Consider the following 144,179-nt stretch of genomic DNA (forward strand, 5'->3'; position numbering starts at 1 on the left):
TAAGTAGAATGTGAGTTGGCAACAAATTCTATGTATGGAAACACTCATTACTCCTTAGATGTGAGACAGGTTTCACCAGTGCCAAGACTGGGCAAGTTTTGCTATCTTGTTAGTAGAAAAAGGGGGAAAAAGCTTTGTCTCTCCTTTTCCTTTCACCAGAGTCCTTCAAAATTATGTTACCTTACAGAGTGTGTGCTCATTTGATATAAGAGCTGTCACAATTCTTCTATAGACAAATAAAATGCAGAGAAGCTATTTATTCTTAGATGCTGTATTTCAAGCATTTGGAAGTGATTCAGCTGCCCTAACAGAGGCATCTAGTAGCATCCTGGGTTACTGACGATATCTTAGTGGAGTTGGCAAATTTTACCCCAGACTCATGGCAGACCTTTCTAGAATGGCAGTTAGAAACTATCTTAAATGTCACTGTATGCTTATGTTTGCACAAATCACCCTTTATCAAGGGTGTTCAAGTTGACCTGGATTCACTATGCTTTTTTCTTTTTTTTAATTTCATTTCATTTCATTGTATTGAACAAGATTGTGGTGCTCTTTTATGTAGATTGATTGGTTTCAACATTTACCAAGGAAATCTGAAAGCCCAATTGCCCTTGATACATGATAGGTATGAAATTCATCTCATTCTTCCCGGAGGAGACCTTCTCGGGTGCAGACAATAAAATATTTAGGATAGGAGAACTCACAAGACTTCCTTCTCTACTGCACACAGAAACTTTGAGCTTTGGTTTTATGTTGTAAGAGAGCAGAAAGAGGGTGACTGAAAGCCATAGGCTGCAGGGGGCGAGTCCTTCCTGCCAGTTCAAAACCTGTGTCACTGAAAAATATAGAAATGTTCCCAAGATCCTTATCCATAGAGCTTCAGCTCCTCTCAGCAGATCTGCTTCCCCTGGACACAACTGTCAACCTCAGCTTCAGCCCTGGAGTCCCAGGGAGGAAAAAGCAGACCAGAGAGAAGCAATTTTGAAAGATGCTTTTATCACCTTTATGTGAATCTTCTGATTAATATTTTGTGTCAGAAAAGTCTAGTTCAACTTTCACACAAATGTATTGGTTTCAGTGAAACCTTCTTTGTGAAGAATTTCCTCAAACACTATTGCCGGTGTGAACCAGTGTATCCTAGAATAGACCATTACTTACTGGAGACATCATTAACTCTTCATCTGTATTAATTCCAGGACGAATTGGAACCTCTGCATTACTATATCCAGGAAAATACCTTAAACATGAAGCTAGTAATTCTTCTGATATTGGCATTTTTAGCTTTTTTCATCTGGCGCTGTTCTACTTGATATGATTGATGGAGTTTTCGCTCAGTTGGAAGAAGCCGAAAGAAGCTGAAAGAAGAACTAACACTAGGCTTGAGTGTATGACACTAAGACAGTGGTAAATTATATCAGGAGCACTGGAGAATCACCTCAAACTGAGATATCACATGTATAATCCAGTATGTTATTCCAGGGCATCTTGATCTTTGACATTTTGAAAGGTATTTAAAATGTCTTTGTTCTATCTGAATGCAGAATTTGACTATCCCTTTAATTTCCTTTAGGTTTTTTTGAGGGGAAAAAAAATGTCTGGTACATCTCAAAATTATTGATATAAAAGAAAATTATTCATTTTCACACATGTATTAAATCCTTCCATTTACTTCATAAAAGAATTTACAAGGTTCTGCATAAAACAAAATAATAAGGAAAACAGAAAATTGGAATCCTACATAATTTCGTTAAAAAGTGAAAGCTAAACAGTTTCTAATAATTTAATGTCAACATTGTACATAAACTGAAAGAAAATAAACCATTTTACTAATAGGTCTGATCAAGCAAATTATTAAGTAGTAAAACAAGGTAAAAATTGAATGAAAATTTGAGTGACTGAATTACATGTTTTCTAAAGATGTCATCAATTTTTATCTCCAGCCTGATTTGCTATTTGATGTAATTAAAATATTTTAACTTTTTTGTACTGTAAATCTCACTGTTCTGTCATTTAATTTCAAAGCTTCCAAATAAATTATTTCGAAAAAATTTAAATCACAGGCAAGTTAAAAAAAAAACATTTGTTAGTTCATTCTTGTTTTGGGCTAAAATGCTTTGGCTGAATTTTTATCAAAGCACAGGATCATATACTATGAATAGACAATCCCTCACAGCCATCAATTGCCCTTTCTTTTGGTCAGGAACGAAAAATAAGATTAATTATGTAAGCTTCCAAAGAGAGATTTCCAGTTACACTTTAAATGAAATGCTCCCCCCCTTAAAAGGATTTAACTCAGACTTAATGAGAAAGTTATTGTATGTTAATTAAATACACACTGATTACCATGAATATTTATCGAAGTGTAACAATAATTTGCATGAAGATAGATGTTGAACAACTGAATTTCAGTAAATATGTTCCTAATAATTATTTAACATTCACTAAATTATGCAACTAAATGATTTTTTGGCAAAGATATTGAGTATTATTTATTATATATTATAGGCCCAATTGTATCATTACTTACACAGGTGCAATCCCATTTAATTAAAGGGGAAGTTGTTGTCATGTAACTGAGGGCAAGATGCAATCATATGTGCCAATTGATTACTAAGCATATTTAATGACATTTAACAGAAATTCTGAGATCTAGAGAAGCCATTCTATTCACTTCTCTCAAAAATTCTTTGAAAATTAAACTGAATGATCCAACCAGAGTCTTTCCTTTCTAGTGCACCAGGCACCCTTCAACAAGTTCCAGTCTTAGGATCCTCACCTGTCTGTGGAGTTTCTTGCCTACTCACATTTGTATTCTGGTTTTTGAAGGTTTGACAGCCTGTTTGGTTGTATGCTAGCTGTTTGCATGCATCCTAGATGTTCTGCAGCACCCAATCCTGATAAAAAAGTGTAAAGGAAAATCACCCTTACACAGTTCTTTTTTACTGCTGCTCCTCTATGACAGAGTCCCTGAGTCCAAATCTAATCAAAATTTCCTTTGGAAATATCCAAAGCTTATTTTGTATATTACTAATCAGAAAAGTACAAATCCCCCTTCTAGATGTAGTATAGATGTTATGTGTGGCATTCTTAGTTTTGTAGTCTAGCATTTAGTATCCTACTCAGCTGGAGGAATTTTGAGATAATTTCTACAATTTCTTAGGAGAAAGGAACGATCTTCAGGCTACTGTCAGGACTGGCACTTTCTGTGCCTCTTGTTCAAGCCAGTTTAGTCAACAGTTCAGGAAATAAGCATAAGGAAAGATTAAACATAAGAGACAACCTGTTTCTGTAGGTCAGTGACGACAATATTTATTTGGGACAGGAGAACATCCTGCCCTCAATCTATTTTCGAAATTGTCTCTAGTGCCCCTTAAATACTTATTCAGTCCTTGCACCAATTATCAGAACAGAGATTCTTCATCTTTAGGCTTGCATGTAAACAACAGAGAGAGGATATGTCACAGATTTTGTTACAGGAAAAACTTAATTCAGAGCAATTTGGGAGCTTGCTGCATATCACTAATACTGGAAGTTTCAAAGTAAATCAAACAGGACAGAGAGAATAGAGCCTGCAGTTATGCCTTTTGCACTTATTTGTCAGCCCACTTCTATATTTACTTCTCATGCCACATCTTTTGAATCAGCACAATGTCACAAATTCTCTCCCTTACATGTGACAGTGAAGCATTGGAATGGGTACTGGGATTTGCACGCTCACTGCACATCCGGTGCACTTCGACCAGAGGTGGGAAGGATACGGAAAGGGAAGACATACTTCTAAAGGAAAAATCTGTCAGTCATGGTGCAGTGGTCATCCATCTCTTTCCTTGCTATCTGTCAGTACTGGAAGATATGTGGAAATAGATTGTGTCTTTGAAATTTCAAGGTCTTTCTGAGAGCTATTGGAACACAAAAGGCTAATATCCTTTGCTGGAAAGTCCATCTGGAACTTTCTTCTCCATCAAATGCCAAATTCTTCAAATGGCTTATTCTCTTAAGAGTAAGAAATTAATACCATCATGAAATCTTGTTTTAGTGCTTATAGAGCTCATGAAATTGCCTTGCTTTCTGGCCTTAGTTTTAGTCAAAATTTTAAAGAGCTGAAAATTGAAAATGTAGGTGTAAGAAGTTTTATTAATATATCACTGAATTGTGGACATGTACAGGAATGACTCCGATATTTAAAAAGCTAATGGCATTATCAACTGGACAGGAAAAAAAAGAATTATGAAAAGGGTTGTATCGGAATATTACTTACGTTTAAGAAGTCTTCTACAAGGTTAAGATCTAACTGTAGTATCACCAACACAGATGACAAATTCTGATATATCTGATGTATATTTAATGAGAGGGTTTTGTAAGCAATCAAAATTAGAAATTCTAAAGCTAACCAAATCTGAATTAGGACTGCTTGGGATAAATGAGTATTTAAGTCAAATAAAATAGAAGAAAATTGTGTGCTTTAAATAGTATTTATGTGGAGTATTCTTATTTTTTGTTACCAGGAATAGGCTACTTTATACTTCTTGTTAGTAATAAAGGCATAAACAAAATTTTAAGTACAAACACAGATAACAAGCCCTAATAGGCCTTGTCTTCAGCTATGATTTAATGAAACATTTTAATAATAAATAATGGTAACAGTAAGCTAATGTCTGTGGTTGACTGCTTTGAACTTTTTTTAATCAAATGGTTAATGATAATCCTAGCAAAAGTAACCAGCTTTTCAGTTAGACACTACCTGATTTGGCATCCAACAGCTTTCATTAGAGCTACGCAATGCATAAGAGGAAGGCACAAGAAACTACGAGCTCTGTCAGACTCCTTGCTCTTACCATCTAGACCGTGCTTTACACACACCATGTCCTAACTCCAGGGATCACTGACAGCCTCTCAGTCCTCCAATTTTACACTTTCTTTTTGATACAAAGAAAACCTTTCAAGCAAAACCCTCGATTGTTTGCTTCTGAGCCCAGGAGATGAAAGGTGTCATAGTTGCAGGCCAAGGGTTCCCAGAAGGGTTATTAGCTACTGTCCATCTGTATTACAACCTCCAGCACTCTAAACCCTGCAAGTGGGAAGAAACCTCTTTTCAGCTGAGACCATGAAGCTTCTCAAGTCCTCATAAGAATATACCTATTATATTCTAGAGAAAGATATTTTCAGCCATACCTTTTCTAAGCAGTCCTACAGGATAGGCCTCCATTGCAGGTGTTTTTTCATGGGAAAAGCATTGCTGTCAGTACTCTAGCGAGGGTCTGCACTCTCCAAGTGGGGATGCAGAGAGAAACAGAAAAGAGGAAAGAATGGTTTTACACTGTGCTACCGCCTTGCATATCCTACCTTCTTTTTCTTTTTGATTAGGATCCATAGGTATAGTAGTCTTTTTGTACTTTCTCTGCATGGTGACTGGCAAAGCTTCTCTTCTTGGATAAAGATATCCTTCTTGGATACAGGTACTCTTCTCAGAGACAGACGAAGCTGCAGTGTAAAGCATTATAACCGTGTATCTAGAAGGTCCTGGAGTGCTTAGGATGAGGTTGGGCCTTCAAGCAGAATTGCAGAAAAGGACAGACACGCACTCCTAATTTTCCTAGTTTCAGGAGACACGGAACCTTACAAGTATTGATGGGTGTATTGGCTAACTACTAAACAGATGCAAATGAAATGGTCTTAAATGGCATTGTGTCATATAATACACATTGGAGAGACTAAGGACTTCTTAGAACTTCTTAGCAACAATTTTGCAATTTCAGTGGAACAGAAACGAAGTAAAAAATTACTGAACTGGTGACTACAAGAGAGATTTACAGCTGTAGATTCTATCTTCTTCTTTCCACCCCCACCCCTATCCCCCCTTTATTTTGATTGTCTTGATTTTTTTATAAATGTGGAGAGGTAATGGTAGAATATTTCTCTGTCAACACCAACGCTTCCCTGTGTTCTTGTTCAGGAAAGAGCACTGGGCTTTGAATCCCAGTGGGGGGATGTGATTCTCCGTGGCTGTAAGCAAAGTTTTTGTTTCAAGAGCTGACTCTCTCCCTTGTGTACTGGAGTCCACTGAAGAGGATCCAGACACATAAATCCTTTTATGGATTTGACCTTAACCTTGTCAAGTTCTGCATCTTATTTTTTGTCAGCTCCCAGACAAAGAGGACATGTTCAGATGTGTTTATTCTCTTAATATCTGTTTTCTATGTAACGTTTCTGTTCTAAATCAGATCACTTTGAAGATGATTATTTTACACTGTCATTTCCTGGAAGAAAGACTCTAGGTGCTTACTTGACATTGGACTTGCTGAGTTGTCAAACTGAACAGAAAGATCTCAAGTACTTAGCAATTTTTGTCAGTAGTCTCCAGAGAGGAGACCAGAGATGTCTAGGGCAAGAGTGCTGGTCCCAGAAGGTTGATGGCCAGGTGTCTAAGACTGATTGTAAAAACCTTACTGCAGTCAAAAACAAGGCCAAAGGTGCAATTAACTCAGAAAATGCTGTAATTTGTATTTCATTATTAGTTGTAAATCAATACAAATAGTCTTGCCAGACACAATCAATTGCATTTTTAATAAAAGAAAATTAGTAATGAAAGAGAATGCAGAATGTGAGAGAAATATATGTTATTGTGTCTCATGAATCTTTAGCCTTATATGATTTACAGAAAAAGTAAAATAAAAGGCTTCCTTTACCTTTTCTGTACTTAGATAATGTGGAGCTTCCACACCAATAACTGATGTGTGTACTGATTATTATGGTTTCACTGTAACAAGATATTCCTCGTGCACATCAGACTTCATGAATATTTGGAGCAGAAAAGAGTCTGTACTGAGAATAGCAATTAATAAAAGATCCCAGAAGAGTAAGATCATTGTAGGGATCTCCCAGCCTCATAAACTGCACACTGAGTAAGAAGAAAGAAAAGGTAAGCAGCTGAAGAGACCATCCATTTAGACTCTGTTGGATTTCCTGGATCAGAACCTCAGTGCATAGGAATGAGAGGGCACTTTTTCATATTCACTGTGATCAATCATTTTAACCAGAAAGCTGCTGATATTCAACCAAGAAAATACTCATAACATTAGATTTTAAATCTCCTTTATGTGAAGTAGTGTTAGACAAAGTATTTCTTCTCATAAAATATTCTGGGGGTTTATGTTTTTAAAATAGCCTTTTAAAAATTAAATGAAAGAGCTAAACATTTTAATCACTTTTAATGTCCTTTTGACATCAATCTCCATCACTACCATAGTGCATTGTTTCAGAACTCTGCCCCAGCTGTAACATAGGCAGGACTGAAGTAAGAGTGTCCCTCAGATGAAACACCTGCAGATGGGATTTGTGATACAGAGGAAGAACAATCTGGGAGGAGTCTTGATGTCCACCCTGTATAAGCTGGCCAAGGTAAGTACTAGAAAAACCCAGAACAGGAAACACATACCTACTATGGATGACAGAAAAAAGAAGTTAGGGATGAAACAGTAGAAGAGCCTGAGCAACGAAGCAGCTCTGGGTGCTCTGGAAGAAGCTCAGACAGTGCTAAAGCAATTTAGAAGCACTCCTTTGTCCTCCAAAATTGCAGAAGACTTTTGTGTTCTTCTATCTGTCAAGGTCTACATGCATAAAAGTAATTAAACCCCACATTTACCTCCTCTTTATCATGCTCTACCTTAGTCATTCCAAAGGATTCTTTTTTCTCTTTTAGTGTAGAAGTGTAAAATTCTGCGATGCTGAAATAAGTTTATGAATACAGTGCTGATGTTCATAAACATCAAAAACCCACCCAGAGTTTGTTACTGCCATTGTGAAAGATGTCTCACTCTATTATTATCTTAGCTTTATGATATCATGTTTTGTGTGGGATGAGACTTTGAGCATATATTAAAGAAACAAAGACAATAATTATTGAATCGGCACACCAAGAGCAAGAGTGGTTCTTTAATCACACTCTGTTCCATGAATACTGAGTGGAATACTACAGTAAAAAACCCTGATATTTTGACTGAGACATAGCAGAGCTTTAGTGCTCATAATACTCTACTTTTATGGGGTCGTATTTCTGCCTCAGATATATTAGTAGATTGTGCCAAGATTTAGGCTGTGCAGCTGCAGGAACTTGAAAAGTTGCCTCTGGTGTATCAGATACAAAACACGCAACATTAAATTTTGTGAACTATAGCAGTTAGCTAAGTGTATGATGTCTCTTTAAGGGAAGAGATTCAAATCAGATTTCATCTAGGGCCCTTTGAAACAAATGTGGATTTTTGTTGAGAAATGACCAGAGTTTCAGGTCTTTAACAGAAAAATGACAACAAGAAAAAGTTAAATCATTTGATATTAATGCTCAGATGCTCCTTGGAAGGAGACAGTGCCACAGAAAAGACAGCCTCTGTCCAAAGGGAATTAACAAGACAGAAACCTATTAAGGTTCTAGGTATCAGCTGTTGATATCAACAGTATGCCATACAGTAAAATGGATTCATAAGGAAAGAAAGAAAGAAAAGGATTATATGGAGTTTTAATGGGGTATTCTAAAAATCTTATTTAACTCAACTTTTTATTTTGCAGTTTTGTTCAGGTATCTATTGATATTGATATCTATGAGACCCAAAAGGCAGAGATGTGCTGTAATGCAGAATTTAAAATGCCCATATACTTACTGTGCTTGTTTTCTTATAAACTGAGGTCAAGGAACTTAGAAATTATCTGCACACAGTCATAGAATAATAGAATCATTTAGGTTGGGAAAGTTCTTAAGGATCATGAAGTCCACCACTCAGCTGTGTCCCTACACATCATCTACACCTCACAACACGTTTTAAATACCTCCAGGGATGGTGACGCAACCACTTCCATGGACAGCCTATTCCAGTGCTTGACAACTCTTTCAATTAAAATTTTTTTCCTAATATCCAACCTAAACCTCCCCTAGTGCAATGTGAGCCTGTTGCCTCTCATCTTATCACTTGTTACCTGGGAAAACAGCAATTCCAGTAATTTTAAGATTTTACTGATAGCATGCATTACTTCTTTTTGTAAAGATGTCAGCATCATGTTTGGATAGTAACACATAGGAAAAGAATTTTCATTTTCAAAAAGGTGTAGAGAAGGTAAATAACCAGGTCCCAGTAGTATTTTAGGACCACATCTTCTTAAACTGTTTTAAAAGTAGGCAACTAGAATCTTCTAGAAAATCAGATATCATTATCACTGAAATTATGTGTTTCAATACCCAGGGCCAAATGTGTTCAGAGCATTTTGCTTCTCTAATGCAGGGTGTAGAGTATATTAATTCCTTTTGCCTACATCACTTAGATGAAGCCTTTCACTTTTACTGATAGTGTGCAGAGGACATGAGCACATAGCATTTTGCTATCCATGGCTTTGCTGAGTGTGATTCCCAGGAAATTACTGGAGGTAGAAAATCCTAAGAAGTGGAGTAAAAACCTAAGAAACATGACAAGATTTAAAAAGTTGGATCAGTTAATAGGAAGATACATTTTGGGGAATAATAAATCATTTGGTCTAAATGCAAGTCACTTCTCTGGAAAGAGCTGTTAAATTACTCAATGAAAGACATAATCTGGAGATCATAGGTGAAGATTGCCTTGTTGAGCTATTTGTTGGACTAATTCTAACAAACTGTCGAGTGTAGAAGACACTTTCTATTAAGAATAAATTAAAAAAGCAGTCAATATCATTTGTGAAGGAGCAAACATCCAATGCACAGATTTTATGCAAAATTAGAACCTAAGCAATGAAGATGGATGACATTTTCATTGGAATAGCTAAATACAAAATAAGGCCAAGGTTTATTTTGCATTTTGTGGCCAGTCAGTGGCAGCACATGACTCCAGCTGTCGATGTCAGAAGAAAGTTTTAGATACTGGAGTGTTAGGAACCACAAAGCTCGAGGTGACTGTTCTGGCAAGGTCCTGCTGGAAAGTGTTCTTGAGAATCCTGAGGAAGAAACTGACTTGGCTTAATTCTTTCTGTCTCTAGGGAAATCAGATGGAACATATATTGGTTGTAAATAACAGGATCATTTTTTAAAGTCCTGGTTCTTCAACTCAGTTTCATTTCTTACCTATACAACAAACAGTTCATATACCTTCAAATTTTGGCTAACTCTTCTTGGCATAAGCAGATAAAATGGTTGAGAACATGCTATACAATCACAGTATGCTCCAGAGAGCAATGGTATCTCTGAATGTTGTAAGTAATGCAGAAAGAGCATAAAACGCAGAGGGGAGGTAAATATTTAGACTAAGATTTTCAAAGAAGCATGAGGGAATTAGACTTCTAAATCCTAATAAAATTCAACTGCAGTTGGAAACCTTAATTCCCTTAGGCTCCTTTGAAAATCACATTCGTAATTTCATTTTAAGGTAGAACACTGATTCTACATAATATCAATTTCACTAAGAAGACACTAGTCTATTTTCCACACTTTTTATTTCAAAAAGCCTGATTTTCAGCATTGTAAGCGTACCAAATACAGCTGGTCAGCTGTATTAATTTATCCAGTGAATACTCACACTATTTTTTAATTTACTTCTGTTAACTAACTGTATTTAGACTATTCCCTTTGTGTTTCCTACTCACGCACTTTAATTATGAGATAAGGACTTACTGTTTCCTGCTTTGATAGGAATTACTCACCTGTCAACTAAGTTGGAGTTAACCATGTTTTTCTCTATTTTCACATTAGTGTCCCTTTATTAATTCCTTGGTTTAGTGTATGTCAGTGCATTGAGAAAAAATAAAATTAAATTAACTAAAAAGAACTAAAAAGTATATAGCATATATACTAGAACTATATAACTATATATATAGTATATAACTGTATATATAACTATATATATAACTATATACTATGTATACTAAAACAAAACCAAAAATTTTCAGTGTTACATAGCATGTCCATGATTATTTCTAACACTGAAATCTATTTATTTATTTAGTGTAGCATTCACTGTATTTTCGTCTTTGAATCCTTCACTTTTCTGATTTATAAAGTAAGTAAAAATTGTTGTATCAGTTAAAAATTTTACGAAATATCATTTCTTGTATAAAGGAGAACTAGGTCTTTCCCACCTCCCACATTTGCTTTCAATTTAGTTTTCTGGGTTGTTTCACTCAACGTGTTGTTTATTCCCTCAAACTGGGAAAGCAGTAGTTTATACTTATTTGGACCCGGTGGATAATCCAGCCCTCTGGCTCTTAGCTTCTTTCTGTATGTTTTCATACATGGCTACAAGGCAAAACCCAGTTCTATTAGACAATACTTTTGGGGATACAGCTGTGGACTAAATACCTTTCCAGCTTACCAGCAGAAAAATGCAAATAATATAGTATAGTCCATTAATTTTACAAACACTAGGGTAGATGTTTGTAACTGATGTAAGTGGACGTATCAGATGGATTTACTCCTGCTAGGGATAAGGCCTCTTTTATTGACTTTTCAAAGCATTTCCAGATTTCAGGCCAAGCGTTGCAGTAGCGTTTGATTAATTTCTCTTAGCCCATGTAGATCTTGCCCATCTTGTCTGCTATGAAGATTATACTCATCTTGTATCTGAAGTGTAAGGTTACTATTCTATTTTATTTGCTGTATTCTGTAAAGCTCCTCACTGATTTTTAATCCATGAATCATTCTTATTCAGCATTACAAGTAGATTTGCAGGATCTTAACACAATAACTCCAAAAAAATGAACTGCTGTCAGCTGCAAGCTTTTCAGTTTAATAGTAAAATAATTCTGTATTATTTGTATTTCCAACAATGCTGAATAACCTTAGATTTTGTTATGATGGAAAGCATGCTATTCTTTTTAATGTCATTTTGGGGACCGCTGAGAATATTGAACAGTTTTTGGATACATTCAAACCTTTTCTTTTTCCTTTTCTTTTTCCCTTGGCTGTAATGAGCTAATCTTCGTATGCTCAGGGCTGAATACAAAGTGTGAGGAGGAAAGTTCATGGAAAGAAAAGGAATAATATTCACTGTTGATGTTTGCTAATTTGGAGTTGCATGAAATCCATAACTTGAAAGTACCTTTTAAGCAGTACTTCACTGAATGTGTTTTTCAGAAAGAAACTGCAATTAAAAGGACCAACAGGGATGCTGCCTTGTGAAGAAGTATACGATAAGCTCATCCTGAAAAGGCTCTGTAGTGAAACCCAAGCACAATATTTCTCATCCACGTAGTGCCATATAATCACCAGAATTCAGTTTGAGTTCAGAAAAGAAGAGTGACGGATTTTTTATCAAGCCATATGAAGGATAATTGAGAAAGGACCCTTCAGGCTCTGTCACCAGAAGAGGCAGTGGCAAGGTGGAGGTGACACACGATGGCAGCCTATACTTATGGCTGTCCATAAACATTCTCTTCTCTGAAATGGAGACAATCCAAATTGAAGAGGATTCACATGAAGGAGTCTCGGAAAAATCACATGAATCCTTCCAAATCTGACTGTAAAGTCATGTCTTCAAGTAAGCAGCACAGACGAGTATCTCACCCGGCCTAAAGAGCAGCCTGGAAATAAGGCGGCAGGAAAATTCTGGTGAAGGAAGATAGGAAGCACCAAAAGAAGTATAAAATAACTGTTTCAATATTAAAAAATCTCTTATTTTATGTCCCAAGAAGGGAAGAACAGGAGAAAATTTTGTACCTCTAAGTGCCATAGAAACAGCAAAACTTGTTTCTTAGATTGTTCTTTAAAAATAATTAAAAAAGGAGATTAATTCAAACTGATAACATTTATTAAATATCCATGGAAATCCAAAACAAATACATTGCCTAATCAAGATGAAAGACCAAGAATACTTCTGATGTTTTAATCTGAAAAATAAAAAGTTCAGTGTATTGATAGGGCTTAATTATGTCCTTTCTTACTTAAATGACTTTCTATATTGAAACTGTAAATATTAAATTATGCTAAAATAAAATATTTTTATCATACTTTAACATTTATTTTATACTTGTGTAACTTTGTGAGGTTAGTTCATAAATCTACATCAAGCATTTTAATACAAAAGATGTTGACTTAAACTCATCATCTGCTTAATCAACAGTTCTAGTTTATTATCAGAAAGCATCGGTAACCTTGATGCACTTTATCTTAATTTATGCTTTCATCAAATAGAGATAGAACTAAATAATAAGTGATCGCATTAGAAATGCATTGGAAAACGTACAGGAAAATAATTCAACAACATTTGGCAGCAAATACTATCTTCATGCAACTAAATTCTGGCAATATAGTAACACATTCCTTATCAGAGCCTTTTTCTTATGGGTCTTGAAATGTCTGTTTCGTCTCAAATTATGACTAGTTTTACCTGCAGTACCATTAGGTTATATTTGACTACCAAAGTCAGTACTATCATTCTGAGGCATCTTTTCTGTAATATACTCTTTCCAGATTCTTCCCCAACTCCTTGTATATGATGACTACGAGGTAGTCCTTGAAGCATGTCAAACATGAACTTGAGGGCAAATTCAAATTTGTATTGGCAGGTCTGAAGGAAACATTCCTGTGCCAGTGGTGGGCAACTGCTGAATGCAAAAAAAGTGGGCTATCCTACTACTATGCTCTCATGGAATAAAGAAGTATTAAGCACTCTCATGGGGTTAGTTTTGTGGTGGTTTTTATTTTTGTTTTAGTTGTACTCTTCCCAAACACTCCTGGAAGTTTTGAAAGGAGAAAACTGCAACAAGCATTCACATAACATCTTCTTAAAGATGCCTTCTTTACAGTTAAAAAAATCGAAAGCACTGAATTAACTGTGAGAAGCGTGAGCTTTTTTTCCCCACATACCTACACACAACAGGAACAGAGAGGACATTAGCTTACATGGTAACTTGCTTGTCTAGTTTAAACCCACTATTCATCCTTGTGAAATATTGAATATATCAGAAACCCAAGGGATGTCATAACCAAGCACCACACTGGCTTTTTCTCTCTCAGACATGGTTGTGACAGGAGCAAATCCTGGGGACATGGGTTTTGTTTGAGGTCTCTCAGCAACTTTGCATGTTTTGAAAGCCATTTCTCATAAATGTGGTTCAAAAACTCCTGTATTTCAAACAAAGCATTAAAAATGTATGTAACCACCGCATCCTCAGAGTAATCCATAATCAAGAATGCATCATGGAACCAGATGGCAATTATTTCCAAGGAAAAAATTTCAATAAATGTACTGAGAAAAGATGTATTTTTCCAAAGCATAAGGCATAAAAGAATTCTTCCAAGGTTGGACATTTTCTAGAACTCACGACTTTTTTCTGTCATTCTTTAGTTGGCTAGAATTCTTTATGACAGATAATATCTTTAGTTTTGTCTTTCTGCTTTTGCTTTCCCTACTCTATTGGTATTTCCCTTACCAGATTCCATGATGAAAAACAAAGAGTCATTTACTACAAATAAAATTTTAAAAATCATTAAAATTTATTACAGAAAAAAAAGGTATAAATTCATGGAAAGATTAAACTAAAGAAGATAGTTGTACCAAGTCTCAGACTGGGAAGAAAGATAAGACCTTGTGCTGGACTCAAGGAAGATAGACTAACACTTTGTTTGTGAGAGTCAGGTATTACATTTGCTTTGAGTAAAACCAATTTCCAGGCACAGAAATGTAGTATAGCCCAAATCTTTTTATCCAAAAGTGGGCTTCTCAAGGCTCATTTGGTAAAACTGCTCATTGGGAATCATAGGAGTTCCTACTGATCTTAGTGGAAATAGTAGGTATGTAATATAAATTCATACTATTATTACATGGAGATAAATACTTGAGTATTTTCATGATCCTTCTACAAAGACTGCTTATGCTTTTTACAGGACAAAAGCCAAATGAAGAATTCAGCCAAAAATAAGCAATAGATTTCAATTTACCCATGTTCAAGCCTTACAAAATCCCAGCCAAGAACTGGAAAAAACAAATGCAAACAAAGATGTAGGGTGAACATTGGATGTCCAGCACTTTCAGAAGTCAGATACTTCTGTTTTGAAACTAAACGAAAAAGCTGATTATCTTCTGCTGTGAGTTGTATGGTCTCCTCATGCCTGTGATATTTGCATAATGCAGTCTTTGCCTTTACAGTACCTTTTGCACTCTTGGATAGTGAACTCTGTCGCTTTGAAGAGATTATTAACCTTTTTGTATCATTCTCAAAAGAATAAAGTAAGGTATTGGGTTTTGTGTGCTGTACTTGATGAATGTGTTTTTCTCCACGTTATTATCTTTTTTGCACGGAGAACATTTTCAGTAAAAATCTTGTTTAGGAACAACATGAAACTGACACAAAGCATATGCATCCCCAGATTTATTTGTCTTTTTGCAAAGTGAGTTTCTATTACCATGTGTACCCTTTTAAAAGCTGCTGAAGTATAAAAGCTTTTACCATTTGGTGAGTAGCTATTTTGCATTATTACTTTATGGAGTCACATCATAATCTGTCAAACTCCCCTTTATAATTATTAGTGAATCCAAAATGACATAGTTCATTCCTCGACACCTTGTATGACAGTGAAAAATAAGATTTTTCATGTAAGTTCCTTGCAATATAGACTAATTGGCATACTAATTGACTTTTACTATAATTTAAGTTTATTGTCTATTGCTTTTAGATTGTTATCTGACATTCATTTTTCTACTAGAACACAGTAGATATTGTTTTTGTAAAGACAAATGTGCTTTATTTTACTATAGCAGTGAGATGTCTGGGGTTTCTGTTTGAACAACCTGTGTACATAAGGTGATTTTTTTCCATGAGTTTTGTCTCTAGTAAAGAACAAATTGTATTTTAACCTGGTAAGTGATCAACAGAGTATATTGTCATTATATAGGTTAAAAAAATTAGCATAGACCAGATTTTACACATTCCGATGAAAGTTCAGTCTAACCCGAGCTAGCATTATTCAAGTGTCAGGAGCCTTTACCTTCCAAGAATTTTAAGTTATCAAATTGTATGTGTGCTAAGAAGGTTTATTATCCTTCAGGTCATGTTTACCGGGTTGTTTAGATTCAGTAAGGACAGAAGTGAACTTAAGGAACATTAAGTATCTGGGCCAAGAAACAGGAAAAAAGTATAAATCAGGTTTGGAGCAGTCCTTTGTAGACACATGCAGGAGAGAAGGAGACTTGATAGCATGGCTTAGAAGCACAGTTTTAGGTTTACATCTATATTTCTAGTATTACAAGGCTGATAGAGATCACTGGCTACATTTTATTAAAAGCCATTTAATAGTTGTGATTTATACATATACTGTGTCAAGGGATTTACTTGATACATTCAAATTCCTGTAAAAAGTAACATAGATTTTTGCATGACATACTAAATTTCAGGATGTACTGCTGACCATTGCCTAGGCTCTATTTAGATTTTTCATCAAGAAAGGTTTACATTTTTTTGATATCGTCAATAAAATTAACCTATTTCATTTACAGTGTATTTTATATTCTATAGTGTACACAAATATTATATCATCTTTCTTTTTAAGAATCTATTTTACAATAATGTTATTACCCATAATAAGGTCCATACTGATAGCACTGACAGCACTGAAAATTGTCTTTTCTTCATGCACACAGAAAAATAAATTTTCTCATACTTCAGTCCAATTTTAGTGTCATACATATAGGTACCATGATCTGTATCACATTTTTACATACATATCTAGGTACCCAACACAGTAATTACATACATATGTAGATACCCCCCACAGGATTTCACAACTTGAGGAGGTTTAGGTGTGACAAAAGCAAATGCAGATGTAACTTCAGAACATAAAAAATTAAAAAAATAAATGTAACTTTCTTGTTTAAATTTTGAATGTTGGACCAAGAAACATTCATTCCATTTTGGAAACATGGAATTTTTATAAGAACTAACATTCAAAGTTTTTAAAATGGGAAAGGAGTCAAGGCATTGATGAGCAGAGTACTTTTTAGAAGTGTTAAATGGACCGTCACTTCAAGAAATGATTGACATTGACAAAGAAATTAGATGCTCAGAACTAGACATTTTATCTTCTAGTTAAAGCCTGAGAAAGCAGCAGGCAAAGACAAAGTTGCCAGGGAAATGTTGAAAACTAGCTATGATAAGACTCCCCATAAAATTTCCCAAATTTTCAGTGAAGGAAGGAACTAGAAGAAAACTCAGAACAAGGTGAAAATCATACTGCAGTGGCTGCTGAGATATAACATGTCTTTAGATGACAAAGTCTTCTGCAGTGTCACATTAATCAGAATAAAAGATATGACTGGAGAAAGCTAGGGGGGAAGTAGGATAAAGATATGAACGATTCATTCAATAAAAAAAAATCCATAACAAATGCCAAGATTTGCTATGTTTGTGCAAAACAGGAGATAGAAATATGTCTGGCAAGTGTCAAGTATCTGCCACAACAAGCATGCCATCAGGCAACTTGTAAAACAGGGAGCAACTTACTAAAAGAGTGAACCCTCTGAACTGTTTTGAGAGGGAATATGTGAGTATATTTTCTTAAGTACTCCTGTTAGGAAGAGACATACACAGAAATCATTGCTGTAACAGTATCATCAATAATTCCATTCAACATCATCATTAAGTGTCCACAAATTTAATGTCTTTATGGCACTCAAGATGTTTTGCAGGCTTATGAGTTCAAAAGGGATGGAGCCTTCCCATTGTGGTTGAGTTCTGTGGACTGTCTTTAAAGAAGACAGTGGTGAAGTTACTAGGATAAATAAACCGTTTGATTTGACCAATTAATCAGGGAGTTGGGGTCACTTTTAAAACTGTGCAGAGCAGAAACAAGTCATTGGCTTTGTGCTGGTACAAATTAGAAAAAAAAGGTACTTTCTTGCAATCAAAGATATGCAGACCTTCAAAAATTCCAAATACAATGAGGTATTATTACCTATAACATTTCCTGTTCTGTCAAAACATATGTAGAATCAGAGAAAGGAACGGTTTAGTACAACATCTATTTTATGCTACCTGGGTATCTGAGTCACTTTTTTCCTCTCTACAGTTTGATATTTTACTGTGAAAACCGTAGTTCTTACCCAGGACAAATAGTTTTCCTACCACAGTGTAGAATGGGAGCAGCCTGGCCTAAGAGGTAGGGTATGGAGCTGTTGAGGAGCAGAAAGATGCCAGCACACAGAAACAATTCTTGGTTCTCCATGATACATGACACCTCCTGGGAGTCCCAGTGAGTATGAGAGGCAGTGATAAACTGCACGGGTGAAGCACCTGCTGGCAGTGAAGAAACTGAAGCAAACAGAGGGGAAGCTGACATGTCCTGTCAGATGTGATCAGGATGAGGCAGATCTCATGTGGAAGACAACTCCAAGCAGGAGGTGTAACTAATTCACTTAAACTGATTATTCTTTACACTCCTAGTTTGTCCAATTGCAGACATCTGTGTCAGGATTTAAAATTCACCTCTTACAACTGCATTTGGGTTTACCAACATAGGTCTTGTTGATGTTAATTGAAGTTCACTATTTGACTCCTTGGAAAACCACTTCAAATTCTACTCTCGGCTTTCAGTCTGTATCCTGACTTATCTTTAAACTCGCTGTGAAAGGTACTTCTGGTTGTCAGAGAAACACTTTTGCTAATGAATTAAACTTTAAAATTTCTCCTCTGTTATATAATCAGAAGAATGTTTAGTTAATCCCCCGCTTTGTCTATAAGATATATGAATCACTGAGTATCAGCTATGGAAAAGCTCCACTCTGAGATAACATTCGTGAGTGCTCAATGCGTCAACGTACCTTTATTAAACCTTCATTAACTTTTTACCATTCGTCTTCTAATTTCCAGTATCACATTAAGCCATGTGGACTAATCAATAGTTCCTCCTGCCATGGGACACTAATACAAAACAAGAAGATGTGGTATGTTTTCCTCTTTTTAGACCACATGTATTTGCTTTTGACAACAACTAGAATTCTTTGAGAACTGCTATGGTTCTTCCTCCAAGCATAACACATGAATACTTTGTTGAGTTTCCTCAATCACAGGCTATATGCCTATAACTTTTGAGCACTCGCAATGTGGAATATTTTAAAATTCTTATGACTTTGGATAATTTTTTTTCCTATAATTTTTCATCTAGTTTGTACAATTTCCATCATATTAATCTCTTTAATCCTACTCTCGCTATCTCTAATTTTAGATTTTTCAGTCCTTTTTACCCTCAACACCCTTGGCACTGAATGAACTTCTTATAGGCTTTACAGAGGATTCTATTGTCAGCTGAAAGACTTCTCTGAATTGCCAGGTACTGACAATTTCAAAAAATGGTTTTAAATTTATTTTTGCTGCATTTATGTTTGCCCTCATTAGTCATAGCTCAGGATTCTCATGTTGTCTCTTTTGAGCTACGATCTCCTCTCTGACATGCTCTGTCTCTGATTTCTGAATCATCTCAGTTGTTTCTAAATTCTTTTGCACTTTTGTCCTAACCATGCTTCTTAAAATATCAATTACTTAGCTGGGACAAGTTCTACTGTAGAGGTAACACACTTTTATAATATAGTAAATTGATCACCTTTCGGATGTCATGTTTTAGTACCACAGTCTGAGTGGCTTACATTAACGGTATAAATGGTGTGCTTGCTCTCAAAAATTTCACTTGACTGCCAGGTTAGCAATGGCAGCATTTTAGTCATCTCAAAAACATATCAGAGTGCTCTAACAGAGTCTCTAATTTTACTAAAAATACTTATAAAATTGAATCAGTACAAATGTCTTCTAATTTTCACTGACTTAAAATGGTGATCCATATGTCACAAATGCCTATCCAGGTATTCTGTAATCTGCTCACATAACGTGGTGTGCAAAACAAGCGTTTCAAATACCTGACATATATAGTCCAAAAGCATAAGGCTAAAGAAAATAATAATATTATGCCAAGTATAAAATTACTTTCTCATTGGTTCCATTATGTTATTAATCTTTCTACCTGATATTAATAGTGTATTTTCTTCTTTATTACTTTCTATGCATTTCTTTATAGTTCAGCTCAATGAAATTCAGTTTCTATAATACTCAAAGAATTGAATATGCCAGATTCAAAATGTCTGCTCTTAGTTTTCAGGGTACTGCCAACAAAATAATTTAACCTGCACATTCATTTCACACTGCTGAGCCCTGGGTTTCCGGCTTCATTTGCAGTCACTCTTCTGTCTGAATACATCTCCTCAGTTCCACCATTTCATCATTTTCTTCTCCCTGTCCCACTTCATTTGTGCTCATTTCATGAGGCATAGCATATCTTGTAATTCAGTATATATTCTTCTGCCCTGACTTGTTTTGTGGTAAGCATGTAAATGCACTGGTTTTGGTAAGCCTTCTTGCTATCTTTTCTGAAGCTATCATTGCAGTTGTAATCCTAGTCAATTTATATTTGCAGAAATTAAAATGTTAAGGAATACAAAACTTATGGATATTTTTAATATAATTTAAACCAATAATTTTACAGAATCAGGCAAGCAATGTGTATCCACACTAACACAAACTCCTTTTATTTCCTTAACAGAGGTAGTCAGTTCTCATTTGGCTATATTTTGCGGTTGTGATTATTTTAGCATACAAAGACTTTTCCAATGTCATAGAGAGTATTTGTAGTAACCCTTTTTTAAACATCTACTACATTATCTATATAGAAGTACATTCGAATAAAATTACCTGTTTGTTTGGGGTTTTTTGTCAGTGATAGAAATAGGTGAGTATTCTCTTAATCTCAAGGATGAGTCCTTTGAAGTCATGCTGGTGTGATTTAGAATTATGGAATTATTATGGTCAATTATTATCTGTGCACTGCCATTTGACTTTGGTGTGGTTTTATGTACACAAAAAAAACATGTTTTATTCTCTCTTCAGTTAGTATATGCATCCTTTCAAACTAATTTTTCCTTTTGTTTTAATAGCTTTTTTGTACTTTTTTTCTAGATTCAATTGCACCATATGAACCATCTTGCTTTGTGCCCAGATTATGTTCCATTTTCTTCTCTCCCCTGTTATAAACTTCCAAACCCAGTTTTTAACAAACCTGTTACAAATTTTTCTAAAGGTTTACTTGTCCCAGAGGAATTTAGCTTTCATTTTGCTTTCTCTAATACACATTGCATACCTCGTCACTTCAGTTCCATTATGCCCTGTCATTTATATTATAATAAGTCATTTCTGAGTTAATCAACATCCCTACTTATGATGCTTATTAATGTGACACATGGTGGTGTTCCTTCTTCTGTAACCACAAAATTTTAAACTCTTCTCATATCTCTCCCCCTTTGAAAGTGATTTTTGTATTTTACTCTTTGTTTTTCCATTATTTTCCCCATCTTCCACGCCATTTTAATTTCCTTTATCTTACATAACCTTGTCAAATAAGCTTACTATCATAGTACTTGTCTTCTATTTTTCTTTCTTTCTTTGAAGATAATTTTCTCAGATACCTTAAAGATCATTTATCCTAATGGTACCAATAATTATTTGTATGAAGCAAAAGCCTGTGGTACCCAATCAGGTGAGCTCCCATTATCCTGAGTGCTGTGCAAATAACAGTTGTTGCCAGGGGTCAACAGGACACAAAGTTATGATTTCAGCTGCACATTTAATTCAAGAAAATATACAACAAAGGAGCACAACAAAGAGCAAGGAGAGCGAAGGACACCAGACCAGAGCAGTAGATACACTGGGTCCTGAACTCATATTAATTTTCAACACCTATCTGGGAAATTTAGTTGAACCTAGTTACCCCAAGTGTCTGCAGAATCTATAGTGAAAGACAGCTGGAATGGAGACTGTAGGAGCTATCAGCCTCCTCGGTAGGCTCCTGTTGTCAACATGACTTGACTTACTTTGACCTCTCAGAAGACCCAGAAATCCTGGAAATTTACACTGGAATTTGACATAACTTGGTTCTCAGTATAGGCAAATACATGCATCAGACCAGTATCGAAATTTCCTTCCTGTGGTTAGTACCCATTGCGTTTTGTAAGACCTCTTTGTTAGAATAGATTGAACAAATCTGACATAAGGAAACAGTTACTCAGTGCTCCCACACTCTTGACTGAGATATGGAATATGTTACAAGAAAAGTGGGGTTTGACATGTTTTCCTCATCCTTGCAACACAAAATTGCATTCAAGTTTTAGTTTTAAAAGCAAATCATGGTGGTTTTTATCTCTTCTTGTGGAGGCTTATTGTCAGGATTATTGCCTAGCACTGATGAAACATTTGCCTGAATTATCTTGTGAACAATCGTAACTATGGAGTCTACTACCTAAAATAAATCTTCTACTCTTTTCTTCTACCAATGTTCTTAAAATATTGGCAGAATATCAGCACATCTTCTCTCCACTTTACTTCTACATCTCACTATACAAAGATACTTACTGAACTTTTTATGGCACTTCATGCATTTTTACCCTCTTCTTGTAGAAGTGGCAAAAAGAAATTTCTGTTTAAATTTTCATTTAATCTACCTCTTTAAACCACACCAATACAACAACTTGCAAACACCATTAGCTAGGGAGTATAATACCATGACCATACCTACTTAGTAGTTTCTTCACAGGTCAGTCCATCCACGTTACTGGTATGTTGTTACTTTTCTCTGAAATGACAGCTACCTAATGACATAATTTTAACAATGCAGTGCTTAAAAATAAATATCATACTAGAGGGGTTTAACAAAGTCACAAAGACTACAGTTGCATTTGCCTTTTTACTGACAGTATTGTAGGTTTGTATCTACTTCACCTGTATCTACAGGTTAAGTCCATACTTGAAAGTTACATTGCTACAGTTTGGACGGTCTTGTGATTTAAAAATAGTGTGCACTATATTCACTAATATATTCACTAACAATGTGAAGAAAGAAGTGTGGATGTACTTAAGGTAGAGATTGCTTATCTCTATTACTGTGCGGAATATCCATACTGTTATATAGCACCTTTGTATCTATATAATCATGAATGCACAGAGACGATTATAAAATTTTAAATATATATCTTATTGTGGGAGAATTTGCTGTTTAAGATGAACTTCCTTGGTTCTTCTAGCCACTCAGATTTTTTTAACCCTAAAAATTTCCAAGGTTTTGCTTCTAGCTAAATATTTGAGCTGCAGATAACTTTTTCCTGAGGTATATCTTGTGAGCAGTTAGCCAGCTTCTTTGTTACTCCTCCTATAATCTTTTAACCCTCCCTTCATTATCTGTTTTCTGAAACATTCATGCTAGAACCAAAGCAAAGCCTGGAACACAAATACACACAGCTATGTACATTTTAAATTCCTAAATGCACTTTTTTTTTCTGAAGACTGGAAATAGATTTGCTTTCTTGTTAGCTTTACCCTGATGTAATGTTTCTATGGCATTGCTTAACGCGAGTGAAGAGTCAGGCAACAAGGTCCTGATTTGAAGTCTACTGTTGAAAAGACCCTTATTGACTTTAGTAGGCTCGAGATTCAGCCATAAATCTGTAAAAACAAATGATAGGGTCAACGGTTCTGTACTCTATAAAATTTCACTTAATAAATGAATGCAAAATTTCATCCAAAATGCCCCCATAAATTTATACCTCTCTTTTCTCATTCTTTAAATCAATATAAATGCAACACAAGGAATGTATCAGTGTCAAGCTATCAATAGCTCTGCCACTGTTGTCTTTTGTTTTATATGCTTGTCCCTTTAAAGCCAGGAATACAAATATCTCTATGTTTCTCAATTTTTTTGTAACTATATAAATTCAAATTCAGAATGATTTTTCTGGTTTCATTTCAATTATAGCTTAAAAAAATGCAAAGTAAAAATCTCTCACTGAGAGAAAAAGAATCTGTCTGCAAAACTTTAACCCCATGTGATGTGACTTGATGAAACAACTGTGTTAGAAATGCAGAGAAAGGAAGCTCTGTAACAGCAGTGATGACAGTGTTAATGATGCTATTCTATCATATAGAGCCTGCAGAGGGCACATAGGCCTTCTTCAGAAAGATACAGAAGGACGTTGATGGATCTCGTAAAGCTGACAGGTCATAGCTATCCATTGTCTTGCAGAATAGATTAATAGATTCATTGGTTCTTACTAGACAAAACTGTTCACAGCAGATAGAATTTATCCTGAAAAGTTGCTGCATTCTGCTGCCTGGTACAAAATGGTCTTTGGCTTTCCATCTTTCAGTTGTTGTCAGGTACTTATATAAGAAACACAGAGAATCCGTTTACAGTTATGGGTCTCTGTCCTCACTCATAATTATAGTTATTAGATAGATTTTAAAAGCTCTTTTTGTCAAGAGTAGAACATTACAGAGACCCCAGGGGCACAATTAATCACCCTCTAGATATGTCAGCAGCATGATACAAGAGTTGGTGAATTTAATACCATTTTTTTGTGTTGGATGGAAATCAAAAGGAACTATTTGGCAATACGCCTCAGATCATTACAAAGCTGTCTACTGTGGCACTCCAACCGTGACAGCCACAGGTCAGCTCTGGAGGGAACTTGTAGAGCCAAAGGGGACCTGTAAAACCAAACTGATCCACATTTTGTTATCACGAATATTTTCACCTGATGCACTTTGATGCATTTGTTATAAAAAAGAAGGGGGAAAGAGAGGAAAAAAATCTAATGCCTTTTACATCAGTGAAGTAAATAGAGCAGTAATTTGATGCTTGCTGATATTAGCAATCCCTTTGATGGAATTGAGTGATGGCTCATCAAGGGCATGTGTAGGGGTCATAACCTGGCTCTATGTCATCTTGGAACTGGTCTAACAACTGCTTCATCATACTCTCTGTGTCCACTACCTTTCAAACCACGTGCAAAAAATTAAAAAATCAAAAAAAGATGATAGAAAACATTACTAATTTATACCCTGCTGTTATAAAACAAATGTCAGGAGAATATATGTGGGCTCACAAGTTAATGTTTTTTACAACTGTGATTTTGTATTATATCACCCATTCCAGAATACTGGAAAATGTTCTGTGATAACTCTGACACAGCATTACCAGTCTCGCAGTGTTATTTGAGATAATGCTTCAAGTAGGCTTGATTACTATGATTGCTTCTCATTTGAGCTATATCTCCATCTTCTTTCATTTAACAGAAGTGTGTTTGCAAGTTAAGAGTCTGAAATTGTTTCACCATATAGGTTTTTTGATCCTTGACTAGCAGGGGCACTACTGCTGGCTTAAATCTCCTCTTTTCAAATCTGTAGGGAATCCCACTGAGTCATAAAAACAGAATTTCCTTGATTAAAGAGAAACCAAAACAGTGTCAACTGTATTTCATTGTTTTTCCCAAGCTGAAGGAGAAACAAACAGGTATTTGCAAGCAAAATATTAATCTGGTTGCTGGACTTTATTGCCCACGCAAATTACATCCATGAACATCATATGGGAAAGCCAGATCTTGTATTGATTATAGTAAATGGAAAGGTTTTGTGACAAAAGTACTGCATCAAAACCTATTGAGTCTATGTATTTCCTGGGAAAAAAAGAACATTCATCTTAAATTCTCCTGAGGGTATTGACAGGTTACTAGCTAAGTGGTTGCAAACCAGGGTGAAAAATGGATTCTGTGGAGGTAGAAGGTACTTTTGATGTACTTTGTCTGTCTTGAACAGTTCCATTTTGATGCTTGCCTGAGTGCCTTGAGCAATTTTTAAATGCTGTTTCTGTTTTGGTGAGAGATCATGGTCAAACTATGATCATGCTTCAATGAATCGGAATACAGTCTACAACATTTATGAAGACAGAAAATCTTCAGACTGTCTTTTGCTATTATTCTCATGGGTGGTAGGTGTGAAAAAAAAAAGATGTCCTCAGTCATAAGGGGTTGGGATAGAGTTAAGAGTATCACAGTTGTGTAACTGCATGTCCTCTATACTGAGACATATTTGCCTACACATCTGATAAGGAAGTTGGGATGAGAGTATCCTTTTGATGCATAGCTGTATTTCAATACTAAATTATGATATTCTAATGCACTGAGGTGCCTTAGATAGGGACCATATTAATGGTAATAAGGTATGTGGGTGGGGCAGAATTTTTAACTGAGGTATTTTGATGCCAATATAAGTTTTAGGTGAAGAAGGCTCCAGTATATACATATGCACTCTCCAGTCTGCTAGTTCTGACCAGTTTGCATTCTTCCCAACAAAATACCCAGCACCATGGCTAGTCAGAGCTTCTGGGGTTTACCTTAGGCTCTAGTGCTATTTTTTACTTCCTGTGCTGCATCTTGCTCTCTGCCTTTAGAAAAAGTGAATATATGATAATCAGTTTGCTCCTTCAGAATTAGAGGAAAAAAGGAAGGGCTTCTTGGGGTTTCTCTTGTTCCTTCTCCTAACCAGAAACACTTTAATCTTTTAAACAAATAAAAAACCCCCAGAGTTTCTAGTCATGGAGGGCAGCAAATCTCAAAAGGTCTTATGCTGTCCAAAAAAATTCTTCGAACACGTCTAAGTCTAAAAAAGAAATGTAAAATCTCCTTCTTCCTGCACTTTAACCTTCAAATGACTGTACAATAGCTCAATTCCATGTAGGTGTTCTAGGTGGTTTCTAGGAGTCTAAATGCTCTTTGGCCTAGCTTGTCTATCAACATGGCTGCATACTTCAGCCTCTCTAAATCCAAGTTCAGGAAATGCAGAATAGCTCATTCTTCACATTCATTTTAGGTTTCTTGCACTTCAGTCTGTACCTGATATCTCTAAGAGATGTCGGTAGAACTGTACTTGGTTAAATATCTGCTAGGGAAAGGCTTTTAGTGATCCCAGCTTCTCCATTATGAGTTTTCTACCAGAAAATATTCCCCTTGGATCCACTCCTTACGGCATTCTCATTAACTCATTTTGCTTATAGTAAGTCAGATAAACAAGCATTGAGATTTAAACAGCAGGAACCAACCTGGCTCATCTTCACAGAAACATGTTAGGGAGCCATTATATGAGCTACAGAGTCAGGAGATGGGGCCCTGAGTTGAGAGGGAGGGAGAAGAAGGAATAATCTCTAGGAGAAGATCAGTAGTGAACTGCCGTGGACACACTGGTTGCACTGACACAGGTGGTTGCTAGACAGCAAAAACCATCCAATCTTCAGAGGCCACTATGGTGAGTGCTGAAACAAAAGATGTAGAATGTGTACTGGCCGATACCAAAACAATTAACAGCATCCCTAGTTTTGATGCCAGGAAATTCAGGAAAGGTCCTGTAGTATGCTTCAGCATGGTTGGCAAGAACATGATGTGAGGGCCAGCAGTGCCTGCTGTGGAACCAGGCGAGGTGGTTTTAGCTTGTTGACTTCACTGCTGCCTTGCCTCAGCTGCCTGCTCCTTGTGCTCTGGCAGAGTCTACTGCTCACAATACACCAGAGGGAAGGGGCTTTATGCATGTTACTGATGCACTTTGCAAAAAAAAAAAAAGAACATTAAAGCCAAATTGGTTGACTGCACTGAAGTACATACGAAACGCCTGCTGTCACTGTTACGGGGGTTGTATTCTCCTCTAGATGTATAAGAACAGGAGGTGACTTTTTAAATGCCCTGCTGTTTTGTTGGAGTTATTTTTCTGTGAGCAGTTGACTAAAGTTTGACCCCTTTATTTCTAAACTGCTTCCCTGCCACCAATGCAGTGGTGCAGCTTTTTGGTGCAGACAAAACCCAAACTGATCTTTAGGGATTTTACTGCTCCACTTTAGAGTAGACTCTTTCTGGAAAGAACTGGAAAGTGACTGGGATGTTGGCAGATTTTCCAATGTCAGGCAAAATATGCTTTTGCAGAGGGTGATGTGAAATGAAAACATTTGCTCAGAGAAGTTGTATTTCAGTATTCTGTATTTTGTAGTGCCAAAAGGTGAGCAAACATATTGCAGGCCTTTGCCTGGGTCTCATTCCAGGCAGGTGGAAGCTCAGATGATCCTCTGCATGAGTCACAACATTCTTGCATGATGAACAAGGTATTGCAATGCCAGGAGTCCAGTTACAGTATGCCAATGTTTGAGATCTCACTTTCTTTAAAGGTTGAATTAAAGGAAATATGAGCTCTTTCGTTCTTTCTGTGTCTCACCTTTCCTAATTTTTTTTAGAATAGAAAAAAAAAATCAAAGCATTTCAACGCTGCAACATTAATATGTTTCTTCAAATAATTCTTCAAACTTTCCATTTGCCATATCTGTGCCCTCTTACTAGTGTCCTCTTTGCTTCCTAATTTTGTTTCATAAGTCCTTCTTTCCGTTTCCTCCCTTGCTTCTTTGCTTGTCTTTGATACATAACCTATCTTCCTTTTCCTTTCAATGTATGAAATTCCAGTTTTCCATAAAATTTCTCATATTATAGGAGTACTATCTAAATGCAAATATTTAAGGAAAAACAGAAAAAAAAGTAAAGTACTTCCTCACCAAAGTGTGTATTTAGCTGGCTGCAACACTAAAACAGTTACCAGCTAGTGAAGCACTTAGTAGTAAACCTTAGTAAAAATGGTTTTAATTACTGAATTTTGATCAAAAAGGAAGTTTTCCTTTTTATATCCCTTATGAATTGTCTTTTTCTTATTGCTTAAGGGAATATATTTTAATATTATATGTATTCAAAAAGTGTCCAGTGAGACCACAGTAAAATACAAATCATGCATCTGTGAAGCCTTGCTCCATCAGTCTGTTTGGAGTGCCAAAGCTACCATTGTCTACTCCTCTAAAGAACCCTCTGTTCAGGAATTTATTTATATCACCTGCTTATGAAATAGATTCAAAACACAAACATCATAATTAGGCCTTTATGCCAGAATTTCAAGAGAATTAAAATTCAGCTCTTCCCTATAATTTTAATCTGGCTAAAACTGGAGGTAATTGCAGAGCTGTAAGAGCTTTTTTTTTTCTCCTAGGATCTGGTTTTGTTGAATCCTTTGATAATATCCTGTGAGACGACTTGATATAAAGAGATTTCCAATACAGGACTGGTACTGACAGTGATAGGCACCTGGAATTACCTATGATAGATAGACAGGTAGGTAGGATAAGCAGTTTTAAATCAGTTTTTTCTAGGAAATGAAATCTTTCACTCCTACAATCTCCAGAGTAGTTTAATTTAGTTTCCACTGGGCAACTCATGTATAACAGCACACTTTACTCCATGGGATGAGATTTAGGCAGCAAGCATTTTCATAGAAAGGACTGACACCCTTACCACTTGCACCTGCAGAAGCCCTCTGACATCCCAGCTCAGCTCCCTTTGCTCTCACTCTATGCCTGGCCCAAGCAGTCACGACTCCCAGGATTCAGAAGAGCATTGCTCCTGTGGCACCACTCACCTTGCTGCCGCACCCTGTCCCGTTACTTCCCCAGCTGCAGGAGTGTTACAGAAGCATCTATGCCAGTGTAAACATCACACCGTGATGGGAAAAGAACAATCTGACCCAAGGGCTTTCTGGACTCTAGCAATCTAACCAGGCTCCAAACCTCTCATCTTTCACTCCACCTTTGACTGATACAATTTGCTTTCACAAAAATATTTCACAATGTTGCCATTCTCACATTCCTGTGTGTTTGGAAAGTGTGATGGTCCCATTTCAAAGACAATGATCCAAGGCAAAGGTGCACCTTCTCAGAAACTGCACTTACCCTGGTAAAGACATCTATCTTGGCCAATGGTCCCTTGGCCCCAGGCTAAGTGGCAGATTGATTGTACATTTCACATTGCTCTGGTTTAGCTCCCTCTAGAACAAACTAGGCACATCCACACTGATTAGTCAATGACCCTGTGTATCCTTTTGGTTCCAAGTGGTGGCCTTAATGAGTATATCTTTTTTGTCCCTTTTTTTCACTTAAAAGTGCCTAAACCTGAGAACTGTCACAGCTCACTGGCATGGCCCCAAAGTTTCTGTTCTCAGGCATTAGATTTATTGTCTGGAATATCCTACACAGATAAATCTGCAAGATTTTGCAAAAAATGATGAGGTAAAGCCAGTAGTCTTGCCTACACTGCCTACAATGAATGGTCTGAAATGAACTGCCACAGGAGGAAAGCTCCCCCACATTTCACCCAAATTAGATTTTCAAGAGAAAAAATTGAATTAGTCCCAAGGACTAATCCAAGGCCAAAAACACACACACACACACAGTGCTGATGATCAATGGCCCAGGACCTGTGAGTGAACTAGAAAGCCAAGTTGTCTGAAAGTATAGTTGCACTGCAGGTATTAAGACACTTTATTTCTATCATTCTCAATGGAGACCTAAATCCACATAAGGATATTGGTCTCACTTGTCTAAAGCAGTGGGGTGGGCAAGTTAACCTATTCTTATTGTGCAAAAATATGACTTAGAGTCACTACCTTGCCAAAAATCTGGTTTATGCCAGTATTCTGTTTCATTGCAAATACTAGGTCAAAGCTCAAGTTCAGAGTCCTGAAGCATCATTTTGCGGGATGCTTTGCAATCCTAAACCTAGCTAGAACTTGAGGGCTGTGCCAAAACTTCATCTGAGCACACTGCACTCACATGAAAGACTGAAAATATCAGTCTTGCTTCTATATCTGGCAGAAAAGTGCTTGCAAGGGGCTTATTCTTTGCCCTTCCTCTTTTTCTCTTCTTATTCTGTCTATTTGAACTGGAGGCAGACAGGACATAGAAAGCAGGATAACACTGGAGTACTGCCTGCCATCTTCCCTGACTGACATACTATGAGGAAGATCATCTTGGGCTGCCAACTTGTCATGCTTAGGCCCTCACTGAGATTGAACTTTAAGTCTTTTTATGAAAGAAATATTCTCAAAAAAAAGAAATTTTCTTCTGTTGAAATTAAGACTGTGATGGAGTTAAGCAAATACTTATGCCAGTAGAGGGGAGAACAAACTCAGTCTAGTCCTACTTTGCCTGTTAGTCCCTCTAAGAATATATCATCAAGACATGCACTTGAATTATGGTCACAAATTGTTGGAGCATTTTACCCACCTATGGGCAGGGTAGAAGCTAACAAATCTGTATTTTAAGCATATACTAAATCAATAAAAAGTGCCTGAAAAAATACATGCATAAGTGAAAAAACAAATATAAGTGGGCTGGCCTCAGGATATCATTATTTATTGAAACATATTTTTCCTTTCCTTATGGTTTTAGAAACAAATGGCAGGTGCACTCAAAGAATAAAGTTAGTCATAATTAGTCCTGCAGACTATTTTGAATCACGCAGCTGAGATCTGGATAAATAATTCCGATTTAACTCAGTAAATCTAAAACCAAAATCCATTTACAAACTTAGAATGCTTATTAATCTGTAGCTTTCAGGTTAACAGTTTGTGTCAATTACCCAAGTAGTCTTGCATCACCGGTAATTGCAATCATACGCCGTGTTTCTGTTCTTCGGTACAACAGCAAGGATAAGAATTCACAATTTCTCTGTTTTGTGCCAATCAAGTTCTTTATTAGAATATTTGTGAAAATGAGAAGCTGGGGGCTGAGTTGAGACAACTTTCTTTTTAAGGTCAACAAATTTTCAGAATTTGCCATATGTTTCCTTATACCTGTGCTGCTGTTGTGGTGAACCAACACTTTCCCAAATGCTGCCTCAGGACCCAGTTTTCAATATTTTGACAAACTTCTATGGTAATTTTTGACGAGTTCTCAGATTTTAGATCCATAAAACACTTGGAGGTGTGGGGAGTTAAGTGTGCTGTATAGTCTCTGTTGGGTCAACCTGAAAGTCCTTGGAGACCACTGTGAGTGTCTAATAGAGGTATTCATGACTAGAGAGCCATACCTTAACAGTGAAATGACTTTTTAGGGCTGGGGCATACTGTGCTGGGCTAAGCAGTTCTTTCCTCCTCCTTGTGACATATTCCTCCTTCAGAGGTGATGCATGTATTGGATGGGTCAGGTAGAATAGACAACAGCAGCAGACACACAGCCACATCCAAAGCTCCTCATGATCCTCCCCTCATAGGTTTGGTGAGGACCACACCTTCAGAGCAGGATGCTTGGTCCCACTATCTCCTCTTAACACTTGAAAGCCTCTCCTCTTCCCAGCTGCATATCCGAGGGCTTCCTCCGCGTCCTGATGCCTTGACATAGATCAAGTTAAGACTCACAGACAGGCTCCATTTGATGATTTGCTGAGCTATTTAAAGGAACCAAAATGGGTTGCTGAGCTGCTTAGAGAAAGCAAACCAGGGAGAATGTAGCCCACTGGCAGAACCAATCAGCTGTATGATGTATACGAGTAGTAACTAAAAATAATTTGTGACAATAAATATATTTACACATGAACAATTTTTCTTGGCAACTCCTATGTTAACTTTAACTTCTTTCTCTACACTTCTTTTATCAGGAAATTTACTCTTGTCTTTAAGACTTTAAGTGAGTGAAATTCCACCAATTGGCAAATTATTTGACAGCCTCGTAAGATTTGTGGTTAAAAAAGCATGTAGTAACTGTACTTTGAATCCCTTTTGCTACTAGCCATAATCAGTACCTCTGCATGACATTTTTTGCTTCACAACTAAAGATGAAAAATAAGTCTTTTCCTTTTATCTGTTCACAGAACACAGTTAAGTTACCTGTTCATATGAATGTAGAAAATGGACTAAGTTTCCTTAATGCCCTGCTAAATATTTTGTATTTCAGATTTTTGAGTGCTTTTTTCAAAGCCTTATTTAATGTTTGAGTCTCTGCCTCTTTGTTCTCACTGAAGTCCGGGCCCAGGTTCCAATGTATTCACAACAATAGGATGAGTAAGGAATAATGCATTCAGTAGCAACAGCACTTCATATTACAAGCTGCTTTTAACCTGTTCATCTACCCAAAAGCCATGTTCATAAGTGCTTTTAACTTGTCTCATCCGTTGTAGTTTTACCACCAAATTGTCACCTAGAAATTCCACCATTAAAGAAATAGTACTACCTGTAGATAATGGATAAATATATAGAAGAGCATCAGAACAAATATGGAAATGCTCTTTAAATATATGTGTCTTTAAATACTTAGGTATTCAAAGAAGTTCTGGGTGTTTTGTGGAGTAATAGACCAGAAAGCCTTATAGGTGAACATAATGAATTAGTTGAAATAATAATTTAAAACAAAGTAGAAAAACATTTGGGAGACCATGGCCAAATAGGGGCCAATCAGCACAATTCCTGCAGAGGGAAATATTGTTGTGTTAATCTCCTAGAACTCCTTGAATATGTTAACATAGAAGAGCAGCTGGCATAATTTATTCTAACCTCTCTGGGCCACTGACAAAATTCTTTACAAGAAGCTACGAAGGAAGCTAAGTAGTGATGGATCAAGAAGTGGTAGAGGAAAAGGAGGTGAAGGGCAGGATTAAATGGTCAATTTCATCATGTCAAAGGATAACAGCAGTGGGCCCCAAGGTTCCTGCTCATCTACTTATTTATTAATCATCTAGGAAAAGGGAATTGCTGTGAGGCAGCAAAATTTGCAAGGGATAAAAAATAGTTCAACCTGAGTTCAGAGATGTTTGTGCGCAACTCTGAAACAAACAAAACTGTGTGACCTACTCTGACAAATAAATTATCAACAAAAGCAAAGTAAGGTACACCAGGTGGAAAAAATATGAATTACTCAACACCTCATAGAACTCTAAATTAGCGTACCAAGTCTAAAAAGGGGCCTAGTTATCCTTGTAAATTACTTCAGTAAAGACTTCTGCTTAATGTGCAGCTGTACCAGATAAGCAAACATATTAAGATGCATAAAGAATGGGAACTAATAGAAAAAGGATTAAACTGCCAATGCTATAGTCTGATCTGAAATACTGTGTGCAGTACCAGTGACTCCATCTTATAAACAATAATGCTGATTTAGAGAGGGTTCAGTGAAGGACAATGGGAATGATCAAGAGCATTAAAAACTGCTCTTATGAAAAAAGATGGAAGTCACTGGGGCTGTTGACCATGAAAAAATGGATGTCAAATTTACAAACTGTAATGAAGGCTAAAGTGAATGTTTGTCTTATAAAACACACACACGCACATGCACACATGCACACACATGCACACAAAGGAAGAGGCAAAGTAAAAAGCAATTAGAAAGAGCAAAATGGAAAAAGATATACTGTTCCATATAATTTGCAGTAAGAATCTGAAAATAAGGAAATCTTTGGGGTGAAGAATTGAAGCAGATTCACAAAGAGACTGCAAGACAGGCATAGGGGTACCCAGACTTTTCAGGGTTAGCTACTAATAGAAACAGCACTTATTTCAGTCAAACTCAGTTAGGGAGTACTAATGTGTCACAAATTTTCACACACCCCTACCCTTAGGTTTGTCTGAGCACCTCCCTCTGAATCATCCTAAGGGCTGTAGAAGACAAAGTATTAGATAAGTCTGATTCAAGATGATTCGCACAGTTCTATGAAACAGTTACAAACGCCTTCATTTTATATTGGATCCCATCTGCAATTCCTATTTGTGCTTTATTCATTAGCAGATTTTTAATCTATTTCATTTTTTTTTTACACTGGTTTGTTCTGTGTCTATACTGTGCTATTTTTAAAATTTGTAATGTAACATAAATGGGATGACACTAACCCAGAAATCTAAGCATATTATGTCAACACTTTATCACCCAGACTTAGATGATCTTATGAAAAAATGATAACACATTTTTGTTATAAGATCTATTTTCCATAAAACCACATTATCTGGCATTATTTATGCTAAAATCTTAAATTTTTTACTGACTGTGTCCCATACAGGCCCTTCCATGGTTTTAAGAGAAGCTGATATCAGACTAAGTAGCCTATAGTTCCCCATATCATCTCATTTCTCTCTTTTTAAAATAGCAGCACTCTTTACTAGTCCTCTGGAACTTTTTTCCCCACAAATCAAAATTTGTTCAAAATCAACATTAATATTCAGAGAGCTCCTAAGCCAATTCATTAATACTACTGGGTGCAAGTTATCGGGCACAGTAGATTCTAAAATGCTTAATGGTTTTTGTTTCACATCCTCCCCAGTTACTAATGGAATAGAAAGTATTTAATTAATCACTGTAAGAGATGAATACATCATGCTAATGATGAATACTTCTGTTTTTCCTGCATAGTGATTGACAATTTTGCAACCCTGGTCAAGTTCTGGATCTGTGCCATTTGAAGGATTTCATTTGTTTCTGATTTAGTTAAAATATTCCTTCTCAATCCCCTCAGTAAGGTATTCTTTTTACACGCCTTTTAGCTTTCCTTGTTAATTACCTGCTTTTTCTGACTGTTGACTTGGTTCCACAGTGAGGACCTTCCCTGTGTTCTCCTTCTTCTGCATGTGCTACTGGTCTTGTGGCAGATGCTTTCATCTTTCACAAAGGGTTCTGTAGTCTTCTGGCTACATCAAGGGGAACAAGTGAAGGGATACAGCTAGATCAGATCTATGAAGAGAAGCAGCAGACACTGAGTACCTGGCATTCACATTGTATTTCTCAGGTGTCTTTCCTTAGGACTAGCTCCAGCCAAGACTTCTGGACAGAACAGGACACAGGTAGGTTTAGTGAGTGGGGACCGTCAAAAGGTTCATTCCAGGAGCACATTACTGACATGAGTTGACATACTAATGTAGATGAGCCTTGTAATAAAAAAAACTCTCTGTATTGTGGCTGGCTGAGTAAATTTTCCCATATCAGCTCTCACAGTGCTGTGCCTTGCATTGGGAGCTGGAAAGGCTTTGATAACACACCAATGTTTTGTCTACTGCTGAGCAGTGCTCACACAGCATCAGTGTTGTCTCCCCAACATTGCCCCCTATCAGTAGGCTCGGCGTGGGCAAGATTCTGGGGGGGGACACAACCAGGCCAGCTGACTCAAACTGAACAAAGGGATATTCCATACCATATGACATCAGCTCAGACATAAAAGCTAAGGGAATTATGAGAAATGGGGGGCATCCATTATTTAGGTTTGTGTTCTAGAGCAACCATGGGCTGGAGATCTGCTTATGAGAAGTGGAGAATGAATGGGGTTTTTTTGCTCATTGCTTGTGTGGGTGAAACTTTTGCTTTTGCTTTTCCTTTAGTAAACTGTCTTATCTCAACCTAGGAGTCATTTTCCGTCTTATTTTCTCCCCCCATGTCCAGCTGGGAAGGGGTTGGGATGGAGCAGCTTGGTGGGCAGCTGATGTCCAGTGAAGGTCAACCCACCACAGTCTCATTTATCAAATAACCCATTAAAAAGAATTAGAGAACTTATCTTTTTTTTTTCCTAGTTGAAGATATGGTGAAGATATCTTACTATTTCTTCTGAAGATCCACCACTTTTTTTCCTACTGAATCCAACAGAAAACAAAAGTATCTGTTGAAATAAAGGGACAAGAGTATGGCCAAAGGTAATCTGCAGGAAAAATCTAATACACTTCCAAAATTGCAGGTTTGGGGTTTTTATTTTTAATTAAGAAGTCTGAGAGTTATCAAATGGATCTAAGTGCAGGAAAAGTTTTAAGAGGTTATAATAAGCAGCTTTTGAGGTAGCAAAATATTAAATAAGTAAATTTCCAATCACGGTAATTTTTAATTGACCTCTAAATCAAAAATAGTTTGATTATACACTGTTTGAAGAAAATTAATTATCCTTCTTTTCCTTCAAAGTATGGAAATTTTAAGGCCAAACCAATTTCCAAGCCAAAGTTAAAGAAGGGCAAATATAGGACTTGAAAAGCTAGTTGCAACCTTAACAATAGGGAGAGTACTGCTTTTCCATAATAAAGAGAAGGTAGACGTGACAAAACTTCCTGAGAAGGCTATAGATTTGATAATGAAAGGGGTGAACCAAAACTTTAAATAAATCCAGCACTTACAGAGTTTAGCTGAAACTTCCTTTGTCTGTGGTATTGAGTAGCCTGAAATGGTGCTAGTACAGAGAGCCATCCTGGGATGGGCTGCATCTTCAGAAGAAACTGCAATGTGCTGGTGATAGGCAGGAAAACAGACACCTCAAAATGGGGCACTGTATTTCTTCCTCCCTGATACACTACTCTGTAAATAGAACAGAAAACCGAATGTTTTCTGTTATTAAAAATTCAGTAATGCAAAGCTTGTTTCACACATGGAACCACTCCTTCTCAGTCTTAACTTCTTCTGTCAGTTGGTGGTGGACCTGTTAGATAAAGATAAGATGATGAAGATTCAGTCAAGGTGAAATAGCATGTTACAGCTTAACTCAGACTTCCTGATACCATCAGGGCTGAACCTGACTATTGGTTGCACTTTACTTTCTGGATGTAGTGATGAAATACAGTCATTGAATTACCTTGAGTCACCCAGTTGCTGGGCAGTTCAGGTTTCTATAAAACTTGATTATATCGCTGAAATAGTGGAGAAAGTCATATATCAGCAACAGAGTTGGGTAAATAATAATTCATTTGTGATGAGAGGCCTTTTGCTTCATTTTCCATTTGTTATTTTCACATCTGATTTTTTTTAATAATTTCTATAAATATTTTTCATATGCAGGTTATTGGATGGCAGTTTAATCAAAGTATCTGATATTAAAAATTCAGAAGGCACTCCTTCTATTGGGCATATCAGTCATGTGGCTTTTTCCTAATTGGTTGAGGATATCTCTCAGAATCTGCCTGCTAGTAAAAATAATAATAATAATTACAAATGCAAAGTCATCACCGCATTGATCATTCATGCCAATAAACCAATATGCTGGAATATTTGTGGAAAGCAAACACAAGAAGGATGTGAATAGTTAATTACAGCTCATTCACTTGAGCAACTATTTGCAAAAAATGCTTGGGAATGTTCCATCAAATGGTAGCCACTGTTATCTTTTTCCCTCTTCTGCCTTTGAGCCTCTTTGTCTGTTGAAGGACAGATGCTGATATTCAGTTGTCTTTTCAGAACTCGTCAAAAAGCCTTACCCAGTGTGAAACCTCAGGTTATAATATTTAAATAGAAATATAAAATAATTAAATAGAAATGCAATGTAGAGTACAGAATAATGGTTTATATTGCTCATTATATACTATCTGCTTGTAAAAAATATTTTAAATTAGTGTAAATTATTTCTTAGTTAATTTTACAAGCTATAGATAGTTAACTCTGGATGGATTTTCCCCAAATCCCTAGTGACTCCTTATGTGAAGCACAAAAATTGGAGTGTGATTTATAGCAACAGTCTCGTAGTTTGGAATTCCTAGAAGAAGACATATATCCCTTTATTTCAATGCATAGATACATGGCTCCTCTGATCGTTTTTACAGATGACTTCCAGTTAGCACATGGCCTAATTCAGAGAGTTATCCACTCTGCTTCAGTTATTAAAGTAGAATTGGAAGAAAAACTACTTGATCTCCATCCATATCCAAATGCTTCTGCCTCGCCAGCAAGAATTCACTGATTCCTTCTGGATAACTATATCATAGACCTGACTACACCGGGCATCAAAAAAGCTGAAGATACAATCTGCATAATATTTACATATATTTGCATATATTTGCCTGTCCAGAAAATATAGCTATTTGGATTTCCACATCATAGGAGGGCTAATGGAAGTATTCTCTGTTCCTTTGGTGAGGCTTTAGCTTTTTTTTTTTTCTTTTTTGGGCATCTGTTTTACTCACAAACTTTCCAAGTTGTCCCTGTGCCCCAGCTTTGCTTTTGTTCAGCCATCTTCAGAGATGATGGTTTTCCAATTTTTGTCCTTACTCTGACTCTGCCCACTCTACACAACTTTCTCATCCTAGCAGAATTCTTTAAAAACATCTTACTTCACCATTATTAATCTATTTGAAGAATGTCCACTGCTGGCTTGTGGTAGAGTCATTCAACTTTGTCCTTCACCTTCCCAGATCTCCTCTCCAGTTCTTCCTCCACAGTTTCTTTTGTGTTTTACCACCACTGTGAAAGTGGAACAGAAGAGCAGGAGGACGAGACTGGTGCTGCACTCTCTGGGCTTAGGTTAGTGCCATTTAGGTACTTTCAGCAGCTTTTCTGTTTTCTGTCAGGCTAACACAGCTATCATATGGTGTGTTCAATGATGTTCAGTTGCCATCCCAGGTTTCTTGGGCTGAGCACAAAGGCTATAGAACTTACCAGAGAGACAGAGAGATGCTGGAGAATGGAGATAGAGCTTCCAACTCTATCTACGTAGTCAAATACATTTGGTAGTTTTCATCTCCTAAATTTCCTAGTTACAGTCTGGTCAGAGGAAGAGAGGACTAGCACATTAAAGGGGGGAAAACAGGGAAAGGATTTTTCTTAAAAATAAACTAGAAAAAAAAAAAAAAAGTCAGAATTTAGTTATCACCGAAGTCTACCCCATGAGCAATCTATGTTAAAATAAGGAGAAATTTGTGAATAGGTGATTGTGATTACTGTAACCTTCATAGGATCAGAAAGGAAAAAAACCACCTCTGAGCCCTTTTCCCTGAACTCAAAAATACACTGGATAAGATTCACTGATTTCTGTAGGGATGTCCATACCACAGTGAGAGGTGTGCTCTGAGTTAGGCCAACAGGCAGCAATATTCTTTAAGGGAATCTGTTTTCTTATTCAGACTTTCAGCTGAGCCTAACTGCCAAAGCTAATCATGTTGTTTTTCCCCTAGAGCCCTGATTCAGTCAATTCGGGGGCAAAGATTTTGTATAGAATTTCTTCCCCAATTAAAGATTTCCACAGACTGGTTTCAAGTGCCTAATGAGAATGTACAGGGATTATAAACACACTTTCTTCTGGGTATTTTGGGTATGATTAATCCTGTTTCCTGACTTCAGAACACTAATATGTATATAATGAATTCTTTCTACTGTTGTCCTCATTTTCTTTAGACTTCAGGTATGAAAAAGGGGGTAAAAAAGAAGTTGATTAGAACTGCTTTTGGCATTAAACAATTGGGTTGGAGTTAGGAAAATGCTTTTGAAGGGATTTTTCTGCCACTGTTCACAAACTGCTTGAACTTACAAAATAGCCAATGAAGGCTTAAGAACCTTGTGGCAAATTCTCTGCTAAAAGCAGGTTTATATATTCCATTTCTCATGCTGTCACCAAAAGGGAATGTATGTATTCTTGCATTAACAGTTTAAAGGTAGGTTGAAGCACAGCTGCAGGAGAAGCAGTTATCAAAGCTATGGTTAAGTAGCCCATAGCTGCTACCTGTGCAACAGAGGTTGTGCACACTGTTTGTTCTGTTTTTATTTAAAAAGTATTTCATAATGAATTTAGGGGAAATCTAACAAAAGAATCTTGCATATAATCTTCATCTAAAGAAAGTAAACTTTGTAAACTTGTTACTATTGCTAGACCAGAACCTCAGAGTGAAAACCTATTGTGAAATAACTGAACAGTGTATAATGGGTTAACAAGATCAACAGAAGTATTGAATGAGTGTCATATATTCTGCTAGTAGTGAATGTATCATTGAAACACACATCTGCCTAGGAAAAGATTAAAAGAATAATTTTAAGTGCCTGTATACAGATACTTCCTTCTTTTGGGTGATAGACTTCCTTAAGGATAACATAGGAGAAAGTGCGTAGGATTAGAAAAGGTGTTTTCCTTTGAGGAATGCCTTAGAACCCTTCCTTATATTCTTTTTTCTTGGGGAAAAAAAAAAAAAACAACAACCCCAAAAATCCATTTTTTGTTTCTATGGATATGTTGTGTATTGAGTCAAAATAAGAGAAGGCTCTCTGCCGTCTATTCTACCTGTTTTTTTCTTCCATTGAGCTATAACATCAGTTGACATCTTCTCCCAGTCTCTAGTCTAAGGACTAGAGTGAAGGAGAAAGTGGTTGTAAAATGCCTTACTAGCTACAGATGTTAATTTTTGTTCAAGGCAACTGCTTTAGCAGATCTAAGACAACTGTTCTGTTTCTGTGCACATATGCTTCTATTTTTCTCTGTATGCTCAATATTACAATTATGATCCTCAATTACTGTCACTTTAAAAAGTTAAACTGAATCCATGGATGTTCTCCAATTTTGCTAAGTCTAAAACTGTCAGCCAGTGCTTAAATTGTAAGCTCTACGTGAAACAAGTGCCCATTTATGAGTTACATTACACATCCACCATCAGAGAAACAGAGTGAGAGAATTTAACTGATTGCAGAGGGTAATTTGGTCCATATACTTTGTCAATAGCAGGTCTGAGGAAAATTAGCACCAATAATTATAATACTGGTGTAAGTCATGAATCTTATTAGAGTGATTTTTAGCGATTTAAGGACTGAAGGATCATGAATGTCAGGACTTCAGTAATATACTTGGCTTTTAATAAATGGCATATGCTATTAGAATTTAGGATCTTTTTGCTTGCAAGCTTAATCACTATCCAAGAACGTAAAACACACAATGATAATTTTCAAACCAGTGTTGCAAAATTAAGGATTCAAACCAAATTGAGCATGGATATTATTAGACTGTATTTATCATTAAAGGCAAATGTACTGATTTTCTCTACTGCATCAGTCAGAAATAATTTTCTTTTATTTTCCTCTTGAATGTCTGTATATGTGTACTAGGTCTGGCTGAGGCATAGCTTATTTTCTCCACAGCAGCCCCCATAGCTCTGTGCTGTTTATTAGTGTCTTGAAAGGTGTTGGTAACACACCAGTGTTTTGACTACTGCTGAGCAGTGCTTGCACAGCATCAGCACCGTCTCTCCAACATTCCCTCCTCACCAGTAGGCTAGAGGTGGGCAAGATCTTGGGAGGGGATGTAGCCAGGACAGCTGATACACGTGGACCAAAGAGATATTCCATAACATATGATGTCTGCTCAGATAGACAACCTAAGAGAAGGGAGGAGGAAGAGGGGTATTCATTATTACAAGGTTTGTCTTCCAGAGCAACTGAGTGCGCTGAGGCCCTGTTTCCCAGGAATTATCTGGACATCTACTATGCACTGGTGCAGCCTCACCTTGAATATTGTGTGCAGTTTTGGTCACCACAATATAAGGAAGATATTAAGCTGTTAGAAAGTGTCCAAAGGAGGGCAATGAAGATGGTGAAGGGCCTTGAGGGGAAGCCGCATGAGGAGCAGCTAAGGGCACTTGATCTGTTCAGCCTGGAGGAGACTCAGGAGAGACCTCACTGCAGTTACAACTTCCTCATGATGGGAAGAAGAGGGGCAGGCACTGATATTTTCTCTGTGGTGACCAGAGACAGGACCCAAGGAATGGCCTGAAGTTGTGTCTGGGGAGGTTTAGGTTGGATATTAGAAAAAGGTGCTTTACCCAGAGGGTGGTCAGGTGCTGGAACAGGTTCCCCAGGGAAGTGGTCACAGGACCAAACCTGATAGAGTTCAAGAAGTGTTTGGGCAATACTCTCATGCACATGGTGTGACTCTTGGGGATGGTCCTGTGCAGGGTCAGGAGTTGGACTCCATGATCCTTGTAGGTTCCTCCCAACTCACCATATTCTATGATTCCATGATCACTTGCTGATGGGAAGTAGAGAATAAATCCTTTGCTTTCCTTTGCTTCTGCACACAGACCTTGCTTTTGTTGTATTAAACTGCCTTTACCTCCACCCATAAGGTGGAGATATTTTCTCCTCCCCCATCCTGCAAAGGAGAGGAGGGGCTTTGTGGGCACCTGGCATCTAGCCAAGGTCAATCCACCACAGTGGGCTAACAAGGCGCTGGGACTGCTGCTTCTCATACAGGCCCATAGAAGGAAGAGTTCATTTTTATTACACTGTAACATGCAAGTAGTAGGTGATTCAGCTACCCAAGTACCTATTGCTAAACTAGTGTGTCAGAACACAAGCTGTCTAGCAAGTCCATGAATGCATTCATGAGACAATTTTCTACATGGAAAAATATGAAAATAATGGGAAGGATGCACTTTCTGAAAATGCTTCAACCGATAGAGAACTGAGATAAGCATTAGCATGGAATGGTAGTGTTTAAAATGCTTGGGATGGGATAGCACAAATAAAATCTACAGATTTCGAAAAAGATATGGTGATATCTTGTGACTGGTCTCAGAGAATGAAGCTCAAGGAGAACCAGCAGATGCTTCAGACAGTATTACAGCACTAGCACAGAGGAAAGCTAGCAAGGGCACTATGACACAAGTTTGATGGCAACAAAAATTTGAACATGAGATTTCAAATCAAATATACAGCAGGAGAATTTATTTAGAAAGTAAATGTAGGTATAAATGTGGAGCACAAATTTAGGGTCCAAAGTGAGAAAAGGGAACAAACTGAAATGCACATAAGAAGGAACATGTTACTACTCCCAAGTAACAAGCAATAGGACAAGACTAAATGGCCTCAATTGCAGCAGGGGAAGTTTAGATTGGATATCAGGAAAAATTTCTTCACTAAAAGGGCTGTCAAGCACTGGAACAGGCTGCACAGGGAAGTGGTGGAGTGACTATCCCTGGAGGTATTTAAAAGATGTGTAGATGTGGCACTTAGGGATATGGTTCAGTGGTGCACTTCGCAGTGCTGGGTTAGTGGTTTGACTCGGTGATGTTAGAGGTCTTCTCCAACCTAAACGATTCTATGGTTCTTTGTGGTGTAAGAAGATAGAATTCATTAAAAACATGAGTATCCAAGGGCAAGTCAGGGAAAGAAAGCTGTCTCCCACTGAGTGTAATAGAAAAGCTACTTGTTGGAGATACCAAGGAGACTGAACAGAGTTTTTCAGCTTCTTAGGTGGTTCTTCTACTTATTTCCAGGGATAAAGGTATTCACAGAATCTAGATAAGATGGATATTTTCAAGGAAATGTCAATAGCTTATTATTATTATTATTATTATTAGTGTTATACTTCCACAAAGGTTTGTCCTCAATCCAATAACAGTCAACATTTCTATTACTAGTGACTAGAAGTCTAGAAAAATTATTATTATATTCATATGCCACCAAGTGGGGGAGGACTTCCAGCATACTGATGTCTTGTTTAGAATCCAAAAGAGATTAGACCTGACTTAAATAGATTAGAAAAGTTCTAAAATAAATTTTTTTAATAAATTAAATGTTCTAGATAAATGAGAAACTTTCTATGAAACCAGGTTTCATAAAATTACCATGTTGGAGTTGCCAGCATTATAAGTTCTCATGAACACATTAGACTAATAGCTGCCCAAAATAACAGACAGGTAACACTGATCCTCCCATCCAGTGGCAAAAAAGGCTCATAAACTCTTTTTAATGTATGTAATTTGTTTTGGTTTCAATCATGGGTTTATGAATGCATGAATGGAATAAAGATGCTGAGTTCCTCTTTTTGGTGCCAGCAGAATCCTTGCAGGCTTTATAGAGTTCTGCTAAACATAATAAACATCTTTAACTTTTCCAACATTGGTCCTTCAGGCACAAATGGTTCATTAGTATACTAGCATTTACCTTCATCAGATATCTATGGAGCCTGCCTCAGTCTCACAGCAGGGCCCTTGCATTTCTTCTACCCTGCCAGGATTTCAATCTGTTAGAGGCTAACAAAACTGATTTATTTCTATTCTGAGTTTCAGGCTTCTATCTCACTGGCTTCTCTAGCTTACTGTTCCAATTCATAGATTAATTTTCTGCTTCTAAACACACAAGCAACAGTATGATAGACAGATTAGACTAAAATTTACAGGTACATGTGATGTTAAACATTGGCTTTGATTTGTCCACAACAGATGGATTTACTAGTTTCATTTGCACACACAAGATTTACAATAGTACCTCACCCTGCCCATAATTTCTATATTCCTACTTTTGTAAGTTTGATTTAGTGTTACAACTGAATTTCTTCTTGCCTTTCTTTTTTAAATACATCAACTCTTTGACTACACACTGAAGTCAAATATTCCAAACTAATGTTGTCTCACATACATAATATGATACTTTTCTGGTATACAAACCCTAAATTTTGCATTCTCTTAGTCTTACAGGATTTGGGCTTATCCAATTTACACCTGCCCTTCAAGGATTTGTGTTTCTTTTATTTCCCAATACAGTCTTGATGTTATCTCTAATTTGATCTTGGATGATGCTAGATCTTTTCTCAACAGCTGCAGAATACATCTACAGTCGTTACAGTTCAGAGCTATCTCTTATAGATAAGACATTGAATTCTTTAGCTCTGTGATTTGACTGGACTCAGAAGTGTTTCAATAACTACTAATATTAAGCTCTAGTGTGATTTCTTGAAACAAAAAGCATTCCTTAGAGAGAAAATCCCTTTTATGTGTATAAAACCAGAATGAAGTGGTTTTCAGATATTTGGTGCAGCTGTGGGAATTACAGAAGCAAAAATGGAGACAATGAATCATCTGGCTGTAATCCATGATGTAACCAGCTTCAGACAAAACATTTTAAACCCACTCTTTTTCTATTTATTTCTGGTTTTCTTCCAAACAATACAGTTTGTCCCAGACTTACAGATCTTGTTTTAAAGGGTTCCCTATCAGAGACCTGCACCTGTACTGGGAAGTCACCCTGCAATGAAATTTTGTGGGAGTATTACTGCTCTGGTTTGGCAGGTGTTACAACAGGAACAAAAGTTATATGGAACTAATTGTAGCAAGAAGAAATGAGGTAAATGAAGGAAAGGAAGGGAAGCAAAAAAAAAGCAAAAAAGGAAGGGAAGGAAGAATGGGAAAGAAGGGAAGGAAAGAAAGGGAGGAAAAGGGGAGGAAGGAAGGAAGGAAGGGAAATAGAAAGACATGATCCTCTGACAATATAGGGTTGCTGTTATGAAATATCCTGCCAATGACACTGCCATTTAGATTTCTCAAGATACTTGTTAATATATCATACCATGACATCTTAAAAGACATCATTATAGTTTATCGCATTGTGATTTGTAGAAATATAGTATGTGACAACCATTAAAATGGAGACCATCATGACCTTAGTGTCAATGGGAAAATCACACACCTTTCATGTGTATATTCTCTGGCATAAACAAAATTTAAGGACAGAATTAAATAGTGAAATATAAATGGTTAAGTGGTTGTAATACATAAACCTGCATTCAGATTTGAATTTTTTAATAACACCCTTCTTTCTTAGAAGACACTTTCACCCGTGTGTGTGTGTTTGTGTGTTCTCAAACACAGCAATATGGATCACTGAAATCTGGGTTGAACCAGAACTATTGGATCACTGAACTTATGCCATTCCCCTGTCAAGATATTTACTCATCTATTTGTCAGATTACATCCCTTTCTGTGTTCAAGTCACTTGGAAATTCTCCTTATTCTGATTTCATATTCATTGTCTTGCAACACCAAGGTTTTCTGAGGCTAATTTGACAAATAACTGGCTTTAGTACTGCCTTCTTCCAGTTTTTCCTCCTTCAGAAGGCTCCTGTGTATGGAACCAGCTATAACAAGTGCTGTTGCTCCCGAAGAGGTGCCCCCCTAACATGCATCTACCAGATGCATGTTAGGAATAAATTAATTATTAATTGATCATTTTATGTTTATAATAGTCTATAAAAATTAAGCATTCTGCGGGCTTCTGACACCTGCAGTTTCACTGTGTCCTACTCTGAGTTCTATGGAGGGAAACACAAAATTTTGTTCATAAACTGCATGTTACAAGGCTGAGACAGACACTTTAATGAGCATTGATTGCCTTTACTTTGTGTTTTCTGGACCACTAAACTGGCTTTAGTACCAACTCTTAGGGAATAATTTGTTACACCTAAGTTTTGTCATAGGAGTAGATTCACTGCCTTTGTTTGACATGTTTCATAATCTTTAAAAAATGTTTGTCTTAAGGAGCCCCAATAGGACCAAAAAAGTATAAGTGTCTGATTGAGATATGCTCTTGAGCCAGCCAATAAAACTGCCATGGAAACCTATGGACTATTTTACTGGTCAGCTAAAACAACGCTTTTATTTTTGAGAACTATGTGTGTACTTGTTTTGATACAAGTTTCTCTGGTGCAAGCAAAGTTATCCCCTCTTTTTTTACCTTTTACCTTTTTAGATAGTGATGTTAGTGTTTCTATAAGAAGATGCCAAAGAAGATGTTGCAAGAAGACAGAATGAAAAGCATGAGTTCAGACGCTGACGGATGTGGGCAAAGCCTGTGGTGACAGATAAACAAATGAGGAGTTCCAGGAAGGAACAGAATGAAAGAGCTTTTTGAAAAACAAGCAAAGGGTGTGTGCATTCTGCGCGTGATTTGCAGTTCTTTACTTCATTCTATTCATTTCTATACTTTCTGTTTCTTCTATGGAAAAGTACTCTGAATCCATTCCCTCTGACAATGACCTTTATAAAAACTTTCATGCAAAATTATCCTTTATTATTGTTAAATTCTATTAGATACTTTTCAATTACTTCCCAATCATTAACTATCTGAATCCAAACAATCTACATGGTAAAATGTAAATGGGGATTTTTTCAGCCTGCAGACTGCTTCTAAGGGGCCCAGAAAACTAAATAAAAAAAGACATGCTTGCTGCCAAAGGGTTCAAACCTGTCATACAGCATCCTGCACTTGAAAATATGTAGAATAATATATAACAAACAAAAAAAATTAATATGCCAAATAAAAAAAAAATTTCATCAGTAGATGAAAATGATACAAGAAGCAATAGTCTTTTTACATTATATGAGGCATATCCTTTATACTTATTATTTCAGGGGTTTTTTTAAGTGCCAATAACTCTACTTGGCATTGTACAATATTCATACAGCCTCTAGAGAAAAGAACATGCATTGACAAGGAGACAGTGGCAAAATAGGCGCTGTGCCTTGAGAAGCACAAAGGAAGTTATAAGTAGGAAGGTTGACTTTTTTCTTCTTCTTTTATCTTTTCTGGACATCATCAAAAAATTAGGCCTTCATTTTGAAGATTTACAATAGGGCATTTTAGAAAAGATCGCTTCACAGTTGTGACACCGTGCAGGCGAGTCACCAAGTTATGGGTCTAGCAAAAAACCTGTGGCTGGATTTGCATTGCTCGGCATTCGCACTGCTAATTGTCATCTCCACAAACACACAGCTGCAGTGCACGGCTGCCTCCACTAGAGGGGCCAGTTGTTCCTGCGTGATGAATCCATATCCAGAGCCCTGGTGAGTGGATCGCTTCCTAACACTGCCGGGGTAGGTGCTTCTTTTTTCCTATCTCTAGCAAACAAATAAGCGAGCAAATTATTTGCCTTTGTAACAAATGAACAAACAGCTACTGGACTTCCGTGCACTACTTGTTTTACAAAGCCCTAGGAAGGTTCCAAGTCTGATGGCTTATGCTGCCATTTGGCAGTGGTAACTACACCTTGACCTGAGGTTATGCTCTAATCTTAGAGTCTCCTCCACCTTTGGAGCTGAATTACTTATTTTGGGGTATATTGCAAGATCTGCTGAAAGAACCGTGATATTAAAGGCAGGATTTGGAGAATGCCACTTAAAATGGCTTTACCTGGTTCTAGAAGTATCCCTGCGGAAACCAAGGTGTTTCCAGTGAGTGCAGCCTGGCTGAACATCTGCACGTGCAATAGCTACCCAGGATACCACAGTCAGAATACACTTGTGATCACTTTTAACTTACAGGATTTTAAGTGGTGCTATTTGCCTTGAGAAAGCTGTCAAACAACCCTTAGTTTATAATTATAGCTTTGCTTTGAGAAGCAGGCAGTTGTAAAGCAGCCTCGTAGACAGAGACATGCTAAGACTGTATTTGGGAAAGATCTGGGATATGGCCCAGACTTCCTCTATTTGTTCCCTGTGCTTTTCCCAATCTGTTCTTAACTGGGCACCTGCTGCAGCAAATGAGAAAGCATAGGGGGAAGAGGAAATGGAAACATTGCAGTACAAAGTATGGTTAATAATATTTATTAATGCATGCAGAGAACTATTAAATTAAAAAAATTAATGGAGGTCAAAAGCCAGCTTCTAATTCTCTTCAGGCAAAAGAAAGAATTTATTAAAAAGCAGAAAAGGTATCCACAGAGAAACTTTCCCCATTCGCTTAATGCACATGTAATATAGACATCATCTTGACATTCAGTTGCTGAAAGAGAGAAAAAGAAACTGAAATTAACAATCAGACAGTTAACAGTAGCCATATTATGAGAGGGGGAACAAAATCTCAGGACACTGTGTTCCTAAGAAATCTTTTTACAGAACCAGCTTTTCATCATACCATATCTTCAGTACAGATAATCTTGGCAGGGCATTATTTTGCACACTGCAGCTAGCTGAAAATCTGAAGACAGGATATCCAGCTCTTCCGACTGTATGGATCTGACACAAAAAATTGGAACATAGAGGAAAAGAGTCAGAAACATGCATCAAACATGCCTTTTGTTACTGGAGGCATTATTTTCTGCTGACAAAAATATTTGTTTAAATTTTCACATCAAGACAAGATCCAGGTGTAGTTGATCAAATAACCTAAAGCTGCCTGATAACTAAAATAAATTCCCAGAAAGCACCTCAAGTATTTTTTAATTTTCTGTGTGCTGGAAACATGATTCTCAGTATGGTTCAGCTGCACAACCTGTGAGAGGACAGAAAAGGGAAGATGATTGAACCAGTTGCTACATTTTACAGAGAGAGTTTGCAGGGGAAAAAATAATAAATATGTTTTTAAAATGTCACTGTTCTACTGCCACTGAAGCCAAATACAAACCTCCATAGTTTTTTCACAGAGATATGCATAAAGGCTGGGCACTGCTTGGATCTTGCATGAGCTTTTGAAATAAGAGATTTGTAAAGGCTTTGGACAGGCCCCTCTGCACAGAGGTGAATTTCAGGCAATAAATCAGGACAGTTGTCTCAAACAGAGGATTTTAATTATTTTTTTTTACATGTAGCCTTCCTGGATTAAATTCTTTGTTCTTCACCAGTCTTGTTAAATTCTGACATTATTTCCCCTGGTATTAACCCCCAATTTATCATTTACTCAAGACTGCACAAAGTTTCATCCTGGGAATAGGCTTTTTTCCTTTATCCATTTCCTTATAAACATAATTATCGTTTTGTAGGAGTTTGCTGTGATCAGAGGTGTTCCTGCCTTCGTGAACACACAGGAAGATGAGGATCTTACATTCTAATTATAATTACAAACAATTAAATGTGAGACCTGAGACTAGGAGCAGACCTTTAAGAGGCAAGAAACAACTGCCAAGAAATAGAAGGAATTGCAAGGAGCGCTCCAAGTTCGGTCATGTATAAAATTTACAACACGACTGAAGGGCAAGTCTATCATTTTCACTTTCTTCTTTGGCTTGTATTATTTAAAAAGTTATGTTTTAAATCCAAAAGGATAAGGTCTGCATTCATTGCCTTACAACATCCTTAGCAGGACCTTTTGTCTTGAGCTCAGCACTGTGCTAGCACAGGTACACAGCTCCTGCTCTGGAGCTGACTTCTGCCTTGGCACTTTAGAGTGCAGGAGGAATATTCCACTACGTAGGCGTCTCGTGTATGTATATGAATTTCTCCCCATCTTTTCAGTCTCTCTGAATAACCTCACCCAAAAACACTGAACTGAAGGCTATTATCTAGCTAATCAGCAAACAAAAGTTTTTCCACAAAAATTATTTGAAGAGGTATTCATAACAGGCTCCCTGCAAATATTCTAATCCAATCTGTTGTGTAAATATTACAGCTGGGGCTGAGAGAGAACGCATGTGCAGTGTAAGCAACGATAAAGCCGGAGCACCAGACTGGATGTGTGTGGCTGTACACACAATGGAAGCCTTGGACAACGGCAATGGGAAACTGCTGGTGTCACCAGTGATGTCACGGGTGTTTTAGGGCACAAGGAAGTGGTCTGAAATCATGCCTCTATGGCATTTGTTAGAAAAACAGTAACTCTTGGGGGTTTTCTGCTTCTGCAGCATTGTGCATCACAAAACCTCTAAATTATACATAATTTTTATATATTGAGTACTAATTCACAAATGAGGCATTTTTGCACTCCCATGGTTTATCGGTATCTGAAAGTGTAACATCAGATTAACCACCCCAGCCAAGCTGGTTTTATTTTATGTCTCTTTTCCAACCTCTGATAATGGCATGTGTCAGACAGTGAGATTAATACCATATCTCCAAACAATACAATTCATTAGTATTTTGTGAATATTTTGCTTGGCTTTTGTGTAGTTTCGGTAAGCAATGGCAAACTCCTACAACCTGCTTTCCAGATAGACCCTCTGGCAAGCAGCCATAGGTTGCAGGGGAAAATGGCCCGGGAACAAGAAGTCAGGCAGCAAAAAACTGTAGTAGAGGAATGTACTCTGTAAAGGGACACTTTTGTCCTGTGTCCCAGTTAAAGCATACTCTTCCTAGCTGCAGTCCAGAGACAGGATGTTTCTGCTCCAAGACACAAAATATTAAGTGTATCTGACTTTTTGCATATGGCATTGAGAGCAAGAGGGATACTTGTGTTTTACTACCAGTTATACAAAAAAATACACAGAGAAAGGAGAGACCAAATGGGTCACCCCAGGGCCTGATGGTGCTGTTGACTTCAGGAGTCACAGTTATTTCAATAGGCCCCTGTACACAAGAGCTAGCGCCAAAAGCAGAATGCACATTCGAGCTTTGGAACCTATGAGAATATGAAACCTGAGTTTCATTTCTGAGGGATGCAAGGATTGTCCCTGTTTTGGACAATGTACAGAGAGGAGAAAGACAGAGTAAAACATAATTCCAAACTAATTATATCTGCATGTGCATTGATTTTGCTTGTGTATGAATGTGTGTGCAAGCTTTCTGTTAAACTGCAGGCTATGAAACCATCCCATTTCATTACGCTGGGACATTATTTTAAAACACTGTCTTGCTCTGGTTTTGAATTGTATAACACTATCATCCAAATAAAGCAAGGAATTCATTAAAGAAAGCATAAATGTAAGGAGGAAACGTATTTAGTCATCTAACCCAAGATCTGCGAATACAGTACTAGTGAGGGTGTTAGTCTTACTCATTCTTTCTCTCCTACTTGGGTGTGTGTTTTCCATTAGTCCAAAGGAGGAGACATATGGGATGCTGTGTCTGGCCTCAGAGCTGTTACCACGGTTCATTGCCTTCTGCATCAGCTTTGCACCCTCTCAGCTGGGGGGGTTTGTTTCTTTGACAGGCCCCCAGCAAGATCGCAGAACTGCTTAGTATGGGAACAGCCCTATAGATCAGTGCTGCACCTAAACAGGGGATGGATTACTCTGGTGCAAAGCAGCTTGTGATAAAACATTGGATCCATTTCAAATGTTTTAATGTACAAATGTTTTAACAAGTCACAAAAACAAACCCAACCAAAACTATAGTTTTGGATATTTGCTTTATATTTCAGTTTTACCAAATATTGAAATACTGTAGCCTAGCTGCAGAGTGGAAGGTTTTGTTGCTGTTTGCTTTGGATTGCTTTTTTATATAGACTTTCTTATATCTTTGTCTTTTCTCCCCATATTAAACCTGCATTCTCAATAAGAAAAATGTAAATCACATAATTTAAAAATACTTTTCGTCATAATGTTGTCGTGGTTTAATCCCAGGTGGCAACTAAGCCCCACACAGCATCTCACTTACTCCCCCTGGTGGGATGGGGAACAGAATCAAAAGAGTAAAAGCAGCCCTTGATCGTGGGAGAGGTCACATTAACAGCCTTCTTCAAGGTTTTAAACACCTCTAACAAACCTAGGCACACCCCAGTCTGTCCCTGATGACCTTTTTTTTTCCAATCTGTCTAGTCCTGCCAGACTAGGAAGAGTTTCCCATTCAGAGTAAAAAGTGCTTACATTTTGACTTTTAATTCTCTACATCCCCAATAGTTTCTCATTTTATGTTGTCTATAAAGTTTTGTAATCTTATGTTCTATAAAAGCTTGTTTATCATCTAATGATTATCTGATGGAGTGTGTCCAAAGAAGGGCAAGGAACCTGGTGAAGGATCTGGAGCAAAAGCCTTATGAGGAGGTTGTAGACAGGTGGAGGTCGGTCTGTTCTCCCAGGTAACAAGCAGTAAGACAAGCTGAATTGATCTCAAGTTACACCAGGGGAGGTTTAGATTGGATATTAGGAAAATTTTTGACACATAAAAAGGGCTATCGAGCGTTGGAACAGGCTGCCCAGGGAAGTGGTGGAGTCACTGTCCATGGAAGTATTTAAAAGATGTGTTGATGGAGCGCTTAGGGTCATGGTTTGGTGATTGACTTGGCAGTGCTGGGTTAACAGTTAGACTTGATCTTAAAGCTCATCTCCAACCTACATGATTCTGCAAGTGTATGATTCTAATATGTACAAAGAATTCCAGCATTTTTTTAATTATTTCCAAGTTAAGTATTCTTCCCTGGCTTTCTTTGGTATAGACATTTATGTAAGCTACCCTCACTTTTTGACTTTATGTACTTCTTCGTAATTAACCCACTCTCTCTGAACCAACTACCCATACACATGCGCGCAAACATATATCCTTACCTTCAATCATTTCTTCATGTCTTCAGTTCCTAGATAGTTTGTTTTATTTGGTTTTTTCCCCATCAGGTAGTGGTAAATGAATGTTATTAATGTCAGGTCAAATACCTTCTCTCTTTCTAAATTGGATTGCCTATGACAATGGAAATTTCATCTGTTTAATTTCTTTTTCGTGGTAGAGTCCTTTATTGCATTAGTGCCTCTCCATATACAGGGAATGAGTTACAGGTTAATTAGATGCTTTTGTTGTGACAGTTTAGTTGTCTATATCTGGATTTTGGCATTGCCTAATGAGTTGTATGAATTTCCTTCTTTTGTTCTCCAGGATTAGACTTCTACATTTTTCATGTATGTCAATTTGCTTTTTATGAACTTGGCAGATAGGCAGCACCAGAGAAGGGAAATAAAGTGATTTTGTGATATTCTCTATACACCTTTGCAAAAATGGCTGCCTACCATTAATTGCCATCTCTGCAACCTACTACTTACATAAATGGCCTAATTTTAAAACAGTAATTATTATTGTTGGATATCTAACATCTCCCACTAAGTGAAATGAACTTGAATTGTCAGATCAAACAGAATTACATAAAAACTCCAAGGTAAATGCTAGAATATATAACTGAATCTAAGCAGAAACCTCAGATATACCTATAAATTAGCATCACCATATTGATGTTATTTTTACTTCATGCAAAATCCTATTTAGTGAATAGATATAAATACTTACACCTCCACCACTGGTGTGTTAATGTAAATTATTTCTAAATAATAGTCACCAAAATATCCATGTCCCTCGTAAGTGAATTTTAAGATGATATAGCTGCAACCTTTGTCTGTATCCTTTTGCAATGATTTGTAATTGCACTTGGCACATTAAGATTTGTTAAACGAAGTTGAATTTTTTCCATTTATAAGCAATAGCAAAAGTCTTTCAGGTTTCTTCATTTTTATTTATTAAAACTGTCTTTCATGGGTAATTTTTCAGTTATATTCTCAGTTCTGCTTCAGATTTGAAAAAATACTCCTAATCAGGAGCACAACTTGCTTGATGTGCCACAGCAAAAGAGGCAGACACATCAATGAGTATACAAGTGATGGTGAAAAATAAACTGTAGTATGTTTTCCCTGTATAACTGTTTGATGAAACATTTGTTGAATTATGTTTATCTAGCCTGTTGGATTTGTTTATTTTTTTTTCATAGAAAATGGCTAAAATATCAGCAGGAAAAATAAGAACAGGGATTTTAATAAATTGCATTGTTCAAATGTAATCTTACAGGCAAAGTCCTCTAAGGTATTTAATAAAGTAGGCCAGAGAACTCTCCTTTGTGGATAAAACTCTGTTGCAAGTTCCAAGTTGTTGGTGAGATAGATCTATTACATTATTAGCTCTGGGGTAAGGTTTCCCAGTGCTGCTAAAATATGCTCAATTTAAATTCTATATTATATCACCGGGTCTGAATAATTTTATATCTATATTTTACTTTTAAATGCTTAGCTGACTCATGTATTCTAAAGTATTATAAACATCTTTTAAAAAAAAAAGGAATATAAATCTTTATGTTACCTTTGTTTTTTATTACATTTAACTAGAATAAAAGTAGGATCAAGGCCAAGGTTAAAACTGGAGGTTGCACTATATTTACATTTTGTTCAATACTAGCACTTAAGAACAGCGACCAAGCATTTAAAAATAGGCTGAAGGGGATGAAGAGATTTAGAGGGGAATGCCTGGCTGTCTCAGAAACTACCAGGTGAGTCATGGTTCTGCTGCTGTGATGAGCTCTGGGCAGGGAAATTGGTACGATTTAGCTCAGGGAAGGGAGACAGCAAAATACAGAGCCAGAGCAAGGCTGTATTTCGATTATGTGAAGAAATCCTCCCCACTCTGAGCTGCATCTACAGAGCCTCCCAGGACCTCTGCAGATCAATAAAGGACAGTGACACCAGTGTGCAGGTTTCTGTGGCAGCACTAGCATTGTCAAGGGCAGAACTGGTCAGTAGCTCAGACACTGCCTCCAAGTCATCCATCTGCACCTTTTCTGAGAGGTCCCAGAGGGTAGGGACGAGGCAAACTGTTCTGTATGACCATGTTCCCATACTCTTGCAGACCACTGGACTGTAGCATGCACTCTGGGAAACCATGCAGTGAGCAATTTATGTTACTTGTCTCCAGAAAGGCAACAGGGGAAGGCACATATTGTGCCAAAGAGCCCTGAAACAAAGGCAATCTCATAAATTCATAGTGTTGGATTTAGGAAATCTTAAAAAGTGAAATATTTTTCTTTGCTTTTCAATACAGATGGATTTGATGTTAATGGAAGTGGCACTGGTTCTGACAGAGGAAGCTATCTTCCTTCAATACTTTCAATGTGAATTATTCCCACAGAGACTATTTTCTTCAGGTAGAACTCCAATCCTTCAGAGTAAACTAAGCAAACCATGGTACAGCTGGTAAGAAAAGGCTACATATATCCTGGCTAAACATGAACTCAGGTAAGAATACTGCTTTCTTAGCTGAGATAATTCTCACTCTCAAAGAGTTCATTTCATCCCTTTTTCTGTACTAAATTATTCCAGATTACTGCCAAAAGATGGCTATACTTCTGATGAAAACAAACAAACAATCAGAAGGCTAATAGCTAAAATACATGTTCAGACTGGGTCAGGTAAAGTGGCTTCTGAAAGAAAATCCCAACCAAACCCAAAACCAACCCCCCAAGGTTTGGGGAGAGCAAGAGAAGCTTGCTCTAAATCCAGCTGCCTACATCCAGGCTCCTGACCCATGATAAACATGAGTTCCTTCAAGATTGACGCTAACTTTCAAGTCCAAAATACCCCTGCTTTATAAGTCTATATCAAATGGAATAAAGGGTATCTTATACTTGAGTAAAAATGATGTAAGTTCTCTCTTACCTTATACTTCATGTTGTTATCACATAATAATTTTTCACTTCCTGCGGCTGGTAGTGGTTAATTCAATTTTTTTTTCCCATCTCTGCCTTTTTTCCTCTTTGTTTGAAGGGGCTCATTCACCACAGGCAATGCCAGTTTTGAGTCAAAGTGTCATTGAAGCCCACAAAGTCACACATTTTGAGCTGGGAGGTGGGTGTGATTATCCAATTACCTTTTGACATTTCCATCATCTCCTTTGGCACCTAAGTACAATAAGTTGGGCATTTCAATATCTGCTCATCCTCAATTTAAACCTGTTTTGAAAATACAAAAGAACCTTAAGTGATCTGTCCACAGCATTGAAATACCAACTTTAGTGGATACTTTGAAAACTCAAAGGCTTTACAAGATGAATAGCAAACTGTGGATGACAGCTCCTGTGGAGCCATTATTGAATTGCAGCAGTGATGACTGCATTGCTTTGGATTTAGATAAAAGACTCCATGCAAGACAAATGGTAGGAGGACATCAAACAGGACTGTGTCCATGCAGTGGCAGAAGCAATCCAATTGAAGAAGCTGTTGATTTCCCCAAAATAACTTACTATTTCTTCTTGAGTAATTTATATTAAGAAACTAAAGATTGTATATTCATCTTCTATTTACATTCTTCTCTAAAAATACTGCTTCTAGTTGTCAAATATAAGACTTGTTTAAATTATTTTCCAGAAAGGAAATACCAGTATAGGAGCTTGTCAATTATTTTGCATCTCTGTTTTATTTAGCCACAATATCACTGTGTCTAAATGTTATAGACTGAGAGTTACAGTCAATACTGATCAGGTAAAGAGATTAGTCAGCAAATCAATAAAATACGTACCAGCAGGAAGCACTGTACACTTAAGACAATAATGAATACAAAGGGTTCAGATAAACATCATCACCTTTATTTAAATGAAAGCTGATTCTAGAGCATTTCCACTATGCACAAACCTTTTGGAGTCTTAGTTTGCTACACAAGCATAATGTAGATCTTGAATTCAAGTTTCAAGATGCGCCCTAAAGTGGCTTTGCACAAAACCCTAGGATTTGGGGTTTACTGACAGTTATACAGGCTGTACCTTGGGAAGGATACAGAATGTTTATTTAACTTCTTGCAGAAATTCTACATTGACATTCAAGTCTTGCCATTCACACTTACTGTGCCTTAGTGGTCTACAACATTCAACAGACCTGGATCACTCAAACCAACTTGATTCATAGGAATTTAAAGAGGGAGATGCACCCCACATTGTGTGCTCCACCTGGGAATGGTCATCCAGCCTACAGGGCTGGACTACAACCTTTCCTGGCAGATCTGACTGAAGTGTGTTTGATGCTGTCAATGGGTCTTTAATGCACACTGGTTCACTCCACAGATTCACTTTTATTTGTCTATCATAACAACTAACAGAGAAAAAGACTTATTCTTTTAGAGCACAACCACAAATGAAGGTAGGCATTTAGTTTACTGTAGCTTCTTAAATGTGTATATTTGCAAAATGTGGGCATTTTAGGAATTAAGTGGAGATTAAATGGAAGAGATTAAGTATATACATACACATAGAATGGCATAGACACACAAAACATTCCTGGTAATTCAGATTTTTTCTATCTGCCCTTTTTGTATCCTTTTTTGAACCACTTCACAACTTGCTATGCTAGCTTTCTGGTTTAGATCAGGTCTAGTTGTCATCCTCATATTTTCCTCAGCTTGTCACAGGACATTTTTCTCTCTGCCTGTCTTTCTTTTCTCCCTTTCTAATACCTTTTCATTCCCAGGCCCTTCCTATTAAACCTAGAGTAGGCTAAATTAAATTAAAACAAATAACCTTCAAAGAATATGTCCCTCTTTTTCTTATCCTTCTATTTATCCCTCCCACACAAGCTGCATGACAGACAGACCATGGTCAACTGTCATGAGAAATTTTAGCTGGGATGCCACCTTGCCAGGAGGCATGGTGCAAAATCCCTCCTCACCGTGATACAGCATTTTCTTGATGAAACTTCTATCCGAATGGCCAGGCATATAATTTCCTAAAACCATACCCAGGTTCAAATGACATTAGAGCAGAAGGAGTCTTTAGCGTGTCATCCTCTCACAGTGACAAAAGGACTCCCAAATCCAAAGTGTTTTGGGAAAAAACCCTGAGCAGCAAATTTTTTGCAAAATCAGGAAACAGATCCCCTCCACCCCACCTTCAAATTCTTGACTAATTTAGTGTGTGCGAGTCTCTGAACTCCTTGCAATGATCTTGGTCCCAGGAGGAATTATCTGCATCTGCTCCTTTCCTTTCAGGATACTATGAGCAATACAGCAGAGAATCTAAAAGCTAAGTTTGTTCTGAGCAAATTCAATGAAAAGAACAGGTTTCAATAAGCTAAACTTAAAAATAGCTTCAATAGTGTCTAATCTGTGATTCCTGCTTGGCACTGATAATTACGACAAAAAAAAAAAAAAGGACAGAAACTAACATGATTGATCTCAGTGAAAACAGTTTTGTTTTGTTCTCTTGAAGCTACCCTCAGAATTCTACTTTGCATGATTACTTGCAGTATTTTTCCATCTTCATTTTTACTTTTCAGAATTGGCAAGTTTGTCTGAGACCCAAATAACTAGTGAGTTCAATTGCCAGCCTAGGGATAAGATTCAAATGAAATTATTCTCACTTACTCTTTTTCACCCACGTCGTGATGGGAGCAAGACTACCTTTCTCATTACATAGTTTTTTCTTTTAATTATCTCCTTCCTCTGGCTGACACAGGAAGCACTTTACCCCTGGTTGGCACCTCCGTGGCACATCCCTTGGTGAGCCAGTTGGAGAATGAAGAAGCAAACTACCTCCCTCTCTGAAAACATTGCAGTAGTACATACGACTTCCTCAACTTCACAAGAATTTATGGCCGCTCAGCATCTCAAGAAAGCAGGCCACAATAGCAATCTTTATGCCTTTATGTGGTCAAAAAAACAAAGAACTTCAGGCTCAAGGTGCTTTCTCCCCTGTAGGAAATTATATGTGCAGCACATCATCCGTAGGGAACTCCATGGTTTTCCTCAACATCTATATGTGTACTGCTCCTTGAACATGAGGAACTCTAAGGAGAATAAAAACAGGTACTCTCTGAATCCATTTTTAAATAATCATTTGGAAAGGAGAAATTTGTTTTATTTCCTACTGCAGAGAAATCCATCTCTTTGCCCTCCCCTTTTTATTGCTCATTTTATTGGCAACATTCCTCTTCCTCCTAAAGTAAATTTCTGATGTGGATTTTGTCTTTTGGATTCATCCTTCCTGCAGATTCTTACCTGATTAAGTTCTTCTGATCCAAAGAACTGAACAGAGACTCCCTGATGGTGATAGGCTGAAATTTCTCTGCAGTTTTCTCGGGGGGGAGGGAAGGAAAAAAAAGAAAGGAAAAAAAGAAAAGGGAAAAAGTAACCTCCAAACCAACACCACCCCTACTACCCCCAACTCAAAAAATAAAACAAAAGGAAAGGAGAAGAAACAAACCACCTCAAAGACAGTGTCAAATGCAGGTCTCAAAAGCATGTGTTGATTCCACAGTACAAGTCAGTTTAAATCCCCTAGTCCCTCATTTCCACTCCCCAAGAGGAATCAAACCAGAGAGCAGCTTACATTGTCAAGACCTGGGAGCTTGTTGTAAGAATAACTAGTTCTTGACATTTGAAATTACTGTGGTTCAAACATTTTTTGATCTTTCTTATTAGCCCTGTGTCTTGAGAAATAAAAATATGATAATCAGAAAGTACATAATTGGGTTCAGGGTATTCTGTGGTCACCCTTGCTGGCTCTGGAGATAAAGGCACTTTGAAAGATTATGCATGGATATCTGGACTTTATTCTGCACAGTTTCTGAAATGACAGATCTTTTTTCTTAATTACACTGGCTATCAGTGTAACACCTGTAGTTAACCATTCTGTCCTGAGGAATCCCTTCTGATACCTTTTATTGTTCCACCAGACACACGGCAGCAAAATGGCACATGGATGCTGAGACATTTATTCCCACAGACACGGAGGCTGCTTCAAATCCCCATGATGACTGTTTTACACCACCATGTTTTCACTGCCTCCAGGCTTGGAGGGGCTGTCTGCAGAACTTGCCACCACACTTCACAAGCATTGTGGACTGGAAGCTACAGTTTTACAAAGTGTTTGGACCAAAATGTTTGTGCATTCGCCAACACTTACAGCTTCTAATTAGATGTTTTTGGGAGCAGCACTTCATGGCTGGGCCAGCCCTGTGGATCCCCAGAGTTGCCAGTGCCATGGGGTGACACCAAGCCCTACTTCATGCTGCCTTAAACCTCTTCCTTCAGGACCCTTGCTGCAGCAGAGGATTTTCCACAAGCTGAGTTTATTGAGCTGTGTTATACAATATATACAGCCCCACTGCAGCCAAAACAATCTGTCATTTTTAATTCTTCCTGTCACCTCATTAGGTATATAGCTAAAGTGAAAGTAAAAAACCCAAACAACGAAAAAACACCACCAGCAAAACCCAGAACAAAATGTTTTCAGAACTCCTTCTCAGAGTTTAACATAAATATCAAAGCACCAAAAGATTCATTGACCAAACATAAGTGACTTGGTGCTATATAAAACAAAGTGACATGCAGAATGGTCTCAATAGGCATATAAAGCAATTAAAATAACTGTGCTTCAAAGCATTGTACTATAACATAAAAGGTCATCTCTATAAACATGAAAAATGCGACTGTTTTTTTCTTACATACAGACACACCAATACCTAGCTAGAGGTTCCATTCTAAAAGATAATTTTTAAAAATCTCTGAAAACATGCCATGCCCCATATCATTCTTTCTCAGACCATGTCTTTTCATCAATGGTTAATATTTTAAATGGACACAATAGGAAATGTTATTGAGGCCAAGTATATGTCAGAAGACAATACAAGTACAGAATATTTACCCCATGCATACACATGATAGTGAAAGAAACCCTGGCTAACGTTCTGTGAAAGTGAAAAGCCTATCTTTGTTTTCCTTCTAGAGCTTGCTTATTTTCACATTAACGCATTAAAGTTGTATTCCAATGGAGATTGCAGAGTGTACATTTTGAGGACTCTGATAATTTTTGCAGTAACATTCTGAGTTTGTGATAATAATGTTTATGCACAGATGTAAAGAATGTGCTGACAGATTAAAAAGGAGTCAGCCAGTGTTTGCACAGTGTTGATTTTTATTTAAGGGGAGGGAAAAAAAAAAGAAAAAAAAAAGTAGTACTGCACCTGGTTGTGAACAAACAGCTTTTACAGAAGTGGAAGTAGTGTGGTGTATTGCAACTCCCTAAGCGCTCCCTGCATTAATTCAAAAATTCAAGTTATGGGCACATCAGAGAATCACAAACTTTTATTTTTGCTGCAATTACAGAGTTTGACTGGATTTCCTACTAGTATTAAAAGGGTTCTTAGCTCAGACAGTAGTATTAAGTATTAAGTAAGAAAGTGTTAAAAAAAATGTTCATTTATTGCAGAGACGATCCTTGCTGTGGAGACCCTTCTTCCTTATGTATTTAGGCTATACACACATTCTAATTGTAATTGGAAGGCTGTAATGCCCCCAGAGGTGTCTTGAAGGATAGTGAAGGTACAAATGTAGCATATGGCAATAGGTATCTGCTGTTTCTTAATATGCAGCTATGGTATTTTAAAGCTAATTGATGTACTGAAACCTCATATTTTACAATGCCAGAGCATGGGAAGAGATAACAGGTAATGTCATTTTCTCTCCAGCTGATCAGAGAGACTGCCCTGATCAATACCTGCAGAAGTATGCAGCAGCTACTGCTGGCGGAAGCATACTGATTCAGGTAGAAAAAAAAAAAAAACCCTCATGAAGAGAAAAGGAGAAGCAGCAAAAATATTCAGTTGAAAGAAATATTAATTTGGAAAACTGAAGCATGCAGCTTGAAGTTGCAGAAACCTGCAACTTTACAACAGACTCCACAACTGCAATGGGTAACCTCAAGCCATGCCTCCCTTTTCTGAAGGATTTGCCTTTCAACCTAATTAGAGCAGGAGCAGAGAGATTAGATGTTCCTTGCTCTTTTTGAAAAATGACTGGGAAAACTCCATGTAATCAGGAGGTATTTATGATTTCCATTGACTTTCAATTTTCTTGGTTCATCTGTTCCCTTTCAGAACGTTTGATGCTAGTCTGTTCTAAACTGTATGTTGAATTTGCTTTAATCAGGTGTCTTTGTAACAGGCATTAGGTCATTTACTTTTTGATTTTTTTTCTGTGAAAATACAGGTTTTCTTAGTTTCAAAAATGTCCTTTGAAGAAACCTGTCATGTTCCAGGAAGAGGAAAAGAAAAAAAACAGAGAGAGAGAGAGGGGGAGAGGGAGAGAGAAGAGGACCAGGGAGGGAAGCGGGGAGCAAACCTGTAATTCTGTTTTTTCCCCACAACAGCAGTGGGGAACTGTGAAATTGTGCACAGTTGTGAGCAGCACACTTTGTGTCCATTGCTGCCCCCCTCAAGCTCCTTTCTCTGGTGATCTGGGCTCATACACTGAAGCTGATTAACATAGGCAGAGCTTAATATTTAAGTAGACTACTACATATACTGGCAAGCGCTAGATCAACCAAATACTCTTTCTAGTTTTACACCTTTGTTGCCCTGGAACTCTCAAGTTTCCTTCCTCCTGTCCCATACCTGTTCTTGAATTTAGAAACCCAAGCTTAATGTTACCTCACTCCCACCCCCAAATTTCAGCTCCTCATCCAATCCCACCTTTCTGCTGGCAATTTCAGCCACTTGAAACTCTCCACTCTTGAACTCTCTCTCCATAAAACCAGAAGTCCTGCTTCTCACAAGGATATTCTAAGTGGCACATTTAATGAAAAGCCACTTAACTGGGGCTCTGTGATGAGGAGCAGAATCTCACACAGTCAGTGGGTATAGTTTGGCTCAGGTAGGCTGAATTTCCATTCAGAAGGGCAAGTCTGTCTCCAGTACCTGTAGAAAGATCCCAGGGTAAATATGCTCCTTAGCTCAAAGCCTAGCAAGCCTCAGTGAGGTGATTAAGTCAGGTCTCTGTTTATTTACCTTCAAAGTTTATTTTAAAAGAGTATGTTAAACTAGAAAGGTTTGCTGCCATACTTGGCAGTGAGAACTTCTATGAAAAGCCTCTATCAAAAAAAAATATGGTCCCCTCTAATAAACATAAGTCTGCTCTTTAGAGTGAACTCTCCCATATATTTAAGATTCGAAAATAGTAGTAGGTGCTGAACACCATTGAAAAACAAGTCATAAACCATCTTGATAATATATTTTAATTGTTCTAATACATATTTTTAAAATTAATATCTCTTCATTTTCATTATGAAGTGGTAGGATCTGTGGTACGGTTTGGGACATGGAAAGAATAAATTGTGTAATGCCAACAGAAAAGGTGCTGAGGTAGCTGGTAATTGACAGAGTTAATGAAGTATGTTAAGCAGGTACAATATAGATGAAGTTGTCCCCTGCAGGGTGATTGGCCACTGGGGAAATAATGTGACAGTTGTCTTTGTGTTAAAATAATGTGGTACTCCTTCTTTGCCAGATCCTATCTGCAATGAGAGATGAAAGAGGTCTTGCAAGGATACCTAGGTCCTCCTAGAGCAAATACTGTGCTTGAATCTGGCAGGTAAAGGACAAGATAAAGAGAGGGTAAAGAGTATAATGGCTGTCTGTAAAGCCATTAGGCTATTTCCTACAACCCACACATGAATTATCCACTATTGAAAAGTAATAATTTGACACTGTTTTCTATAAGCCTCCCTCATGTACTACAATGCATTGGTGTTGTCTGGGAAAGAATGGGAACTGAATTTGGCCTGCCAATTTTTCTAGAAGTTGATTATTTTTAGATATTGTTTTAATAATTAGCTAACTAGCTCCCAAACAGTACAATGGATTTAGACAGCAAAAGATAGGTTTTGAGAGAAATATAGATTTTGTATTATTATCTCCTCCTAATGTATGTGATTATTACCATTGAAACAGCAGGGGAAATATCAAATGGAAATAGTGCTCAGCCTCTCAATTTTGCTAAGCTGTGTGGTCAGCATTGGTTCCAAAAGAGGCGTGTAGAGTGTGTAGTAATGAAAAATCATTGATAGCATCAGTTTGGTGTCTAAATAGTCTATTGTGCTATTCCAGCATTGTTCTCACTAAAACCATCTCAGAAGAGTGGCTAGCCTTCCTTGGCCATCAGATCTCAAAATATCCTGAGGCTTTCTTGATTCCCCCAGGTGCTGACAGCATGTTCATGTCATAGACACATGAAAATTATACAGTATTTTAACTCTTAAAGTTGACATTTTCATATTGATATTTATCTGCTTATAATGAAAGTGAGTGAGTTGTTATTGGACACAGAGACCTTTGAGCTTTTCAGTGTGGTTTTATTCTTGTCAACATGTTATAAATCCAGGAGTTCTTCTAAGGGCTCTTAATGGGAGTGATATTTGGAGAGAGAAGTGAGTCTGCGCAAACATCTCAGAACATAACCTAAGAAAATATTTCTAAGCATCATACAGCAAATAATTTTTTAATTTTAAAAATATAGTAAGTTGGAAAGATTAAGCGGAAATATTTTTTCATTGTAGGATTTAGATTTACAAAAATCATAATCTCTTTCCCCAGTCTTTCTTATGGCTGTAAGATTTGTATAGCCATTTCTACGAACATGAGAACATTCTCAACAGAGCTTCTTACTATGTGAATTGGAAAAGCAATCCCTTAAAATTTATCACAAACCACACTTTAAAACATTTTTGTGCCCAGAGAATCTCAGGTGATGCCATTAAGATAGCATAATATTTTACAAAATACCGGGAGATCAACTAGCAATTACCTAAAGCATTTTTCTTGTATCTACCCAGATTTGCCTTTTGGGAGTGCTAACTCAATAAATAATCACTATACATAAACAAAATATTGCCTATAATTCTCAAAAGAATTTGGAATTGTCTTCAAAGTATTTTGCTTTGTTTGACAAAATACTCTTCGGGGGTGTACTGATGGACAAAGCTAAAGAGCCAAAGAACAGGAACTTGATCCATTTGAAAGCAAATAGAAGGCTGAAGGAAACAACTGCAAAAATATTCTGGTACTCACTCAGAAAGTGCTGACTTCCTGCTGTAGGTCACCTCATCTGCCCACCTTGTACCGCAAAATAGTGGAATTAAAAAGTGCTGATTCTCTGTGCTAGCAAGACTATTCTCTTTTCAACCCTTGTATAGGGTTGAAAGAATACAAGAAGACAAGACAGACAAGACAGAATACGTTTTATGTGGGCTAGAGAGTTTGTATCTTACAGGCTACCTTAAAAATAAAAGATACCATAAAACCCCACAAAATCAGATCAATCAAATCACTCCTAATCTAGTAGTAATAATTAATAAACTCTGAAATTGTATTTTATATCTCAAGGCTTTGTACATATATCCACATGATGCCACTATCACTAACTACAACTGACACAGTTGCAAACTGCGTGTGCATGGATGAGATGCCCAAATGCTCAGGCTAACAGTGTATCTCATACAATGCAATGCATAAAATTGTTCAGTATAATGACCATTTTACAAAGTCTAGCCAAAGCAAGAGACATCTCTCCCTCCCTTTCATCTCCTCCTTAAATATACTACCTTTCCTAAACCTCTATGCAAGTATTTGAAGGACAGCAAGTCTGAGCCAGTTGTGAGGGATTAATTGAACTTACAAGGGGATTGTGCTGAGTGTGACATCTCAATTAACTTACTTGTTAAATAGGTAATGGCACTTGACTGTTAAGTTGTGAAGAAACTTGTTAAATGGATATTGCTACTTATTTAAAGGATATGGTCTATGGTCTAGCTAAATAATGAGGTCTTCAAATTGTGTAGAAATCTAAACAGTATAAAACGAGAGGCTAGACGACAAAACACAGCCCTTCCTCATCATTCAGATACTTTCATCTATTTCACAGTATTTGAGTGAGAACACATACTTTTTTCTGACTTGAAGCGCTGCTGGCCAAAGATATGCAGAGAAAGAACCAACCACATTCAGATGAAAATTGACAACTATGATGTCCTATGAAATCTAGGAAAGTTTGCTTTTGGTTCAAGATTTGTTTGGTTTGGTTTGGTGTGTGGTTTTTGCAGTGGGTTTTTTGTTGGTGGGGTTTTTTTCTTCTCTTTCTCCAGTTAATAATTTTTCAGATCTCTACTGAGCCAAGCAAGAAGAGAGCTAAGACATCAAATATATTTCTCAAAAGAATCAACAGCTTCATGCTTCTCCTAAAAAGTACTTTTTTGTTTGTCCTTTCGTTCCAAAAGTTTCCCTTGCATCAGTGGCTTCTTTAACAACAGGGATAACTGAGCTTGAAAGGATTTTGCTCTGAAATGTCAGTGTTGTTTACTTCCTCTGCTCTTCATTTCAGCATTCTGGCCTGAATTTTCAGATCTTGGTCTGTGGGAATCATAAATCATGGGGAATAGATACATAGAGAATGAAATAGTGTGGTCCATCTACTTAGTTTTCAAGGAGTTTTGAGTCTATAGCTCCTCAGTTGTCAGCACCAAGTTTTTGTGCAATCAATTCTTTTATTTTTAAAGCAAACTGGGCTGGGGGGTGAGGCGTCGAAATACCACTCCATTATCTGTATTCCCCCAGAGTTTGAAAAGAGTATGTTTTTTTCTGGAGTTCTGCTTAGGAACATGTCTGATTTTAGTTAAAGCAAACTATTACAGAATGGACAGGCCACAAGTTTCAGTTTGATTGTCCCTTGGTACAAACCATCTTATAAATACAGTGGCATCTCTCTGAAAGTGAGAGAGACTCTCTAACCTCTTGCAGGATTCATAAAATCCTGCACGTATGTCATGTGGCTGCCACCTTACCTTCCTGTGGGACAGAAACTCCTGGCAACCACTTCAGAACTTTAAAGGGTTGGGGTTTTATGAAGGTTTATCAAATAAAAACAAAGCTTTATGTTGTTTAAAACATCATCCAAGGTTGTTCTTAAAAGATTAAGTCCTTTCCTTGGTACTGAGCTTATGCGTCTCAGCTGGATACTGGGAAACTAAGTGGAAGAAAAGGAAGAAGTATTTTCCTTGTAGATTTTAAGAAAGACAACTCTCCTGGTTAAGAAATGATATTGTTTTAATGGCTTCTGCTCACTGTCTTCACATGAAAAATATCAGGGAAGAGTTTTGCAAAGTTATTAGGGCAGTTGCAGAAGTTTCTTCATCTGGAATTGGAACATGCCTTTGCAGAAGCTGGAGGCTGCATTTTCAACAGGTGATAGAGTAACACAGTTCTGTAAGGGAGGGTGGCCCTTGGCACTTCACGGATTTCACTGAAGCCAACAAAGCTGCACCTAAGGCCAGGAACTCCCATACACCTGGTTTTAGGACTGATGGTTACAGTTTGACCGCTTTCTTAGGAAGGGTCTGACACACTTACCTGCACAGGTTATGGCCATCTTTTACATTTCCACATGTGCAATCAACCCAAGGGGAGTGGAAAAAGAAAATTTCTGTCTCACACGGAAACAGAGGCAAGCAATGCAAACACAGTGCCTCTCAATAAACCATGATTACACGTGCAAATTCATCAACTAAACTTGGGCATGCAATTAGTAGACTATAATTTTAACTGAATACTGAAACAGATGACCGTGTGTCAGCCTCCACTCCACCCAGTTGTCTTAGTGTCATCGCTCTTACGCACAGTAGTGTCTATGCTCTTATGTATCTCCTGCAGAAAATAGGAATCCAGCAGATGGGTAAATGCCATCAGTTTCACAGTTAAGCCACCAATTCTTCCAATTCTATATTTACAATCAACTTGTTGTCCTAATAACTTTGACTGAGACCCTGCTGTGACGTGTTGTCTCAGTAGACAGTCAGAGATGGACCCCAGCGCCAAAGCTTAGAGTCAAAGAGGACACACTTTGGAGAAGTGCTGCTCTCCTTGTCTATATACAAGAACCTGATCTATGGATAGGTATGAGCCATGTTGATCTCCACGCATATCATGGTGCCTAATTCTCTCTTGTATTGACAGACTGCAATACCAGCCACTAATGACAGGTATCACCAAACTTGTGCTGCTTTGTTGAAATGGCCATGTTGGTTGTACGCTCCCAGAATAATCAATGTACAGATTCACCTCCACCGATTGCACAGAGAGCATGTCTGAGCAGAGAGGTGCCTGGCTTGCTGTCCTGGTGTCAGCTAAGAAAGTCCAGGCCTCAATTAGTCTGCTAAGTACTTGACCCAAGATCTGATAAATAGTTTGTAGTAAAAAGAAGGAATCAACCCCAAGCCCTCTTTTTCTTCACTTTCAGAAAATACTTGTGTTATATGGGTTTATGGAAGTTTACCTAGAGTTCTCTAAATATACTGATGCCATCAGCAGTGTCTAAATATCAGTGTTTTGATTACTTTTAATATGCATATGTTTCAATAAAATGAATTTAGCTAAGAATAAAAATACCTTTTATACAAGATATCACAGTTTTTGGCAATGTATTGATTTAATGTACTTAGTTCAGTGAAAAATCTGTTGGTTTAAGCTACCTGCCATTAGTTTCAATTAAAATATATTGATCTGAGTAAACGTTGGTTAGATTAAGTGTTGCCTGACTGTGAAAAAAATATTTACTTAAGCAAAAATTGTATTAGTATTTAGACATTTATTTTAGGTTGGGGACTCTCCTAGCATCAGTAGAACTGTTCAGGTATCAATAAATTTCTCTAAATATAAATGAAAATATTATTTCTGAAATAAAAAAGCTGATTACAGTAATATTGTGACTGGCATGCATATTAATTCAAATAAAATTGTTTTTGAAAGAGTGAGCATTCAGGCCGGAATGGTGTAACTTGAAAATAATGAAAACTCAAGCCCTCTATGAGGGAAACCAGTCTTTCCCATTAAAAGGTTTTCTTCGTTAACCACAAAGCTAAGATTTCCTGGTATCTTTTGAAATTATTTTTTTTTAATAATAAAATAGTCTTGGTAGGACAACATGGATGCAGGCTGAGACATGAAGCTGTTTTAAAGTCCTATATGTACATTATTCATGAGATTAATTTTGATTCAAAGCATCAAAAATATACATAGAAATAAAAAGCATGCAAGCAATAAGGCTGATACACCAGTCTTTTATTAGTTCTATAAAGATGGGAAGCTCTTGGGACTCTGATCTGCAAGCAGAAGAGTGCCCTCACCATGGGATAAAAGATGGACATGCCTGCCTGATTCTGTCCTCAGCTACCTGCACTTACACCTAGATGATAACTGCCCAGCACTGCTAGCCAGAGAGCAGGTTGAATCTATCCTACTGGTTTTCTCACAGCCATGCAGCAATTAAGCTTTAGGGTTCAGATTAAAAAATTCAGGAGATCTGGAATGGTAGTTGTACATTTATTCTTCAAAGATGTACATGCTGCCCATTTGTGCTGGATACACTAGAGCTGATTATTTTAGAGGTATGTCGTTTGTTTTAATCTCATATATTCAGGTTTAAAAAAAAATCCCTGGGTAGGAAGTAGGGAGTTTTATCCTTGTGAGTTTGTCTGGGAGAAAGCTACTTCCTAATTTCCCTCTCTTTTCCATGTGTAGATGTGTGCAGGGAAGAAATCTTGTATTCATAGGTTTTTGTACCTGCCACTTGTCCTGTATTACAATGGCACACTTTGTCTGGTAGAACTGCATTGACTGTGACAGTGCATCTGTGTATGCACTCCATTCACAAGCACCAGGAGACTGACAAAAGAACTGGCTCTGCAGTGAGGCACTTCCTGGATGGCAAGGGTGGTAGTCAGTGCCACAACAGCACAAAGCTCTGGTGCAGTGTTCAGGGCGATCACAGTTCAGACAGGCACACACCATGCAATTTTGGGAAGTCCACAGGGAACAGACATGTACACAAAGAACATTTGTGGTCACATTTTCAGTGCAGTGTATGGGAAACATACAGCTTCCACTAGCTTCAGCAGGATTCACAGAGACACATCTCCGTGTCTTATGCTAAAAATGCCCCCCTGATTGTCAAAAATGCCCTTTGCTTTCCAGGACTACTTCTAGAACTGCTAAGATTAGAAATATATTAAATTTTGCAGTAAAAGATGAGATTTTCATGTTTCCAAGATCTGCGACTGTAAAAAAAAAAAGGCACCAAGTCTTAAAGTCTCATGTTCATTTTCTGAATACTAACAGTGAAGCATACCTGAAGTATGTATCTGTCCTCTTATTGACTCACATATAAATTTTTTACGTTTAACAGCATGTAATTTTCACTAGAGAAGAAATAGATGAAGGTGCAAGATATTGTTGGGTCTTTTTAAGATGATCATAGGTGCAGAGAATCTGCAAAGTCCTTTGTCTGAACACAGTGAATTTTAAGCAATCATGGGTAATTTATTTGATTATGGCTTTACTGTCAGACAGGACTTTCTTGAGCAGCTCTTTCCTTTTAGTCATTAGCTGTTTCAAGCAGCCATTGAGTCTACCAGTTGTGAGTAAACAGTCCTACAGTCCCTGGTTTTGTTGTTTCCTTTGCTTATAAAGATAAATACAGTTACCATTCTAATTTCTTCAATCTTTTTGATTGTTAATTGGAGATGTGAAAAAAAAATCTCTTTACCTGTGTGATCAGAGTTGTTGTTTGGCCAGAGGTTCCTATAGTCTTGGCTAGCTGTTTTGAAAAAATTGTGGGTTTAGACCTTTTTTAAATGAAGAACCCGTACTCAGTGCCTTCTGCAAATTGTTCCTTTTTTTAAAAATCCTGTAGTAACAATAGTTAAACCACACTACTACATCCTTGCATAGTAGAAATAGAAATTCATACCTGAAAATGTGATGTACATAACTTTCACATTGGGGTAGACCTCTCAGACTGTATGTCACATAGTAATTATAACTGCCATTATCATCCAAAAGGAAAACAATGCAAGTGTGAAAATCAGAGATGAAATCCAGGTGCATTCCTACAAAGGAATGCACGGATCAGCGAACAAGTCTTGGGGCAAGACAGGGCATGAAAATCAGCCACAGCACTGAGCAGTCAGCATTGTACATAGTACTTGGTTGCCAACTGTTAAACGAAAGTAAGCTGTGAGCTTCATAAACAAAGAAAAACCCCAATAAAGGGTTGAACCAAGGCACTCTAAAATCCAACACCTTTTCTAAGGTTGGGGCATTAACAAATCTCTTTGTTGATTTCCTTCAACTCTAATTTGGATTAATCAGCACAGACTGGAAGAGAAGGAAGAATCAATTCTCTTTCTTGATGTTCATGTTTGCTTTTATTTATTAATGTTCTTAGACACTGCCAATCTCGCTAAACTGGCAGAGGGATTTGCATCAGAACAAATCTCTGCTGGCTTTTTAACCCAAGAATGATAAGATATTGCTTCTTTCCCATTTAAGTATGTATTTACCCAGGGTGAGTTAACACTGCAAAAGCAGAAAACCTTCTCCCAAATAGGCATTTCTGATTTAAAATATACAGGGACGTTCCCCCTTCTCCCCCTATTCACCTCAGTGGGCCTTTCTGACTGAATAATTAAAGACAAAGTTATCTTTGGTTGAAGAATTGAGTCTGCTTTTGAAGCAATGAGATAATGACTACCCAAGAACTCAGAGAACAAAGTTGCTTACAGCATGATCCCAGTCACTTAGGGGGTAAATCTCAGAGACACAGAAGCTTTCTCAACCAATGCCAGCCCCAGTATCCAAAATCCCCACAAACACAAATGACAGGGCACAATACAGAAAAGCAAGAATACTTACATTATAGGATTTACTTCAATCCATATAATAAAATTGGTTCAGATGACTATCTAAGCAGGTAAGAATGAAATGAAGAACAATAAGTGCAACAAATAAGAAAGAAAGGAATTAGTAAAAGATAAGGTGAAAGAGGAAGGCAAAAGTATTGTACTAGGCCTAAGCAGCAAAACATGCACAGAGCTGCTGGAAGTTTAATATGCAATAGTACATGTGTGAGCATAAATCTCAAGAAAAGGATCCCAGAAGGTGATAGAGATGGTTTTTATGTGACAAATTTAATGTATTATTTTTTTCACATTCACAGTAATAACAGTTTGATGCCATCGATACCAGTTTCAGACCAGGAATACCATATTCCTTTCCACTACTCCAAGTAATTCATGGATTGTGTTTTGCCCAGCAAGCTGAGGTAGAGTAGTCTAATGTCCCACTTGCTGAGCCAAGGTTAGGGCATATGAATCTTGCAAGGGATCATCCTGCCTGCGTGCATGAAAGGTATGTATTTTGCCAGAACCCCAGACTTTATTTTGTACACATTCTTTTAGCTTTCCTAAAATTTCAAATTCTAGGAAAGTTTTTCCAAAGATGGAGAGAGCAGAGGGTGGGCAAACATCCATGAGAAAGGAGAAAAGTTATTTACAGTGAAGCTGAACTCTGTCAGATTAGTGACTATTCTCATAAATGTTTGACTTTTCTCACACACTTTCTGGAGAGAGATTCAGGCTTAAGAAATAAAGTCTCTAAATTAAGAAGCTTAATAATTTCTGCATTTAAGATGACTCGGTGGCTTGTGGGAGTGCTTAAGGTTTATGCTAGAAATTCCCTTGCATCCTAGGGATCAAGAGTAGAAGCTGATAAGATAACTTGAGGCACGGGAGCAGCACGTCTCACTCCACTGGCTCTGTCTTCAAAGAACATTAGTATCTGGCATGAGGATGGGTCTAGCTCTCTATCAAAAGCGTAAAAGAAAGCAGACAGCTACACTATACTGCCTAGAGTTACTAGCGCACACACTCCCCTAAGCACAGGAACTCATTTTCATTGCTTCAGTGGCCTTTTTTACGTTTCTTCACCATGGTAGATTCATTGTCAGAAAAAGGAAAAGGAAAAAAACATTGTCTTAATTAGTATCAATCATCAAATAACAACATACCTGCGATGGAATCACAGACCCTACACTGAAAACTGGAAAAGCCCCAGAAGCTTGCTAGAGGGGTTATAAGCACGTTTTGTCTTCCTGGCCTTCTATGCTCATTCCTGACAAGCAGTGGGAAGTGACCAGGAGGCAGTAATTGGCTTCAAGGCAGCTTCACTGTGATTGAATCATTAAGGAAGTGTGATCATCCTTTTGCTGTGCAAACTCCAACCTAAGAACCAGCCCAATTGAAAAGGCCTTTTCTGAGGGCAAAATTCAACTGTTCTGTGATGGTATCTTGGTATGACACTCTTTCATTTACATAGTATAACCACATTGACTTATATTATTCTTGTCATCTGTTATAATCCATAATCCTTTCTAAAAGGGTGAACAATCAAGAAACTCCCACAGCAGTATCCCTTCTGTTGTAGGATTTTTTCTGAAGATGGAATGAAGAGGAGGGGCAGGAGATTTCCAAGGCTTCTTGCACCTGTTAGGCCACCCTGCATTACACCTGTGAAGTTGCTCTTCACACAGCCTCTCCGCACACATGTGGAAGCAATATGGTAAGTGCAAAGTGGCAATGTGTACTGTACAGCTCAGTTACTTAGATGCTGCATTTAACTAGATACTTATTCCCATCAATTAAGGGTTAGCCAGTGTGACTGAACACTGCAAAATATTCTCCATGAATGTTTGTTTCAATTCCTAATGAAATTTGCCTGCAACCATATTTCTTCTGCCTACACTTCTCACAAATGAGAGATTCCTTAGTTTTTTGCTAGGCCAGGACTATGCACTGAAAATGGAGCTACTCAAAACAATTTCCAGTTCAGCAAAGGGGGGGGGGGGGGTGTAGAAATTTGGTCTGTGTTCTCAGATATTAAAAGAAAAAGAGTGAGAAATAAAAATTGAAAGTGATTTTCAAATTTGTAACTGTGACAATCACAAGTCTCTAATAGGCAGAGACCATGAGGGAGTAACACTGTCCTATGTGCTCCACTGAAGTATGGACATAATTGCAAATATTTAACAAACTGACCCCAAAAGGTGTATGAGGCTTGAAGTTCTAAGCTGAACCGCAGGCATGCCAAAAAGGAAGTATAGAAATTATGTTCTCTATTGTCTTCCATCCTCTTCTGTCTTAAGACTGTAAGTACTTCAGGATATAACTGTGCATATGCACATTTCCAGATAAAAGCAGCAGAGGCAGGCAAAAATTATAGTGTGGATGAAAAGAGCTGATCGAAATGATTGAACAAACACAATTACAAGCATATTTTTATCTTCAAATTACTCATAAAATGTCTGGGAAGGAGCTGCAAGTTCTCTTCAGAGGGTTTTGTAACCAAAACCTACTTTAAGACTTGAGAATATGTGTCAAGAGAAAGATATGAAGGAGGAGCATGGCAGCAGCCCAAGGGTTAAGACAGCTGCAAAAAAACATCCAGGAAGATGGTAACACAGCAAACACCTACTCAGCAGAGTGTTTGATGCCAAAGATCAAGTTATGGCATGTAGCTGGTAATATTGCTGAGGTCAAGAGGCTACAAACTCTTTTATGATGGTTATCTCTATCTCTCAGCTTCCTATATTTTGACTTTACACTCCATTTTTCTTTCACCAGCCCTGGTAAGTGCCTAGTTGATGGCTATTCTGCTTAGCCTTTAAGAAAGAAGGGTAAGCCCCAGCCAGCATTTCTGTGGTTTCTCTTTCCTGTGTCAGCAAATAACTCTGAGTAACAAATGCATTCCGGAAAATTAGGGTCTGTTCATGGACAATTTGCAAACATAAGAAGGCTGAAAAATTCAATTAATAACTGACTTGTTATGAATTATTATCTCCATCTCTTCTCTTTGCTGCTCAGCAACCGTGTGTGGCCAGTCAGGCCAACACACACCCCGAAAAACATGAGACAAACCACTTCTGACTTTGTTCTTCCTGTGACCTTATAGCACTGACTTGCAGAAAGAATATGTGTGTACAAATATCTTGGCATAACTTCAAGAGCGGTTCAGTAAGTAGTTCACAACTTCTGACCATCTGGCTGTTAGGTCTAAGAGGGATCTATTAATGCTAGAGCTAGAACAGTGCCAAGCTGCAGCAAAAACTGCATGACCAAAGCGCATGCAGGCCATGCGCTTAAAGCCCTGAGAGAAATTATTGCAATTGTTTTATCCACCCATTTATTCAGGTAATGTCACATTATTTCTTGTGCCATCCCATCCAGAAGCACTTCCCCAGAAGGAGCTCCCTTGTTTGATAGTACAGTGATGAGCACCCTCTAACAGCTTTAAATCTGAATTTATATCTCCATGATATGCTGGAAAAGACAAATTTTTGTGTGTTCGCTTGTTCCTTCCTGCCCTTTGAAATGATCTAAAGCAATGGAATAGATAGACATAGGTGCTCTTAACACAGTGACTAGCCTCAGTTAGAGTCAACATAAATTAAACGAGGTTCTGCGTTGTAGGATGGTTTTATACTGCCCTTGCTTAGTTTAAAGTCTGGTAGAATAAGTTTGCGTCATCCAGCAGTTTACTGCATTGACAAAATATACAATAAGCAAAGAACAAAGAGCAGAGAGGGGGAGATACACGAATGTATGCAGTTTATGGGTCAGTTTATGTATCATGGGGGCTGATGTACAAAATCTATACTCAGACATCTCTCCACACTTCTATTTTGTCAGTGTCACAAAAGAAATGATCTTGAGGGATTTGGCAGTATCATTGTGCCTGTCAGTTATCATTGTGCCTTTCATTTACTGAAAGCAACAAGAAGTAAAAGCTATGAGAAAAATAAAAAAATGTATTGTATTGACATTGTTACTAATTTTGCAAAACGCTAATTTTGGCATCAATACAGTGTAATAATAAATTTTGCATTTTCCATTGAATAATATTTTGAAAACTGTCTGAACACCTATTCTTTCTCTTATAGATACATTTAAATGTATTTGGAATGTGTATTGAGTCTCAGGCCCAAGATTAAAATGCATTTTCTAAACATTTTCTCATTTTTTCCCACTGGGCTGATTGGTCTAACTTAAAATATTGCCTCAAACTATTTTTCCCTCTTATGTATGCTTCCAATGATCAGATCAGTCTATGAAATTTAGGAAGCTGATCTGAACTGAACCAAGTATAGAAACCTTCTGAGGTTTGCCCATCTCTGCTTACAACGCTCTTTTGAAAAATAACCTCAAGGCTATTTAATTAATCGTTCATTCTTTTAGTCTCGCAGCCCAGGTAGATTAATACCTATGCTGCCCATGGATCAATGAGTTCTGGAGTCTCCTACAGATTAGCACATCTGTAGTTTAGAGCTATTTTGCCTTAGAAGGAAAGAAAGAAGGAAAGAAAGAAAGAAAGAACAAACATATTCCCATGAGGAACCTTTCAGGATTCAATTCATAAGCAAAGGAAAACATGCTATTCTCAGCAAGGAAACAATGTATTTTTTGTCTACTACAGTGATTAATAACATGCTATAGCTGGAGCCTATTTAAATGGCTCCATCAGTCCATGAAGTCTAAAAGCTGACCCACTTTAAATTCTTAAAATATGATGAGAATTGCCCCCAACAATTTTTTTGTATTATAGAAGTAAGTGGAAACTATAGAATTGCCACCAACAATTTCCTTCACCAAGAAAACTTAGTGTTGAGAGCACTCAGATGTTATATCAGAAATTCAGCAGTACAGCACTATGAATAGTGCTCTAGGGCTCTAGAGGAACCAGCTTAAGAATTTCCAAAACTAAGGATACATGTGGACCACAAGGTAGTATGCTGTTGGTTTTTTTATGCATTCAACAATTCAAAAGAGGAAAGATTTTTTTTCCCAATCCAGATTTCAAAATCCTCAACAAGGTTCAGCCTCTCTACTGGCTTCAAGGTCCATAAACAGACATGAAAAACCAAAGTTTTTTCTGCCTGTTTCTGTCTAACAGAGGTGATAATATTTTTCTGGAATTAATAAATTCTACTTGTATAAGGATTCAGGACCACAGAGATTACATTTTAGGTCACAGTTAGTAGACTCAGTTCTCAGCCATGAACCTTCCCTTCTCCACATTATCTGGAGATGAATATTTGCTGGACTTCTTGGGCCATGACTCAGAAAAGGACCAAATCCTTGCAGGTGTTTAGTCAGTAGCCCAAACAGTGCTTGATCTTTAAAGATCAGGCCCTTGAGCTCTCCTTTAGCAAAGTACACATATAGCTTCTCAGATGGTGAGTAATCTTGATTATATTAGTAGGACTACTCAGATATGCAAAGTCACATTGGGACTTTAGTGGGCAGGGGACCTTCTGAATAAATAAATTCATAAATCCTCAAAGCATGAGAAGGCTGAAAAAAAATTTAAAAATCATCAAAATCTTCAGTTAAAATAGATAAGAATCTTGGGGTTTGTATCTAGAAAAAAGTACATTTTACTGAAGACAAAAACCGAACTATTAATACACAACCAATAACAAAACATAAGATAGAGTGTATGCTAATTTCAGAGTTCAAATAGGCATTTATAATCCTAAATTTAGCCTCCCATTAAAAGAATACCTTGGCCAAGCTGTTCAAAAACACATCAAACATTAAGAGTGAAGCACGAAAAACTAGGGTAATGTCTTCAGTCCCAGACAACCAGCCAGCAAAAGGGGTAGCAAGCAGTGCCCCCACACTCACCATTACATGGATAGTGTGCAGTACAAACAGTCAACCACCCATCCCATCAGATGGGATAACTCCTCGAACCAGTAAAGTTAGCAGGGCTGACGACAAAATATGATCCTTGATATAATAAGGAGTGGATAAATATTAAGGCAAATTCTTGGGGTCCACATTGTGCAGAAATATCCTGCCATGGAAAAGTCTGTGAACTAATGGGTGGGGAAGTGCACCCCAATTCTGCAGTCTGGGTGTGCATCTGCACTGGACCTCTTGCTGTCAGGATGGGACTGAGAGAGAGCAGCAAGCGAGACAGCAAACAAGTCTTTCTGTTACAACATGCATCAGTCTGGTTTCTTTGATTCATGAATGTCTCAGATTTGTCTTTTCCACCATCTTGTGAACAAAAATGTCACCCTCCCTTTGCTCTCTTTTTCATGTGAAACCCACATGGTGCTGTAGAACTCTAGCTGTCTTCAAAGGATTAAGGGCAGTTTACAGCATCTGTATATCAGCCCCACAGCATCTTGAAAAGTGGGGAGCTTAGGCTTATATGACCTTAAAGTTCTCCTCAGATCTGGTCCTACACTAGCAAAATGCACTGTGTTGACATCATTTGCCTGTAGTACATAATGAAATTCATACTTGAATGGCAAGTACTTTAAGTGCTTTTTTTGTAGTATATCACCAATGATTTTCTCACTCTAGTTATTACTTATTTCTAAAACCTTCATTACAGAACCAGTTAAAGAATAACTTTCTCCTTTTAAAATGTTGATTTGTTTTTCTTGCAGAGAATGTGTTGTGAAATGTCAAGGTAAGCATTAGTTAAAGGGCTACTACACCATGCCAGCAGGAGCAATTTACTTCTTATGCATATATTCCTGAACATTATTTTGCTCCCTTTCTTGTTGTGAATGGGAACCACTTCTTTACAGCAGCTAAGGGCTTTCCTCCCCCCTCTCCAGCCCTTTCTTCACCAGCTCAACAGCAGGGGCACGTTGAGGGCATGGGCAGTGGAGGCACACATTACAGGTCTGTGCATTAACAGATACAGTTGCCCCAAATAAATGCAGTCTACAGACATCATTTCAGGCTGAAAACTCAACATTTTTTGTGTGTTAAAACTGTATTAAACCATTTAATTGTTTTGTGATTACCAGAGCACTTACCTTGTGAGGATATTAATTATCCAGGCATAAAAGGACCAATTTTTTTTTCCGTAAGGAAAGAGCTATTCTTTTTTTTTTTTTTTAAAGTTATTCAAGTTTATTTTACTCATTCCAGCTAAATAGATCTTGTCCGGGAAAGAGGAAAAAAATGGGTCTAAATGCAAATTAACATTACTGTTTAAATATCACAGACCATTTTCTCTGAGCCCAGTTACAATAACTAGTAATTATAAAAATTGCTTGCCTTGGGCTTCTGGCTAAGCCAATGCTAAACTTGTCCTTTTATTAGATCTGTCAGACTGAGTTAATTATCTTTATGATAATAGATGTGCCTTACCTCAAACAAAACAAATACCCTTATAATTAGCTTTTTAGTTAGAATTTTAATTTATTTATAAAGACTATTTGTTTTGCTTCTTTTTCTGCTTTTACGGAGAAGTTTGCATTTTAACAGGTTACTAGTCAGCTTAGTCATGTTTAAGAAAAAACAGACTCATTAGGTTGACTAAAATGTTTAGTGGTTAACATAATTTTTCACCTAGCCACTGTGAAATCTGTTGGGTTATATGAACATGCTGGTGTATATTTGTGGGAAAGACAAGGGAGAGGAAGAGAGGAAGAAACAAAACGTTCTTTTGTTCCATGAAGTTTTCTCTGCGATGGTATTTGAAACAGCACATTAACTGAATTTAATAGTGAAGGGTGCTAGCAAACACTAATCCTGGCTGCATGTTTTCTTCTGAATCCTTTTTCTGAAGTCAGAGATGAACTTTCCTTAGACTATTGAAAATAGAAAGCACAGTCTGGTTTAATATATCTCTGTCTCCACAAAATCCTTTTCAATCTCTCTCTCTTTCTCTCCCCTTTTTTCCCTTCTTATCTTCCTCACATATTCTCTGAACCTATCCTGCAAGCCCTCCAAGCAGAGCTCCCAGTAAGAATTGAGGGCTTGCAGAATGGGGTCTGTACTTTATTCAGGATTTCAGATGCATTTCTTCCACTAAATAAAAAAATGTTCCTTATGCAGCAGGTCCATCTCTTATTTTAAAAAAAAATTTAAAAAAAGTTTCAAATTCAGGGTTGGTGGAAAATGCAATCTACAGAATAATGAATTAAAGACTATGGTTAGGAAACAAGTGCCTTGTGTATTATTCTAGTTCTGTCACACTGATAGGATCCAGGTTGGATTTGTCAGATGAAGCCTGTTTAAATCAGTCATGGTGCAATTTCTCTCGATCTGAGTGTCCCCATGTGAGTAAGGCAGTCCTATCTGACAGCACTGTCAGGGTCTTAGGTCATTAATATTTCTGTCAGAATTTGAGATCCAAGGATTAGTTGCGGCTAAGTAATACTAGTTTATCATCTTATTGCCTCTCTATCATATCTTATTCCCTCTCTACTGAAGCAGTGGAACAGGCTTTATATGCAACAAATGTAAGGGGAATATGGATAAAAATGCAGTAGCAATTACAGTAGGAGGAGACACTACCAATATTTACAAGTTTTTCAATTAATGAAGTAATTTGAAAAGTAAACAGCTTTGCAACCAAATGAAGGCAAATGCAGCTGTTTGGTGATGAAAAAAACTCAACCCATTGCTGTGCACCTTGTGTAAGCATGCAAAAGGATAAAAACCCACTTGAAATCAATACACATATATCTTTCTACTCTCTATAATCTCTATACACACAATAACTAAACTTACTAGCTCCTCAGAATTACAGGCAATAATACTTAACTATACAAATGTGCTATTAAATGAAAATCGTAGTGATAGCTAACATTGAAAGCAACCCAATGCTGATGTATTTCTGTTTGCAATTAAAATTATCTTCATTTATTTTTCATTAGTCAAAGTTCTTTGGTGAAAACAAATATTTCTGTGGCTAATAATTAAAATTAATGTGATAAAAGGTTATATTTTCCTAACTTTGTACTGTTTATTTGACTGTTTTAAGTCACCATTAAAGACTGGGTGTTTCTATTTTTGAGAGAGGGCAGAAGAAATGGGAAAAGGAGAGAGAAAATCAAAATAGAAATGGAAATATTTTAAATGTAAGAAAGTTAGTGAAATATAATAGCCCTCCAACAGACATTCTCAGAAGGAAGGTTTTGCTGCCGACCATATTTGCTTGCAATTCTATAAATGCTGTAAAATCTACTGTTTAGGAAGACCAAGATTATAACTTTTCGAATCCTTCTGTAGTCTTCTGCTAGGTCTCTGGCAATTAACAGAGCTGTGTCTTCACTTCTTTTTCGGTCCAAGGAGAGAGGCAAGGAGACACCCATGACACCATCAGCTTTCTGGAGAAGCCAGAACCACTGGAGCCAGGTCTGTATGGAGTGCCCATGCTAGCTGACAGCCCCATGGGCAGAGTTTCTGCACACAGAAAGTCCTAGTAGTGTTCCTTCTCAAAACTGAGGATGTTTTGTTTGCCAGCACTTGTACTGCAGCTAGAAGAGGATATTAGAACTACAGATAACCTCTCCAGCCACCCTCCAATCATACTCAAACTTGTCGTTGTGTTCTTGCCCATAAAGGAAAAGAACTCTGATTCAGTGCTTCTGGAGTCCCAGAAAACCCTTTGCTGCTGAAAACAAAAAGCCGACCCCTGTTTTTTTCTTAGCAAGTCAAGTGCAATACCACAACAACATTAGCCAAACTGAGTTGATGCTTCTTCAGTCACCTCTCATTCCTAGCTCAGAGTTTTCTGGTCCTTTGCAGCAATCCTGGTGCCTGATCCTTTACTGAGCTGGTTCAGGAGGCTGAACTGGCAGTAACTTATTTTCTAATCTAGTCTTCTGCTGGTGTCACTCTCTGAACCACCTCCCTGTGGCATCAGATGAGTGCTGGTTCCAGGACAGGTGGGACTGTGAGGCTGGAGGCGAGCTTTAAATCCCTGCTGCTCACAGGACTGTGACGCCAGGCATTGCTGCTACACAGCTATGCACCAGCTGGGGCTTTTCAGTGATTGTTGGGATTCTCTTTATCCAAGCCAGTATTTTAACTCTCCTGAGTAGTTTCTTAAAGAAAACATTTCGATCTATCTCTTTGTCAAGCAATATAACAGAGAAAAAAAAAACCACAAACCCCAAAACACCCTGGAAAGATCCCAGCTCTCTGTGCATTTTGTTTGGCTTCTTTGTTTCTTCTTTTTTCTGATGCCCTGGTTAGATGGGAAGAATGTATAAAGACAAAAAAACTGGACTTAAATCACATTGTTGCCACTTTTGTTTATGCTTGTATGAGAATAAAATTTTGAATTTCCTGTGGCCATATTTGTGCTTTCTTGTACAAAAGCATAAAATATCAGTACCTGTTCAAGGAATTGGTATTTTACATGGAGATGCAATACTTCAGCACTATAGAAACAGACCTAAGATTTAGATATTCTATACAAAACTCATAATATTAATAGATATTATAATATGCAGACTGTTTAAAATAGTCCAAGGGATCTCCACATAAATAGAAAAATATGCTATGAACTCTCTATCAAAGTAAGCAAATCTTCTCCCTCTGCAAAATTTTCCAAAATTCTCATTAGTCATGATCACATGCAGAATATACAGATTCTGACTGGGAAAAAAAGTTAATTTCCCTACAAACTAATGCAAAATGCCCTAGAATCAACTATTCTTACAATTATATGACCAATTACATAAAAACAGAAAGCTTCTTACCATTGAACAGACACCTTCAGGAGAGGTCAAAGCTGTACTTGACTCTGTTCATCTCTATAATAACTCATACAGGTCTGATGCTCTATCACTGTCCTGCGAGGACAAATACGCCACAACATGGGCAAGGTATTGTTAGCTTTCCAAAAAAGACTTTGGAGTGGCACTTTCATCTAGTATTTTAAAGTGAACTTCAAAATGGAATGCAGACATCTGTTGCATATTTGCTTTACAACTGATGAATGGATCCCTCCTAATGTGAATTTTCACTAAACCAATGGGAAAAGTGCATTACTAAGGTTTGCAAAGTAAGGTCTTCCAAAGGTAAGAAATGTCACAGTTAAGGCTTCAACTTCAACTCAACCCTCTCAGATGTATGCACCATGATAAAAGTTTTAATTAGTTTCCGACATCTTTTTTTCTACATAACCACTGCTTTGCAGAATGGCAGCACAGTATGCATCACTGCTGGCTGCCCATAAAATTACGAAAAACATTGTTACACAGGCTAAACATTATTACTGAAACATCTCGGTGGAAGGTGGTGTATATAAATTCTTTGCACTTGTATGTACTGTACGTTATTGTGGAAGTTACTCTTCTCGTGAGATTAATAGTGTCAATTATGCTGTCAAGGATGAGCGAGCCTGTCATGTGAGCTTTGACAGAATGCTTGGGTTGATTGGCTTCATGCCGTTATCTAAGTTTAGTATTTACACTTGAGTAACTAACATTTTACATACTCTTTTTGAATTTTTTCTGCTTACAGAACTGCACTCGTAAATATTATTTGTCTTGAAAAAACATCATCGCATACTGTACATCACTTAAATATGTTCATTTAAGTAACTTGCAAGAATAATTATAAAATCAAGTCTAAAGCACCATATGAACAGGCAAAAAAATGAAGCAATTCAGTCATTGTGTTTAGGATTGTTGAAGGCAAGGCCAGGTTTCTCATTCCTGTATGTGGTTTCTAGGACCAGTCAAGACTGAGTGATATTTACTGTTTACACCACTGGGAAAGGGAAAATCTACATGTGGAGGAAAAAAGGCAGACAGTATCCTGTTGGAGAGACTGCATATCAGGCTAACCCTTACAAGAAAGGGAAGGATCCACAAATCCATCTCTTAAACATCATCTGTCTTTTCTTGGTGGACTTTCTTTTCCAAGCTTGGGAACCGGACAGGAACTGATCTTCCCCCTTCAGGTAGCAGTAATGAAATGAGGTAAGCATGCAAGTAGGTGTGTTATTTACAGAAGCTGGCAGCATAGCTCTTGCTTTGCTGTGTAATCCAAATGCAGAGCAGAGACCAGCAGGATCTGGAGTTGGTTTTTTTCCAATTCATAAAAGAGATCTTAATTTTTTAAAATGATAATACAAGGTGTCAAAGACAGGTTTCCTTCAGAAAGTCATATATCGCTCTCAGCAGGGCTTTTAGTTTTCGATGATTTCTGCTATATATGCCATCTGCTTTCAGTTGTGCACTGACCAAATCTCCCCTTGGATGCTATTTCAGGGCTGCATATCTTGGACATTGCAAGGTCAGAATTCCAGGCAAGGTACTATCACCATGCCAAAAGATAAACACCTTCTCAATTTTCATTTGGTCTCTAGTCAAATTAACCTCTCATTGACTTCAACTCAGAACTCTGGAATTTGGCCCAAAATAATAGTTCCAATAAAATGAATGAAAATCCGGTATGAAAGTGGATTCACAAATAGAAGCACAAATGTATGCAGTGTTTTAAAACATTGAATAAAACATACCCCAAGTACCTCCATCACATGGTGGCAAACACACAGACTGGGTTTTCTATTTTGTGGCAAGAGTTTTCCAAATTCTATTTCTGTTTGGGTCATATGCATTCTTCAGTGAGACTGCAGGGAAACTGTGTGGATGCTGAGCACCTGACAAGCCATTATAATCTCAGTATAAACTTTAGTCTTTCTTTACCTGCCTCAGTCCATAACATGAATGAGAATAGCCAATGGGCTAATCTAAATCAAAGAAGCAAGTCATTCACCCTCACACTGTGACATTGAAGGACATGTCACAGGCTCAGTAAGTAAAGTAGAGAGAAGGCTAGTGGCTCCTATGTCAAGTTTTCACCACATCAAATCCTGCTGTGTAAGGGATACTAGATCACTGTTATGGGAATTAGTAACTATGTGGGAAAAGACAGGAAGGAGAAGTGTATTTTAAAAGAAGATTGAAAAAAAACACCAAGAGAGCAAATGAATAAAACATGACAGAGGCAATCAGAGAGGTAAAGGAGACAAAGGAAGCATTAAAGTGAAAATATTAAGTGAACGATAGGGAGGAAAAGATGCATGGAAAATAAAAACGGAGATGTAGAATATGTGAGGTTGTCAGGGACTTTGCATGTTCAAGTCAATAGTTTGAGTTTCCTCATTATGCATTTGCATTGCAACCACGCCAGGAGCACAGACAGTGAGCAGTAAGGTGGCATGTGACAAAACATTTGGAAGTGAAAGAAAGGATAGACTTGTCTGGCACCTTTAGAAAAAAAAAACAGTCAGGAGAGTACCTCTCTGATAAACTGTTCTTGAATATACTGCCAGAAATGTAAACATAGTAGAGATTGATCTGAACTTCTCATTTTTCACACAAAACCTCTTTCCACTTCTCAGCTATTGGGGTCACTGGAGAGATGGTGGAGGAAAGAGAGAAAGGCTCACATTAATTACAGATCTACTATGTCAACTTCATTATAATATGAAAGAACAAAAGCCAATGCTGTGAGACAGGTAGGGAGAGTACAAACGAAAAAACTGGAAAGGTCTGAGAAGGGGCCTCTCAACATCCATATCCCTTACTGCTCCCTTCACCAAACAATAACCAGGAAAAAGCTCCAGTGAACTGGAGGCTGTAGCTGGGAATTAAGAAATTAGGGAATAGCATTCTCTCTTCTCTTATTCGTTGTTGTGAACCATACTAAAGTAGGAGAAAACCAGAAGGGGATCATTGTAAAGAACCATAGCTTCATTAAATTCACCCATACCTTCTCAGGTCTGACAATGTGTCGAACCTGATATGCGTAAAAGGGGCATATCAGTGTATGTAAAGATATTATGCTTCAAGATCTCCTTGTTCAATTCCCAAGCTGAAGAATTACCTACAATTCACAAATTATTTCAGCTCATCTTTACAGATCAAGGACGTTTTCCAGGGAAAAAAAAAAAAAAAAGGAAGTCACTTGATTATAGTTATCACAAAGCCAGAGGGAGAAATTGCACAGTAAAGCAGTATATTTATATCCACAGAACCATAGAGAGCAAGCAAAACAAAATAAAAATAAAATACCCCTAAGCAGTCTAAATTGCATTGCAAATAAAACTTTATATTAAGAGATACATTTACATAGTAGAAAAATTAGATGTGAAACTTACAGTAACCACAGATCAAACCATTAAAAGTAAAAAGGGGTCCGCAGAAATCTTGATGGGGTGATGACTTAGAAAATACTTATTAAGGACTTCAAAATTTGACCTAATAATAGGATTTGCATGTCTAGTTTTAAAATGAAGCCCCATGGAAGTCATTTTCTCTTGATACATATACATACTTCAGACTAATAGTAAAGGGAGAAACATGAACACATTAAAGATGGAATATACCATATAAGTATCCCAGAAGGACTTAACTGAGTTTAATTTAGATTAATAGGATACTATATAAATACTTCTTGCTTGTTAAGCACTTTTTATTAAGATATAACCACTGTCTAATACTTTTCCATCATTTACACTGTAAAAGCATAAAGAGAATAACAATTTCAAAAGTAATGAAATTCCATTTTCAGAAAAACAAGACATTCAAAGCTGGGTTTGTTTTTAAGAGTGTAGAAGTGGCATTCATGTCCTAATTTTAGCTCTTGAAAGGGCAGTTTAATCTTGCCATTTAATCTAACCTTAACTAGATGTCTGTATTTCCTTTGCAGTCAGTGAAGAGCAAAAAATACCTCCAACGAACACCTCCAACAAACATCCATTGTAAAAGAAGAGACTAGAGTAAGTGGATTATGTCACTCTCTGGCGATGTTTATGAGTGTCTCCTCATTAACACTGAAATCATGAAGATGACAATCTTAAAGCAGACCTGACCCTTTACGCAGCTGGAAGGAAGCTAGATGATCCTCAGCTCACAGTGTAGTTTTCAAAATCTTCAATCTCACGCTACTAATTATTTCAATATTGTAGGTACATTTGGCCCTTAAGCACCTCTGAATGGGACACTGGTTCTCTTAAATCATCTAATTGGTTTAGATTCTGTATTTCCTGCTGTTTAGAAAAACTATTAAACGAGCATGTGCACTGGGACATGTTTGGGAAAGAAATCCAGGTACTAACTTGTCATTGGTTTATGTTAAAAGAAAAATATTAGCATACTCAGTTTCACCAATTATAGTGACAAGATATATGTGATTATTACTCTACAGAAAGAGTACACGCTATTTCTGATACCCTGAGCCATAAGTAGGACTGATCACTTCCCTTTGAAACTAGTGAAAGCTACATATAGTGAGACCCTAGTTTCCAATTCATATTTCATGAATATTTGAGAAATAGCTCCTATGAACTGGAGCAGACAGGTGATGAAAGATAGAAGGCAAAACACCAATATTTAAGTATAGAGAGAAGTGTAAAGGAACAGTGATTGCTACTGGCAGAAAGAGCTATTTGCATGTGCATTTATTTCTTCCAGAACTGTTTTATCTGAATGTTTTTTCCAAAATTAAGTGGTATATCTGTAACACAGTATTCTAGGATAAAGAACTATTATTTGTGTGGTGAAAACTGAGATTCAGGGAGGTTAGTGACTTCAGTCAAAAAAACATTCATCAGTGTGCTAGATTTCACTGTCAATGGGAACCATAAGCTTGACACATGCTTGGAGTTTTGCTCAGTCCAGACCATAATTCTTCAAAGTAGCTAGCAACTAAGATGAATAAAAGTTGCTATTTAATTGTGTACTATTTATTTCCATAGGACTTGATTTATTAGATATATAATCCTATCGATTGCATCTTTATTTAACTCCATTACAATGCTATTGAGAATGAAAGAATTCAAAATCAACTTATTCTTACATTTAAAATCCGCATCAAAACAGATTATTCTTGACACTTATAAAATGTGAGATAAAGATTTAAAAATACACTTCCTAATAGCTCCATAGTTATTTGTTGTCACCCTGGACAGAGAGAATAACAGAAGACAAACAGTTATAGTGGTATCTCTGACATAACAAAAAGTCAGGGAAGCTTCATGAATGTCCTTTTCCAAATCCTCTACTCCTCTGCTAAAACATCTCTCAGATGATACAAGTTTCCTATGCACCTGTGAAAACAACCTGGTTATGTAACCTTGTTGAAAACATATTATGTTTATTTTTTCTATTTTTACTGATCCATAAGTGAAGTATCCACTAAAGTGTGTAACAGCCCCTTAGTCCTGCCAGAAGGAAACATGGTCAGAACTGCTTGCAATGACTGCGTCTCAGTAGCTAGCAAGTTCCAGTCTTGCCAAGTCTAAACATTTTCAGAAGAGGATCCACACATCCAGTTGACTAAATAATTTGAAACCTCAGGTTTTATGATATTCACCTATTACTCATTTCTTTTCTTTCTATTTGTTCTATTTTTTTTGAAGTAATGAAAATTCTCAAGGCAAAAGATCATCTTCCTAAATAGTAGGCTAACAGTAAGCATTTGATCAAAAATGACACTTTACCTGAAATATGGGGTCAAATTCTGATTTTAAAAAGGGAAGTAGTATCCATGAAGTGACTCACGACCCCAGTGTAATCAGTGTGAGCAGAATAAAAATTCATTGTTTTGTAGCATTCCAAATACCATGGCTCCCCTTGTTACATATATCCACTTATGTTTAGGCACAGCCCTATTGCTTACCATTAAGGGCTGCTTTTATCTGATGAGTTTTGGTGATCTCCTTCCAGTTAAACAAATGTCAGTGATTAAAGTAAACAGAATATGATGAAAGCTTTTTTGAATCTTTTGCAATCTTTGACATCAAAACATCGTAATCACTGTTTTTCCTAAGGCTCATTCTCCTGCTCGATATCTTAATGGCATGTATTCTAATCCTACCATTTTCAGTTTGTGACAGAGTTTGGCTAACCACAGTATCGTCAATTCAACACCACCCACGGTTTCTATCCATTTTGTACTGTCAGAAGCACATCAAGCAGCCTCTGAGAGTAATCACATCAAAATCGATTTTCATGGCTGAGAGAAAAATAATGGAAATTTCTCTAATGTAGAAAATGTATGTGTTCCTTTTGGTTAACCAAAATAGACTATATATCAGGACTGTCAAAATTAAGTTTTCTTAATTCAGTGCTCTTCCCCAGACTTGTGTACAAATTACAAGCCCTCACTACAGAATGTCTTTAACATAATATTCTGTTGGACTGCCTCAGTGTGATTCCTACAAAATGAACAGTCTGCCAAAGTGATGGACTACAGATCATACCCCATATCAGATCCACAAGCAAATTAATCCAGGGGTTATAAACAGAATCCCTCAACCTATACTGAAATGGCCAGCCAGGACTTCATACTTGCATGGAGCCTCATGATGTTACCGACTCTTGCACAAAGCCTACTGCAGGGTATAGAGGCCACATATGAAATCATGGGTCAGCTCTGTGCATCTGTAAGAAATGTGAGATTCTATGCAATATTGTGAAAGCAAGGCTTAACAAAACTTTCAAGAAAAATAATTCAACAAGGGTATGCTCTAAAGGAACAAGAGACTCTTAAATATAATAATTGGTTTTAATTGTTTGGCACCATTGTTGGAAAATCATGTTCAAATTTAGTTTGCTGTTCTGAATATGCTGATCATCTGAGACTGCTCTTATCAGTTGTGCAATACTATGTTCCAGAGTTAGATTTGTTCAGCTCCTTTAAATGGATTTGGAATGTTAAAGTGAATGGACATAAGCTTACTTGTAGCAGCCAGAAAGAGAGAAGAGGCTCAAATAGTTCATTTCCTGGGGTTATCTTAGAATTAGGTACCAAAGAAGAGACTAGCAGTAATAATAGCCGGGCACATGTATTTGGGATGCAGCAAAGGCATTTTGTGTGGAAATACATAGGAATTTTCTGAAGATAGTTACAGATGGCCATAAATATTTATTAAACTTTGAAAATGGATATGGTAGTGACCTACATTCTTAAAACAGGACTAGTTAATTAATCTGAAAAGTGCTTTTTCTGTTGCATAAGGAAAAAAATAGGAATGGCAGGTTTTGATTTAGAAAGGCTTTTGTTGTTGCTTTGCTAAGGAGACACTACAGTATAAATGGAACTATGATGTCATGAGTGAAAACTCGGGTTAGAGAACTTTACCTAGAAAGTAGTTCTCAGATGAGGTTCTGCAACAGTCTGTTCTGGATTTTGTCCATTGTCACTAACAATTCAGAAAGTAGAATAGAGAATATGTTTATTAAATCTGCAGCTAATGCAAATCTGAAGAAATAGTCTGAAAAATATATGTTGCTCTTTGGTAAATGTGAAGTATTAATGACAGGTGGGAATGAACAGCTGCATAGTACAAGAATCAGAGCAGCTGATCAGTTCAGGAGTTATTCAAGAGAGCATAGAGGGCTACAAGGTGAACATGGGCAGCATCACCAAGCTGATATGAAAAAGGTTAATAGCACATTAGGATACATAAAGAAAAGTATAACAGTAAGAGATGTGAAATGGTTCTTCCCGCATACCTTATCCTACTCAGGCTTAGTTAAAATAACACATCCAGATTTAGGTGCTGTGCTTCAGCAAGAAGAGATACTTGGAGAGACATCCAGGGCCGAGCAATCAGAATGAGCAGAGCCCTGAGAAACACGATCTAACAGAAAAGATTGAAAGGCTGAGTTATTAAACTTAAGAAAAACTGTCAGGAGACCTGACAAGACTGTTGCAAAGTGGAATGGAACAATAAATTCTCCATGATAGCTCACAGGCTAAAGAGAGATGATTGTAAATTACAACACTGAAGACTCAAGTTACAACTTAGGAATGATTTTCTAAATATAAGGCAGTGTGGAGATGACTGAGCTTCCACTGTCAGGGACCTTTAAAAACAGGCTGAGCAAGAACAGCACAGATTTAGCAGTTCTGACCTATAACCAAAGAGGTGGACCAGAGGAAGCTTTTTCCAACTCTGTTTTTTATATGAGCTGATGACTGTGCACTTAAGCGTCTGTGCACAGGTACTTGGACAGGTCTAACCAATTAACTTGGTCATGATGGTATGCAGCATCTCTTAGTGACAGAAGCACCTGGAAAAAACATCAGGTGGTATTGTCAGCTCCTGCAGTTTTACACTGGCTCAGCTCCTGAACTCATACGATAACAAGAAAACCTTTCTTCTCACAGAGAAGGAAAAAAGTATATTTCTAATCTTGCCTTTGTGAAGAAGAACTTGAAAACTTGTCTCCAAATAGCTTAAAAAAATCAGATGACAAAGAAAAAGGGACAGTGTTTCTACACCATTAAATTCTCATGGTTTGGGGGGGGGGCCTGACTCATGGTTTTTCAATGGAGTTGGCATTAATGGTAATGGACTAATTTGAATAGACAAATTTAGAAATTGATATTCCTGAACTTCCTATTATAGAGAAGGCAATACTGCCTGAACAGCAGGTCTATTTCAGGAAATTAAAACCTCCCCATATCCTTTCAGATGACTTGATCGTTTCTACATTTCAGTCAATGTTACACAGGGGACATTGCACAATGCTTAACATGATGGCAGAAAATTCACCTAGCAGAGAACTGTGAAGGCACAGTGTGACTACTGAAAGACTCTCCAGCTGGGAACAGACATAATGGGGGCACAAGGAATTCATTCTTGGGCAATCTCTGTTGGGAAGTTGGTGCCTCAAATTAACAGTACTTCTCCCACAGGGTGCATCTAGGTAGAAAGTGCAAGCAGAAGAGCAGCTCTCTTCTGCACCAAGCAGGCCCAGACATTTGCATTCTCAAAAGACACGTAAGTTAAAACATGTTATAGATGTCAAATGTGAGATTGGTTTAAGGGAGTTTCTGTCTGCAGAAACACAGAGAGCAGAGAGGCAATTTTTTTTAAAAACCCAAACCAACCAACAATCAAAATCCTTTTCTCTTGAATAATTTTGATCTTCACTATAAATTTTATTTTCCTTCTTTCACTGTATTTCTTTGCTGAATGTGTCTATTTCTACTTTTCTCTCCTTCCTTCCCTCCTTACAGATAGAGAGAGGTGGAAAAACCAATACTACGACAGATCACTTTCACAGGACGAAAAATAGCAGAAAAGACCTTTCTGATTAAGTAGTCAATCTCTTGCAGCGCTTCCTTTGTTAAGACCTGGAATAAATGTCATGCATGTTTTACAAAGCTTTGATTATATTATTATCATGGTTGGGGCATTTTAAAATGCTGCTTAGCCTCCACTGAACTTGGTCAGCATTTACATTATCAAAGCACTTCTATGAGATTTCCTCTTTCCACTTTCACAAACTTGTATGAGGCTCAAAATGCAAACACACCACAGAGATGTCTTGACTACTGCCAGCTTCTGTCTCCTGAGACTTGATATTTTTTTTCTGTACCTTTATCTCTACATTTAAAAGGTCTTCCTGTATCTCATACCTTCCCCAGACATTGCTAATCAACTTGTCCTTTGGCTTCTTCTTTGCTAAGATGAAAAAATTGAGTACTGTAATTCTCTCTAAGTGAGCAGTATTTTTCCCACTCTGAAGCTTTTTCTGTAGCGTGTTTTCCAAAATCTCACGCAATTTTTATCATCCTTCTGAAAACCCAAACTTCTCAGAAGACTCCAGCTGAGATAGCCTTTCCATTTTACTCCTCTTGCTCCAACTATTATCAATAAGGCCAGAAGCCACTGAAACTCCACTGACAAGCAATAGCTGTCCTGCTGCTTCCACTGCAATTGCTTGTTTCTTGAACTTTTCAGTGCACCAGAGAAAAGCAAGAGAATCTCTGGAACATTCAGAAATGCAAAGAAGGGGAAAGAGTGATGTTTCTTCCTTTGATGGAGCAAAGAAGCTGTGTACACCCACATCATCTCTTAGCTTAGTGTCTTCTTAGAAACAGCTGTGATCTGAATCCCTGACAGGGAAGGTACAACAGTGGGAGTTTGGGCTCCACAGCTGCAGGGAGCATTTCCTTCTTGGAAATCCTTGGAGCACAATGCTGTGCTCCCAGAGCTGGATTTAACCCACGGAATGCAAATATGCCCTCAAGTTATATCTAAAAAGGAGGATCCTCCTTGCAAATGTTAAGCACAGTTATAATGATTCGTACATAAAGAGTAGAGACCACAGAGAAAAATCTATTATTGTTGCTGCAAAACACAGTAGCAACTCATGAGAGTTTTACTTTTATTATTCATGTTGCTATTAGGAGTTGCATTATTACTAGATCCTAGCTGGCACAGATGGCTGCTGTGCTTTGAGGTCTGCTTTAGTCATGTTTTTAGCTGCTTTTTTCTGCAGATTTTATAGGGTTTGGGCTGATTTTAGCTTCCTTCATTTGCTTGATAATTGTTTTGGGTTTTGTTTTAGTTTTTTTCTTAATTAGCAGGAATATGTTCATGTTTATAGTGTGCTTTATTCACTCTTTTTGAACTTGTGGTAACCAGAATCAGCAATGCAATTATACCTTCTGTTGTTTGTGTGAGACTGGCTCAGGCCAGATGCTTTGATGGTGGCAGCAGTTTTCCTGGAAGGTCAGTATCAGTTTGCTGGCACTGGTGGACTGGTATTTCTCACCTATTGATAACTTTCCACCTTGTATACCATCCTTCTCAGCATCACTTCTCTTTACTGCTAGAGCGAGGAGGAACCTCTCACCTGAATGTTTCCATTCTCCTGAGACCCTCTGTCAAATCACTACCTAAACACAAGTGATGGTTTCTGCTTCCTGAGCTCCTCCACAGGTATACATATTCTCATCTCAGCCTCTGCTGCTATATTTTCCTTGCCTAACAGGTTATCTGCGTGCAGTATCTTCTGATTTCATGTGCCTTCCATTTATTGCCTTAGAAATAATAAGAAACACCAGGAGAGGGTTACTTGTATTGCTGTACCTGGTCAGCTCTTGTTGCAGGTGTGACTGAGCAGAACCTACTGATAAATGTTTATGGTCTATTAGGCAGAAATTCAGGGTCAATCATAAACAGCTGTGTCTGCCCTGTGGTTTGCTTTGGCTACATCATCACAGTACAGTGATAAGAGATCTGGGCATGAGTTTCAGCTTTCCTCTGAAATGGAGCACGTGAGCTAGGAGACAAGCTGTGATGTGCTCCTATATGCCTCCTGCTCTGCAGGGTCAGTTCATGGCCCTCAAAGTCAGACACAGACTGACTTGTAGACCTGAAATACATTGTTTAGTCTCCATCATGCAAGGTGTCCCCACACTTACATGCCATACTGTGGTCTTCAGTAATTTCCCATAGTCCTGTTCTTTAATTGCTAGAGGTTCTGATTGGGAGGATTCACGTTAGGAAGGTGAAAGTTTTGGGTAGGAAAGCTTCAAATACTGCCGATGGTTGCACTGCCTCTTCTCTTGCTTCCTCTGAACACCACCACTGCCCATTTTTGACAGGTAAAGAAAGGGTTTAAATATAAAGTTTAGGAGTGAAATGTTTAATTTCCTTAAAAAATGAGAGCTTTTCAGGTGTCTGTGTTAAAAATGAGTTTTGAAAATCTGCGGATCTCAACTCTCCAACTACAGGAGGCAAGAAATTAATTACTGTTGTCACAACGTCATAGGATAATTTTCAGTGTTATGATCAAAGGTAAAATATCTTGAAAAGGATGCGTTAACTGATAGTAATTGGCTCCTAAACTTCTTCCATAGGATTGGAGTAACAATTTAAAGTCCATGGCAGTGGTTTGTATGCTGTGACAGGGGGCCGGGTCCCTTAGCTTTTACCTGCTCTTCACATTAGCCTGACTGAAAGTCTATGAGCCAAAACTATAATCCCAGCTCCAGATGCCCCCATAATTTGGATCTGGATAAAAATTTAGCAGATCAGGCCCATGTCTAATTACATCAGACAAATTATTGGATAATTTCTTCTGCTTTACCTTTGCAATTCACTGGAGCAGTTAATTTCTTCAAAAGCAGGCACATCCTTTCTCATTAGAAATTCTTTTTTGGCCTTTTTCATGTGAGTTTCTTATTATTAAACACAGACATATGCACACACACACACACAAAGTTTTGCTTTCATCATATTAATGCTACTTAAGAGAATATGAGATGTTTAACAGAAATTTGGCTTTAGCCACGAGATAATCTGCCACTTCATGGAAGCAAAAGAACTACATTACTCTGTATGCTTCCATAGAACAGAGCTGATGGGCAGCAAGGAGGAGCTGGAAGAGGAAAGCACTGACGGCAACTGATTTGAATGTCCACTTTGTGGTGTCATGGAACAGAAATGTCTGATTTCTCTTTTTGAAGTTTCTGCTTCTTTCCTGCCTATGATGGAAGTGAGGTATTCATCAGTTGCTAGCTCTGATATTTATATTACCTTTTCTTTCTCCTTTGTATCTCTTTTTTTTGCTGCAGGTACACCCCAACTCATTATTTCTAAGACCCTATCTGAAACAGGTTTCAGCCATCCCTAAGGGTACAAAGAGATGCTTAAGGTACAGAAAGGTTACAGTCCGGTGCAGATTAAGTAGAAACAGAAGCAAGATGTTTGTGCTAGGTAGAAGTGCCAGGCTATGGTTTTATGGTCACCCAGAGGCATAGTCAGATATAAAGCTCTGGATTCTTTTCTGCATTGCCCTTTGGTTCTCTTTCCTCCCATCCATACCAAAAAAAGAAAAATCTGGAGAAAAAGAAATCGTGTTTTCACAAAATATCCCAGAAAAAGAAACCTTAAATATCATTCTGCTTTGCTTTGTATTGATTGAGCATTGTATTTTTTGAAGTGAAGAATCCAAGAGATTTAGTCTGAGACTTCCAGGGGACTAACAGTGGCACCTATACATTTTGAAGCTGTTGATTGTGATTTTTTTTCCAAGTTTCAACTATTTTATGAGCGTTATTACTTCGGAAGTTCTGGCCTCTTAACTGAGCTGCAGAACTGCATGCCTCTCAGTTGCATAATGTTTTAGAAATACATGCTTCATTGAAATGCTATTGATTTTCAACTAAAGTGAAAATACCCTCATTTAATGCTTTCTTAAGAGAATTGTAAAAGAGGCTGGAGAGGGTTTGGACAAAGTCATTATTAATTGCATATCACAAAATTTGGATTTATATATTTTTAATGCAGAAATTCTTCACAGCTCCTCAATCAAAACACTGTTCTAACATTATGTCTAATTTTATAAATGGAAAAACCCTATTTTGTTCAAGACTTTCAAATTCCTTTGCTTTGTTCAACAAACCCTTATACTTGCTGTGAGGGGACTGCTGATTGCTTTGTCAGCAAGACCAATGATATTCAATCTTTGATTTCTGATTCATTTGCTTCTTCCTTCCCTTTGATGAACAGAATAAATGTCTAGCTTTTTCCTTTCCTTTCAAAAAAATTTCTCTCGCCTCTCACTTCCTTAGCAATGAGAGCATTTTATGTGAAGCATTCTGACTGTTTTTTGGACTATCTCTTCCTCTTTACTGAGCTCAGAGCTGGGTAAGTACTTGACAGTATTTCATTAAAGGAAAAAACATTTTCTCTCTGTCTGTCATTGGCTCTGATGTTAGGGTGTCAGCTTTGCCTTTGACCACGATGCTCTCTGGCATACCTTTGGCTGTTTGCTCAGGCCTTTGTGTTGTCTTTGCTCTCTGCGGTGGCCAGGTCTACCGCTGTTCTGGTCAACAATGGTAAGAAGTTCTGAAACAGGTTGAACATGAAGGATACTGTGAGATTATGAAGGGAATCTTGGAGCAGGGCCTAGCAGTTACCATAAATTAGGCCCAGTTGACCTTGATGTTGTCATATAAGCTTCAGCTGGTCCCACAGGATAAGGCTACAGCTTAGTTATGAGCACAGAAGAGTACCTTAAGGGTAAAAAATCCACCAAACACTGTGAAAGTGGTGACAGCACCCTTGAGGGAGTAGGTGGTGAGCAAAAGCAACAACAGCATTCAGCTTTCAGGTGTGGGAGCAACTTTAAAAAAGCAAACTAAGAATAGGCTGTTTCTACGTGCTCCAATGACTGTCAGCAGGCAGAGAGCCTGGGGATGCCACAGATGAGCCCTGGGAGCACTCACCATGTGGTCCCAGCCCCCACACTGTCCTCATGCCTTTCCTCCCAGACTGCATAGGGGCCATGAATATGGTCAAAGGGTAGAGAACCTGCCCCATGAGAAAAGACTGAAGGAGTCAGGTCTTTTCTCACTGTAGAAGAGAGGGCTCATCACAATATTTAGGCAGGTCAAGGCCAGCTAAAAGGAGAACAAAGTCTCTTTTCTCGAGGGACCACATGGAGAAGACAAGAGGCAATAGGTACAAATTGCACAAGGAGAGGTTTCATCTTGAAATAAGAAAGGAATTTTTTACAGTAATTTTTACAATAATCATTCACTGGAACAACTTCCCCAAAGTTCCTGGAAGCTTCAAGATATAATTGGACAGTCTGCTAGTTAAAATCACTTAGGCTCCCTTTCTCACAGAAGGGTGGACCAGATGGTCTGTCCATTCCAACCTGGGGTATTCTATGGTTCTCTGCGAGAAGCAGAGAGGTCACCTAAGTGAGGGTGGTGAGGCCCTTGCACAAGTTGCCCAGAGAAGCTGTGGCTGCACCATCCCTGGAAGTGTTCAAGGCCAGCTTGGACAGGGCTTAGAGCAACTTGGTCAAATGGAAGGTGTCCCTGTCCATTGCAGGAGGGTGGAAATAGATGATCTTTAAGGTCCCTTCCCACCCAAACTATTCTATCAGTCTATGAATCTATGATAAGTCACAATTACCTGTATCTGGCATTAAAGTGTTTGGTATCTGAGTCTGTGTAGTCTCCACACTGTCATTTGGTCTTAACTGGGACCCAGGCTCCTGAACTTATATCAACATTTTAGAAAATCCCAGACACATGTCAAATTCAGTGCCAAACAAACACATGGCAAAAAACAGTTCTTTTCTTCCTGGGTGTGGTTTAAACCAAAACAAAGTGGATACCAAATGGGAGGAATGTGCTATGTGGATCTCAATTTACAGATGGAGAAGGGGTGTTCTGTGAAATCACAGAATCACTTAGGCTGGAAAAGACCTCCAAGATCATCAAGTCCAACCCTTGACTGATCACCACCTTGTCAACTAGACCATGGCACTAAGTGCCAAGTCCAGTTGTTTCTTGAACACCTTCAGGGTTGGTGACTCCACCACCTCCCTGGACAGTCCACTCCAATGTTTAGCAACACTTTCCATTAAGAAATTCCTGCTAATGTCCAACCTGACCCTCCCCTGGCACAGCTTGAGGCTATGATCTCTTGTCCTGTCACTAGTTGCCTGGGAGAAGAGGCCAACCCCTACCTGGCTACAACCTCCTTTCAGGTGGTTGTATAGTGTGATAAGGCCACTCCTGAGCCTTCTCCAGGCTAAACAACCGCAGCTCCCTCAGCTGCTCGTCATAGGACTTATTCTCTAGAACCTTCACTAGCTTCATTGCCCCTCTCTGGACTCACTCCAGCACCTCAATGTCTTTCTTGTACTGAGGGGCCCAGAACTGGACACAGTAATCAAGTTGTGGCCTCACCAGTGCTGAGTACAGAGGTAAATGAGCAAACTTATCAAGGATTGGGCAGCATGTCTGAGAAAACAGGAGTTAAAGCTCAGCAATGGGATCACAACCATCTTATGTTACAATTGTTATAGCTAGTCCTACTGGGATAAAGTATGTTAAAAGCAGAGTTCATATGATCTATAAAAGAGTTATACTATAATTTAGCTGATATAAACTACTCAAACACTAATAGTTTAGCTAATAATAAAATTTTTGACCAGTGAATTCTTGACCACTGTGCTTAATAGTTTTGAAAACACTTGTGCTTTCTCTGAAATACTGAGTACAGCTGTGTGCTACTTACCTCAGTAACTACTGACCTGAATAGAAAAATACCATGGCTCGTTTCAGAGGGAACACCTCGCCAGATTTGGGTTTGTATCATCTCTGGACAATGAAGTGTGAAGGCTTCCTTTTTGTCATGCACCTCATTGGACAACACAAATAGCAAGCTTTAGGCACAGTTCTTGCACCAGGACTCATTATCTCTGCTCCTAAAAAACCTGTTTATATCATTTGGGTCTATGGAAATGTGAAGGAATATGTGCTCAGAGGTCTGCAGATGAGGCCGAGATCACAGGTGTATCGTAACTGTGGTATGAGCTTTATAAAAATCACTGCAGTGTGAGGAAGAAAAATCTAAATATTGATTGCAAGGTTTGATCAGTTGCATTTTTCAGATGAAATTTCAATCTGATTTGTCATGTTATTGATATTTTTTTCTTGCTCTTTGAGTAATTATTTTCAGTTATTCTTAGCTGATTGCCTCACTTTGAACTAGTATCAGATATCAGATTTATGAGTTTTTATTTAAATGTGAGAAAATATTCAATTTAAGAAGGATTATAAAGTCAGATCTGAAAGAGAAGGCTGGTATATATCCTTCTGGGGAAAAAAGAAAACAGAAGCACTTTCTACTTCCCAATATGGCAAGTAAGGCCATTCAAAAGTGTGAGAAAAGTAGAACATGTTTTATTATGTTCAAAGGTGCAAGATAGCTTATCAAGTCTTTAATTCATCACAAGCTTTACAGTGCTATTTACCTAGATATTATTTCCAAATATATCCAGAACATTTGTAAATATGTAATGACATATCTTTATTGCAGTAGGTGTTCTGCATGATTCAGCAGGATATTGAGTAGTATACTCAAAGTTTGCAGTTATATCAGTAACGGTTTGTAAATCTGAACAGATGACATACTGAAATAAGATAACTTTCTCTCCTTAATATCTTCATAATCTGTTTCTATTTTTTTTTGTTGTTTCTTAAAAAGAGGGCATAGATAAGGTTAAATGCCTCCCGATTAAGATGGACTTGTTCTGAAATCTGTGCCTATTGCCTCTTGTGCCATAGCACACCTACAAGAGCCTGGCTCCATACTCCCTAAATCTCCCCTAGAGGTGACTAAAGACAACAGTAAGGTCTCCTCTTGCCTTCTCTTCTTAAGGCTGAACAGACCAAATTCCAAGTGTTTGTATCAAAAACCTCAGCTCCCTGAATAATTTGACTTTAGAACTCTTCAGGGTTATGAGGACAAAATATGATAAAGTTATATTTCAGGGTGACATAACTGGGATTTCTTAAATGATGTTACAGAAACTGATAAACATGATTGTGTTAGGAGAATTGAAGAAAAAAACTTGCATTATGCTCCTCTGATTAATTACAGAACTGGGAAAAATAGCAGTTTAAAAGAGATTTAAGATATTTGCTTGCACAAGCATTACTCACAGCTAGCTTTATTTTTTAAGTATGCAATTTTTCTGTCAGTCTATAATGTGGTACGGTGACTGGGTAATACATCTTCAGGCTTTACAGACTCTTGGCATGACATGGTCCTTGAGACAGTAGATCTTAATAGATCCTTCTGCATTAATCCTGACTAAGGAGCAGATGAATAATTAATTAAAAATGTTCCACACAGACTTAGTCAACCATTACAGCTTCTCTGTGTTTTGTGCTTTCTCATAGATGAACAGAACTTGCATTTTTTCCATGATGGTTCAAAAAGCTCCATTACAGTTTGCCAGATTGCTGATCTATGAACTAAACAGTATTTAAATATTTCCTGATTTGATTTACTCAGTAGTACATGATCTCCTATGCCTTCACTAAAACCATATAGTAAAAGAGCCATTATGTCATTTCTTTAGTGACTGATCTAGCAGATCATTAAGAAGTTTTTCATTCTCTAGAAATTAGGCTTTAAGGGCTTGATTTTTTCTAGTGTTCTGGCTGCTGGTGCTCTGCACAGGGGGAAGCCATTTGACATGGACAGTTCTTCAAGTGCAATATGTACAGCATGAAACCACAGGCAGCAACCCATATCAAGTTAAAATTAGGTCTTTTCTGTCTAAGGAGAATCCCGTTTTTACCTCCTGAGTTATACATTCATCAGCTTCTGATGACACAGCATATTTTAAAAGTGCTAGCAGGTGTGAAAGGATGCAAAATGACAGGAGTTTTGAGTCATGCCAAGAAAAGTAGCCCTTCCCTCCTTATTGAACTCTTAATAAGGTTCACTGGTGGGTACAACTTCTGCTAATGACCCACGGAAAACAAGGAAAGAAACAGTTGTAATAGCCCAGGCCCAGAGCTATGAGCTCACCCAGGAGTTTTACTTTTAAAAATATACAAGGCTACAAAAATTTGCCCACCAAATGTTTTGAAGAGCCATCAGTTCTTTAATACCTTGAGGTAGCATAGGGAGAGGATGCTGCACACATTTTCTCAGAAGATACTTTTACTGATAATTTTGGAAAATATGGGAGAAAATAAGAGATCTTGGCAAAAGTTTAAATGGGTAACATACAACCAAAACAAAGCACTCCACAAAGCTCTAACTTGGCACATGCTAACCCATAAAACCTAGCAAACTCCAACCCACTCAGTTTTAAGTTACCCAAAATATTAACAAAAGAAATTAAGAATAGGAGAAAAATGGCTGCCACCAGAGTGGCCTGTGCAAGTCCGGCTTTCACACAGTGGAGGTAGGTATCAAGAGAAATGGAGACCTATGTGCTGCTGTTTTTATGTGCTCTGTCCCCCTGTGGCCGCCCCTCCCTGGCGGGACATCTGGTTCACTGGCCCTTCTGTGGCTCTGGGCCCGAGTGAGGGGTGGTGTAGCCATTCAGAGGCTGGGTTAGGGATCCCAGGGAGTGTGGTGTGTGCAGTGCTCCCAGGCTGCCTTTGACTGACAACTGCTCTGGGGCTGCCCCGTGAGGCTGAGGAGGCTGACATGTGGGATACAGCCTGACCTCACCTCCGTGGGATTCAATATGACCTTTCCTCCTGGACAAACACGCACTAGAGTTAGTTCCAATCCAATAATTAAATAATCCAGTATCTCACAACAGCAAAAGTAGTGTGACAGGTCTCAGACCTACAGAATTCGGATTCAATCACGTGAAGATCTCAGTTATTCTAAAACTAATTTTTTGCAATTTAGTATTTAAGACATTTAGTCTTCAGTAACAAAGGAATGGTCAAGTCTTCAGAAAGGAATAGACCAGACTCATATTCTCCTTTAGAGAAATCCACTGTGCTTAAGGAATAATTGTTGCTCTGATGAGCAATGATTCCATCTTGTTTCATTTAGCCAAAAACACCTTGTCCTTTCTCCAGCTAGGCAATTTTAGGCTACATCTTTAAAAGACAAGATGTTTTAAGAGATTTTTCTCTAACCTTTGAAGTTGCTGTGCATAAATGCTGTACACAAACAATACATCTGTGAGAAATAAAGCAGTGTTTTGCTGAAGCCGGAGTGACTGTGTGTGGGGGGGGGAAGGCTAACCCTTGTTTCTTGCTTGTTGTTTAGATGTGGTTCAGACTATTCCTTGCAAAGTTGTTAAGAACCAATATGAAAGACTATGCTAAAGACTTGCCGAAAAAGGTAGAGGATGAAGAGGGAGAGAATGTGAGTCCCCGAGTACTCAGTCAATGTGAAAGGGGACAGGGACCACCTCGCACCGGGGCAGGAGATTAAAGGTCACCCATTTTGATGTGTGGGTGTGTCTCCCTGGAGAGACACACCCAACTTGATTTGTTTAATAAAGTAGTTTTGCATCAATGACTTTGTCCCCTCTCAAATTTATCAAGAAGTGAGTATTTCTCACGCATCCAAGCAAGGATTATTGTTATTTTTGAACTACCAATATTATATTACAAAAAATGCATCAAGCCAGTATCCTTGGTCAAGCCAGTCACTTTGGATCAGATCATTTGCCATGATAGTGCAAGTTGCCATTTGCCAAAAGTAATGATCAATTTCAGTGTTCATAGTTTTGAACAAAAATTCAACGAAACCTTTTTACCTCGAGATTTTGTATGGCTAGAAACAAATACCAGGTTCTCAAAGGAAACTACAAGAAATTACAAGGAGGATGAGTAAGAAAAAACATGCCCATACCAGAAAATTCTTTATATAAAACATTGCTTAGATCAGGTATGTACCTTAAGTGCCAAAATTTACTTCCCTTTTCGTTTAAAAATGTGTTCTGTCTAATATAATGATATTTTGTGGAATCTTTTTCTGTAGTTCAGATACTTCTCAGTGGAATCAAATGCACTGGTTAGATTAAGTCAGAGTTTCTTGAGAGAGATTTGCTCAATTGTAAAAAGTAACATTGTAGACAAAATTACCAAACCAGTAGAAATTAGGAAGAAATGAGTCATGGTCATTAACTTGCTTTAGAACTCTCATGTGTCAGAACCTAAATGTTAACTCCTTGATAAATTCACCCAAAGTATAATATTGTACACGCAGTTAATAGCAACAAATGCTCTATTAGTAAAGCAGAACATTTATAAATATGATAAAGTTAATACTCAAGAGAGCTGAACACCTGCTAGGACTGACTGTTGTACTACTTAGATGTCCAAATCTAAGGCACCTATGCAGTTACATTCTACTTTATTTTGCAACTCATTAGAAAAAAAAAAGCAAAAGCATGTCTTAACAGCAAGAGGTATTATCTTCCTTCCGATAATAAAAAAAATGGCACACTGGAAAACTACAGGGACACTGACCAAAGAGCAATAAAGAAAAATCAGGAAAACTTCTGAAACATTAATGATATCCTTCTGCCAAAGCTTGTAAAAATGTGCTAAAACTTTGAGTATTCATGAACATGGCAGCTTGAGATTTACCTCATCTCATCAACTCCCTGGGCTAAGTTTTCACTTACCCAATATTTTTCCCAGATGGGATCTCTATAGGATTATGAGAGAGAAGAGGGAAAGACATACATTCCTTAGCCAAGACATAATTAAACAGAGTTATCAAGGCCAGACCTCTGACTGGGCTGTGAAATCTACTGCCAGATGTTGCAGATACATCTGTCTAAGTACTAACAGGATCGCTTTTATCATAATATCTAAGCATTTCACAAATATTAATGGATTGTCTCTCTGGAAGAGGACTATTTTTTCATACTCCTATAGTATAGAACTGAGCTGGACAAATAATAGTAACAAAGTGGGTATTTTTTGAGTTTTGCTTTTTTCTTTTTACCATTTTTTATCTGCCTTTTTTTTTGTCCATGGGGAAAAAACACCTTAAACTCTATGAAGCTTGAAAATCTATGGACATCTAGTTGATTCCACATAGCAGACTCTTTCCTCCGTTTTTCTGTAGCTGTTGAACAATAGAGCATTGACAAATGGTGAAATATTTACTGATCATTCACTTAAATGTATTTTTAGTTCTACTAGTCTTACATAGTATAGTGGTAGCAACTGTGGCCTTAAGACTGAAAAACTAAAATACAATTATCAAGGATCTTGTATACACACATACATACATATATATATTTACAAGTATAAACCAAAAATATTAACAATAATTAAATGTGCATTAAAAATTGAATGTGTATGTGAATATATATTTTTATATAATTTAAAATGTGAGCATATGTATATCTGATTACATACATAGATACCTTATATTTCATCTACTTCATAACACATGGGAGTTGTCTCACATTTTTTGAATAGTTTGGGTTGTCCATCCTGAACTTCCTGCACTACATTGAACATCATGTGTGTGAGAGAGAAAATTCTGCTTATTACATTACTTCGGCTTTTATATATTGCTGTGGATTATCATCTTCACTGTGCACAGTGACAGAGATAATGGAAAAGGAAAAGTGGGGAAGTAGCATCAAATCCTATATTTTGTGTTAGAAAACTGCACTCTTCTCTGCAAAGATCCAAGCAGGCCTTCCTCAGACCTCCCAGACCGGTGAAGAAGAGTTGTATGCGCATATGAGAGCAAAAATGGGACACTTCCATCAGGTTTGGCATTAAATAACCACTAACTGAAATTTAGTAAGAGATCACTAAATATAAACATCCAGGTGCTGCAACAAAATGCAAAAACATTTGTTTAAATCTCTGCGACACTGCCAGCTTCTGATGTCCAAAAGAGAGGTGCATATTCACGTGTTTACAGAGTAAAATGGACTTGGTCAGACTGCACCTCAGACATGAAAGCCTTCTCCAACAACTACCAAGGGAACCCAAATGGCTGTATAGACAGGGCACAAGTTGTCTTTGAAAGCTAAAGAGGAGGGGTACAGAAACTTCCCTAACTCAGTCAAATCTGAATTATAAACCATTTGAGGGGGAGTCAAGGCACCCTTCTGCTCCCCTTGGGGGACATACACTGAGCCAGTCCCAGAGTCTGCCACACATGTGCTGAGATCAGCTGCTTGATGGATGTGCTGACTTGGAATGTCTCCCCACTGACAGCCTTGGCAGCTGTCAATCTCTGCCAGGTCTCATCCTCTACACTCTGAGCAGGGAAGGTCAGTTACAGAATATGAAGACTAGGCTAAAATATATTAATCCATTATGTGTTTTCCAAAGTGTTGCTTGCCAAATGTGATGATGGCATCACATATATCGCATACAGGCACCCGATTCAGCTGGCATTTCTGCTGCTGGCTGAAGGTGGAAGTTCACATGTGAATTAATGATGCAACACAAATACTTTTGTTTTAATAAAATTGCTACAGCTGCATAGCATGTTAGGATGAATTTTTGAAGAATATTCTAGATAAATTACAGTTTGTTATTAATAATTTGTTAGATGTACACTGTATGTAGCTGTACACATAATTATTATATTCCTGATGAGCTTTGTGTTTTATCACTCTATTCTTATTGGTAAAATAATACATTTACTTTTTTGATCCTGTACCAAGAGTTTGGCTAAACCTTGCTGGAACTTGAGAGATTATTGAGAATAAGGGGTTTCTTTTTGCATTTGAGCACAAGTTTTCCCTTATATTATATTTTTAACTTTTAAGTGCTTTTTTTTTAATTCACTTCAGAAGATGAATTAGTTTCTGGCCAGGAAATATATTTACAGTTGCTAAGCATTTCCCTAACAAGTGAAAAAAAACCCTGTTTTGGGTCCATTTAGCTGTCAGTAAGCTCTGATGCTGTCACCAGAATAATATTGATATACTTGTGATATTTATATATTTGAAAAGTATATGTTCTTTGGATTTTGTGGCTTTTTAAAATATGCTTCCCAAGATTAGTTAAGTGTTTCCTGTGATGATATATAATACAATTGATGCTATGAAGTACTTTACCAGGCCCTTTGGGGACCCACAAGGACTTTAAGCACCAGTATTTTCTGACCATGCACTACCTCTGGGCTCACTACTTTTTTCAAATCAGAAGAGGGAAAACAACCCATACAGAACTTCATGTGCTGGGAATTACATTAAAGCCATGTTCATTGTACTCTTGGAAGCAGAGGTAAAATTTTGTTTGGTGTGTGCAGAGTTAGTTGCCAATTATTTATTTAAAACTTGTAATTAGTGCCAGAGAGGTTTAAGGCCTCGGCTACATTCCCCAGCAAAGCAAACACATAAAACAAAATAAGTGTGGTTTGAAGTATATTCAGTGCCTTGGAGGGAAATATACCCTAGTTTAGTCCTGATCTTTGATTCCCAAAGCTGTTCAATTCCAAGAGGAACAGAAGATTGCCCACGTATCAGGCTGTTAACTGTCCTTTAGGTATTCAAGTTATTTACTCATGAAAGAATTTATAAATTCCTCATTATTGCCAATATTTTAGGTCCTGTGTTAGATCTAACTCTCCACTGTGATGGAATGGCTTTGACCTGCTGGAAGCCAAATCAACTCCATCAGGTTTCTGGAGCAATGCACTGGAAGATTTGAATTGCTCAGAAATATTTTTTTACCCAGAGAGAGTGACCCAAACTCAGCAGTACAGATTAGTTTAAAAAAAATACATACAGTACTTGTTTATTTCTTAACATCCTCTTCATTTTTGTGCAGAGATAACTCAGACAAATCAGGGGTTTCACTAATATTTTCTTCATTCAAAAAACTTCAAAATGGGATTCAAAAAGCATTTTATTAGCTAAATTAGACTTTACCGGGGACACATTACTTACAGATTATTCTTCTGCACAGTCAATAATGGGACTTTTATTATGTTCCTTGGGAAACTTTATAACAGGTTAGTGAATTTTATCGTTAACAAACTTGTTCTGCTTGTCAAGATTACTTTTTTCTCTGCATAGCTTCACTCTGTTGCACTTAGTTGTATCTTCCTGCATTTTAGTAAACAATTTTTTCTATGCTGTATAAATATTTCTAAAATATCACTTAGAAATCCTTTTCAAAATAGTTTAAAAATATTTAAATAAAATACATGGGTCTCAAGCACTCATTTTCACATCTCTTAGCCATGTGTTTTCATAAAATTTTCTGTATTAAACAGATCTGCTACTCACTGAATATGTTCTATTCTCCTTTTTAAATTGCTTCATCTTTGCAGATAGAAGACGCATTAATTTCAGTTCAGAGCAGTCATCAATTAAAAGTATTATTCTTATGAAGTTCCTTTTATCTGTGTATCCCAGAGTTTATGATAAATATTACACAATCAATTCCTTCTCTGCCTCACTGGCAAAGGTGTGTAATGCTTCACTGGTAAAGCTGGAAAATTAAGCATCCCTTAGGACTACAAGGTTCAGCTCTGACTTGAAGTTGCTCAATTCAAAACTCCTTCAAAATCAGGTTGCATGGTTGTCAAGCTGGATATTCAAAAATGAAGGCCAAGGAAAAGAAATTTACAATTTAGTTGCATTCATCTGCTTCGATCCCACATATAAAATCAGGCAGGCACATGCTTACATTTAAAAAAGGGTTTATAACCCCTTGACTGCAACAGGACATAATCACATAAACATATTCATAAAGTAAAAGTACATTAGAACCATAGAATCATTTAGATTGGAGATGAGCTCTAAGATCATGGAGTCCAGCCAGTAAGCCAGCACTGCCAAGCCCAAAACTAAACCATGTCCCTAAGTGCCACATGTACACATCTTTTAAATACCTCCAGAAATGGTGTACTCAACCAACTCCTGACTGCATAGATACCTAGTGTCCTAACTGGGAACATACTTACCAAGTCACACATTACTGCCATTTGAATAAAATTACAACATTGCTAGTTCACAGAAATATTGGTGTCCCTTCTTTTCTGGTATTAGATAGGAATTGGAAGAGACCAAAAACTCATTACAAGTGTGTGTTTTCATTCATGACATCAGTGACCCAGAAGTCTGAAAGCAAGCATTTAAAACAAAGTGGTCAAGTTTAACTACATTAATCCTTGGTGAATGACAAGCATAAAGTCTAATCACTTCTAGCTGACAAACAAAAGAAATCAGGGTGGTCCATCTCTTACTTTAAGCATTTTAATTGATGCCCTGTAGTTATTATCTCACTTATTTTAAGAGATATCCCTTAATTCATTTAGGTGTGGTAGGGGTACAACAAGGGCTAAGTAAGCAACATCTGCAAAACTTTGTGGGTGTTGCTTACTTTCACTGCAATTGACTTTTGGCAATATAAATCAAAAACATAAAAATGACAAATCATTCTCCTAGTTGTCCTGAAGAATTAAACAACCAAAATGCAAAGTCCTGCCCTGAGCTCACAATTCCTGCAATTGCTTCCCCATTCCAACAGAGCTCTGTCTGCAGGAGAGTGGCTAGAAGCCACCTCCTACCTGTTCATTCATTAGGTCGCAGGCTTATATATGTTGCACAGTTTTGACTGTGGGCAATCCTTGAAGAGCCTTAGCTATACTGTGATGATGACTTGTTCTGAGACATTTGTGAGAGAGGCAGGGTTTTACAAGTGAATTCAGGTAACAGCAGTTATGCAGTACGTTTAAAACCAGAAGACACTAGAAGATGTGTTTGCAGAAACAGTATAGATATGCTATCAGCTGCTACAGAAATGGAATAATACAGTTTTGAGACACATTTCCAGAACAGCCGCTAGCATCCTGCACAGTAAACTATTTGTTGTCTGAAGATTATTTTGTCCCACAGATTTATCACAGGCTGAATACTGGCTTTAAGGGTATTTAGTGTCTACTGGTCTGTTCCATATACATATAGAGTAGTCAGTAAGCATGTCCCTAAGCAGCATTTAAACATTATTTATATGTTTTTAATTGACTAAATTACAGCCTGGTACATGGCTTACAGCCATGACAGCAATCTGAGGAAACAGTCCTTCAACAAATCAAAATGCAACCTGCTAGCTATCTCATAAAGATAGGGCTACCTGCTCCTTTATTCATTTCATGCCTCTGAAGACACTATTAGAAAAACATTATTCCTCCCTTTTTGTAGATGATCACAGCAGAAGTCAAACAAGACCTGAGCTAGCTTTTTCATTCTTAAACCAACTGAAACACAGAAACAAGCAAAACCTCTTAACGGGCTGGTATTATAAAACCTTCAACTTGACAGGACAACACAAATAACAGGAACCAAAGATGCCATCGTTAGAAAGCAGATGGAAAAGACTGTCTTTTAAATATGCCTTTACACTTTGTTCACTTCATCTCTTCATTTTCCTAAACCATATCTGAACATGTGCCCCTCATATTATTTATTCATTTAATTCTGTATTAACATTGTTAAAATGATTCATTATTATTTTAATAGCTTAACCTTGCAGGTGTTTTAACACATATAACATATAACCTTATTTTTATTGTCTATTTCCTAATTAATAGAAAGTAAAATTGCCCTTTCTGGGTAAAAATCTATGTGTACAGTCTTACTGACAATTCATTCCCTTCTGCCACACAGCAAAACTTCTAATTAACCAGGCCTCTCAGGGGCCTGGTTAACTTCTACTTGCACAGCTATATTGCTGAAAACTGTAATATGGTCAACAACTCCCTAAAAAGAAGAGGTTTTGCACTTTCTGGAATGAGAGAAGAAATGGTTTTGCATGGATCAGTAAAGATAGCAATAATTGCCATAAGGCTTACTGCAATTTATGCAGAAGAAGTCTCTCAATTGCTCATAGTGGACTGTCAGATGTGAGACAGCATGCAAATGGAGCAGATCATAAAAATAATTTCTAGCCTAGATTCTTAGAACGAAAATCTTGAAACCTTCCTTTATTGCTACGAAAAGTAGGAATAGAGAAAACAATGTGATTGCTGGAAACGTAACAGAAGTGCATATTGTATTATTCATACTCTTTTACAGAGCTGCAACAAGCTAAATAATACAGTTTCCCAAGATTTATGCACAGCTATGTCTTGGAAGAACAAAAGGTTCATAAATTGCCAGCAGTGTATTAGTCTTCTTTCAGTTTAGGAACAATTAAAGTCTTGGTTGAAAGGGTATATCTTTTCCTGTGGACACTGGTGCCTTAAGCCATGGAAATACAGAAAAGTTTCTGGTAGTTTGTTGGGTACTATACAGTTAAAAACTAAATAAAGCATTGTCTGTTTGATTAATTTCAAGACAGCGATGAAAATATGTTAGGAATATTTGGAAAAGTAAAAAATATACTGAAATAATATAGTTTGAACTTTGACAGTTATGGTAGCTGCTATCATATCACTTTTGCAAAGCTGTGAATACTTGCTGACAGGTAATTGTGTAGCTCTTTTACTGTGCACCTCAGCAGAGTATGGTATATATGATATTGAATACAGCATTTCAAACACTCTCAGTCATTTTGTGTCACCTTCCCAGTGGCATTCAGTCTTCCAAGACATGGTTCACTTAGGTAATTTTGAACAAGTAGAAGTACTGCAGCATATCTTCCCAAAGTGGTTACCTCCTACTTGGCACTTGAAAAGATCTTAAAATATTTTTAACTACCAATAATTATCTATATGCATTAGATGTGAGACTGATCTCACCTAAGTTTAATGGTATGAAATCATACAATTTCTGATCTAAACTAGTTATCTTATGCAAATATCTTAGGAAAACGTCATCTTTCAAAGAACATTTCATCCCTCATGCTTAGAGAGTACCTGAAATGGGTTTGAAGAGGAAAGAAAAACATGAAGGAGTAAAGATTGTGTTGGTGTGAAGTTCTAACATTTCCTGATATTGATCTGTGATAGTTTTGTAGCATTTCTGAACATTTTCTTCAGCCACATTATGAGCTTCTCAGAATCTTACTTAAGTCAAAGCAAGAGCCTAATTTCTTTGTGAATGCAGTATAGTCTGCACTCAGAAGTCTACAAACTCAGCATCTTGCTTAGGGACCCATGACTTTGAAATGTCAACAATATAAAGGCTGGATGGACTGGATGGACTGACTGCACTAGACATCTCTATGAGGACCTCACTGAGATATCTAAACATGATGATAAAAGGCAGGTGTCTCCAGTTCCCCAGGTTCTTATAATGGTCTGCTATTGAGGGTGAATGAGAAAATGCTGACTGTAAAAAAAAGAGGAGATCCAAACTTTATACCTGCCACAGTGACCTGTCTAGCTTTTTTTTTTTAACCTACATTACTGAGTGATAGTAGACATCCCTCTTTCTTTTTTTCTTAGGAAAATACATTGCTGCTTCACCTGTTCCTCATCTTGTTTTACTTTACTTATCTTTAGGAATTATGTCTTGGAGGGATTTTCTGTGTTATTCAGTTCTTGACTGCTGAAGATCAGTAGCTTTAACATTTGCCTGTCAATGGCAGATGTTTTTGTAATCTCATGTTCCGTGCTCAGAGTGCTGGACGTTACAGTCTTGACATTTGGCCTGAGACTGAGGATTTACTATTAGTATTTCCCCAGGAAACTGACACTTGATGGGCAGGTTACATAATCCATGCTTGGATACGTTTCTTAGTGAATTGATCTCCATTTCAAATTGACATGGGCAAAGACACAAATATAGTAGATCACCATCTATTCCTCACCCATGGTGTATTTTAATAAAATGCAACATGCATCGCAGCGTAAGCTATGAAGCATATAAATCTACAACATGCAGTTTGAAACTTGCTTACAAAATACTATGAATGCCTTCCACATTTCCCTAGTGTTTGTTTACTTATGCAGGAAGTCTAGAAAAATATTTTGATGTATTGCATGCCATAATTTTTAACATTACTCAAAATGTTCCAAAAGACTTTTAGTGAAAGTTAACCCACATCAATCATGACCTTGGCATGAAAAATTACTGCCAACCTTTAAATAAAAGAGAGAGAAGGAACAAGCATTCTAATAGTCCTGACCGGCACTGAATTGTTGAAAACATTTAAAGTGTTATGCACATATTCTGTCTACACTGGAATAATATAAAAGGAAGCCAATCATTTATTACCTGGGCAAACATAATTAAAGATCTTTTATCTTTTCAACTTATAGGATGCCAGAATGTGCACTGTATATAGTAGAATTATATTTAGTAACCATTGTATTAGTAACTATAGTAACTCTTTCTACTTTAGATTAACATAGATTCCAATGAATTCCCAGGGAGCTTTTCAAAGTTAGTGAAAATATGCATTCAGTCTATGACTTTGCACCATATGTTGCTCCTTCCCTATTGTATTTCCCCTATCGTATTGTTATCCAAACAAAAGGTGATAGTAGACTAAGCAGGTTGACCTGATTTTCTGGTATTCTTCCTATGAAGGAACAACAAGGAACTACATGCCAAGATCTGGTTGTCTCACTGACTCTGAATACAGAAATCTTTTTATTGAGGAAGCACAAACACCATTGTTTCCAGCTTTGTGCCAAAAATTCAATAGTGTGCCTACCAAAGTGGCATATGTCCTGTAACTTCTCCAAGAAAAGTAAACTTTATCAAAAGTCTAAGACTTACATCATCGTGTCAAATTCCCTGTATCTGTTGCTGCCTAAAGATCCGGGGAGAAAAAACTCTCACCAGGCCAACTTATTATAGATAAGATAATAGAGCAGCTCTTTCAATGAAGACCTTGTGGCCATGGAATACAAAAGGTGTGTGGCCAAGAACAGAATTCTTACACTTTTATATCTTTACTAATTATCATATCTAAGGGGAACATCCAGTCCTAAGACCCCCTTTTCCCTGGTACCACCCTCAGAACTGCCCCTCTGGAGTCCCTCCAGTGGTCTTGGGCCTTCTATCTTGTCTACCATATCTCTTGTTATTCTGATCCAGGTGCACACCCCAATGGAATCCAACAGAATGTTCTTGCTGCATATCTATTGCCTTGAACAGACAGTTAAAAGATGGTTACATCAAAGCTTCAAGAATGTGACACACAAACTGTGAGAAAGTCTAATGGTCTAAAGTGAAGGAAAACTCCAGCTACATTAAAATCTACAGAAAGCTAAAAATCTTTAAAATTCTAAGGCATTACTTTGGAGAGTTTTGGTCAATCTGATATACTTGGGCACAGAATTAAATACTATTGGAATGAGGAAATACTTCTTTTGTCTGTTATTATGGAAAACTTCAGCCTTGAAATATTTTAGCTGTATATTCTTCTAGACTGTATGCTTTATAAAACCTTGTTATTACAAATCCAGCTTATTTCTAAGCCTTGATCCACAAAGCCTCTTTATGTACAAATTCTGATGGTTTTTTGCAACACATCTAAATCATATAATCTAATTTATTCAAAGTTCTTACTGTGGTTTTCAGTCTCTTACAGCATTTCAACAAGTTGTGCAAACTACGAAATTTTATGAAAATATGGCATTTACCTGAGGACATGAAAACTGCTATTCTGCTCCATCTGACTTGTTATTCTACTCTTGCAATGGTCAGAGTCACCTATAAATGTTCTATCACACTTTTAAATCATGCAGTTCTGTATCTCATAGGAAAATAGATGAAGGCAATTTCCTTCTGCTCACAGTGGTAGCTTTATATGCCTAACTTGAACTCTTATTTTCAATGAACTAGAAGCATTTTAACTGAGCTAGTTAAAAAGCACAGAAATGGCCAGTATTCTTGAAATAGCTGCCCCAGGGCAGGAATCAATTGTACTGTTAATTTGAGAAAATCAGTTTCCAGAAAATATGAACAATGATCACAAATAACAAAATAAATGTAACCAAAAGCTAATGCAATTAATCAAAGAGTTCTTTTCTGTGATGTCTTCTTACTGCCTGAAACAGAAATGTAAATTTAGTATATGTCAGCTGTATTAATGAGAAGCCCAAGATGGAGTTTTAAACTATGGAACTTCAATACAACTAGCAAATTGAAAATGTTAAATGAAAAAACCTTATAAAGGAGAAGAGGAGATCTGCGTGAACACATGTTTCTCCTTGTTTTATTTCTCACCAGCAGTTGCTGGTTCCACTGAATAACAGCTCTATCCCAGCATTTTAAAGAACTGGTCAGCCTCACAGCCCTATTTTCTGAAGGAAAAGAGAAGACTGGTAGCACAGATACTACCAGTTTTTGCTCACTGTTAGGGTTGATCACCTTTGCTTTAAAGAATTCCAAAGCCTCTCATGAGTTTTAGTTTTTTCATCTGTCTGCTTTTTTGGAAGATGTTTGTGCTGGTTTTGACTGGGATAGATATTTTTCCTCATAGAAGCTGGTATGGGGATATGTTTTGCATTTGTACTGAAAACAGTGTTGATAACTCTATAATATATTATTTACATATATATAAAATCTATATTACATATAATATAGAGTTTATATAGGGTGGGTTTTTTTCCTCAGCATTGCTTACACAGACACACTCCACTCCACCAGCAGGAAGGCTGGGGGAGAGCACAAGGAGTTGGGAGGGGACACAGCCAGAACAGCTGACTGCAATTGTCACAGGGGATATTCCATCCCATACGGCATCATGATCTTCATAGAAAGCTGGGGAAGGAAGGAGGAAAGGGGGGACATTTGGAGTGGTGGCATTTCTCTTCTCCAGTCACTGTTATGAGTGATGGAGGTCTGCTTTCCTGGGATGGCTGAACACCTGCCTGCCTGTGGGAAGGAGTGAATGAATTCCTTGTTTTGCTTTGCTTGTGTGCACAGTTTTTGCTTTACCTATTTTCCTGTCCTTATGAGGACATGAGTTTTCTAGCTTTTGCCCTTTCAGTTCTCTCCTTGATTCCACTGGTGGCTGAAGGAGTGAGCAAGTGTGGGGCTTGGTTTTCAGCTGAGGTTTAACTACGACAGTGCTGAAAGAATCTCTTCTCTTCTGCCTGTTTTCAATAATTGCTTTGTAATGGCAAGGAGCACTTCAGGAGAATCTATTGGCCATGTTAGATTATGTCTGACCACTAGACTGATGCTCTGAAGGCTTTAACTCATGGGATCCTGTGCCATAATTTTTCTTCCACTTCATTTACAATATTCTTATTTTTAGAATCAATGTGAGACAGACCCAATTATACTTGAAGTTCAGTAGCATATAATAGGTGTCTGAATTTGACTCTTGAGTTATTTTAATCATAATTTTCACAATTTGACATCATTTACACAATGCTATTTGGTTTTAAACACCTTGGGCTCAAAGTCCCATCTTTAAAAATCATGTATTTTCAAAAAAAACCCAAACATAAATTACTTGACATTATAGTCAAGTACCTCTAATATGTTATGTTTATCAAATACAGAGTAACATGTCAGATTATATTTTTAGTAGCTGTATTATCCATTATTATTTTTTTTTCTGAATGCTAGGAACAATATTCCAGAGTGAACATGCACTCTTTATATTTGTGGAAATTTGAAAAAGCTGCTGTAAATTTGAGTTTTCCTTTCCTAACTGTATTTTAAGTTAATTTCTATCTGTGCTTCATTGCATCTCTCTTGGCTTCTGTCCTTCAAAAGTGATTTCCAGTCTCCTTGCAGATGTGCTCCACTTGACTGAGTCCACAACATTCAAACCGAAAATGAGTGGGTACCTGGAATCTTGGTGTTTTTCTGACAAGTTTTTTCATATGAGCTATTAGCAATGAGTTTGAATTGTTACAGAATTATTTTGCAAACTCCAAGAACCTGTCTGAAACTCAGCCTCCTAAATCTACCAACCTTTGTCTGGGATTTACTGAGAAGAAGCACCTTCATATATGCAGGGAAGTAAGTATGGTGCCATTATAAGATAACTCTGATGGTTTGGACACTGGTTGGATTTATTTTATTGCATATGCGTAAAACAGCTGTGCAGTGCAAATACAGTGGGTCTCTCAGAAACCTCTCAGAAATCTGCAGACACCTGGCAATGCTGCAAGCCTGAATGCTACTATGCATACACAGTGGAGCAAGCCAGGCTAGCGGATGTCAAAACTCCCAGATGTGGATTTGTTGACTGATAAGGAGTTACAGGCAGACCACAGCCAGACTCATGTTACTATGTGTGTTCAATAGCAAACAAACTCGCAATGTGATGATATCACATCATGATGTGACAGCATCATGAGTAAAAATAATTCTACAAAACAAAAAGCATCTTTGCAGATGGGTTTTCATCTGGAAGAGGATATGTCTCACTCATATGGTAACTCTGTTTAAATAAATAATAAACACATAATGTCACGAAAAAAAAGCCTCACCAAAGTATTGATACATACAGTCAACTTTAGTTAGACAGGATACTGGGAGCTGGGATAACCCAGAGGAGTAAAAATGGCCTCGCCAAGTCATGCTTAACATAAGCCTTACAGGCACATTTTACAAGAATGTTCATCCTAAAAATGTTTGTAGCTCAGAGCACCTTTGGATAGGTGTAACTTTGAAGGTCTTAACTGAGCCATATCTAGAATTATGACTAAAAAGTCCTTCAAGAGACTAAAATTTCACTGCTTCTTTCAAGTACAGATGTGGGAAGGAAAACAACACCAATGCTATCATCACAGAATGTCATGGTAAATTTTGACTTTCATATGTGTATACAACTACTGTATACATATATCACATTGATGTCAGAAGCATATCAGAGTTGAGGCCTGCTGTGCATATCTGACAGGATTTTTTTTTTTTTGCTGGAAAGATTACATAGTATCTAAAAGATAAAAAATTGGGATGAGATTTGGTCATTGTTCCCAGAGCTGTATAATTAGTCTTAAATGTTCTAGTCTTAAATGTTCTAGTTACAGTCTTGCTGTGGATTTGCATGTGTAACTCCTAGTGATTAAAGCAAAACATGAAGAGCAGAACTAAGCTTTTACTCTGTGTGGGAAGCAATATATGAAAATGTGCCAAATGAAATCACTGGGAGTATTTTCTTTTCTTTGCTGGGTCAGGATTTTCTCCCATGTCTGGCTAAGTACTTGATAGATTCATTTTCAGAGACTCTATTCCCTCTCCCTTTTCTCCTGGTTAGATAAGATAAAGTATTTTCAAGAAAAAAAGTAAAAAGAGAACTAACCCAAATAAATGCATAACTTTGATATCCTACTTCTCCCTGGCATAAAAGGAGAAAGAGAGGGTTTATGTTCGTACTGTAGTCTTGATTCTAAATCCAATGTAAATATAGAATGAAATGTAAATCCGTTGGTTTTTTGTGTGGTGAATTTTACAACATTTTTATTATTGATTCAGCTGTATACTGGAAAGTGTCTTTCATTAAAAAATCCATAAGCAGTTGAGGAAGGAGTTGAGGTGATCTCTTTGTGTCTGCTAAAGTTTAAACCTCTCTTGTACATAGCCAGATTAAATCCAGGAGTGAAAAAAGTGACGTATACCATGTCCTTCTCTGATGTCCAAGATTTTATGACATGTTTGCCTTTACACTTGTAACTCCTTGGTTACAATTCAGTTGAGTTCTCCCACACTGTGTCACTGTCTTAAGTATTTTTCACTTTTCTAATGTCAATAGCTCTTCTGTTGAGAGGACTCAACAGGAAGTGGATGCAGGGAGTATGAGCTCTGATGAGATCCTTTAATCCACCCCTAATCCCACTCAATTAAAACTCCATTGATGACAGAAAAATCGTTAAGTGCTGAAGAACAGGAAAATGAGTGAAAACAACTCTGCATGAGAAATTAGATGCACAGCTTTTAACAGGGGTGTCCTGCTCCTTCCCCAGCACACCTCCTTTCTGTACCATTCCTGGCAAACAAAGCCCTTAACTCTTACAGCTGAGCATGTAAAAATGTATAATGTAGTTGGCAGCTTAAGTAATGCAGCTCTCACTGTTCAGGGAGCGTTATGCACAGAATACATAACATCACACTTCCCACTGCTGGGGGAGCTGAAGTGATCTGGAGGCTTATGTAAAGGGTTCATTCAGTGACTGGCCTCTTCTATAAACACATAGTCCTAGTAAACTGTGCATCCCTGTTCAACTGATGCACTGCTGCTTACCTGTGTATTTCTGTAATTAATTTTCAGGGATGCAGTTTGCAGAGATAGAAGGAAAACTACAAGTGAAAGCAAGGGGAAAAAAGAAAAACACCTTCCATCATTCTGTTTATAAATAAGTTTAATAGCATTATTTTCTATTTTCTAATGTAAAAAACAAAGAGTATTTTTTGTCGGATATTTTTACATTTAGCGTGTCCATTTTTCTGCTTTGCGTCTTTTGTAATGAAGCAGGAGGAAAAATAAGTCAAGAATGCAACATCTGATGTTATCTTTCTGCTTTGCACAACCCTCTCCTCCAAAACCTTCAGGTGGTTTGTAGGTCGAAGTGAAATAGGAAGCATAGCAGAGGATGTATAAAGAACTAAGGAGCAGCAGGTCTGAATGACATTTTCCACTGGAAAATATGGGAATTATATGCTGTAAACCTTGAGTACAGTAATGTGGCTTGAAGCAGCATCAAATCCATTTACTCTGCATGAGCCCCCTCTTCCCAGAGTACACACATGGATCATGGAGCCAAAAGCAGTACAACAACCAGCTGGACTTTGTTAAAGGTTCTGGTGGTGGCCAGAGGAAAGCGTTTGATAAGTCTTCCTGCAAGTCTATGCTGAGAACCTACAGCATTGCAGTCTTGATTTCTCACGGATTCCCAGTCTTTATTGTCTTCCTTTCTTGGCCTGAAATATCCCTATCTGGAATCTCAGATAATCTCACAGACGTAAGGAGTATATGAGGTAATTAGTAGAAACTTAAGCCCCAAATAATTGTAGACTTCTCGGACTTATTTTGTTCCCTCTGTGTGATTTTACACTGGAACGATACATGTAGGCTTCCATCTTTCTTCATCGCTGCTTAAAAATGGAATGGCCTGGTACTTTTCCAGGCAATCTGTGTGCACCTATAAACCGAAATGCAGCTCATAAACATTAACCATGTTGAAACAATACACTCGCTATTTGCAATCACATTATAAACAACTTAGATGTAAGACACAATTTGTAGACATCTGTAATGTCACTGCACAGGGAAACCCAACCTCCACACCTAAACCACAGAGTAATTAGCAGCACATATATATTTTGCCTTGCACATGAGCTTTCAAGTAATATGTATATCAGCCCTATGACATTGTTTTTAATAATGTCATTTTCATGAAATAGTGGTGGCATTAAAACCTCTGACCACTTTTACAGTCCTTTAATGCCTCTTCTCCCTATTTCTTTGGCACACACTCACTGCTGTCTACTTCAAACTGCAGATTGCCACAACTTCTTTGCTACATGCTTAAGTGCCTTGTTCAACGCCTTGTATTCTAATTCCTATGTAGTGCCCCTAGGGGTTGCAGTAAAAACAATAACTCATGGGTCCTGACCCTTCAGATACTTTCTAGTACAAGTAATACCCACTAAGGCTGGTAAGCACGTCCAAGAGCAGGCTGATGATTTGCGCACTTGGCAAACAGAGGCTCAAGAGATTCTTGAGAGGTTTCACTTGATAAACAGGAGAATGTTGCCATGCTTGCATTCCCTGACATTTATTTTGATATAACAAAAAGCTTTTGAAAGATAGGCAGTTTCCAAGGATTAAAGTACCTTGCAAGTTGCTTGTAGATCTCCCTTGGACAGCTGAGAGTCATCCCACTTGCTCCTCAGCCTCCAGAGCTGTAGTCAGCTGCTGGTCATCAGCTTCAACTGCAAAACTACAGGATCTGCAAATCTTCCACAACTCCTCCAAGTTCTATTCATAGAAATATACTAGGATCTACACTCAGTGGGTCTGGTGCCAGAGATAATTTTAGAGTGGACTTGGCCGGTTTCTTCTGTCTCCTTTTTTGAACTGTTTTGATACAGGTAACATAAGGTCAGAGTCAAGACCTTGTGGAACAATTTCTCTATCATATTACACTGCAAACTTGTTGGGTTTAGCACTTAGTGCTGTTGCAGAGCAGTCCACTAGCAGACACTCTGTGTCAGTTTATTTTGTGTATTGTGAAATAAATAAAAAAAGCCACCTCTGCTGGGTTTTTGCAGGAGAAAAGACTACATAATTTGATTAGCTTATGAATAATGTTCTAGACTGATTTATTTTCTTTAAGTCAGGCAGCAAATTTAGTTACACAGTCCTCCTCAGGAGTTAGAGAACACATATGAGGAACATGACACTCAAACGGGTGCCTGAGGTGTCAGTTCCTTTATCAGCTCTATTACAGATACCCTGGTTCCCCTCCTCTCAGTTTTCCCATCTGTTAGATATGGATGAAGTTCCTCATAAGTTGTATGAAGACGCTGTGGTCTATGGGTACTGTCAGGCTACTGTGATCAGATAAATTTTGATCACACTTCACCCTGTAAAGAGCCATTTGCCTGATGCATGAGGTTATTAGTGTTGATGTGTAGAATACCCACATAGTCTACCTTTTGAGTAATACAAATCTAAGTACTCTTCTAGAGTAAGCCGAGACCTCTAAAATAAAATATGTTCATCTATCCAATATCTGCTGTTCCTAGACACCAGGACCCATTCACTGATTACAGCTCCTTAACCCTGCATTCCTCTAGGAACACAAATTACAAATGATGCAGCCACATATGCTGACCATGGTTAAGGACCTTAAGCCTCTAAGCAACACCAAGAAAAACAGAACAGGCTACAGGTTCTTCAGTGTCTTTGCTGTATGTCATGTGTATGAAGCAAGGTGTTCAATATGCTCTGCCAGGGAGCAGTCCAGGAGTGTCTGCAGCACAGGAAAGTGGCACCTAAGGGATGCCACCACTACCGCCCAAAGCTGTGTCTCAGCAAGGCAAAAACAAGTTTTCTGTCCTCATTTCCTCACTCCACTAGCCTGCACAGAGAAAATCTTGGCTCTAAGCAGACACCATTTCCCACCAGCTATTGCAGCTGAGGAAAAAGGGATTTCAAAGTGCTTGACTGGGCATGCAGCATGATCCTCTATGTAGCCTTGTGTAATACAGGATAATGGATTGGTGATTTTCTTCCTATTGGTTGGGGGTTTTTTAAGCATAATTTTGCCAGAGTCAGCATTACTAGTATCAGGCATTTGTGTCCAGCCCAAGCTGGAAAAGCACCTACAAAACTGCTTGCTTGTGGAAAACATGGGTTAAGGGAGAAGAGGTGCATACTTGTGAGATGGGTTGTGCTTCTGAGATGGTAAATCAGCAGGCTGTAAGAAAGCCAGAATAGCAGACAGAAAAATAAAATATTAATCAGAAAGTCAAAATTCAGGTCCTGTCTGGTGATTCCATGGAAGCAAACAGCACCTATTCTGGAAACAGTTGATAAGGCACATCTTGACTCTATTTGCTGAGCTAGGGAAGACAGCCCAGCACTTGTCGCTGATGTGCAGCGTAATGACAGGCTACAAAAGTCCCAGGTGCTTTTCTCCCTGTCGCTGTAGATATAAGATTGGAAGTGATCTGGACAAAAATTGTGAGATACTACCATTCACATTCAGTGAAATTAAAATAGTTAAAACCATTCCTAAAATACACTCACCTGCTGAGAACAGAAATACTGGGTCACTTTTACCTGTGTTTTGTTCTCATTTCATGCCAAGTTGCCACCACAAAGCTCACAGGCACTGTGCTCGCCGAGCAGTAAGGAAATGAGACCACAGCCTTGATCTAGCACTAACATCATGAGTGAGATGCATTCCTTTATGCCTACCTTGGTTTCAAAACCTTGTTTAACTCAGGTGAAATACAGGACTGTACCAGTGTTCTACTTGTATTTGCTGATTTCCAGCAAAATGGACTTGTGAAATTTAACTTGAGAAGAAAGCAGAAGCTTTGGAGAAAGGTTCAACTCAAAGTACTGGGAAAGATCTTATTTCTTCAGGTCTACTTGATGAAAAATAAATTCCATTGAAAGCGTGAGTGTTCCTAAGAACTTCTTATATAGAAAAGAAATTAATGGATATCATTCAAGAGGTCACTGCCAAATGTCACTAGTCAATGCAAAAACATCCAGAGAAGTTTCTTAGAGACTGCTAGAGAGTTTTCATTCAAATTCCCAGCTCAGTTTTATAGAAAAAAATCACTAAAAATAATTCTGCATTATTGTATAATATCATTATTTTAAAAATATTCATTTTTTTTTTATTTGAAATATCAGGGTTTGGTGACGTAAAAACAAAATACATCAAAGGGCTCTGGATACTCTCTTTGTATACTAATTTGGAAAAGTAATTTTCTCATTTCTTTTTTCTTCTGGAACTCACATTCTTCTGAGAAAACTAATACAAGTCAAAACTTTCTTGCCAAAAGAAACATTTTTAAAAGTATGCTCTTAGAAAATAGAGTTTTCATTTTTTTTGAAAAATGTATTTCCTATCAATAGCATTTTAATGGTGTCCAGCTATGAGGGGAAAAATTATAAGCATCTTTCCAATATGTAGTCAGATACAAAGACTAAAGGGGGGAAAAATTACAAAACCATACATATAAAAAAATATTAAAAAAAAAAAAGACGAGCTGCATTATTTGTTCTTGTGGATTGTGCAACTTGCCTCTTTATGAGTTGTTGAATGACAACTTAATTTGCAAGTGTGAGAGCAAAGAGAATAATGTGATAATTTATCTCCAAATGAAGATAGAGCAATAGCATACACAAAATTAATCAGCCCCCTTCACAGACTGATTTTTAAAAGTCTTCCAGGAAAAAGTATTTTAGTATTTTTAAAAAAGCTGTTGTAGCCAGCTGAAAATAATTTCTCGCCCTCTTAACAACCTTCTTACATGGGAAACTAATGCACCACTTGTCACTTGATAGGGCAGTGTATGGGTGTGTTTAAGTTTGAGAGGAGAAGGGTGTGTTTTAATATGTAGGTCTAATGATGCTATTGGGTTTTTAGGAATCAGAATGATCTAATTGCTTTCTAAAGCGCATCTAAATATCATGGTATTCAGAGACATGTTGTGTCTTGTTAAATTTTTTCAGTAATGTAGAACAAGAACACAATAGCTCCAGTAAATCAAACTAAAATGAGTGATTAAGCACCTGATTTAATAGTGTGCATTCATTTTAGTTCAGATGATCCTTGCTTTGTTGTATAATACAATAGCATACAAGACTACATCAATTGCATGCTGCAACAAGGTACATTATAAAAATAATCTTAAATTATCAAGACCTGAAAGGGAACAATTGTTAGGAGATAGTGTCCATATATCAAAGACAAGTCTTTAGTGAGTGGGCTTCTCGATTCTTATTTAAGAGCATGTACTTCATTGCCTTAGAAATTCTTACGTTTTTCCTAAAATCCAGTAGCAGTTGCATCTCTTCAGGTGTCTAGAGCCTTGGTCATTACTGCTCCTCCTGCAAACTGTCAGTAACCTCTTACTTAGCAAGTTTTAAATTTTCCTGCATCTATCTCAAAACTACAGGTGTACTGTATCACATCTTTCCCAAAGATTCAGAGCTAAAAGGAGGATTTCATTCTAAATTACTGCTTTAAAGTACTGTAGATCTACCCATCTCTCTCCAGGGTCTTCCATATCCATTCAAGTGATTATTCCATCTCTCAGGCTTTTATCTTGGCTGGTAGTTGTTCATTGCTCCACTTGAAACCAGCAACTGGCTTTGGAAGCAAGACAAATAGTTCAGAGGAAAAGCTAGAGTGTATTAGTTATGTTAAGTATAATTAAAACAAAAATGGCTGATTAGAAAGACAGATGATGTAGTCTTTCTTAGTGCATTATGGTCATCTCACCATGTGTAGCCTTTCCAGTGTTTCTGATCCTGCCTCCCTGTGATCCTGCTGCTACTGCACATGGCTAATATGAGCAGGGCACAACAGCAAACACAGCAGCCATCAAGAAAAGTTTCAGCATCGTTGAAAGGCACCTGACCTGTGCTTTTTCTAAGCCATCTAAGGCTTATACTGTAGATTTCCTCAGCTGCTTCTTGCCTTTACCCAGTGCTGAAAAAGCCAGTGCATCGAAGTCTGTTTTCATTGAGAGTGGAAGGGCTCCTTCTGAAGCCTGAGGGTCCCATCAGTGCCTCAAAGAACAGCCATTCAGGTAAGAACTGCTGCCCTTTACCTGCCATCTCAGCGTGATCCTTGAAATGCAACAGAGAGGCAAACTCATTGGGCTGTTAAGCTGAGAAAAGGAAGGGCCGTTCTGATCCAGCCTGAGTGCATGGACAAATAAGGTAGTACATATGTGCCTGTCTCTATGCACAGGAAAAAAGTCTCAATGAGTGCCACTAATGGGCTATGGTGGCCAGTTGGTTGCAGTGCAGGGCATAATATTAAAAGCTGGAAATAATGGACAGTTGTGAGGGGTAGATAAACCATGAAAAAGTATTGCAAAGAAAGATATAGGGATATATTGTTTGATGCTTATTAGGCTATGTAAATCTTAACTACTCAGTAACAGTTTTATTTAGAGTAGTAACAGATTAGGAGCAAATTCTTATTCATCACAATTCTTATTCATCATCCTTTGCTTATGATCATCCTATTCTCTGTCCTCTCAGTAAAGAAATATTCCAAGAGCATCACAGAAAGGAGGACAATGCTGCGTTCACAGAAACATGTGTCATCACACTGGGGGAGAACATTGCTTCATGCTCTTCATGGATCTGCTTTGTATAAACACAAGGACATTAACAGAAAAACAATGATGACCTATTTCAACTGTTGACTGTATTATAATAGAGACAACAATCTATACTGACCCCCACAGATCAACAACTTAAGTTCTAAAACATGAGGCTTCTTTACCCCTGTAACTCTTTAATAGTAAGGCTACAAAACTTATAATGTTGTTACTGTTCATATGGATACCTAATCCCATTTCAGTTCTCCCAGAGGGCTTACTTCAGCCATATCCATAGCAGTGATTTCAGCATTGGCTGGTTACACTCTATGTGAAAGACTCTTCTGTCTGAGTTTTCCAGCATTGATGTTCACTTGGTACCCACCAATTTAAAAATCAGAGGAGGTCTCTGATTTGTGGAGATCTCCAGGTCCTACTGTGTTCAATTGGAGCTATGGAGTGCTGAGCCTATCTGTAAATCAGCCTCTAAGTGTAATGTCCACTGATTGATAAAATATTAAAAGCCTGTAATTAGTGCATAAATTGTACGAAGTGCTACATTTCCTCCAGTCAAACAACATAAACTTTTGGAATTTATCCATAACTATGCATATCTAGACATCCCTAGATGTTTCTTGCTCTTTATGTTTGTGTAATGAAAATTATTAAAGAAATAATATGTAGCAGTGGATACTATTGAGTATATTTCATGGAAGCAGCTACATTTCTGCAAAGCAGCAGCCAATTTGGCTAATAGAAAGCTCTCTCATTAGCTTGTTTTCAGTACTTCTTGCTTGAGAAACTTCCTTTGTTCTCATCAATGTGACTTTGAAATGAGACTAAAGGGAAAGAAGCTGGCTGGAACAGAAACTTCTCTTACATACTACTCCAAGTCTTCATAGCAGATTCTTTAAAGAAGACTGCAGGCTTAGAAGTCAACCGTGTAGTTGAATGGTTCTCTATGATGCCAGGTGTCCAAAATATCATAAATTTAAAGATCAGACTTTAAAAATATTTAAGCCTCTAACCCCATTAAAACTGCGATGGATTTTGCCTTAAATTAAGGATTTTACTTCTTTTGTACAACTTGTCCCATATGACTTTTGCCAAGCTGAGTCTTATTTTGCCACTTTTTAGCCTCTTGAGATTCCATTATCCTAATTTAATAAAACCTGTGAATGCAATCAGCAGGCTATTTTTCTGCACCCACATCTCTAATAAAAAATGTTGTATGAGTTTATATCCAACAAAGATTCTTGTATCACGCTTCTTGTAACCTCCTATATTGTTATCTTTCATAATTTCTCAGAAAAAGGCTGCATTCTTCTCTCTACTGTATATGGAGAACGAAATTGGAGATGCATATGACTAAATGCCTTAACTGACCTACATTAGGGAGAGAAGTAACAAGAGAGTTAGAACTGGTTTCTTTCTTTTTCTGGCTTTTATAAATAAGCCTGTTCTTATTTATGTGTGTTTTCCAGCCCTCCTTTTCCTGTACTCAGTTTCCAGTAAACCCACTAGACATCCTTTAGAACCCATCTTTGTTTCTCCTGTTTATATATTAATCATTTTATATGACAATGGGAAATATTTGAGCAACAATAAAAGCTGATTGGAAAGCAGCTATAGTAAGCATAAAGGACCAAATTCTAATCCTGTTATATTAATGAGCTGTATACTCCTGTCCAGCAGGAGTCCCTTTTAGCTTGGTATACTACCTATAGACTTTAGCAAGAGAATAAATTATGTGAAGTTTCCTCTTGGTTTATGTGAGCCTCTGTGAGTCTAAGTGCAAGCCACCTAGCAAGAGAGAATAATGCCAGAGAGAACTGGTAGCACCTCAAAAGTCTAATTTGAGGTGCGCCTGCTGAAGGCAGAGACAGGCTCCATATCCTATGACAAAACTCCTGGGAATTGAATGGCCCAGGCTAAAGCTGGACGACTCCTCCAACAGTCTCTAAGTAAAACTGAAGGCAACATGACCTGACTTTCCAAGGGCATAGCAGTCCCTCTGTGGAGCTAGGGATATGTCTGATGGAAGAAAGTCACACCCCAGCAAGGGATCTGCATCCTCTGTCCTAAACTGTAAGTTAAAACCCATCAGTCATTTTAAATGGGTTATACACATTGACTACAGCATTAGAATAAACAGTATGATATTGGGTTTGTATTATTTTCCTTTCATCTGCTAAATAGTCTCTCTTATGCACTCCGATACTACAGTGATAGGCTCTGGATAATAACTTAAACTGAGGGAGTTATTCTTTAACCATATTGCAGTGTTTGTCCATACAATACTGCAGCAACATGGCATTTTACAGCAAAACATGAGGGAAAAAAAGAACAAATATGGTTGCATCACATTAGAAACAATAGGCTAAATGCCAATCTTCGAGCACTTCTAAGTGATATCCTTGTGTTTACACTATTTGTTCAACCAACATTACTCTGCTTCCTACTAAAATAATAACAAGAACAGAACCGTTTGTTTAGCCTGACTGCTGGAAAAGGAAAATGACGTTGTATGTAGAACTGCAGGAAATTATGTTGACTGATAACAAATATAATTATTTCAGAATTATTATGATTGTGTCACAATCATTCCATGAATGCAAAAGATATTTTTTCTCCACTCCTCCTTTCCCCCCTACAGCACAACTCCTTATCTTCCTTCTTTGTTCCTACCTTCTGCAGCCATTGCAACCCTGGCACTCTGCCCCAGCATGTGAAAGCTATAGTATTGTAGATTATCAGAGTTTTTGCCTGGAATAAGATGGATGCAGAAACACTCTGTGTAACAGAGGCCCCACTTTATTTTTGCCCAGTCTTCTTCCCTTGTTCTTTGTAGCTTCAGTAGGGTATATTGTGTCACAGGGCAGCATAAAGAGTAGCTGCTTTCTGAGAGGGCTTAGAGGCTGCAGAAACAGTTTAGTTTTAAGAAAACCAACCCTAAAACACTCATTCATGACAGTGTCACTGTAAAAAGCTTAATAATTTGGGGCTTAGGTCTTAGTACGAATAAAGGGTTCATAAAATGGATTCTAACAGGAACAGAGTAGAGTAAGGAACAATGATTGGAGAAGGCCCCCAAAGTTAGTGAGATTGGTGAAGACTGTAGCTGCTGATGTACATTATAGAGCAACTGAAGAGAAAGGAGATGGATTGTGAAAATTAGACCTTGATGAGGAGCAAAGTAGTAAATTAGAATTGATTGAAAACAGTCTGTTAAATAATATTGGAAAAGGTTACCTAAAAGGAGGGAATAGTTCAGATGCTGAATTCTGGTTTTGCATGAACTAAATCATGGGATGAGAAGCTGTCATCACCTGAGACTGTTCCAGCTGTGTTGGTGGGAACAAAAAGGTGGCAGCCTCTGTTGTTAAAACCAGGCAATTGTATGGAAAGCCTCCAGCCCAGCACATAACAAGATCTTAGCAGCACCTGGACAAACTGCCAGAACATATGAAATACCTAAAGGTGAAGAAGTATCCAAAAAATACTGCTAAACTTTTGATACATTCGTCTGCTCTGGCTAAGCAGTAACACACAAGGTAGGTTTACGGAGAATAATTACAGAGTATGTTAAAGCACAGTACCAAATTCCACATGGATAAGAGCATTAGTCAGTGGCAGAGGCCAATGTCTCATGACATGACAGTTCTAGTAGTCCCCAGCCACCCTTTTGTTGGGCTACGAGCCATAGGGGCTGGAGGACAGGAGGTGGATTTGTTTATTCGATTGCTGAGCTGCAGAAGGCTGGCAGTGAGTGAGCTGCTGGCACGGCGGGGCAGTCACTCAGAGCCGTGAAAAGTCCCTCTGAAAAAGGCAGTCTTGACTGCCTCACACAATGTAACCAGTCACATCTCATCAGAGATGTCTAATGTCCTAATGATGTCTGCACTTCTTATTGACTGTGCACAAGTGAAAAGACTGTTTCAGACAAGGAGGCTTTGTCCCAGGCACTAACTGTGTACTGAGTCTACTTACACAGGGTTTAAACAAAGTCCGAATAATTGTAGCAGAAGATTGCTGTTTTGAAGAGGCCCGAGTTTATCCTGGGTTCTTGAGTATCACATCTGTGTCTTTTCTTTGTCTGCCGGGATCTGGAAACCCTGGATCATAGCAGCAACTCCCAATCAGGCTTTCCAACTTGGTGAATCTCTGTTTGAGCTAATTCTGTTTTAAGGAGAGTTTCAGACAGAGCATGAGGCACAAATCCGGCCACCACTTCTTTGAGACCCTGTTCTTCATGGAAAAATGCGAATTTCTGTATGTGCCCGGAATGTAGATTTTCTTGGTAATAACAAGCACAGAAGGGTATGTACTACAAAACTCCCGTGTCTGACCCTTCAGGCTGTCACAGGGAAGGGAAGCAACCACTGTGTGATCCTTCCATTCATGCAGCAAATGGACTAGTGGAATACACAGACATCTCTATAGCTTTATTGTGTGAATCTATTAGGTCTCTGACCAGGCTTCACATCCATTTCTCCATTTATAATGCTTCAGTTACAAATGTTCTGGCAACCTTCAGCTTTTGCTGTCTTCATAAAGATACATGGCAAATTTACTTTTTTTCTCCCCTGCCTTGGTAAGAGAGTGAAGTCCACAGTATTGTCCCACATTGCCCTGCTGCTTTGATTCCTTAGGCTGCATTTTAGAGTATAAATATCTTGCAGCACGGGAGATGAACATGGGCTCTCCAGTATGTATAAGCTATCAGAAGTTAAAGAATATGAAACACTCTGAAACAAGTACAGCCTTTTGCTCCAGAAAGTGATGTATTAAAACTATCTTAGCTGCAACTTGACAGAGTAGAAATTGTCAAAGGGTCTTGTATAGGGAAACTGCTTGTAAGCAACATTAAAAGACATGGGTCACTAAATCTTCAAATAACAATGTCTTAAAATAATGAAAGTGGAAAAGAAGAAACTTGAGACATCCAAAACCTGCGAACTTATCTTGGCAGATAAACTACCTTTACTAGCTACCTATTAAGCCAGCTAATGTTTGATTTCACTAACCTTGAGTGAAGGCCTGTGTAAGAGGCACAATCAGACAATAGACATAAAGGAAGAGATAAGGAAAAATGTAGAAAGATTAGTAAGGAGAAAGGCTAGGAGGGGATTTTGTCTGCTAAGAAAAGAATTATGTTCTTAATGGGGACAACCAGACATAAAAGGACACAACACACTAAAAACAAGAGATCTGAGCTTTACATACTGGGCTATGCAAAAGAATTCACTAATACATATTTAAGTACAAATATATATACATATATATGCATTTTGCAGAGATATGAAAAGCTTTATGCCTTGAATCACATTCTAATCATACTTTCCCTTTCTGAAATCTGCATGCTTTGATGTTGGCAATGGGATAACACTGTTTGTGTTCTATTTATCTATACTGCATAAAACCGTGTTAGATATATATTATGCTACAGCCAAGGCTTTGATACACACGAATATTTCCTCTTTTAAATTATTACCATTCCTTTTTACTCATCAGGAGCTACCTGCCCCTGAGAGACCAGATTTATTCAAAACATCCTTATGCTTTATATTGATGTTCCAAGCAATTCAAAAGGGCTAAAGTGGGACATCTGTCTGTGAGCACCTGGTGATAGTTTGCTGAAAAGAGCAAAGAACATAAAGAACATTGTTCTAGACCCCATAAGAAGAGCCAAGTACAGGAGTGGGAAGAGACTAGTTCAGGCTTCCTTTCTCAGCTGTAAAACACACAGAGGAGGCAGCCACATCTATATTGCTGGCTAGTAATGAAAGCTGTGGGCTACTGAAGCAGGTTTTGATCTGCTCTGAAGCAGATTGCAAGCTCAGGCAGTTTCTGGGCTCTTTACAGGAAGCCTAGAGTTAGTATTTCCCATTGCCTGGATATTTCTAAAGACCTAAGGATTTCACTGGTTAGTGGAAAACACCAGGCATTTTGAGTTTTCTGGACTTTTCAGCACCTGAATATGGTCCTATCTGATCAATCCCCAAAGTGTAGAAACCATACAGAAGAAAAGAGATAAAACAGTGAACATTTTGCTTGTCCGAATTGCATCAGCCATTGCTGAGACCAGAGAGCAAAAGGAACTACTCCACCTAAGGACCACTTCATTATATTTCTACTTGTGCATGCTGATATTTTGTGCTACATGTAAAAAACATAAAGTGTTCTTCTGATCTTAGTACATATATCTGTGTTTATATATTTCTATACGTATGTAATATATTATATACATTTTTATAACGTATGTAGTAAACATGTAATGTATACCACATAATAATGTTAGTGTGTGTGAAGACCAAGAACAAGGGTAGTATTATTAGACTAAGTAGGAGTTGTGGGTTTTTTGTAAGTTTTACACTAAAGGACTATATGAAGAAAAGACAACTATGAAGTGTCCTAAGGAGCACACGGTATGTGGGACACTCAGGCCAAGCATCATGAGAATAAGCATTTAAGCAGTTAAATTTGTTGGGTTGTTCGGGGTTTTTTTTACAGGTCTTTACAGTCCAAGTGAGTTCTAACCTGGACTGATTCCTTGATCTGGTTGAAAACCTAGCATAAGCACCTTGTGCTGACAGAGAGGGAAGGGGGGGTATGGAGTGGGAATGAGCAGTCTAGAGAGGAACTCCTTCTACCAGCTTTGCTGGTTCAAACTCCGTGTGAAATTGCAGCCCCGGCAGCAGCAGGCAGCATCTGGGAGTGCCATGCAGACAAGCTTTGAGAAACCACTCCTGTTATTATATTGTTGCATACAACTGAAGCCATATATGCATATCAGGGCATTATAAATAATGCATTCTTTGAATCTTGTTACCAAAACAAACAGACCATTGTTAAAACACCCTGCCAGCATCTATCTCTTGTTTCCACTAAAAATATTCCTTGAACTTTCACGTTGCAACTGCCAGGCTCATAAAGCAAAAGGTAAAGGTCTCTGATAACTTGTTAAGGAAAAAATTTTAGTGGAAACTTCAGGGTAAAATGTGTTTTAAAATCTCACCTGTACAAATCATCCTTCTCTTGTATTTCAGGGTGTTTTACTATTAGCCCACTGGCTAATAGTAACTTCCTGCATGTTTATTGGAAGATGGATGTGTTTTATTTGCCTGTTTAAGTCCCAGAAATCTGCCCTATTTGAACCACATATGAAGATAAAATATATTGGTTGATGAGGTATGAGCGGGTTGCAGCAAGGGCAGTTTGCTGGGATGAGACATTCATTCTTCCTGTAAAGGAATATATCCAGTACCTTCCAAGTTTCCACAGGTGCTTATGTTGTAATGAAGACAGATATTTCAATTTATCCAAGTTTTAAGGAGGGGAAAATAGAAGTATTATGGTTAAAGACCCTTTCTGGAATTTGTATATTAGTTTTGGTCAAAACCCTTAAGTCTTTGCTTAGGGTTAAATCATCATAAATGGATATGACCATGGAGGAAAAAAAATAAAAACTCCTTTAAATAGAACATTGGCCACAGAGGACACAGTGGAAAGGTGGGGATGAAGGTAAAAAGACTCATCATCCCTCTTTCCCTTGAAACACAACATGTAGTGAAGCCATGGAGATGGCCACCCAAATTACTGCTGACAGTATCCACTCTGTACAGAATATTTGGGGGTGACAGACGAGGAGTCTCCCCCTTTCTTTTTGCCACCTCTGCAGGTGTACAAGGTCTTCTCCTCTGGTGTGCATTGGTAGCTGCAATTTGAATATGTTCCTACATTACTCACAGGGCCAGAGTCCCCGGATCAGATTCCCCAGACCAGTCATGGCTGCTTTTTTACTGTTTGTTTATACTGCAGTATAAATAGTAGTGCCTCTCTGCTCAAGGTATTTATATGGTCCCTATCACTGCTGCGCCCTAGTTACTTCCAGTCTTAAACATGTTTATTCCCACAACAGCACTGTGAGGGCAGTGCTGTTACCCCATCTAGGAGGTAGGAAGTCGGGACAGAGGACAATTAAGGTCTGAATAAAGGCATGCAAACATCTGACTTCCACTGATTCCAGTAGCATTTACACATCTAACCAGAACTTCCTGTCCATGCCTAAACAGTCAGCCCACCACCCTTGGCAAGTGATGGAGCAGGGAATTCAAGTCAGCTCCCACCGTCTACCAGATGTCTTTCTTTTCCGTGAGGAATGTATCTGGTGAAACACGGGAATTACGCTGCATAACAAAGACGCTACCTGCCCTGAGGGGTAAATACTGTGGTCCCTTATTGCTGTGTAGTTGATTTTCAGAGATGAAAGTGGAAGAACACTAAGGTAATGTAAAAAAGAAGTAATTGTGGAGTGAAAAGTTAATCACATTCTTCCCACAGTCTCGCAAATGTCTTTCTAAAGTTACACCTCCTAGAGGCAACTTTTTCCCTGGAAGGGATCCTGGTAGGAGAGTCACATACGAGTGATGGAGTTTTCCTGCTGTGCTGTGGGGTTTTCTTGCTCAGGACAGTCTGCGGTTTTGAATTTTTCCTACCTAATGATTACAGGATTTGGTCCTTTAATTGGTTTCTGTGTATTAATTGCATCTGAAAAGCTAAGGTATTTATCTTTGTAAAGCAGTTCTGAATGCTGAATAACCAACTATTTTTCATAAGGAGTTTTACTATACAGCCTGAAAGGGAATGCAGATTTATACAATAAATACAACTGCTCCAAAAGAGATGAGATTTATCTTAGCAACTGGCAAAGTCTCTCTAGGATTCGTCTCCAGTTCCAGTCTATCAGTCAGTGTATGTTTCTTCTAAGGATTAAATGCAATAAAGCATACTCTTTTATAAATTACAAAAGTTTTATTTTGTCAGAGACAAGGAATTCCTTCAAGTGAGATTTTTTTCATCCCTTAATGAATCACGTTAACAGTAGTAATATTAATAATTTACTTTATATCCTAATCAAGATTGTATCCAAATTATTAGGCATGTCCTTGAACATAAATAAACAAGGGCAGGGGCAGTTTAGGGTAACAAGGCTAGCACAGTCTCCAGACACAAATAAATAAATAAATAAAAATCTTACCAAGAAACAGTAGAATCTTAACAATTGCCGAGCCAGCAGGATGGCTGGAATCGTCGAGAGTTCACCCTTTATGGCCCAGGAAAAATACATTGTTAAGCAATTTTGTTGTTCCTACCAGCAGACCTTGAAGTGGAAATTAACGAGTGGTGGTATTCTCTCACACCCAATCCCCTGTACATTTGCATTCATTTGCATATGAATGCCCAGCTAATTGTTTTGAAGTAACAATTAAGAGAACAATAGAGGAAAGAAAAGGGACTCCAGGCAGCAACTGACACCTGGGACTCTGTATTAAGAAAAGCTTTTACATATTTGAATTAAAAATAGACAAAGGAACAGAAACAGGCAGGCATAAAATTCATTACTGAAAGAAAAGTAGCACATCACATCCGTGCACGCTACCACGCTCCAGAATATGTTTCACACTCATCCAGCCAAGAGATGTACAATATACTGGATGGTAGAGGAGATTTTTCCTTCTTGTGTGCATTTTAGAAAAAGGTTGCTTTCTCACGTTCCCAGTGTGTCTAAACCAAAGAGTTTGAGTTCAGAAGGAAAGGAGTTTTTTGCCAATTTGGCGTCAATTTCAAAGTGGATTAACCTTTCCTGTGAAGTTCAGATATGTACGGGTGCAGCAGTGCCTTTAAACCATTTGCCTGCGGTTAAAACTGGATCTATTGGAATATGATAGTAGAGGTTTAATTTTTGTTATAAGACCATCGGTGACATCTGAAATTATTACTCAGGCTGCATTTCCAGTAGGGATCCAATTACCCAATTGTTGGTGCAATGTGTTTTGTTAGACTCACTCCTCCCTCCTGGTAATGATGATGTAGCTCTTTTTATCTGGAGCAATTGCTGTTCTTAACTGCACTACTGGCAAATGCTTAGGCTGGGCTGTCCCCTCCTGCAAAGAGAAGCGTGGGGTTGGGAAGTAGGCTAGGAATGGAGCTAGGCACAGTTTCGGCCCGTAATAACCTCTGCTATTAAAGAGATTTATTGCCTCCAAATTACTGATCACTAAAAGCACTTTTGTACCCAATAGGATCATCTGAGCCCTCCTGTAGAGAAAAATGCACACAGCGGAAGGGAAGGAAGTTTGAGGCCATGAGGAAGGCCACATGGGCCAAAGAAGTGGGGAGCGATGGGGCTGGAGAATGGAACATAGCTCTGGGTAAAGAAGTTGCAGCAGTGGGTTTGCTGAGGGAAACAGACATAAGCAAAATCCTTAAAATTGCTGCAGCCCAGGGGCTACTTACACAGGACAGTATTTTCTAACCTAAAACTCTTTTGAAAATATTTTCTTTCACACAGCAACGAGAACATAAAATATATACTTTGTACATTTCAGGAAATTAAAAAACAAAACAAACAAACAAAAAAACCCCAACAAAAACAAAACCCAAACACTCTTCCCCCCCAAAAACAACAACAGCAACAACAAAAATAAACCACCACACATAAGTTCAGTAGGAAATCCAAGTTCATAACCACCTATTCCTGATCCAGGTGAGACCATAGTCTGCAAAGGATGCCTAAGAAATACTCTTAGTGCAAAGATGAAAACTGTAATATGACCATAAATTACATTTCTTGAAATGCAAAATTACTAGCCCTGGAATAGTTGTCAGCTAATTGATATGCTGCAGGTAACAGCATCTTGGTCCTCTGGTGCTCATGGGTGGCAAAATGCCCTGAACCTACCATGCCTTTTTAAGTGAAAGATCCTATTATTCAGAGCAATCAAAACTTACTCTCTTCCAATTAAAAAGTTAATTTTAGATGGAAGGGACATATAATTACAGAAGCAGACTATCTATCTTTTTATTGTCCGTCCTTACATATCTGCAACTTCTGTTTTATTTTGATAAATATGATTGTGATGCAACATATATTATACAGCTGTATATGTCACACCACACTAAAGTATGTGAATGTAGAGCATTATATTTGAAGATGATCCTAATCATGAAATGAAATATTCATAACATATCCTTCAATATTGCCATGTTCAAGTTGTCTGAATTGCTGGAAAATAAATGTCATATCTATATAGGATTGCAATGGCTTTTCTCTTACGTGATCACAACGATAAGCAAGATAGACCCATAGAAAGACCAATAGAACTTTCACTATAAAGGATTTGAAAATATAGAATAACCCATCTCTACATTATTTTTTTTAAATGCTCTGCAGTAAGGCATGGCTTTCTCTTCCTGTTTTTACTTTTCCTGTTTTCCCATTCTTTTCATGTACTTCTAATACATTAAATAGAATGTTATGGATTGAAAAATAAAGGTCTCTGTTATGGATGAATTATTTTTTTTCATCAAGTTGTCTGAAGGTTAGACAGTCAACACCTACAAATTACACAGATGTGTCATATTCCTAAATGAATTGTATTATGCTGGCGCACCTATGAATACTAAAAGAGATCTACCACAAATCTCAGTATAAAATGCACCCCTCTAATTCACCTGGGAGTATACAAGAACATTCTGCCACTCTAAAAAGAAACAACATGCTGTGGGTGATGTTCTCTAGCAATTAGTTGTATTTAGGTTCCATTATTTATCTCTTTGTTGGACTAACAGCTCTCGTTCCAAATCTGCAAACAAAGGATTCATAATGAATTGGTGACATTATTAAACTGCTTTCTTATTAAAAGCCATCTGTATGAAGCAAGAAGTGAGGAAGGAACAAACCAGCAAGAACAGAGGCGCTGCCCAGTTTGAAGGCAACTGTTGCCTGAAAATGTAGTGCTAGATGCATGCTTTTAAATAGTCCACCTTAAAATATCATCTATTCTCCTATTAATTTCTGTGAAAGATGAGGTGGCAAGGAGAGAAAGAGTTTCCATCTTCTCAGAGCAGCAAATGATATCACGTTGTGCAAGGGAACCAATTCTGGAACTGTTGATTGAGGAGCCAAGGCATCTGGCAGGGTGTTGATCAGCCAAGACTGCAATGGGGACACAGGGAAGAAAGTAGCTTAATAACTTCAAAAAACATTTTCTTTCAAGCCTGGTGAGAGCAGTGGTAAAAAGGGTTCCATCAACACCAAGGATATTGGCCATTGGGATCAATTTAGTGGAGAAAAGATGAGGAATGTTGAGATGTGTGAACTAGCGAGTATAGCACTAGGACACTTCTTTTGACATTATAGAAAGGTAAGATGAAGAACAGGTTGAAAATAAGATTTTAAGAGTATTTACTGGGACAGGTGGATAGTGGAACATTTGGAAGTGGTAGAGTTTTAAGGGTGTTTAGGGGAAGGATTTTGGAAACTGACCAAGACTGATGCTTAGACAGGTCAGGAGGAATATAAATACAAATAAAATTGTTATTCAGTGTCTAGCACAGCTGGGCCCAAACCTTTAAGTGTTACCCGAACATAAACAGTGAGTAGTAATAACAGCTTACCATAGAACTCATCATGCCATAAAATTTTAAACACGTGATGCCATTATAACTGGGGTTTCTTCTAATGTGTAGTTATTTCAGAAGAGTATAACTTAATTTCCTCATTTTATGTCATTTTAACTTGTTAATTTAGTATTCAACATGCTACAAAGTGCCCTCCTATTTCATATTTATTTGTGAAAGCTAACCTAGGGTATCACAATTTGTAATTTTGTGGTGGACCCAGTGAAAAGTAGATTCTATTTTCAACATTAGTTCCAATGGCAGTATGGTAGTAAAATAATTGGAATATATACATGAAAGCTGAAGTACAATGATACCCAGAGGGCCAGTGCTAATGCATATGGTAGTATAGTAGGAATACATAAAGAAAGATTATACACTAGGTAGTCCAAATAGATTCTAGCCAACCTACCATGAACAAGAATCATAATTGCCATAAACCATAGCAAAAAGTGCACCTAGTCAGAGGTCACTTTGTAGCATGAAGAGGACAAAGATAATGAAATGTGGTCAAATCGTAGAACCCACCCCGCAGGGCTTCGATTAGGGCACCTGCTAATTCTTTAATCTTTAATTGTGCATGTGTAAGGTGTATGCTCTGCCAAGACAATTCAAAGTTGCATTTTCTTCTGTGTGAATGTGTGAATCAATATTAGTGATTGAGTAAGACAAGCTCATCTGTTCACTCTGTCTTGAAACATGACTTATGTGGTGAGACTACATCTAGTGGGAGGGCAACTGAAGTGCTTATAGCCAAATGAGTGAGAGCTTGCCAAACAGATTTTCTGATCTGTAACAAAAGCATCTGGACAAGTGCTAGTGCTAAAATTGTCATTTAGTTTGGGATCAAAGAGGACTGCATTTACCATAGCTTCTGCTATTTTGTTTGCCTCAACTGAGTTGTTAAGTGAAAATCAGCTGTGTCCATATGTCTTCTCGTTGTAGAGCTATGGAAGCAACAGTTTTGTGTTTTAAGAGAAAAATTTCCAGACACCTGTGGTTTGCTGCTCACACATTTTAAGGAGAAAGGAGGCTATAATGCAAGACTTTAAGAGAGTGGTTTTGTGCCCAAAGTTTATGAAGCTGGTATTTTCAGCTCTTACTCAAACAGATTTCTGTTCAACACTGTTTATTCCAGCACTTTGTATTCCATAGACAAACATGCAACCATGCAGAGCAAAGGCTTAGCCAGCCTCTGGACTGATCTTGTAATGATTTCATGTTCTCAGATTTTTAAGAAGAAGAACATTTATTTCTTCTTAGCTGATGGATGCTGCTTTGCTAAATTATGCCCTGATTTACAGAGAGAGAACACAGTGGCATTGCCCCAAAACCAAAGAGAAAGGAAAGTTGGACTCAGAAAGTGAGAGTGTATAGACAAGACAAGAACTACAAAAATTCATTAAATATGGTAGATTAAATGTTAACACAGCATATGAAACTCTCAGTCACTTTATATTTATTGTCAGTTATTTATCTATTCCATTTACATCTGTAAGGCCATCCACTTGAATCATGGCACATGGAAGAATCTGTCCTCTGAAGGCATGCTTTCTACTACTGATACTAGTATGGTTTCTTTTTTTGCTTAGAGAAGAAGACATGACTGATGATTGTGAATTAAATGTAACTCAGTGAGTTGTCAGTGACAGATATGCATTACGTGCACTAGTACTAGTCCAGATGTCATTGCTACACTCTACTATTTTCCCTTTAGCAGCTTACAGCCCATAATTAAGGCTTAACTCTCTTTTTAACACTTTCAGATCCCAAAGACCCATATAATAAAGTGAGTTATTTGTATAATAAAGTTAGTTATTTGAGAAGAAAGAGGGTGTAATGACACATGGTCATAAGTATGCAATAATTTTGAAAAAATACTATTTCTTAATAAATAGAAACAGTAACTTTGATGAGTATAACAAAAAATGCCGCCTTCTAAGACATGATTGATTGTCATTTGTTTTCTTTTCAAAATGTTTATGTGGCAAAAATCTAAGAGTAATCTATAGCCACAAGCATTACTTTCTGGCTGCATCTACTTCTGCTCTAACAGATTCTTTTTCACTTTTTTTTTTTTTAGCCTAGTTTCTTAATTCTATAGTATTAACCCCTATGTTTCCCAAACTGCACTCAGCATTCTAACAACATGACTCCCACTGACTTTAATGAATCTTGATGCTGAAGATTATGTAGTTGACTGATGGCTGTAGTCTACACGTACGGTATGCAGTCACAGATCATTACACTGCCTTGTCTCTCTTGTGAGCTATAAGCAGCAGCTATAGTCTCTAGGCAATCAGCTTAATTTGCAATGGGTTTAACACAAAATATCACGAAACTGAAAGGAAGCATTCTGCTTCCCCACCCCATGCTGCAAGGGGAAAACTTGATTTCATAGTATCTATCAGAACAAAACTATCTTCCCTCAAAAAAAATAGTACTTCTTGTTTGCTTTGATTTGAGGAAAAGCTGAAGTTTTAGCCAACTCAGCTCCCCAGGTCCCAGCAAATTCCTCTTCCTGTGATTGTGTGTTTACATTTGTCAGGTTAAAAGTTTTCAATTCCACTGTCGAGGGGTAACGTCTTAAGAGAAAATCCATCAGAATTGTACAGGTCCTGAAACTTTCCTATGAAAAATGAATACGAAAGTGATGTCAAATGCTTTGTCTGTCTGCCCCCATTATCCCCTTGGAGAAGAATGGAAAAGCAATGGGTACATCTGGAAAACAACCCCACATTCTCACACACACAAAAAAAAGCCCAACATGTGGCTCTCCTGGGACTCTGGGAGAGCACCATACTAAAGTGATGGTCCTTCCCTTTCTCCTTCCTTTTTCTGGCCCAGGTTTTTTTTCTGCCATGTTTTGAAAAGAAAGTCTGGCTGGCAGCAATACTGTTCTCTTGTCTTCTTTGTTCTCCAAAGTAACAGCTCCTGACAAGGAGAGGCAAAGTTGCAAGTAACGAACGAGGGCTGCGGTCATTTGGAGTGGGTGCATTAGGTGCATAGGATGAAGCCAGAAGAAGTGTCCTCCTTGATTCTGACACGTTTGCCTTGACATGGCTTAGTTACTTCAGTCAAAAGACCCGAAGATTTGTATCTTCATTGCTAGCCCTTGTTCTCCTGGGGGACTTAAACTTACCAAATGTTTCTGGAAATACAATACAGCGGAGGAGACAGTCTAGGAGGTTCCTGAATCATGTGGAAGACAACTTCCTGACACAGCTGGTGAGGGAGAAGACAAGGGGAACTGTTGGCCAGAACTGCTGTTTGTGAACAGAGGATGGTGGGTAATATGATGGTTGGAGACTGCCTTGGGCACAGTGATCACAAAATGATGAAGTTTTCGATTCTCATATGAGGGAAGAATGGCTGCCTTGGACTTCTGGAGGGCAGACTTTGGCCTGTTTAGGAGTCTGGTCAAGACAATTCATTGAGGAGGCAATTCTGAGGGGCAAAGGGGTCCAGGAATGCTGGACACTCTCTAAGAAGGAAATCTTGAAGGTACAGGACCAGGATGTCCCAATGTGCTGTTAGATGAGCCAGAGGGGAAGAAGACTGGCCTGGCTAAACAGAGAAATTTGACTGGAGCTTAGAATAAAAAGGAGAGCTTATGACCTTTGGAAGAAGGGGCAGTCAACTCAGGAGGATGAGAACAATGTCATGAGGCTGTGCAGTGAAAAAAATAAAGGACCAGAGCCCAACTAGAACTTAGTCTGGCTTTTGCCATAAAATAAAATACAAATTCCTTCTATAAATACATCAGCAACAAAAGGAGGACTAAGAAGAATCTCCAGCCTTTGATGGATGCAGACGGAAACATGATGACAAAGGATGAGGAAAAGGCTGAGGTACTTAATGCCTTCTTTGCCTCAGCCTTTAACAGAAAGATCAGTTGTTCTCTGGGTAACCAGTGCCCCAAGCTGGAAGACAAGGATAGGGAGAAGAACGGAGCCCCCATAATGCAAGGGGAAATGGTCAGCAGCCTGCTACACAACTTAGACACACACAGGTCTACGGGGCTGGATGGGAACCATACAACAGTACTGAGGGAGCTGGCATAAGTGCTCACAGATCCACTTGCCATCATTTATCAGCAGTCCTGGTTAACTGGGGAAGTCCCAGTTGATTGGAAGTTAGCAAATGTGATGCCCATCTACAAGAAGGGCCATCGGGGGATCCAGGGAACTACAGGCCTGTCAGCCTGACCTTGGTGCCAGGGAAGATTAGACTCAATGATCTTAAAGGACAACCTAATGACTATGTGATTATGTGTTTCTATGGTGCTGTTATTTGAATAGAGAATCAAATTTTTTTAGTTCGCTTCTTTTTGTCCAACTCCTCTCAAATAATTAATCATCTTTTTTTCAGATGGTAGTTGAAATCTTTTGCTTCCAATTCATTCTAATCTCACATTAGCTTCACTAGCAGGAATAAAACTAGAAGTGTAATAAGAAGGATGTTTTCCTTGTGCAGCAATATTAACAATGTGTGTAATTTTTAAATCAGTGTTCTAAAGAAGTAGGCAAATCAGTGCTATTATTGCTTCTAATGAATGATATGTGAGAAGTATATGTTTCTGTTGTATAAAACAGAAAGATCTGTAATTGGGACAGCTTATGAAAGCATTGCAAGAAGGATGTAACTTTGGTTTCTGCCAATCGAATAGAACCAAAATAATCCAAAATACATTAAAGTGGGTGTATGTGTTATTACTGGACATTAGACAAAAGTTTGCAGAAAAGGACTAATAAACTAATAAAATTCTATGCTGTTTGTAATTTAAAAGGGCAGGGTAGATACAAATATGGTTGTATCCCTAATGTACATAAAATTCTAATTCATCTGTTTTGTGTATAAATAATGACTAATGATTATAATATGCTGATAATGAGAATATGATTAAACTTTGTTCCTGTAAGAGTATTATGTAGTTAATCGAACATTATTTAAGCATTAGTGTCTAGGAATATTCACACAAAAAAGTAAATATCTGCAGGCATGTATAGTTTTGGTGTATATATGTCCAAGTTTATCACACTTCAGATCACTCTTGTCTTTAGAGTGCATCAGACAGCACTGGGATAGATAAGTGCAATTCCACACACATTACCCCCTTTATGAATGGGGCATGATGCACAGTGTAAGGAACTGGAATTTACATAGAAAGTTTGTGATAGAGTACTGAACTGAAAGCATCTCTCCTGGATCTTTTGCTGGAGCTCTAGTCTTTTTAAGATCCTTTCAGTCTGAGAAATGCCTAGAAATATTTATGAAATTATAACAGTTATAAATCTATAAATTGAGTTTATATCTTGCACAGTGTAATTTTTTCAGCTGTTCTAAAAATTTTCTTGTTTATAATGATTGAAGAAACACAAGAAGAAAATTCTTACCAGTAAGGGTAAGTAGCTGTTAAGATTGATCATGGGCTTGTAAGAAATTGATTAGAAAATGAATGAGACTGTTTTATCTGATATTCTGTACAATATAGAACTTCCCTGGATTGCCTTTAGGGAAATTATGATGATGATGACAAAGACGAAAACTTCAGCATTGTCTGGAAAGTCTTTCTCTTAAATTGGTTTAAATGTGTGCTTGGTTCAACTTACCTGCCTCCTGGAGTTGCTTTTCTGGACACCATACCTTCTTCACCTTTTGTCTCTGCAGTCTCAGGGATGTGGTCCTGTCATTTTGCTTTCAGTATCACCTTTCTATGGTGTTCTGTTGCATCTAGGCAAAAGTCTACCTTGTGCTCGAAAGAAACCTTTCACTGCAGGAAGCAGAGCTAGCACTTCCTTTCAAACCTGATGTATCACTTCCCTGTGTCTGTCAGGGCTCTGTTACAGTGTGCTTTGCAAAAGGCCACTTTGCCTCCTCCTGAGGTATCACATACCCCCAGCTGTTGCATAAATATCTTAGCACCTTAAAGCTGGTGCTTGTTTATAGTTTTATTTATTCTTTCAAATACTCACTTCAGATTCTCCTACAAGTCCCATGCTGTATCACTGTGGTGTGTTTTATGGTTCCAGAAGTATCTCAAAGGCACGTGCAGAATGTGAAAACTTAGTGAAAATTTCACAATTTCTCCTTCACATCTGCCAACCTGGTCATTTTCTTATGTTTCACAGTTCTCACAATCCTCAAAAGGAACATCAGAGTGTATGGAAAAAGAAATATTGTGCTCTTCTCACCTTAGTTTGTCTATTTGTTGTTTAATGTTCTGTTGTCATCATTTGTTTCAGTTTGACTTCATGGACCCAGATTGCCTCAATGACTTGAGGCAATCATATCATAAGCTATACTCTTTACATCTAAGAGTCAGTTTTCAGTCCATGTCAGGCCTAGCTTGGTACCTGTATGCCCAAAACAGCTGCCAATAGTTGTGCCAAAGATTGTCAAGGAGCTCACTAGCATCAAGCTCACTAGCTTAACATGCCAGAACCCATTCTTGAAGTTGCAAGCAGTTTAACAATGCATAAATTAGAGAAACATGTCTCCAATAAGTAGCACTTCTTCCAAGTGCTCTGCTCAGTGGTTTTGGCTCAGAGTACATTCTTGGTTTACCTGAAGTATTTCTAACTAGTTTTTGGCTGCAAATTCACTCTGCGCTAGGTTCAATAAGCATAATAATGCCTCTTGTCTACAGTCTTGTCAGCTTTTCCTTCACTGGCCTCATCACAGCTAACGATACTCTGCATTTCAGTAGTTCTACCTTGACTTTGACCTCAGGGTGTCCAGTCCTTGAAATATGTCCTTAGGTTTAAATTCTTTATAGACCCCAAGATGAACAGGCTGTATTTCTCTTTATGTTTTAAGTCTGTCCTGTGATGACACTATTATCTGTACTGTATCCACCATAGATGGGAAAAATACTACATATGGATAAACTTAATCTGCTCATTGGTCTGTGAACATGTTGACCCCAGAGATGATACAAATCCACAGGATGTCCCTTAGTGCAGTATTTTGTACTTAGCCTTGTGAGTAGGCTGTAAAAGCAGAGGT

General features: G+C 37.8%; 2 long non-coding RNA genes across 2 annotated transcripts; both read right to left on the reverse strand.

Moving 5' to 3' along the window:
• Window positions 1–48,760: 48,760 nt before the first annotated feature.
• Window positions 48,761–119,844, reverse strand: LOC113946949. The gene is made up of 3 exons (XR_003527593.1): window positions 119,739–119,844; window positions 118,147–118,202; window positions 48,761–48,916 (listed from the first exon to the last, which is right to left on the reverse strand). It is a non-coding gene; the product is annotated as an uncharacterized LOC113946949 (long non-coding RNA).
• LOC113946950 lies at window positions 59,123–96,658 on the reverse strand. Its single transcript, XR_003527594.1, has 3 exons — window positions 96,573–96,658; window positions 82,749–82,841; window positions 59,123–59,356 (listed from the first exon to the last, which is right to left on the reverse strand). It is a non-coding gene; the product is annotated as an uncharacterized LOC113946950 (long non-coding RNA).
• Window positions 119,845–144,179: the final 24,335 nt, after the last annotated feature.

The sequence above is a fragment of the Corapipo altera genome, unplaced genomic scaffold, assembly GCF_003945725.1.
Source record: "Corapipo altera isolate COAL_440 unplaced genomic scaffold, ASM394572v1 22, whole genome shotgun sequence".
Lineage (NCBI taxonomy): Eukaryota > Metazoa > Chordata > Aves > Passeriformes > Pipridae > Corapipo > Corapipo altera.